General features: G+C 45.1%; 3 protein-coding genes and 1 long non-coding RNA gene across 4 annotated transcripts; 1 reads left to right on the top strand and 3 right to left on the bottom strand.

Annotated features, from left to right (window-relative positions):
* Positions 1-17,169: 17,169 nt before the first annotated feature.
* LOC148685124 (uncharacterized) lies at positions 17,170-18,777 on the bottom strand. Its single transcript, XR_015950866.1, has 2 exons — positions 18,659-18,777; positions 17,170-17,315 (listed from the first exon to the last, which is right to left on the bottom strand). It is a non-coding gene; the product is annotated as an uncharacterized LOC148685124 (long non-coding RNA).
* An 87-nt stretch (positions 18,778-18,864) lies between these two features.
* PIGU (phosphatidylinositol glycan anchor biosynthesis class U) lies at positions 18,865-54,204 on the top strand. Its single transcript, XM_035123274.3, has 12 exons — positions 18,865-19,000; positions 20,899-20,963; positions 23,256-23,315; positions 32,910-32,972; positions 34,618-34,727; positions 38,178-38,278; positions 39,557-39,654; positions 40,424-40,578; positions 42,874-43,017; positions 46,282-46,406; positions 47,708-47,850; positions 52,539-54,204. The coding sequence occupies exons 1-12, from the start codon at positions 18,871-18,873 to the stop codon at positions 52,650-52,652; spliced, it is 1,308 nt and encodes a 435-aa protein (XP_034979165.1). The 5' UTR covers positions 18,865-18,870; the 3' UTR covers positions 52,653-54,204.
* Positions 54,205-60,561: 6,357 nt separating this feature from the next.
* Positions 60,562-104,296, bottom strand: MAP1LC3A (microtubule associated protein 1 light chain 3 alpha). Its single transcript, XM_035122112.3, has 4 exons — positions 103,976-104,296; positions 78,933-78,988; positions 63,074-63,180; positions 60,562-61,755 (listed from the first exon to the last, which is right to left on the bottom strand). The coding sequence occupies exons 1-4, from the start codon at positions 104,013-104,015 to the stop codon at positions 61,593-61,595; spliced, it is 366 nt and encodes a 121-aa protein (XP_034978003.2). The 5' UTR covers positions 104,016-104,296; the 3' UTR covers positions 60,562-61,592.
* Positions 104,297-106,658: 2,362 nt separating this feature from the next.
* DYNLRB1 (dynein light chain roadblock-type 1) lies at positions 106,659-114,588 on the bottom strand. The gene is made up of 4 exons (XM_035123929.3): positions 114,533-114,588; positions 111,567-111,642; positions 109,219-109,386; positions 106,659-107,045 (listed from the first exon to the last, which is right to left on the bottom strand). The coding sequence occupies exons 1-4, from the start codon at positions 114,533-114,535 to the stop codon at positions 107,002-107,004; spliced, it is 291 nt and encodes a 96-aa protein (XP_034979820.1). The 5' UTR covers positions 114,536-114,588; the 3' UTR covers positions 106,659-107,001.
* Positions 114,589-117,702: the final 3,114 nt, after the last annotated feature.

Genomic DNA, 117,702 nt, shown 5'->3' with positions numbered 1-117,702 from the left:
CCATTATAATGACAAGATCCTCAGTCTATAAACTTCCAGTGATAGATTTTAACCTTGTATTGTCTTCAGCATTCCAGAGAAGGTGATTCTACAAGAGGACAACTTGTTGCAATGCCCAACTATTTATACAAGTGCTACTCCATATCTAGCAAGCCTGTTTTGCTGTGTGTATGAATCCATTGCCCGAAGCTCATCTCTTAATGTTTCTGATTTTCTTTTCTGCAGTTTTCCAGATTTTTTTTGGAGGAAAAAAAAATCCATCTCAGTTAAATACCCTCTGTAGATTACACATTCCACACATTTTATCATGGCGATATAAATTAAACAATCAAATGGCCATTGGTTACTTTCTTTCCCCCTGCCAGTCCCATGTCTGGTTTAAATCAGCTGCACACACTGTGCAGTTCTTGGCCACCAACCACCAGCTATCTCTCATGAACTTGACCCTGAGCATTAGCCAGAATGCTTACATAGAGAATAAGGTAGAGGTGCCAATTAGGTTGGGGGACCAGTAATGTAAGCTATGGAGGTGCTGAACTCAGAACCAGGCCATGACACTGACCTTGATCCACAGTCTGTCAACCAGAAGCCCTCTGAATCACAAGCCCCAAAACTGGGAACACCCCCTGAGCCATAGTCTCCCAGAGGTGAGATTCTCCTCCCAATACCAGGGTCCTCATGCTCCCCAGTGCCTTCTTGCCAGTGATGGCATTGGCAATGCACAAGTCAGGAGATGGTGATTATGGATCACAGGACTCCAGGCCAGAGGACTGCCTCTTTAAAACGTTCCAATCTTCAAGGTGGAGGCGGAGCCTGGGAATGGTAGTTGGCCCCAAAGGCCTCCAATGGTGTTCCTGGCCTTGCTGAAAGTAGGTTGTCTGCTTGGAACTATCCAAGGTCCTGTACACCAGCATGACCCTACAGTACTTGCTACAACAGACTAAATCTCCTTCAGGTATCCATTGTGGTTTGTGTGTTCCTGTTATGATCGAGACATTCATTCATTCATTCAAAGAATTTATAACCTGTCTTTCATGGCACACTGCTCTCACAAGGCAGATTACAGAATGACTTTTTGAAAAACACTTTAATAATATATAAACTCAACAAACAAATGCAGCTAATCACAATTGCTATCGTTAATTTAAAGCTAGCAGCAACAATCAGATCAGAATCTTAGCTACCATTTATTAACCAGGCATAGATTAAGATAAAAATGTCTTCAGAGTTCCAAAAGGCCACCACTGAAAAGGCCTGTCCCCTGGTAACTACCAATGTAACAGCTCTTACTGTCAGGCCAGTCAGATGCTGACCATAAGTCAGGCAGTATCTTTCAGATAACCCTGGTTCCACACAATTTACATCTTTAAAGGCCAAAGCCAGCATTTAATCTGGTTCCAAAAATAGGAAGCTCAATTGGTACCATAGGATCTGAACACCTAACTCCAACAGGCATTCTGACTGCCACATTCTGTACTAATTGCAAATTCCAAATCATCTTCAAGGGCAACCTATTGTGCAGCACATTGCGTCAATCAAGACTGGATGTAGCCAAAGAATGTGCCACTGCCACTAGGCCCACTTTCTCTTGAAAGGCGGTAGAACTAGCCTGAGTTTGTATAAAGCACTCTAAGTCATCAGTGCCACATGAGCCTAGGACAAAATGTAGCATGTCCCTCTATACATAGTGAGCACTGCCATGTCTGTTTTCTGCATGGTCCATTTTGGTTTGCCAGTTCTGGGGAACTAAAAAGCAATGCCATCTATTCCGTGGCACAAACCCACTGGCAGAGGAAGAGGGGTGCGGGGGGAGTGCACCGCCCCGGCAGGGCGATCCCGGTGGGGTGCCATCATGGCTGGCCCCCCACCCGTGCTGGGCACCACGCCCCTGCAGGCAGCGTGTCATGCCCCCAGGACACGTGTCACACCCCTGTGGGTGGGACGCCATGCCCCCAGGATGCATGCCAGCCTCGCCCTAACGCTATTTTGGGGAAAACACGGTAGTCTGATACCATAACCACCCTAACCTCCATCCCACTGAACATATGGAGAAACATGTACAGGTATATGTTTTTAAAGCAGGTAAATATTAGTGACTTTCTCAGTGTTGGTCTTCAGGAAAACCCTAAATACTTCTCTCCACATTGCACTTGGTTGATTTTATGGTGCTGTGCTTCCATAATGGTTTTATCTGCCACTGTTATCTTAACATTGCTCATTTTGTTGTTAACTGTTTCAATAATTTTATATAGTACCGTGTTTCTCCTAAAATAAGACACGTCTTATATTTATTTTTCCTCCCAAAAAACACACCACGGCTTATTTTCGGGGGATGTCTTATTTTTTCGAGCGGGAGCTGGCAACTGCGCCACCGGCCGAGCAAGGAGGAAGCACACGTGCCCTCCCAGTGTTCCCCAAGGGATCTTGTGGGCCGATCCCTCCGGACCCTCTTGGCTTTTGGGTCCCTCGCTCCCTTTTGCCGCCGTCCTCCCCACCCCCGGGCGAGCGCCTGTCTCTCCCCAGGGAATGGCATCCACATGGCGCGCATTCCTGAGCCGGCGGAGGGGCTGCTGGGACTTGTTTTGGCTCAGAGGACCAATTCCTCCATTCAAACGCCAGTGTGCAAATCTGCCCTTGCCTGCCTATAGCCTGGCCCCCTTTCGGCCCGGGACCAGGCTGGTGACTGGTGACTGCTCCCGCCAGGTGTGCGTGAGTGTGTGTGCAAGGGATGAGTAGGCGAGAGTATGCATGGGCGAGAGGCGGACCGGGTGCGGGGCTAAGACGGAAGACAGCGAGGAGGGAGGAAAAGGGTGCGCGCGCGCCACCAAAAGACAAACGGAGCGGGGAAAGTGGACCAACTCCCCCGGCTGCTCCTTCCGGCTCGGGAGTTTGCTCCTTGGGATGCCCGATTACGCCGCTGCAAGAGGCGGCTGCACGGGAGCCGCTTCGGGGAGCAAAGCGCCGGGCGAAGAGCCTGGTGAGAGGCAGCTGCGGCCCGCTTCTCAGCTGATCGGGCGCCTCTTCGCCACCGCCGCAGCACTCAGGGCGCTCGCCCCCAGTCGCCCACGCAGATCCCGGGCTTCGCCTGCAGCCGCAGCTGCCTCTCAGCAGGCTCTTCGCGCTGCGCTGCGCTGCGCTTCCCGATCAGCTGAGAAGCGGGCTGATCGGGCGCCTCTTCACTACTGCCGCAGCGCTCAGGGTGCTCGTCCCCAGTCGCCCATGCAGATCCCGGGCTTCACCTGCAGCCGCAGCTGCCTCTCAGCAGGCTCTTTGCGCTGCGCTCCCCGATCAGCTGAGAAGCGGGCTGATCGGGCGCCTCTTCACTACTGCCGCAGCGCTCAGGGCGCTCGCCTCCAGTCGCCCACGCAGATCCCAGGCTTCACCTGCAGCCTTCCTTTCCTTGCCAGACCTGCTCCCCCCTGGCTTATTTTCGGGGGATGTCTTATATTTATTCTATTAATGAAAAGCCTGACATGGCTTATTTTTGAGGACCGTCTTATTTTAGGAGAAACACGGTACTAGCTGACCCGGCCACACGTTGCTGTGATTCTTTCCTGTGATCCCCCCCACACCCTGTCCCGATCCACGACGTATCCTGCCCCTCCTCCCTCCACCCCAGCTCATCCCTGTGTTTCGGTAGGATACCCTTCCCTCTGTTGTCCCTGGGGAGTGTTGGCCCCTCGCCCTTGTATGTCCGTACCTTGGCCCCCACCCTTCGAAAAGGAACTGTCAGCTTCTAGGTTCTATTTCCCAGCATGCACTTTTGTCTGAGCCTTCTGTTGTCCCTGGGGAGTGTTGGCCCCTCCCCCATGTATCTCCATACCTTGTAATTTTATATAGTATTGCAATGATCTTTTGATTAAAATCTGTTCGACTACACTGTGGCTTCATACATGCCACAAATTTAAGGTTCATCTAAAGCATCACCCCAAAGCATTCTGGGAATCCTGGTAGTTTGTTAAAAGTGCTGGGAATTGTAGCTCTGTGAGGGTTAAACAAAAGTTCCCATAATTCTTTGGGAGAAGCCATGTGCTTTGAATGTGTGGTGCATGTGCAGCCTGTATCAAACCTTTACATGAGCCCACCACAACCATCAATTCATATGTTTTAAAAATGTTGTATATAAAATACCAGAGGTGGTTAACCTGTGGCCATCCAAGATGTTGTTGGACTACAACTCCCATCACCCCTGACCACTGGCCATGTTGGCTGGGGGTGATGGGAGTTGAAGTCCAACAGCACCTGGAGACTCATGCTTTGTACCGTTTTCTGGTATCATTGACACTGGTTTGTGGAGACGCTTCAGGGGTTCAGGTTGGAGGTCTTCCCTAGCCCTGTTACAAGAGATTATGTAGCTTAGGTGCTAGGGATTGAATCTCAAGCAAGGCATGTGCTCTGCTGCTGAGTTAAGAGCCTTCTCCTTGTGTGGGAATTGTTGTCCATGGCTTATCTTTGACCACTATGAAGCTGCCTAGATGCAATGTACCGTAGTAACCCAGCGGATGAAATCAACAGTAAGTGTATAACTCCACTGATGCAAACTAAGTTCTGTTGATTTACACACACGTGTACATTCTCGTGCAATTAGTAGCAAGCCATGTTCTTTTATAGTTGATGTTTGTGCCTTGGTTGTGTGTGTGTGTGTGTGTGTGTGTGTGTGTGTGTATCCCCATGAAAGAGTTGGGGAGGAGAACCTTGAATAATACATCTGTAAATAGTTCAGATATGTTTGCCCAACTAGAAATATTCATAACTGCTATTCATTATGACAACTTAATCAGATTTATGAAATGGTTTGAGAGGTTTGAACAATCAGGGGAAATGAGAAGGAGGGAAAAAATCTTTCATATTTTTATTGTTGTTAAAGGAAAGTGTTTCTGCTGTTGCGGGGGCAACCACCGGGCTGCCACGGAAACACTTTTGCAATGACGACTGTATGTTTCAAAGCCACCCAAAAGCGCATAAATAGTGTATTATAAGGTTCATAGTATCACACCCTTTCCTGATTTTTCTCCTGACCTGGTTATTCAGCAAGCAGGGAGCCCACAAAATAGACCCAAGTGGGGGGGGGGGGGAATCCATGCTATTTGAAGTGATTCTTTGTGCAACCAACCTCCCTAGGTTTACATGTCCGTAGGGCAAACTCATATGTAGGGGAAACTGTAAATAAATAATAAATACATTTGTAATATTATTAAATTCTTGAACACAAGCAATGTCACATTTTGTGACTGAGGGTATTGGCAGGGAGGGAAAAGAAGCAGTGAGGTACCATTCCATTGTGCTTAGATCCAGCAACCTTAATCCACTGGATTACTGCTTTTCACACAGAGGCATGAAGGCATTTGGAGAGCGGAAAGCTGAGATGGTTTAAACCAGGGACCACCAATCTTTTGAGGCCTGTGGGCACATTTCGAATTTTGAGCTTCTGCTGTGGGCACAACCCCCTCTGGTCGCTTCTCTCTTCCTCCTCCCAGATCAAACTCTCCACCCTGTTCCCAAGAGACAGAAAATAAAAAAGCGTACATGCACAAACACTTTGCTTTTGCAAAGGATCTGGGTAAAAGTCAGATCAAGCAGAATTAATATGAGCCTTATTCAGCATTTGGAGCTGCAAAAGGACGTGAGAAGGAGCACCACTCTGTCTACATCCGCCAACTCTATCTACCGTATTTTTCTGTGTATAAGACTAGGTTTTTTTCCTTAAAATAATGTCAAAAATTAGGGGGCATCTTATACATGGGCCCATCTCCCTCCATTTTCTTAAATCTATAGCAATGGTAATGGTGATAGCTTGAATAAACAAGCAGTGAAGCTGTATCTGAAAGGTTGCTAAGAGTCCATGGAATGTATGGTAAGAAGTGCAGTAGAAATAGGCATTCTAAGAAATGCTATGCTTAGATGGTATGTTCATCAAGTACAAAGGTGGGACCAGAGATTATAAATGCCATGGAGCCAAGTGGTGATTAATTCTTAGAGTTATCCCATACATATCTAAAAATAGCTGTTCATTTCTTCATTCTTTTCATCTCCTAAAATCAGAGGAATAACATGGAATGAGGCTGTGTTTGCTCTTCTGAGGTCAAGGTTGGAAACGGAGCGGGGATCAGATTGTGTACATAATTGCTGTCCAAAGCCTGATTTATCTTTTTGTTTTTTGGGGAATAAAATGTAGGCCTGGAAACTTTGCCACCTTCATCTCATGTGAAAAGTGGGGGGGGATGTAAGAAGAAGAAGAAAACCTATTGCAGTGACCATTTTGCCTTGTGGCGCTCCTCTTTCTACAGACACACTTTCTTGACCAAGTGAGCAGCATTGGACACAACAAAATTTACTTCTGAATAAACATGCTTAGTGTATACGTGAGATTAAGATTTTTATGCCCCAGTGTGTGTCATGTGACACTTGTTTTCACTGAATCGCATTTGTGATTTTACTGCTCATTCACTCAGTTTGGAGAAATCCTTTTGAAGCTCTTTGCAATCTCTTTCCTGTTAACCACCCTGAACAAAAGTGTAAAACACTGTATTTTTAACTCTACAGTTATAATTATAAAGCTATACAAGTCCTGCTGAAAACCTGTCATTGTAAAAGCCTCAGGAAAGGGGGGGGGTAGGAAATGTACAGGCTCCATTTTCATTGGCATAGTTATAGAGCTAAGCTTAGCATGGGACAGGCAAACTGCAAATGAGACTTTGCCTTATCCAGCAACATTTTGGATGTATATTTCCGTCTGCCAGGATCAACAAAAGGAAATGGATAGAAAACTTAATGCATCCTTTAAGGTTAATGGAATACCCTCCCCAGGGAGACCTGCCCTAGCACCTATCTTTTTTTGGGGGGGGGTGCCAAGCAAAGATGGCAAGAGTGCCAACATATGGACCATTAAGCTGGCAGCAAGTGGGTTCTTTGAATTAACATCTCCAGCCTAAATGAATCACATATAGATTTGAATATTATTCTGTCTGCTAAATGTTATCAGCCATGTGAATATGGATACCTGACTATTTGACAGTGCTGAAGTCAATATGGGCTTCATGTTCAAGGGCCTAGAGTCTAGACAGATAAATCCAACTATGGGTAAGATAATTTTTAAAAGTCTAATAAACATATTCAAACAGATGCATTACATGGCAGCAGATGCACAAACATACAAGAATATTATTAATCACACTAGCATTTTAATTTAATAGCTGAAGAGAGATGTAGGATGGCACAGATCAAAAGGGGTAAATGAAAAGCTTAACACACTTATTCACAACACCAGCCCAATGAAATTCATGTAACTTTTAAAGACCCCCAAAACTCCAGCCTGTACCTGAGCCTAGTAGAGGCTGGTCCTACGCGAACGAGAAAAAACCAAGGAAGTCCCCAGTTATGAGTTCCATCACAGAAGGAAAGAGGGGGAGGGGATCAACTGATACCAAATAAAGCAAATAAGCCACTCTGGGTGGCTTCCAACAGAATAATAATAATAATAATAATAATAATAATAAATTATTTATACCTCACCCATACAATGGTCTGTTAAACATGAAAAGCTTCCTTAAACATTTTAGCTAGTTTCACAGGTCCAAATGCCATTTGGGTGATCTATTTTGCGGTTTATATTTTGATTCTGTCATCAATCCAGGGGAACAAGCCATGGATCTCTCTGCCCCGCGGGAAGGGCATCCACCTCACCATTGCTGACTGGCGGCCAAGCAGACTAGCGGATGAAGAAGGAAACTGGATTGGGACCAGACACTCTACGTTTTCATATAGTCTTGCATTTAGTTTCAAGGGTTTGTTTTCCATCAAGCATTGTAGGAACCAAATAAAGAAATGACAATGTTTTTATTTGGAATATTATAATTGCCTGTTTGTATTGGAAAATCAATAAAAATGATTTTTTAAAAAAATAACAAAAAATAAATAAAAATAATCATTTTTTTTGTTTCCTAAGATTTGTAACCTGCTGTGTTGTGGAAAGTGATTCTCAAGGGGGAAAGCGAGGAAAACCCACCCCTATGGGCCTCAAAATGAATTAACATTATAAGCTGGTCCGAACAGGAATCTTTGGAGCAGGTGCTAATAAATAATAATAATAATAATAATAATAATAATAATAATAATAATACTGTAATAATATTTCCCCAGCCACTCTGGGCAACTTCCAACCAAATATTAAAAAACAAAGGCATTTATTCTGACCCCACTAAAATGCAGAAATGGTACCCCCAGAGGAATCTAGTCTGACACCTGAAATGCAGAGATGGGACCGCCATCCTAGTCTCTCTTAGAATGGCTGAGCAGCAGCAACATAGCGGGCATTTCTCGTTTCTCTTTCCGCCTACAGTGCCTCTCCTATGGTTTACTAAATGTATGTTGTTGTTTGCTGAGTTTCCTTGTCCTGCCGCTAAGATGGCAGCTCCCTTGGTACTGGTGCTCTTGGTGGCCGTGACAGTTTGGGCCGTGTTGTTTCGCTCCAGCCTGGCCGGGCTCATCTCGGAGAGGGTGGAGGTCACGTCCCCTTTAAATGCCTGGAAGCGAGGTGAGAGGCCTGAGGTTAGGAGGGGGCGGCGGCGGCAGGTGGGCATCTTCGCCCGCTCCTGGGGTAGTTCCCTCGCAGAGTCGTGCCCGACTCTTTGTGACCCCATGGACCATAACACGCCAAGCACTCCTGTCTTCCACTGCCTGCCGCAGTTTGGTCAAACTCATGTTGGTAGCTTCAAGAACACTGTCCAGCCATCTCATCCTCTGTCGTCCCCTTCTCCTTGTGCCCTCCATCTTTCCCAACATCATATTGTATCCTATTACTGGCATAGTAACGTGGCTCTCTTCCTTGTGAAAAGCAGAAGGGAATCAATAGCAATATGGTTCTTTGCTTTTTCATTAGCTGATATGCTCTGTACATCCAGGTGTTTGAATTGTCTGCCTGTAGAACATTCATAATTGGAAAAATCTAGGACTGAACATGTTCAAAATGTTGCTGCAGAGTAATAGTTGTATTTAACATTTCATCACGTTAATTACTAGCACTTTGGAGCTCTTTAGAAGGTCACATAAATCATAACTAGATAGGTCACTGGTGGCAAAAGAACATTCCCAAGAGCAATGGAAAAGGAGATTTATAGAAAATAAAGCACAACAGTTCTTGGTTTAGAACAAACTAACTTCAAACAACCACCATCCAGTATATATGAATAGCAGAATAGGGGATCCTGAAGTTGCCAGAATCTGTGGCACCATCCATGCAAGAGAGAGGGGTAAACACTGGCATAGGGGTACCCTAAGACTTGCAGAGCCCAAAAAATATTTTGTGGAAATCTAAAGGAAGTGCCATCTTGGCTATCACTTAGTGCAGATCAGGTTATTGAGCCTAACTGCTTGGGGAGGAGGAATAAAAACTCCCAGGGAGAGGGAATAGAATGGAGTATCCTGGTCAGGGCATGGCTGGATGGTTGGTATCCTGAATAGGATAGGAATACTCCACACGGCAACATTTTGTTGCAGGACTCCTCTTTAGAATCAAGGAAATTGCATCATTACTATTCTCTTGCCTTCAATGTTTGCCTAAGGCATTCTCTCCTACTCCACAAGCCTCAAGTTTTCCTTGCTTAGAAAAAAAAATCCCTTAGGGATGCATTCTTAAGCTAGGGGTCAAATTCATTTGATTTGCTTGGAAGATGTTTTTTTTTTTAAAAAAAAACACACCAATTAATAAGATGCTTAAGGGATATGCAAAAGCTTACTTGTGCATATATTATATATAGATGCCTCACTAAAGTTGGACAAATAGGAATGCAAAGAAATTTCAAGGGTCCCATATATCGCAGCCTCTGTTGATGTGACTTGCCACAAATACGTTTGCCTCTGAAAATAAAGGACATTCATGTGAAACTCAGAAGCAGTTATACTCTTTAGTCTTCTAATCTGCTGCTGCTTTGATTTTGTTGTCTTTGGCAGATTGCGTTATTTTAAATTGTTTCTGGTTTTGCTGTTTTATTGTTAGAGAGTTTACACTGAAAAATGAGGTATGTATGCTTGTATGTAAACCCTCCATGTGAGTCTTGAGTGAGTGAGTGAGTAAGTAATTTGCTAAACTCAACTCCTAGAAACCCCATCCCACTCCAGCTTGTGGGAGGTGACAGTTTGAAGTAGGGAGCCTAATCTACTCATGGTGTCTCCCTGCATAACAGTTCTCAACTGTAGAGTGGAGAACATAGCTGCCAAGGTATCCCTTTTTTAAAGGGATTTTCCCTTATGCTGAATAGGCTTCCTCGCGAGAAAAGGGAAAACTTGGCAGCTATGGTGGAGAAGGCTCCCTGTTTCACACAATGCCCTCCAGGAACTGGAGGGTGCCAGGGGTGGCAAGACAAGGGGTGAAGCTTAGTGTGCACCTACCACCCCACTTGCCTAGCTCATGTGGACAGCCTACATCTGAGCAGACTATGTAAACAGGGCCTGTGCTTCTTCATCAGTGATTTAGAAAAGTGTTGGCTATTAATTTAAAGAAGCCAGTATGTTCTGAACCAAAAAGTCTGTTGATCAGAAAAAATACAAAATGGCTAATATTTCAAAAAATCTCCCTACTGTACATTGTCCAACTTTGATCCCCCACCCCCAGTTGTAACTCCTTTAAACATTCTATTGCTCTACATTGCAGCAGAGTGGGCTTGGTTTGGTTGTTGACACCACCGTGACAATGAGTGTTATGGCCCTGTTGTAAGCCAAAAATGGCTTATCTTCTGAGTTACGCCAATAAAACTCAAAGACAAAAGGAGTGAGGAGTCCATTGTTGTTTATTGCAAAGCAATAGGTTACAGTCTAATCTTTTTGTAAAACTGCAACCCCGCCCAAGGGTCCAGGCAGGGGTATTCATTTCATGTTTAATACACATGCGCAATAAGCATTGCTGACTAAGCTTTGATTCTCACCGTGATCATACATTGTGTTAGTATGCATGTTTGCACCAGGTATCTACTTATGTTCTAGCTTATGAGCTGTATCTTCATGATTTACGTATTGTTGTTGTTGTTTAGTCGTTTAGTCGTGTCCGACTCTTCGTGACCCCATGGACCATAGCACGCCAGGCACTCCTGTCTTGCACTGACTCCCGCAGTTTGGTCAAACTCATGTTGGTAGCTTCGAGAACACTGTCCAACCATCTTGTCCTCTGACGTCCCCTTCTCCAAGTGATTTACGTATTAGCTGTCCTTCTATCCCAGTGGGGGATGGCAACTTGCCAAATCATCAGTTTCATAAAGCAACAGGTTACCATAACTTCTCTATTAGCAGCATATTCTAGGATTTATAGGGGTTCACATTATCACAGCCCCACCTGCACTTTCTACTTTCGGAGTGCAAACCAGGAAAGGGAAGATTTTAAAGAACCTAATACAAGCTGAACAGGGATATAAGCTTGGAGATTAATTGACTCTAAACATCTGATCTGCATGTGTAAGTGGAAGAGATGTCATTAACAGGAGTCAATTATGGCTTAAATGGTTTCAATAAATGCTGATTTGTAGCATTTACAGAAACTCAGCAGCAAAGCTACATTCCCCCCATTTTTCATAAACTCTGTAATTTAGCATTTGGTGGAAAGAAGAGTCATATCCCCTGGCTTCTCGTAGCATTATGAAATATATTTCAAAGCTCCACTAAGAGGCATCTTCATATTAATAAATAAAATACAGACAATTTATACATATCTATTAGCAATCACATCCCCAGTTTGCTATTCAAAATAATATAACAGCAGCCCTACTCCAGCATACTGTTACCCCAAAGTGATCTGGCAGGTACTGGCTATGCACACGCCAAACATTCAAAGCACATTTGAAGCGCTACTAATCACCGAGCTGTAGTTTGCTAAAGGTGTCAGGGCCTGTAGCTCTCTGAGGGGTGAACTATAGTGTGCAGGATTCTTTTCTGGTGGAGAAATGTGCTTTAAATTTGCTTTTAATGCATGGTGGGTATGCAACCACTTGGTGGAAGTACACAAAACAGACACTAAGGGAATAGATCTCTTGCACTGTTGCTACCCTAATACATGGCAAGACTGACCCTACCATGTGGCAGGGTGAAGCAGCTGCCTGAGGTGACAAGATTACCCGGGGCAAGGAGCAGCAGTGAGGTGTTGGGAAGACAAAGCAGTGCTTGCTGTGGATTCCACTTACGTAAATAAACCCCACACATATATACACTGGGCAGTTTTCAGAATATATATTTACTGTATTCAAATAAATGGGGATAGAACATGCTCCTTAATTGTTTTTGTGTGTGGACAGAATACAGTTGCTTGCTTTTGAAGCAAAGGCATTATATACACGATCAGAAATTCTAAATAAAGCACATAGTGGTTGAGGGGTCATGACCTCAGATGTAAGGAGTGGTGCTAAATTGGTGTAGTTAAAGGAGGGGATGACTACAAAACCAAGATAGCTTTTCTCCTTACCCCACTGAGTAAGGGAAGGGAAGGTTGTTAGCTTTAGAGATGTACCTCCCATGTTGCTAAACATGTCAAACAATTTGGACACTATATTTCAGTGTCCTCCAAACACATCACACTCTGTGAACCTTTTTATTTACTATTACATTTTCCTTTTAGTATAAAACAGCAGCCACGATACAGCACTTTAAGCAGAAGATATTAAGTCATTAAGAGAAGACATTCAGTAAATACCCGCATCTGTGTTTAGGCCATTAAAATGCTCTGGAATTAATAGTTTCTGCTGCAGAGGAAAGTACGGCACATCCTTGATCTTAAAGTGGTTTGGGGCTAATGTGTTAGCATTCTGGATGAACAGATTGGGGCCATGTTTATCCTGTTACACTCTCTGCCAGTAATAAACCTATCAAGTGATTAGACTCGTGTCAACATAGAGGACTACATGGTGGCCAAAATACTTTGAGGATGTTGCGTGTAAGTCCCCGTGAAAACAGTGGATACTACTTCTGAGTAAACAGATTTAAAATTATGCAACATGTTAGCAAGGCTAATGTAACACAGTGACTAAGGGTGAAACTGGATGTGACTTTTATCACATAGTTTGGTGCTGCATAGCTGGTTCTTGTTTAATAAATGGGGTGGATTGGGGAGCAGGACTGGGAAATTGGCACCGTGAAGGAAGCTTTAACCCCCTGCTTGCCTGAGTCCCAGTTGAAACCAGGCCTACCCCTTATGCCTGCTATTCACTATGCGAGAAAAAAGACAGGTATAGGGACATGGAAATAGGTGAGCCTGTATTTTATTTTGACAGCCAGCACAGTAACCCATAAGATAGATCCCTACCCCTAAGTTAGCCTTGCAAATTGCCCTATAACTCTGCTTATGTCTTAAAGGAGGCTTACCTCTGAATACTGTAGTTCTGCAATTGATTTCTCTACCGTGTTTCCCCTTTTTTAATACGTAGTCAGAAAGTAAGCCATGGCAGGGTTTTTAACCATTTGAGAGCTATAAGACATACCCCGAAAATAAGCCATACTTCCGCACCAGCTAGCAGGACCCAGCATGCCGGCCGCGACAGGAGGAGGAAGCCTGCCGGGTCGGGTCAGTGCCCGGAAGCGGCGGTGGCTGCTTTAGTGCCAATAAAGCGTGCAGCAGTGCCGCACGGAGCACCAGCCAGCAGGACCCAGCTCCTGCAATGCCGGCCGCGGCAGGAGGAGGAAGCCTGTGGGGTCGGGTGGGTGCCCAGAAGCGGTGGCGGCTGCAGCGCTGACAAAGCGTGAAGCAGCGCCGCACGAAGCACCAAGGGCACGAGCGGCAGGAGGAAAGAGAGAGAGGCTCGTTACTTGCGGCACTTTAAGAGAAGCAGCCAGAACCGATCTCCATATTCCGAGCCTCCCTTTTGCGCGTGCGGGCATGTTAAAGCCCCGATCACTTCACTCCCCACTTCTTCCTCGCCATCCCTCCCTTTCACGCATTGCCTTGACCCCGCAGCCCCCCTCCCTGGCCATCTTCCCCTAAGTGCAGCGCTGCTTCGTGAGCGCTGCAGCCGCACGCTCTCTGTGTGTGCTGCAGCCGCACGCTCTCTGTGTGTGCGCGTGTCTCTTTCTTTCTCTCCCTGTGCGTCCGTCTCTGTGTGTGTGTGTGTGTGTGTGTGTGCGCGCGCGCGTCTCTCTCTCTCCCCCCCCCGTGCGTCTCTGTGTGTGTGTGTTTGTGCGCGTCTCTTTCTTTCTCTCCCCGTGCATCCGTCTCTCTCTGTGTGTGTGTTTGTGCGCGTCTCTTTCTTTCTCTCCCCCGTGCGTCCGTCTCTCTCTGTGTGTGTGTTTGTGCGCGTCTCTTTCTTTCTCTCCCCGTGCATCCGTCTCTCTCTGTGTGTGTGTTTGTGCGCGTCTCTTTCTTTCTCTCCCCGTGCATCCGTCTCTCTCTGTGTGTGTGTTTGTGCGCGTCTCTTTCTTTCTCTCCCCCGTGCGTCCGTCTCTCTCTGTGTGTGTGTGCGCGCGTCTCTTTCTCTCTCTCCCCCGTGCGTCTCTGTGTGTGTGTGTGTGTGTGCGCGCGTCTCTTTCTTTCTCTCCCTGTGCGTGTCTCTCTCTCAGTGTGTGTGTGTTTGTGTGTGTGTGTGTGTGTGTGTGTGTTTGCGCGCGCGCGCGTCTCCCCCCCCCACAGAGAAAAGGTTCCGCTTCGGCTCGTCATTCAGCCGCGCGCGCGCGCCAGGGGCATGGGCCCAAGCCTCGTCCCCCTCGCGCTTCCCTCACAAGCATCTCAGAGCGGGACGGGTCACGGCCTCCCTCCTCATTCCTCGGCCGGCGTGAGAGAGCCCGGGGAGCAGAAGGATCCCAGGTTTAACCCCCAGGTACCCCCAAGTTTGAAATTCTGGAGAGCTGCTGCCAGCCTGGTTGACAGCAAAACCTGGATAGCACAGTAGGCTAGAGTGTGGTGTTTATAATGTGCGCGGAAGAGAGCACCGAGTGTCCTGAGCCAGTGGGACCCAGTTGTACCAGCACTTAAAAAAAAAGACACCCCCTGAAAATAAGCCACCGTGTGTTTTTTTGAGGAAAAAAAGTTATAAGACGGTGTCTTAAAAAAGGGGAAACACGGTAGCTTTGTAAAGAGACTTGTTTTTACAACCCAGTATTTCCCCCTTCTGGCCCATTAAAACCTTTGAAGGACTGTCTTTTGTGGGGAATTATATTCCGTTCTTCTCCAAGGAGGCTCACCTGGCTCCTTTGTTACATATCTTTAGATGTCAGGCATTCCTCTTCTCCCAGGCCTTTGGCTAATTGAACAGTCTATTGCCTTTTGAAATGTGTTTGCGGGATTTGTGGATTGATTTTGTTAGTTATTAGGGTGTGTATTTTTGTGTTTTTATATAGTAATCCACCTCGTGGTCTTCAGATGAAGTGTGGTATAGAAATTTAATGAAATAAATAAATGAATAAATTCTTACCACAGTGTAAACTTTAGCTCTTCCTTGGATCTGTTAGTGTTGCTTCTGCAAGACACAAGCACCATGGCCAGCCCCACTGTTAGGCAAAGTGAGGTGACTGCCTCAGGTAGCATTGGGTGTAGTACAGTAGCCCCTGGCTCTTCCTCCTTAGCTCCCCAGCCATTCCTGGCATCTCCTTATCCCCTCATTAAATACTTTTATTCCCAGACAAGTCTACTCAACAGCTTAGTGTATGTAATTTTACATAACAATCCTTGATGCATTATCAAAAGTGCCAATGGAAATTTATACTATCATTGCCCAGATTTGCTCATGTTTTCAGCACAACAATCAGGATGTAACATTATCATGACAAAAAATGTCAGTACTGTATTATGACTACTCTTGGGGTGGGGGTGGGGGCTGTTCAGAAGCTGCTCCAAAACTGTTCAGAAGCTTCAAAACTCTGGTTAGTTGCAATGCGCTACATAAATATTTGCTTTAGAATGACACTCCAGAGAGATGTGCAGGGAATCTTAGCTCCTCTACATTGCCGATGGTGATTCAGAGGCTCCTAAAGTAGAATTTAGCTTGTAAACTGTACTTTGTTGTTAAGCCCGTTACATCACGGTCACAAGAAAAGAATTTGAGTAAATGTCATACCAGGTGATTCACTGTTACACTTCCCAAATATTACTCATTTGGTGTGGGTGGGTGGGTGCCTGCATGCATGTAGGCTGTTAAGATCCAACTACACAAGGTCTTAACGGCAAAATGGAAGTGACACATGGTTGGTGCTTGCCTTGTTAAGGTATTAAGATTTCCTAGGTGCTCTTACTTCACATGCATGGCACAGCAAAGATTGATAAAACTGACATGCACAATCCTATGAATTAGGTATGAGAAAACATAAGACATTGCTAGGGGAAATCTTATCAAGTCTATCCTTGACTCCCCCTCCCCCGCTGAAGTTTGTGGACATAACAAATGTGTATATACTGGTTTGGAATATAAACCTCTCCTCCTCCAGCTTAGCAAAACATGAGATCAAGTGTCTTATAATTAAAGGACTCGGGAGATCTGGGTTTAAATGTTTGCTCAGCCATGAAACTCATTGAGTTGGTCATTATGTCACACCTCAAGCTGTGAAAATAAAAATGGCCAGAGTTCATGTGTGCTCTGTTGAGCACTTTGGAGAAAAGATACACTACAAACATAAATAATAAATAAGCATGTGTATATATATATATATATATATATATATATATATATATATATATATATAAAAGTATATTGGCTGGGTTATGCTGATGGGTGTGATTAAGAGAGATAATATATATTTTTATATGCTTTCTTTTTTTAGAACTCTAATACATGTTGTATAATACATTTTCTGCCACCCTGCTCTGCTTTACGCGAGGCTCTTGTTAGGTTGAACATTGTCTAAAAATGCCTACGTCTTTGTTTTGACTTAGTTATACTGAGGAAATTCACCTTTTTTGTTATGTTGTAGGGAAGTTTGCACACTTTGGGAAGCCTTGTTTCATAGTACCCCACCTACTGGCAGATGTTCAGATTGTTAGTCTGTTAATAAAATTCAGAGGCAGTTTTAGACTACTGTATTGAATTGCACAGGAAGCATTTCTTTGGATCAGTAGCACTTTGTAGATAATTTTGTTTACTAACATTCAAGTTAAAGAGCTTGTATGGTTTTTTATATATAAAAAGGAGATGTTCCTAAATTAAATTATGTACAGCATTCCAGATATTAGCACTTTACACTCATGGCAAAATGAATGAAACAACTGGAAGATTCACCAAAGAAAATTTATAAGAAATGAATTACCGTAGTGAAATTCTAAATAAGTAACTTTTCCAGTAAGATTAAAGAAAGCATAATCTTTCCAGAGGTATTCAGCTTCTGCCTCCCTGCAGAATGAGTATATACCACGATGCCACCTGCAGTAAAAGCAGAAGCACCACATTAGTCTCTAATTATTTCTGTAGCAGTTGAAGAAGCCAATCATTTGTAGTCCCCTTTCTTACAGAGTGCACACAGAGTGCATTTAATTGTGCATTTAAACATTCACTCCCTTTGATACTCATATAGTTTATTCCAAAATAAGGAACATTAGTGGAAAATAAACTGATTGCTGTATGATTGTATACAGTGGTTTTTTCTGGGGTGTGTGTGTGCGTGGGGGTACGCATACCTCTAAACATTTTGTGACTCTAAGTTTGGCCTCATTGAGGGGCAGTATTTCAATATGAGCAGGAAAATGAGAACACCCCTAAACATTTTTTTTAGAAAAAAGCACTGACTGTATATACTTATTTCCAGAGGGCTGGCAATGTTAGTTTGCTAAAGCAAAATCAATGAAGTCTTGTGCCACCGATTCACACATTTTGTTTATAGCATCAGTTTTCATGGACTCCAGTGCACTTCACTTCATGCATGAAGTCGACTCACTAGAAAAATTTCAGAAACAGACTTACAGAAAGATTTCAGAAACAGACTGGAAAGAGAAGTTGCTGAATTGCAACTCATTACCAAGCTTAAAACCATGGAGAGACCTGGTATGAGTAGAGACACAGGATTCTTATCTCATTATACATGATCAAGCTTTCTTTAGCACCTCAGCCCTTGCTTTTTCCTGCAAGACCAATTGCAGTCATTAACAGTCGTTAACAGTCATCAACAGGTTTACCACTCCTATCAGCCCATCACCCATTTCCATCCCCCCCCCTCTGACTATGGGTCTGGTGACTTCTGTTTCAGTGTACCTGAAGAAGTGTGCATGCACACGAAAGCTCATACTTATGACAAACTTAGCTGGTCTCTAAGGTGCTACTGGAAGAATTTTTATTTTTATTTTGACTGCCTCAGACCAACACGGCTACCTACCTGTAACTCGACACACTAGGTTCGTCTTAATTTTAAGTAACTAAATGTCACACAAAGCCTTACACTGCAACCCTATGCAAGCCTCATTTAGTTCACTGGGACTTACTTCCATTTAGGCAGGTAAAAGGACTGCAGCCTAACAGAAAACAATCCTATACACAGGTCCCATTGAGTTCAAGGGAGCTTACTCCCAAGTAAACGCATACGCCCCTGACTGTAGGAGTTTTTGAATGAATTGGAAATTGCAAGGGGACATCTGCTTCAGGGAAGCGACATTGAAATGCACTGAGTTGCTGAAACAACGTCTGCTGCTTGGGGCTTGTGAAATAAGGCAGCATCCTCCTGACTCTGAAACTAAAGAAGGTTAAATCTAAAACGACGCGCACACAGCTCTTACCTAAGAAGAGGAGCAACTCTCCGCTCGTTGTTAGTCCGGCTTTATTTTGTCCTGTTTCCCTTGCCGTCGGTCCTCGGGAAGTAAAGGCTTCCTCAGCCGATGGGATTCTGGGAGTTGTAGTCTCTTCACCCCAGCCCGCTCTGTAGACGCCCAGCTGTACGGGCGAGCCTGGGAACTACCGCTGGCACAGGCCGGTGTGTCCTGCCGCTAAGATGGCGGCTCCCTTGGTGCTGGTGCTCTTGGTGGCCGTGACAGTTCGGGCCGTGCTGTTTCGCTCCAGCCTGGCCGGGCTCATCTCGGAGAGGGTGGAGGTCGCGTCCCCTTTAAATGCCTGGAAGCGAGGTGAGAGGCCTGAGGTTAGGAGGGGGCGGCGGCGGCAGGTGGGCATCTTCGCCCGCTCCTGGGGTGGTTCCCGCGAAGGAGGGGACCCCAAGCCCTCCTCGTGGGCTGCTTTCTGACGGCCGAATCCAGGACCTCTCGTGGGAAGGGTGGGTGGGCGACCTGCCGCCGCCCTTCGACCTGTGCCCTGGTGCTAAGCGCTCCTTGGGCGCTGTGGTTTCAAAAAGTGGACCCGCGGGAGAGGTTGCCAAAAGGGCTCCTCTTCCCATTGAATGGCAGAAGCCTTTCTTCGCATGGAGAAACAATAATTAATGGGGGGGGGGAACTTCACCTATTGAACTTCTTTTTACCTGTTCTTCAAGTCCCAAGGGCACAAGAGCTTTGCAAAATGAACAAAACAAAAATAAGTAACTCGGTTTCCTCTCTGTACAATTAATGTCTGCAGAAAAGGGCCACGTGGTAAAAAAGGTGTAATAGGAAGAGGGCTCTTTTGGGCAACAGAAAACAACCCGCTGAGCTCTAGTCAACTGTTTGCTGTTGACTAGAGTTACAATTAGGGACCCAGGTGACGCTGTGGGTTAAACCACTTAGTCTAGGGCTTGCTGATCAGAAGGTCAGCGGTTCGAATCCCTGCAACAGGGTGAGCTCCCGTTGCTTGGTCCCAGCTCCTGCCAACCTAGCAGTTCAAAAGCACATCAAAGTGCAAGTAGATAAATAGGGACCGCTCAGGCGGGAAGGTAAACGGCGTTTCCGTGCGTTGCTCTGGTTTGCCAGAAGCAGCTTTGTCATGCTGACCACATGACCCGGAAGCTGTCTGCGGACAAACGCCGACTCCCTCGGCCTATAGAGCGAGATGAGCGCCGCAACCCCAGAGTCGGACACGACTGGACCTGATGGTCAGGGGCCTTTAGAGTTACAATTAAATGCCATTTGAACTTCTTTTTACCTTATTTCTGTCCTCCTGTTGCCCCATGATCAAATTCCATATAAGGTGCATAGTAGAGCATTCAAGGGGTGTTTACCCAGTTGTTACCATCAAAAGAACTGGTAGCTAAAAATATGACTTCTCCTTGTAAAACTTCTGTTATCAAAGAAATAATAATTTGCTGTCTCTGTGTTAGTTAATACAGTAATTGAAAACTCTAGCAACTGGGAAGTATGTCATCTGAAATCCAGTACGGTATTATGTACTAATTATATGAAATGCATATGTATATATGTACATACTAGTAATGATCTGCAAAATTTTCAAAACAACAATTTCATTCAAAATGCTGCTTTTGACCTTTAAAGCGCATAAGGCAGCAATACCTGAAGGATCACCTCTCCCCATGAGGACCAGCCCATGCCCTGCAATCATCATCAGAGTGTGTGCCCTGTGTGGCCCACCTGAGGGAAGAGTGGAAGGTGGCAAAGCAAGAAGGGGCCTTTTCAATGTTGCCCCGCCATTGTAGAATGCTGATATCAGGAAGGGGCTCCTGGTGCCATTTCTGTCAGTTTTTAGGTGCCAGGCTAAGACTTTACCCAAGGTTAATCAATTGATTAATTAAAGTTGTCTCCTATGGTGGTGCTTATCAATTAGTGGGATGGGTAAGACTTTGCCCATATGAATTTACTCTTGGATGAGGATTTCTATGTCTTGTGTAGTTAGTCTTTCAAATTTACTCTGATTTTAAATTGTTTTTATATGCTGTGATTTATTATTGTCAGTGTCACTTTAAGACTTTTTAATGTAAAAAGCAACTCATGAAACAGAATAACTAATAAAATAATAATACACAGAATATGTTTGAGTGGTGAATTTGTGTTTGGATCTATATGAGTGAACCCTCACTATTTTCAATCTTGGGCATTTAAACATTTAAACCAATAACAGCAATTTTGCATAATTTTTTTTCCAGTGGTCGAGGGGCTAGCCTTACTTGATTTGGGCGTGTCTCCATATTCTGGTGATGTTTTTCATGAAGTAAGTATGCAGTGATTCATTTTTTAAAAAATATATTGAAATGTTATTTATCTTGGAAATTCTGAAGTCAAGAGGGCACATCTTTTCTCACATGAAGGCATGGTAACTCATGTGGAGGGTGTTTGAGACACTGCACAGAATCCTGTTACAGTACTCCTTTCTCACTTCTGATATATACTACATAAGTATAGGATGTGATGGGATTGGCTGGTTTTAACATTTTGGCATCATGCTAATTGGTTGTTTCCAGTAATTTGTCATCCTTGGGCAGAGCAGAGGTATTGCTGTTGCATTGTTTTTGTTCTTGGTATATTTTAATTGCTGCAATTTTTTTTTTTTAGAAAAGGGTATGTAATAAAATTAATGAAGTTATATGTGCACATACAGTTAGTGTAACAGGGCAATCTGGGGGATGGGAGGGTTGTCTGCATCTTTCATATCCTCATCCACCTTTTCCTCAATGTACTGTGGAAGTTACTGAATCTCTGAATCTCAAGTACAGTAACTGATACTTTTGTTCTGGTTCTCAAGTAAATCATTCTTTTTTGTTGTTGTTATGCACTCTAGAAGTTTATTTTCAAATGAAAAGACTGCTATAAAATATTAATTAAAATAAATGAGCCAATACAATTCCACATTGTGAGTGAGAATTGCATACAGGGAACTCACAAAGATCTGCTCAGGACTGGTCCAAGACTTTCCTTCCTGAGGCGAAGGTCAAGATGGCAACCTTTCCATGTACAGTGGTACCTCTAGTTACGCACTTAATTCGTTCTGGAGGTCCGTTCTTAACCTGAAACTGTTCTTAACTAGAGGCGTGCTTTTGCTAATGGGGCCTTTTGCTGCTGCGCCACCGGCACATGATTTCTGTTCTCATCCCGGGGCAAAGTTCTCAACTCGAGGTAACTCTTCCAGAGTTTGTAACCTGAAGCGTTTGTAACCTGAGGCGTTTGTAACTCGAGATACCGCTGTACATGAGTTGACCAGTCTAACAGCTGAATTTTATTTCAACATTGGCGATGGTACAATGTCAGCAGTAGCAATTTAGGGCAGCAAGCTGCTTTAGGAGTGCAGGCCAGGCCATGTGACACACATAGCTCTGTCTTCCTATATCTTGCTGCTTCTGCCTGCTCCTCAGAACTTGCCGCCTGAAGTGGCTGCCTTACTCTACCTAATACCGTGTTTCTCCTAAAATAAGACACGTCTTATATTTATTTTTCCTCCAAAAAAACACACCACGGCTTATTTTCAGGGGATGTCTTATTTTTTTAATATTAAGTATGGTACAACAACTGGGCTGGTATCCTTACAGAGCTTTCACAGTCAGAGTTTTGCAACTGCGGCTCTTGCTGAGTCCTTGATCTTCTCAGCGCGCGCCTCTGCCCTTGCCGGCTCCCATGGGGCCGGGACTCGGCGCAGCGCGGGCCTCTGCCCTTGCCGGCTCCCGCGGGGTCGGAGCTCAGCGCAGCGCGCGCCTCTGCCTTTGCCGGCTCCCACGGGGCCGGAGCTTGGCGCAGCGCGCGCCTCTGCCCTTGCCGGCTCCCGCGGGGCCAGGGTGCTGCGACTTTTGCCGGCTCCCGCTCGGTCTGAGCTCCACGTGGTGGTTCCGGCAAGGACAGGCATCTTCCTTTTACTCTTCGTCACAGAAGCACCATCCAGACCTGCTCCCACCACTACCCCAGTACGGCTTATTTTTGGGGTATGTCTTATATTTTGTTGCTTCAAGAAAATCGTGCCATGGCTTATTTTATAGGCACGTCTTATTTTGGGAGAAACACGGTACTAGGGTTGGCCCTACTCCCGTTCCTCTGATCACCTTGATACAAGGAAGGAACATACCCAGGTGTTTTTTCCCCATGAACAGCTTACCATAATGGCTATATAAACTTCTTTTGGGTGGGAAATCCTATTTGTCCAGTGTAAACTCAGAGGATTTGTTATTATTTGTTAGCTTGAAGAAGGCAATAGCTGACCTAACTATGCATTATCATTGGGAGCATGGCTGGAAATGTAAAAGCCATTGGTGTAATACTTTGGGGGTTTTGCTTCGTAAGATAAAATTAAAATTAGGGTGGTAGCTAAAGTGCAATCTTATGCTTGATGTTTGTCTGTTAATTTCAATAGGTCTGCTCTGAGTAAATGTTAACTTAATGCGTCCCTAAGTAACACAATTATATGAAGCTAAAGTGTAGACTTTGTGTCATTTCTGGGAAATAATGTGTTCGTTTGTTGCTTTGATTTGAAAGCGGTTTACTCAGGTTAATTGTATTTCTCTCTTTGTTTCGCCCCTAGACTCCACTAATAATATACCTCTTTCACTTCCTGATTGATTATGCTGAGCTAGTATTTATGGTAAGTATTGCTTTCATTTTCATCCACAGCTCAATTGCCTCTTATTCATTGTTTTATTGAGCATGTAGAGTACACTTTCCTATGTGTGTGTGTATTGTACTCTTATAAATTCAGTTCGAAAGCACATCAAAGTACAAGTAGATAAATAGGGACCACTCCAGCGGGAAGGCAAACGGCGTTTCCGTGCGCTGCTCTGGTTCGCCAGAAGCAGCTTTGTCATGCTGGCCACATGACCTGGAAGCTGTCTGCGGACAAACGCCAGCTCCCTTGGCCTATAGAGCGAGATGAGCGCTGCAACCTCAGAGTCGGACATGACTGGACCTGATACACACACTGTATCACACTGGACCTGATACACACACACACACACACACACACAGTGGTGCCTCGCAAGACGAAATTAATTCGTTCTGCGAGTCGCTTCGTCTTGCGATAAAAAAATTCGTCTTGCGAAGCGCGGCCATAGAAACTTTGTCTTGCGAGTCACCAAAAACATCACAAAACGCTTTCGTCTTGCGAGTTTTTCATTGCGCAAGGCATTTGTCTTACGAAGTACCACTGTATGAGAATTTATAAGAGTACAAAATACAGAACTGAAGAATAAAAAAGAAAAAAGTGAAAGAAAAAGAAGGGGGAAAGAAAAAAAGATAGATACATTACATCAATCCATAATATTTGTGAACCGCCCTGAGACCTCCGGGTATCGGGCGGTATATAAATTCTATAAATAAATAATTCTGTTCCATCAAATTCCCATCCATCCTTCCATGGCTCCCGAAAGTTTCCCATTCCTGCTGCATATGCTATTTCCTTTCTAACTATTGAAACATTCAAATTCTAGAGTACACTTTCCTAAACAAGGTGGTAGTTGTAATTTTTCCTCCAGAAAGCCGTTAATTATATGATACAGTGGTACCTCGACTTACGAAGACGATCCGTTCTGCGGTCGTCTTCATAAGTCGAGGCTTTTGGTTGTCGAAGCGCCGCTTCTGCGCATGCGCCGACCACGCACGCCGCTCTGTGCAGGCGCAGAATGCGCGCGCAAGGAGGACTTCCGGAGGCTTCGACTTCGGAAGTCAAAATCTTCGGAAGTCGAAGCCTTCGGATGTCAAGGTATGACTGTATTCTGTTGACATGTGGCATATCCTAGAATGCTTTAAATCTACATGTATTTTTTCCTTTTTTAAAAAAAGTTATCATGGGATGTTTGCTTGCCAAGAAAGATGCTCTGAATATGTGCTCAGTGTCTCCAAGACCTGAGTCGTAATAAATTGTTGGGAAGGGCTGTTGGGTCAGCCGAGGGCAGGAACGATCCACAGGCCTAAAGCAAGAACGACTCTAGCCCGTCTCTCCCATCAGCATTCAGCGTGCAGCTCTAGGGGGTTCTGGCAGCCCTTCCCGATGATTTATTACGCCTCATGTCTTGGAGACACTGAGCACATATTCAGAGTCCAGCAGAGATAAAACGCAGATGGAGCCAGGCTGAGGTTGTGCACTAAACGCTACTTTATTAAGGGTAGGGCAGAACAAAAGAAAAACATGTCTCCTCTCGCTGAGAGAAGTCCGAAGAAGGAAAAATACAAACAGAAACAGAATACAGCAAACATCCGCTCCCGTGATTCCAGCAATCTTTGCTGGAATGCATAACACAGGCATGGGACCTGCACAGTGAGAGGAATAGAGACCTAACAGGGATGAGTACTGAAACAAGAGTTTGTCAAGCTGTTTGAACTTGTGTGGGACCTGATGAATGAGCTCCACTGTCAACTAGGTTCTCAAAATGCTCCGTTTCCTAGATCCTTCCAGGGAGAGTGATGAGCCAATGATATTGTGTTATACCTGGGACTGCCTTTAAACGTGATCTAGAAACTTTCATTGGTTTTAACATGGGGTTACAAGATTGTTAACTCTGGGACTAGCTGATATGATCATATTACACCAGTATTTTACCATCCGTGCTGACTTCCAGTCTGTTTCTAGCCCAATTCAAAATGCTGATAGTGATCTTTAAAATCTTAAATGGCTTTGCACAGATTATTTGACGGATTGCCTGCTCCCTGGAGGCCTTTCTCTGGCTTTTCTGCAGGTACTCCCACCAATTGAGGTTTGGTAGGTGGCTTCCAGAGAGAGGACCTTTTCAGCCATGGAACCTCAGTTCTGGACTATCCGCCGTACTGCCTCCTGGTGCCTGAATTGTGGGCTCTTTGGCACCAGGCAGATACCTTTGTTTTTTCTCTTTTTTCCAGCACTTTTAAGCACTTTTGAACTGCTGTTGTTTCTCATTGCCAGTTTTTAATCAGTATTTATTCTTCTGCTGGCTTTATTCTGTTTTGTATTTTAAGCTTAGGCAGTATTGTGGTTTTTTATTTTATTTTATCTTTTTACTGTAACCCACCTGAGGTATACTGGGAATTTTACACTTGAGGTGTATTGTCACAGGCGCGTTGGTGGCTACTCTAGAGTAACGACTCCTCCAGGCGTTGTCTTTTCATGCTTTTATTCAGTGCTGATTATTTACAGTGCAGAGCAGTACTATGTACATGTTGTCAGTTAGGGGTCAGAACCTCCGAATGGAGATTCGCGCGTTTTCCTCCAGCAAAGTAGTCTAGGCATACTGAATCTCTGCCCCCATTGTTTCCTTCTCAGTTCCTTCCTTAAGATGGGAGGGACCTGCCTGTACGTTCTGTCCCTCACATCCACCCCCCTCCAGGCTCCCCCCCCTTGAGGGCTCAGAGAGAGCCGGGGACGACTGGAAACCAATGAAGTCCGTGGCAATGAAGTTTCCTTGTCGAAAACTGTGTAGTTGCGCTCGGGCTGGCTCAGCTTCCTGGAGAAAAAGGCACAGGGTCTTCACTCTCTGTTGGCATCCAGTTGCAGTAGGATCACGCCCACAACTCTGTCAGAAGCGTCAGTCTCGACGCGCAGGGGTGCATCCTGCACTACGTGGAATAAGTTCTGGTCGGAGGCGAACACTCTCTTGAGGCCCTCGAACGCTGCTTCCGCCTCTGGTGTCCACCGGAACTTCTGCTTGCCTCTCAGGCAGTCCGTGATGGGAGCCGTGACGCGGGAGAAATTCTTTTATTTTTTATTTTTTATTAAACATACTTTTTATTAATTTTACAGAATACAAAAAAACAAAAAAACCGGTACATACATAAACACCTTTTCCACCTCCTTCCTACCCACTCACATGGGTCCTCCCCTGCCACAGAAGTATCCCATGTATGTGAACAGTCAGAGATGGTCCATTTTATGCTTGGATTTCTGTCCTCCTCCCCCTCCCCTGACCCCAAAGCCCCCCCCTGCCACCAGGGAGCTCCAGCAAACCAGGGCAGTACGCAGGAGGCCATCCATCCAACCATCTATTGTCATACCAAAAAAAGAGAAAAATAGAAATAGGAAAAAAGAAAAAAAAGAAAGGGCAAAAAAAACAAAAAAAACAATACAAAACAGAAAAATTTTTCTTACATTCATGATTGTAAAGCCATATTTTGTGGGCTTCCCCTCCCCCCCTTCCCCGGTTTTCATCCCTTTTTTATCATCTGCAACAGTTTCTTACTTTATAAAAATACACCTTTGTATCTTATACAACTTATAAATCAATTGTTAACATTTTCATCTAATATTCAAATCACTGAAAAATCAAACTCCCATTTTATCTTCCCGTGCCTAATTTTTTCTCCCTCTATAAGCCTCCATATTTTCACATTTTCCAAAATCTATTCACTTTTAAAACTATAACTATTCTCAATTTAACCTTACATCCCCGATTACCGGCTCCACCCCCCCAATCCAGCAAATTCCATAATCAGCAGACCAGTTATAAACCTATTAATCCATCCATATAATCACAACATCACTTTCCCTTCACCCCACCCCCTGTTTACAGTCTTTTGCCATCCAGGCCACCATACAGGACCCCTGAATTTCTTCTCTTCTCTGCATATTTTTTCCTTCTTCCCTGTGGGCGTTCTGGAGTTCCAATAATACCAATCGTGCCCCCCTCAAAAGCAGGGCACTCCATCCAACTTTTTGTAGAGTAAAGTCATCATTTTTTTCGTGGTGTGCTTCATTTTGTGTTGAATCATCACAGTCCTCATCTTCATCTTTTCCTTCCAAATCACAGTCATCATCATTGTCATTCTCACATTCATCTTTTTCAGTGTCAAAAGCTTCATCTCCTAAAAAATCATATTCTGCCATCACCATCTGAAATTTTTGCTGTAACTCTTGCCGTCGTGTCTCCTCTTGACATAGCTCTATTCTTGTTTCCCACATTAAGGTCAAAACAGACCGCTGGAACTCAGGGGAACACTTTTTTGTTGACATAATTCAATCCTGCCAAGGTCAAAACTTGTCACGTGGGGTGGAATATGATCACAGTTTATTTTCTCGACTCCATTTTAACAAGCTGGCTGCATTCTTCAAGTCTTATTAACAATAAAGTTCGAACTCACATTTCACAAACATTTAAACCAAAAAAGAAGTTCCACAAAGTCCAGAAATACAACGTGAAATAAAAATTGACTCATAAATCCTGATCAACTCATTGGGTTGTCTGGGCTGCCGGCTCCCGAGGAAAAGAAAGATTTTTCTCAGTCTTTACCTCTTGCTGCAGGGCAGTCATAAACCACAGTCTCTCTCCCCTTCTCACCCTGCATCAAAGGGGAGATTCTCTTTGATGCCTTTGAGGGATCCTTTTGAATTGCAAGTCTTCTGTTTATGGCTTCGGGTTTCTATTTACTGTCTCTTTTGTTGCCGTGGGGGGGGGTGGCTTCCTCTTTTCTCCCCTCTCTCCCAGATCCAAATTGTTTTATAATCCAAATCGTGAGGTTACTTACAGTCTTTTCCAATCGTTTTATTTTCGGAAGAATCCAGCGCTCTCCGCCTTCGGCTTGAAGCTTCTCCCTGCTAGAATAACGTTGCCGCTCAAAATGGCCCCCGCAACTTCTACCCTCCTCGCTCTGGAGCTCTTATTAGAGCTAACCGAAGAGTTGGGGAGTCCGGATTGGGGCTGTGCCGAGCAAATTGCCCCCGGGACGCCCTTCCCGAGGTTCTAAGGGGCGCAGCGTCGCTCTCGCTGCCCTCCCCACTCCTAGCAGGGACGGGCCGTCTCGGAGACGAGACGAAACCCCGCCGATCGGCGCTGGCGCTGAACCCGGAAGCCCGACGCGGGGGAAATTCTTAATGAACTTCCTGTAGAAGTTGGCGAAGCCCAGTAGGCGTTGGGCATCCTTGCGAGTCCTGGGGCTGTGCCAGTCCAGGATGGCCTGCACCTTGTCCTTGTCCATCGCTAGCCCCTTGTCGGACAGCTTGTAGCCCAGGAAGTCTACCTCCTTAGTGTGAAACCTGCATTTCTCCAGCTTCACATACAGGTGGTGCTCCTTCAGGCGTTGCAAGACCTCCCTGACATCCTTCACATGCTGCACGGGGTCATTGGAGTAAATAAGGATGTCATCTAAAAAGACCAAACAGTTCTTGAAGAGGAGGGATCCCAGGACGTGGTGCATGAAGGCCTGGAAGCAAGCTGAGCCCCCTTGCAAACCAAAGGGCATCACCAGATATTCAAAAGAACCCAGAGGCGTGAACATCGTGGTTTTCCACTCATCACCTTCCCGGATCCTAATCAAGTTGTACGCCCCCCCGCAGGTCGAGCTTGGTGAAGATCTTGCCCCTGCGTGCCGCTGTCAGCAGATCGTCCACTCTGGGCATTGGGAAGGCCACCGGTTCCGTCATGCTGTTCAGCCGTCTGAAGTCCACCACCAGGCGGCGCTGTGACGTGTCCTTTTTGTCCACCCAGAAGACTGGGCTGCCCCCTGCTGCCTTGCTTTCTCTGATGAACCCCCTCTTGAGGTTCTTGTCGATGAACGCCCGCAGATCCTCCAGTTCCTGATCCGACATGGAGTACAGCTTGGCTGGGGGTAGCGTGGCCCCTGGCACCAGGTTGATTTGACAGTCAAACAACCTGTGCGGGGGCAGGTGGTCAGACTCTGCTTCGCTAAAGACCTCCTGCAGGTCCCAATACGGTTTGGGGATTGCCTCCCCCCCCTTGACGTGCATGGTGGCCACTGTGGCTATCGGCGGCCCCTCCCCTGGTTGGCGCTGCATGCAGTGTTCCAGACAAAAGTCAGACCCAAACGTGATGCATCTCTGGTGCCAACTGATGGACGGGTCGTGGCGCGCCAGCCAGCTCATTCCCAGCACGATGGGGGGGGGGGTCTGAGATGGTGGTGACATTGAATGCTAGCGTCTCTGAGTGCCTTCCCACCGTCATTCTCATGGGGGGGGTTGGTGGGTGATGGCCCCTCCCAGTAACTCCCTGCCGTCAATGGTGGAGACGTGCAGGGGAAAGTCCAGCTGCAGAAGTTGGATCTGGTGTGCTTCTGCAAATTCCCTCGAAAAAAGTTGGCCGACGCTACACTGTCAATTAGGGCTAAAACCGTCAGGGGGTACCCATTTGGGAGTGTCAGAGTCACTTCCAGAACCACCACTGCTCTGGGGGGGGGCTGGCGGTGTTCTGCTGTGCACGGGTGGGTGGGTTGGGGCTGTCGTTCGTTGCTTGCGCCTGGCTGCTGCCCCTTGTCTCCTGCAGCCAGGCTGTCTCGTTTCCCTGCGTCTGCGCTGACTCAGTTGGGGGAGGCACGACCGTCCCCGCCTTCCCTTGCCATTCCCTGCGATGGGGGCAGCTTCTGACGAGGTGGCTGGGGGAGTTGCAGAGGAAGCAGTTCCCGCCCCTTCCCTCCTTGCGTCTTGGCGCCGCTGGGGTTTGAAAAGCCCGCGCACGCTCCATCAATTTGCATGGGTTCCGGATCTGGGACGGCCCTGGCCGGTACTTGGGGCGGGGCTTGGGGTGGGGGCTGGTGATGCTGCCTCTCCTGCGAGCGTGAGAACCAAGGTCGAGCTGCGTGCGTCGCCTGTTTGTCGTTCCACCGGGATTCTTGCCTCACCCCCACCGCTAATGCTGCTTTACTCAATTGATCCATGTTTTGTGGCTTTGGCCCCCTCGAGAGTTTGTCTGCATGCAAACCCAGGTAGAAGGCAGACTGCACTGGATCACTATGCAAATCCCACCCAAGTTTGTGAACCAGCATGGTAAACTTCGCCCAGTATTCTCTGACCGTCATTTTCCCCTGCGTCAAATTGTGAAGCTCCTCCTTAGTCGCCTCCATCTCACTGTCGCTAGCATACATTACTTTTAAGGCTTCTAAGAACAATTTTACATTCTTCATGCATGAATTTTTTGACGCGATTAACGGCCTGACCCATTCTCTTGCACCCCCCGTCACGTGTTCCACGAAATACCGTGTTTCCCCTTTTTTAAGACGTAGTCAGAAAGTAAGCCATGGCAGCATTTTTTAGCATTAGTGAAATCTAAGACACCCCCCGAAAATAAGACATACCTCCATGCGAGACCGCCGAGCGCCCCAGCCAGCCAGAGGGGCCTGGAACCGGCTGCTGTTGCTGCAGTGAACGCATGGAGCACCCTGCAGCGCCTGGCCTCTTCTTTTCTTTTCTTTTTTTTGGGCTGCCCGAGGCCTGCCGCCCCACCACCGGAACCGGCGGCTGCAGAGCAGAGCGCTCCGAAGCAGTGAGCGCTCGGAGCGCCCTGCAGCGCCTGGCCTCTTCTTTTTTTGGGGGGGGGAGGAGCTGCCCGAGGCATGCCGCCCCGCCGCCGGAACCGGCGGCTGCAGAGCGGAGCGCTCCGAAGCGCCGAGCGCTCGGAGCGCCCTGCAGCGCCTGGCCTCTTCTTTTTTGGGGGGGGGAGGAGCTGCCCGAGGCCTGCCGCCCCGCCGCCGGAACCGGCGGCTGCAGAGCGGAGCGCTCCGAAGCGCCGAGCGCTCGGGGCGCCCTGCAGCGCCTGGCCTCTTCTTTTTTGGGGGGGAGGAGCTGCCCGAGGCCTGCCGCCCCGCCGCCGGAACCGGCGGCTGCAGAGCGGAGCACTCCGAAGCGCCGAGCGCTCGGAGCGCCCTGCAGCGCCTGGCCTCTTCTCTTTTTGTTTGGCTGCCCGAGGCCGGCGGCTGCAGAGCGGAGCGCTCCGAAGCGCCGAGCGCTCGGAGGGCTCTGCAGCGCCTGGCCTCTTCTTTTGGGGGGAGAGCTGCCTGAGGCCTGCCCCCCGCCGCCGGAACCGGCGGTCTGCAGCGCCGAGCGCCCGGAGCGCCCAGCAGCGCTGGGCGGAGCACCGAGCCGGCAGCCTGCCGCCTCGGTGCCGCGCAGAGTGCCCAGCAGCACCCCGAGCCAGTGGCCTGGCCCTTCCGAGGAGGCCTTAAGGTACAAGACATCCCCTGAAAATAAGACACCGTCTGTTTTTTTGAGTAAAAAAAGTTATAAGACGGTGTCTTAAAAAGGGGGAAACACGCATCATCCGGAAACTCTGCGTCATGCAGTTCCAGCGCATAGTTAATTTCAGTCTCAAATCCTAAGTACTCTTTGGGGTCTCCGTTAAACTTGGTTACTAGGGCTTGCCCCCTCCGCTGGGGCGCCCCCCCACCTCTCGCTGCCTTCTCCGCGTCCAATTTGCTTTGCAGATCTGCTACCATGACTCGCAGCTGCCTCTCGGTTTCGTCTTTCGCTCTCACCTGCTCCACTGCTTTCTGTAGCTCCTCCTGCGTTCTGCGCGATTCCTCTTTAGCGAGGTTCAACTGCTGCTGAGCCTGTGCTGCCAGGGTCTGCAACTCCTGCTTCATCTTCTCGGCCTCCTGCCGCCAGTGTGCCGTCTCCTCCGCACTCATCGCGGCAACTCCAAAGTAGCCAGAAAGATTCGGAGGTTGCTGTCACAGGCGCGTTGGTGGCTACTCTAGCGTAACGACTCCTCCAGGCGTTGTCTTTTCATGCTTTTATTCAGTGCTGATTATTTACAGTGCAGAGCAGTACTATGTACATGTTGTCAGTTAGGGGTCAGAACCTCCGAATGGAGATTCACGCGTTTTCCTCCAGCAAAGTAGTCTAGGGATACTGAATCTCCGCCCCCGTCGTTTCCTTCTCAGTTCCGGGGTCGGTGGGACTGGTCTTCTTCCTTTGCCTCCCACTTCCCTTCCCACACTGGGCAGGGGCTCCGCTACCTTGCCTGAGCCTCGGTCACCACTTCCTGAATCTCCGCTGGAGATTTCTCCCTCCCCACTAGCACTCCCGCTGGGGGATGAGCTGCTGCTTAAGATGGGAGGGACCTGCCTGTACGTTCTGTCCCTCACATGTATATTTTTAGAACCCATCTTATTTCTGTATTTTATGTTGCTTCAAACTGTTCTTAATAATGTGTCTTAATTGTTGTAACCTGCCCAGGAACCTTGGGGTGAAGGGTGGGTAGTAAATTGTAGTTGTAGTAGTACCGTAGTAGTAGTAGTAGTAATACGTAATAATAAATTAAATAAATAAATTAAAAATATATAAATCAACTCATCATAATTTAAACTTGCAGGTAGAAAAATACAATTTTAATATCTTTTTGGCCCATGATGTTTGCATTCCTGAACATTGCAAATTGCCTCAGGAGCTGATGTTACTTTTAAAAAAAACATTTTTGTAAAGTAACATGTTTCATTGTGATGCTTTTCATTCTCAAGTGTTTTTCATTAATATTGGTGATATTTTATTCAGATTACAGATATGTTGACTGCTGTCGCTCTCTATTTGGCCGTTCAGGATTACAACAAAGTTACGGTAAGTAAATGTGTCATTTGTTTATTTGGTTATTGTCCAGATTGATAGGCCATTTGCTGTGTGTTGTCTTCTCTTTCCTCATTTTTCTTTCTAATAAGCATTTTCTTTACTTGTTGGGTTACCCACCTGCTATGTGGTGTAATTTGCGCATCTGTTGTATATGAATATCTGCTCCCACATATTGAAATTTACTGTCACAGATCTTCACAATAGTTACATTATTTTGCAGTCATTGAGTACTGAAACCACACAGTATCACACACAGAGAGAGAGAGAGAATAAGAGTGAAGGAGGACAATAATTGGGCAAGAGAGGGCAAAAGGCTGCATTTGACTCTGCTCATGAGCTCCACTTTGGTTACGCTGCTGCTGGATTTACATCTGAATGAATTTTTGTTGGAGTGGGAAATTAGCCTTTCTTAGGCACATGGCACTATCTGCACCTACTCTTCTATTTTTTTCAGTGCTGACTGCAGTGCAGACAAGATCATATGGCACTTGCTGCTTTTCTTGCTGTTCCCCTTTGCCTTCCCTTTGCATGAGCTGTGCTTAACCCAAGAAGCGTTTAATTGATTATAGCAGGCATCCCCAAATTACGGCCCTCCAGATGTTTTGGCCTACAACTCCCATGATCCCTAGCTAACAGGACCAGTGGTCGGGGAAGATGGGAATTGTAGTCCAAAACATCTGGAGGGCCGAAGTTTGGGGATGCCTGGACTATAGCTTCCTATTTCATCCAAACCGGGAAACTATAGTTGCCAGTGCCATAACAATCCGGGACATTAAGTCCTGGTTTGAAGTTGGGTTAATATTCTAGCTTGCTTGGAAGCTGGTGACCATAGTTTCCCAGTTTGAACGAAAAATGGGAAACTATGGTTAATTAGAGATATTATGGTTTGTTTGCTCACAAAGGGGCTGTGGGTGCGGGGGGGGGGGAGAGATCTTGTAAATATTTTGGCTTCAAGGTATGATTGTCCCAACTCAGCCAGTCTAGTCTAGTATTCCAGCAGGACTGATTCATCCGTACCAATCCCTTTGAAATACCATTGTACGAAATATGAAACTAAAAACCCTCTCTGGAAAGGAGAGGATAATACTTTTCTTATGGTCTGTAGAAGAGATCCTTACGGCAAAGGCTTTTAATATAGATTGATATGCCCATTATCTTGGTGAATCATTTTCCAGTACAAATAGGAGGCAGAGACACACAGTAAGTATCCACCCAATAAATCTCAATCTAAATTGAGACTTGACCTTTTCCTTATTAACTCATGAAAACTGAAAGGAAACTACTGCAGCTGTAATGCTTGCAATTCAAGCAATTTTGAATTCTCTCTTCTGAAAGGTCAATATTGATTTAACTAGCAAGTGACATTTTAAATATATAATTACATCAATATATTTCTAAAATTGTCCTCATATGAATCTGATGCAATGCTGAGGGGGGAAACTACTGTGGTTTGTAGTTGTTCGTGTCACACAAAATAGTTCTGCCTATGAAAAGGTTGTAAGAAAATCTAAGTACTAAGTTTATAAGCTTTGGGCTATATTAAAAAGAAATTTTCTTCAGGCAGCACAATAATGAGGCTGGTTAACTTATACAAATATAGTGTTTTTTTGACATCTCGTTTTTCTTTCCTATCCAGTTTAAAAAGCAAAAACTACTAATAGAACTGGATAAATATGCACCTGATGCAACTGAGCTTATTCGGACCCCCATGGAAATGTACTACATCCCTCTCAAGGTTGCACTGTTGTAAGTATTGCCTTCAGTGGGTAAAAATATTATAATACAGTACACAGAACATTTGTTATTACTAATTATATTGGCTTGGATCCAGAGAAGTACTAGTGGAATCCTGTTCACACAGCCAGGCTTCCATGTCTCCTCGTTCTGCCAAACATACCATCTCCCAACCAGTAAACTATGGTTTGATTAAGACAGGAAATAATGAATTATGCCCTGTCCACAAGGGGAGGAGAGGCCTGGGAAGGAAATGGCATATATTCCCGCGGCTCATTCACAGTTCTCAAAACTATGTTTTTGATCATTGTCTGCACACAACCATCCTGACCATTCCAAAGGTGCACAATACTGTTATGGTTTGTGGTTTTCCCCTCTCTTCCCCACCCCAGTAAACATTTCTGCCCTTTCCTTCTTGTCCCTCTAACAAGAGGGAAAGAGAATAAGTTCATGAACCCAATGAATAAGCTTCATGAACCCAATGAAGTCTGCTAAAATTGCAGACTTCTTTCCCCAAACTACCTTCGCAAGCTTGACTTTCAGAAACAGAGAATCTCCCCTTCCTCCTGCCCTGATCCAGTTTCTTGAAGCAGCTGCCTGGGGCCTATCCCAGGATAGCACCTAAAGGGCTTTTAACTCACACACCTTATCTTGCTGTGTCTTTATTCCTAATACTTTTATTATAATGGTAATGATTCACCCAGAATCTCACCTACTGAGCAATAATCTATCTGTGTGTCCCTTTTGAGCCTAGTGAAAAGAAACAACTGAATTGCTCAGTTTTTTTTATTAAGGAACTGTATCTTAAAATAATTAAAAAGAACAATCCTCTGGAAGATATACAGTGATGTGTGTGCTTTTTAATCTTGTAATCTCTCAACCACTCTAACTCAGCTGTGTTCAAGGCTTGCAACACCTCCCACAAAGCCTGCCACCCACACAGTTGCAATCAAACCCATTCTAAGTGTCCTCCCGTTAGCATATAATGGTCCTTGAATCATCTTCTGTGTGTTCACTTAATTTCTTTAATAAAACCTATTCAGTGGCAAACCGTATTATTTCTTAAAGGTGTTGCACGCTATTTCCCCCCTGTTTTTACCGTTTATCCATTACCAAATGTGGAAGGACAAGTATCAGTAATTGTACATTAAAAAGTGGGGCCTCCATCAAGGTGTTGCAGCATATACTCATCTCTCAGTAAGCCCGCTTCTGTTCAGTGTGCCAGCCAGTCATGCCCTCTTTCCCCAGGCCATTCCACTTAGTCTTTCCCCAGTTTTCTATTTTTCTTTTCTTGCAGACAATCATTATTCTGTGGTTACTGATCATGCTCAGTCCTTATTGAGCTTTTCTGGGAGGGAGCTGCCCCTTTGGGGTCTTCCTGTACTCTGGCAGAACTCAGGGTTTCCCTGCGTATTTTGATATCCCCCTTTTGTTTCTCAGTGACCATTGTTGGCTACAACAATGTTTTAATATTCTGTTGGGAGCTGCCGAGAATGGCTGGGGAAACCCAACCAGATGGATGGGGTATTATTGTTGTTGTTGTTGTTGCATCCACCACCCGAATTTACAATTAGAGGGAATGATAGGTAGGTGAAGTCTCAAAGTCTGAAAGGCTCGCAGCCTGACTGTGTAATCACATACACATCTGCTCAGAAGTACATCCCACTGGCTTCAATAGACTTACTCCCAGATAAGCGTGTACAAAATTGTAGTCTTAGTCAAAAAATATATGCATAAATGAAAGAAGAAATGCATAGGGGAAAAGGGAAAACATAATCTTTCTAATACATCAGCAACCTGGTTCCCATGTAACACTAAGCCAAACCATGACGTAGCTTATATAAGCTAACCTTGGTTCCCAAAGAGAACATGGTGGCTACTCTGGTCCTGTCGCTACCATACTGTGAGCTAAGCCATGCTTTGGGTTAGGGTTACATTTGACGGTGTGCTGGTGGTTTATCTCCCCCAGGCAAACCATGATTGCTAAATCATAGGAAACAAACTTGGCTACAGCTCATGGTTTGTCTTGAGTCACAAACTCTGGTTCAAATATAATGCTAGGCCAAACCATGGCATAGCTCACAGTAGCACAGCATCAGCAGCAAGACCAGTGGAGGAGCAAAGCAGCCATGGTCTTCTCACCAGGAACCCACACACTTGCTAGTTTGCACTACTAAACCATGGTTTGGTTTAGTGTTGCGTGCAAACTGAACCAGTATAAAATATATCAATCCAGCCCTTTCAAACTCACATTTCTTAGTTCCGCTACATATAAAGTTTCCATTCCTCTACCTATCCTAATCTCACCCTCTGCCAAACTCACTTTGCATACAAAAGGACAGTTTCCCCTATTACATCATCATGCTTCCGAATGTGATTGCATTTTAAATGTACTCTTTCTCCTCTAACATTCACCTTTCCTCCTTAGACTCTTGTAATTATCTTGTGCTGTGCTGGAAAATAGGTTTGTCTGCAAACCTATTTAACTTGGCAGGGTCCCAAAGGTACCATTTCAGTTCAGGGTCTTGGATGACAAAGCATGCGCATCCCAGAAATAAAAAAGAATCCTGATTGCTTGGTGTTCATTTTAACTCCTTATCTGCAGCTTATTTTATGTTGTTGTTGTTTAGTCGTTTAGTAGTGTCCAACTCTTTGTGACCCCATGGACCAGAGCACGCCAGGCACTCCTGTCTTGCACTGCCTCCCGCAGTTTGGTCAGACTCATGTTGGTAGCTTCGAGAACACAGTCCAACAATCTCATCCTCTGTCATTCCCTTCTCCTTGTGCCCTTAATCTTTCCCAACATCAGGGTCTTTTCCAGGGTATCTTCTCTTCTCATGAGATGGCCAAAGTATTGGAGCCTCAGCTTCAGGATCTGTCCTTCTAGTGAGCACTCAGGGCTGATTTCCTTCAGAATGGATAGGTTTGATCTTCTTGCAGTCCATGGGACTCTCAAGAGTCTCCTCCAGCACCATAATTCAAAAGCATCAATTCTTCGGCGATCAGCCTTCTTTATAGTCCAGCTCTCACTTCCATACATCACTACTGGGAAAACCATAGCTTTAACTATACGGACCTTTGTCGGCAAGGTGATGTCTCTGCTTTTTAAGATGCTGTCTAGATTTTCTCCCAAGAAGCAGACGTCTTTTAATTTCGTGACTGCTGTCATTGCCCTTAATGTACAGAGTAGCATAAGTAAAAAGAAAAAGTACAGTTCTCTACCCTAAGCAGCTTATAACCTCTTTTTGATGGAGGAGAAGGAAAGGAGAGGCTAGATAAGCAAAGGGCAAATGTGCAAATACAATTATATGCATACTTAAGGTTTGTATCAGCTGGGGATGCAAATTACAGGGTTAGGCCAAAGGTCAAACAGCTAGGTCAAAGGAGAGATACAGTATAGAGGAAGTGGGAGAAAGAGTAGGCATTCTGGGACCCTGACTTTGTGTTTTTGTTCTTTTCCAGTTATCTCTTAAATCCATATACTGTGATGTCTTGTGTTGCAAAGTCCACTTGTGCCATCAACAATACCGTAATTGCATTCTTCATTTTGGCAACAATTAAAGGTAATTGATTTTGGGGGAAATGGGTATACCTCTCAGCTTTTCTTTTTATAACAGTTAAAAAATGTGCCACTTTAAATGCAGAAAATGTGTGTGTTTGTGTTTGAGCTGTCAGGCAAATGAGATTGCAGATGGGTTTGTGGTTCTGCAGTCTTTGATGTCACAACTGAACACCTTTTCAGTCTGAGAGCCACATTTGCTTCTGGGCAGTTTTCTGAGAGCCACATGCCAGTTGTGGGCGGGGCCGGAGGCAATTGTGCTGTAGGCAATTTTCTACACCCACCCACCCCTCTCTGTTCCTCCATTAAGGCAAGTGAGAGTTCAAGGTGGCATTCCAGCCAGGCAAAACCACTTCAGCTGTGAAGCTGGGCCAGTGAGAGGTGGAGTCTGGAGAGAGTTCTGGGCGCCAGAAGGAAGAGTCCTGGGTGTAGGGGCTATATATGACTCCTTGGCCACTGAATTAATAGTGGGAAATGTTGAAGCCTTTTCTAGGCCTAACGGGACTTCTCTCCCCCACCCCCCACCCCCCATATTACCATTATGTATTAATCATAGTTACTTAGAAGTTCAGCCACAATGTATTACTCGTAGGATATATAAACAGTTTTAGTTATGTCCTTTGAATAATTCCATCTTTTGAGTATTAATGGTATGCTCCAGAAGCCAACATAGCATTTTTTTAAAAAATACCGGTAGTAATTATGCTGATGCTTGTTGCTTGCTAGAAGGTGAGCAATTAGGTTCATTGCTAAAAATATTGTCAAACAGCTTTTCTGTTTGTCATGTGTTCACCTACCCTTGCTGCAAAACCCTCTGCAGCCTTATTGATGTCCACATTGCTACATCTACCATGGCCTAGACAGCAGATGCTGAAATGTTTTGAATGGGTGTGCACAGAATTTACATTGTTCCTGTTCAGACTCCTTGTCCAGACACATAGATTATGTACAACCACCCTCACTGTTTGCCTGGAGATAATGTGTGAGGTTCACCCAACAAGCAAGAACTTCAGCTTGCACAATGGGTCTTCATCTCGCCCACGCCCTACATGCCCCCTGAAATTGGCTCAGGGGGTGTGTGGTATTGTCAGGTGAACAGCGCACAGAGGGGGGAGAGGGAAGACCGTTTCATCTGGCAATCTGCAATGCATGCATGGAGGGAATGTTTGTCTTAGCACCCTTCAGTCTCCTTTTTTTTTGACCAAATGCTTTCATTTTAGAAGCCCATTTGAGTCTGGAAAGTCTAGTGCTGTCGCAATTATGTTGTTTTCCTGTTTTGCAGGTAGTGCCTTGCTCAGTGCTGTATTTCTGGCCTTAGCAACATACCAGTCCCTGTACCCTCTCACCTTGTTTGCACCAGCCGTTCTGTATTTATTGCAGGTAAACATTCTACAGGAGCAAAAGCTATGTTTTTAATATGGCTTGTTCTATCAACCATCAGCAAACAGAAAGAGCAGCAAACACAAACTGATAGGTACCACAGTCGCACCGGTTGCGAACAGTTTGCAAGACTTCCTTGGGGGCAGATGGCTCAAACTGGAAAGCAACCTGCAAATTGTTTTCAGCTCGCCTTGGCTGAGACAGAGCACTCTTCCATTCTCTCGTGGCCAATGTTACTGAGCAAATTGTGAAATGCCAGGCTTTTGCCTGTGCTGATCTAGCTAAAGTGGGGAGAGTTTTGATGACTGTCTTTTCTTCTGAACCAATTAAGTCTAAGAAGGCCCTGCAGTTGACAGCAAATCTTTCTTGCCCTTCTGCATCTGGCTTCTCTTTTTCTGAATGTTGATCTAAGTCCTTCAGGGAGTCAGATGCGATTGGAATCTTTAATTGTTCATACACAGCCCTGTGAAACAGATTAAATGAGGTTCTCAGTCAGAGGGCACAGGATATTTTCCCCAAGATTTGGGGATTGATAACAAAATTTTGCAAACCACTTTTTAGCCCTGCTGGACACTGGTCCTTTCCATTGTTACCCTACCATTCCCAGATATTTAGGATTTTGCACTATTATTAAAATAAAAGTGCCTTCTGTATTACAGCCACTCTTCCATAAATATGCAAACCCAAATCTGGAAAAGGTTTTTTTATTTCATATTTTATGTTTCCATTTCAAAAAACTTACTTTGTGATGTTGTTTCTCCCCCAATAGCGTCAGTTCATACCAGTGAAAATGAAAAGCAAAGGCTTCTGGCTTTACACCATGCAGTATGCAGCTCTGTATTTGGGAAGCCTGGTGGTGATTATTTGTCTCTCATTCTTCCTCCTCAACTCTTGGGATTTTATTCCGTCTGTGTATGGTTTCATGTAAGTAGAACTATACTATACTATAAAACCACCGCCCCCCCCCCTTGTGAAGAGCTTCTTATTGTACTTGTGAGTTCAGAACACAAAACAGTAGAACAATTAAAATATTGAATTAAGCCTCCTTTTAAAAGATATGTATGTTTGTTCAATGTTGTGTTAATTAGGGGTGATTCTTTGCTGGGTGAATAGCGCAACTTCATTTATCTGAATGCTTTGAATAACAGTTTGGAAGATGGTTTGGAAGATACTTGATAAACAGGAGCTCAAGTAAATTGCTGTACAGTACTAATTACATAGGGGACCCAGGTGGCGCTGTGGTTAAACCACTGTGCCTAGGGCTTGCTGATCAGAAGGTCGGCGGTTCGAATCCCTGTGGCGGGGTGAGCTCCCGTTGTTTGGTCCCAGCTCCTGCCAACCTAGCAGTTCAATAGCATGTCAAAATGCAAGTAGATAAATAGGAATCGCTACAGCGGGAAGGTAAACGGCGTTTCCATGTGCTGCTCTGGTTTGCCAGAAGTGGCTTTGTCATGCTGGCCACATGACCCGGAAGCTATACGCCTGCTCCCTCGGCCAATAATGTGAGATGAGCGCGCAACCCCAGAGTCGGTCACGACTGGACCTAATGGTCAGGGGTCCCTTTACCTTTACCTTTACTAATTACATAGCACTGTACTGGCATTATAACTGAGGAGCATGCAATGATGTTTGGATAACAAGCATTCATAAGGCTGAGATTTGTTATAATGGAGATCCTGTAAATTAAGAGAAGCTGTGTTCAAAGGCTCTTTAAGAGCAGTCGTGTGTTTCCCATAGACATCTGATTGGCTACGGAGAGAACAGAATAGTGGACTAGATGGGCCCCTGGCCTGATCCAGAAGGATCATCTTATATTTTTAATTCAAGTAGTCACAATTCCTGGAGAAAGCCAATGTCTAAGAGGAGTTTAGATTATGTGTGGGTTAAACATGGCTCAATGTATTAAATGCTAACAATAAAGGAAAAGCAATAAGCAATCCCTTATGTTGCTCTGCTTGGTACATCCTTTAGGTAAGCATAGCTTCTGATAGATAGCTCAGTAGGTAGGGCATGAGACACTTGATATCAGGGTCGTGGGTTTGAGCCCCACATGAGCAAAAGATTGAGCCCCACATGAGCAGGGGGTTGGACTACATGACCCACGCAATCCCTTCCAATTCTATGATTCTATAAGGAGCACTGTCTCAAAGGCACCAGTTCTTTGGACAGATTATAAAGAACGTGTTTGCACACAGTGGGAAGGTGAGAAGCCCCACAGCCTCCAGATATTCCAAACTGAAACATTAGAAATGGATAAATGTGGAACTAAATGTTTGTCCCCCAGTGCATTGTGTTGTTGTTGTTCCTCAGAGTCATTATTCTTTACCTAACAAAGGACAATGGGTTTTCCTTCAATAAGCTATTATGACCAATAGGTGTCACTGTTTTCCCACAGAAATAAATTTGCAGTTGAAATTGAACTGTAAGTGCCATAGTGAAGATAATGGGGAAAAGCCTAGCTTTGGGTGGGGGAAGGCAATGCTTGGTTTATTTTTTAAAAAGTATAGATTGCTTATCAAACCAAATTGTTCCCAAAACGGTTTACAAAACGGTTTACATATATACAAAAAGCTAAACCACAGTGCAGTGTTATAACTAGATGAAAAACCAGACCTTTTAAATGAAGAACTGCTAAACTCAGAAGAAACTGACATGAGTGTGGCAAGAGAGAGAGAGAGAGAAAAAAACAGACTAGTTGCTAAAAAGCAGCAGTAAAAAGATTGATTTTTAAGGCCTGTTTAAAAAGGATGGAGCAAAAGGATGGAGGCTTTCTAACTTCATATAGAATTGAGTTCTAAATTGTGAGGCCACAGCAAAGAAGTCCCTGCTCCATGAGCACAACAGCCTAAGTATCTTTACAGGTGGGCACCTAAGTGGGGCACCCGAAGCAGATTTTAAGGCGGGGAACGAGGTCCTTTAAGTATAAGCTGGGTCTCAAACTATTTAGGGCCTTAAATGTCATCGCCAGCACTTTCAATCATGCTCAGACACTGGTATAATATGGGTGTAATGCGCTCCAGCTTCCCAGCCACATCCTGTGGGTGGACAGTTATATTTTGCACCAATTGAAGTTTCTGAACCATTTTTAAAGGCAGTCCCAGGTCTTTGTAATGTCTTTGTCGTTAACATGCCATTTTTACTCTTGATTGTTTGTTGATCTACTGTTCTACTAAGCTGCATTTATACTCCCTGATTGTGACATTGTGCTATCCATTCCAGCCTTTCCGTTCCAGACCTGACACCCAACGTTGGCCTCTTCTGGTACTTCTTTGCTGAAATGTTCGAGCACTTCAGCCTCTTTTTCGTGTGCGTCTTTCAGATCAACGTCTTCTTTTATACTATTCCCTTGTCGGTGAAACTAAAGTAAGTAGACTCTTTTACTCTTGCCTCTTTCTTTGTTGCTGCTGCTGCGTCCTCAGTTTCTGCTGGCCGGGGGTGTTAATTTTTAATGCTGCTGACAAAAGCTTTTGCTGCGCAAGGTAGTGTAAAACCATCACCAGGAGTGATCAGTGTTCTCTTCTGGAGGGGCTCCTATTGCTCACTTTAGCTTGGCTAATCCTTGTTGAACATCGCTATTATTCTTTTAACTGAAGCTTGGTTTAACATAATGCTGTGCATGTAAGAGGAAAATGTGCTGCATTCCGCATAGCTGGCTTCATGTTTCAGCCAGAACCTTCAACTGTTATCCATGGTGCTCGTCTGGACCATGAAGCCATGGCATGCTTACACAGCGCATGCAATCCAATTTAAATGAGATGGAGCAAACATACGTAAGTTTTTCTTACATGCCTGGTGCCGTGCTTACAACTGAGCCTTATTCGTTGTATAAAAGGGATTCTGCATAGAACAGCAGAATTATTCAGTGTTGAGTTTGATGTTTTAATTTAACTCTTTTATACCTCCTGAGGAATAATGGTGTACTTAGGGTTGAGAGTGCTGTGTAGCTCAAAATAGGACCTCCTTCCCCTGGCAAATGCAAATTAAACAAAGTGTCATAAATGTTGCTTTGTATGCATTATTTATTTATTAGAAATGTTGTGTCTTTCAAATATTTTCAAGCTACAGAGGACGGAAAAGATATGAAAGTATGGACGAGGTTTCATGTGTTGCAAACTGTTGCTACAAAACTATACACAAACTGTTTCATCTTTTAACTTCATTTATTGTTATTATTTAGGTATCTGTATGCCTTTCAGGGCTACACAGCCCCTCTCAAGTGGGTGGTTTGCAATAAAAAAAATAAGATATTAAAATAAGACTTTCATAATAACAGTTCAATCTAAAAATCAGAGTAGTTATATTATGCTTAAGAGCCTAGACTGTTCAGAGTTGTTCAGCTCATGAATGTGCCACTTTGCCAATCCATTTCATGCATCTTACGAAAGTATCTTGCTTGCAAAATAAGTAAGCTGTCTCTGAGGCGCTATCAAAGCATTGCCATGTTGTGTGTTGGTGCGCTGGCCGTCGGTGACTAATGTTTTGTATTTGCAAACCCGATTAAACAATCCCCCTCTCCTCCCTCGCACATTTCCAGGGGTTCTCTCAACCCCCCCACCCCAGCCAATTTGGTGGGATGGAGGGTACATGTGGGGGTAGAAGATGGAAACCCCACTGTGTAGGTGGAAGTCCTTATGCGGGGCTTCCGCTGATGGGACTCAGCTGTGTATTTTAGCTGTATAAGCTCTGAAAATGAAAGCTATGAGAGCAAACTTGAGATATCACTATATGTACATAGTTGTGCAAAGTCACTGTGGTGTATCAAAATATATTTTTACTTGTCCTTGGAAGACCTGGGTTAAAATACCCTGGCCTCAGCTGTGAAATTAGCTTGGTAGCCTCGTTATCTCACAGGGTGGTTGTGAAGATAAAATGCATAGAAGCCTAGAAGCTTCCATAATTAAGTTGCAGTCTTGGGAGATCCATTTTGTCCTTCTTGGTTGGAGTCATGCCACATTCTGCCTGTCCCATGTGCTTGCAAAGCTAAGAATAGCATGGAAAGGATTCATGTGACCCCATGTTGTGACTGCAGTGTGGTGGCACAGTAGTCTCTCTCAGTCTGAAGGCACCATCGTCTGCCCCTTTCACACCATGATTTCACTTCCCAGCAACTGTGATCGGTCTGACCTTGCCAAGATACTTCAAACTAGTTTAATATCTCCTTTCCTCGTCAACTATAGCCACGACGCATACTATAGGCCCAATCTCACGTGAAGTTATGCTGAAAAGTGTGCATGCACACGAAAGGTCATACCTATGACAAACTTAGCTGGTCTCTAAGGTGCTACTGGAAGGATTTTTTAATTTTGTTTTGACTACGTCAGACCAACATGGCTACCTACCTGAAAAGGGATGAGATTGCCGTTCAGTTTGTAGGCATCATCTTTGCCCTGTCACAGTCAGAAGGCAGCCATACTTCAGCCTGCTTCTTGCACAAGGACTCCCAGCATGATGCATGGGAGATAGAGCAATGGAGCTGGGCCATGCCATGAATCTTAGCGGGTGGCCTTGGGCAAGTCTCTTGGCCTAAGTTAGCTTACAGATCACCCGGCTTGCAATTTATTATAAGAATAAATTGGGACAGCTACATTCACGCCACTCCTGAGTTCCATCTTTCCTCCAGAGAGCTCAAGGTGACATACGTGGCTCTCTTCCTCTCCATTTTATTCTCCCGACAACCCTGTAAAGTAGATAAGACCGTGAGAGTGGCTTTCAGTCAAATTAGGGATAAGAAAATGTTCTGTCAAGGCAAGGATTGCTCATTGTCCTGTAGAATGTTCTCCTTCCACTCTGTTTCCCCTAAATACGTTCTAGGGGTTCCTTCAACCCTCTGGAGAAGATTTGGAGATGGCACATAACACTCATTGGTGGAGGAAAGGGAGGGGATCTGCCTTTGCACAAGCAGAAATCCTTGTGCAAATATGTGGAATACTGTTCAATGACTAACCCAAGGTCACCCAGTGAGCTTCATGGCTGAGCAGGGATTTGAACCCTCATCTCCCAGGTCCTACTCGAAGACTTTAGCTGCTACGCCACACTGGTGCAGCAGTCAGAGCTTCGTGCATTGGAAGGGTACAGCATAAGAGTTTGCCCCTCTCTCAGATTCTATCGCTAAACTCTCAAGTTGTGGTGTAGGTCTTTCCGCAAACATGCACTCTGCTGCCTCTGTCGTTGTCTACACCCAATGCTGTCCACCGTGTTTCCTTATGCTACCAAACCTGTACTCCTGTTGAGTGCATATGATGTCATCTAATGAAATATGGTGGCAATACGGCAAAATCTCATAGCTAGACTGTATATATCACAGGTGGGGCTAAACTATGTCTGAATGCTGGAAGAAGGAGGGGGACAGATTTTGTATTTTAAATATTCCTGGTGGCAGGGAGCACAAAGCACAGAAGGCTAGGCTCCATCCTGACATGGCAGATTTCCCCAGGCAAAGAGTTTTGATGCAGGGAGTATTCCAACATTTGATTTCTGCCCCAGTGTGAAATGGTGCTATCCCTGTCTAAAGGTTTTAATTTTGCTCTTGGAAGGCCAGCTGGTTAGACTGATAGAGCAGCAACCTCTACCGTTACTGAAGCATCTACACCATCCAGTTATTTACAGTCTGTTTTGGTTTTTTTCTAGGGAGCACCCCATCTTCTTCATGTTTGTTCAACTTGCCATAATTTCCATCTTCAAGTCCTACCCAACTGTGGGAGACATTGCCCTTTACATGGCCTTCCTTCCACTCTGGAGCCACCTGTATCAGTGTAAGTGATTTGCATTTTATTCTTTCCCCTCCGCCATCCCTAATCTGCTCATTTTTGCCCACCTTGGAAAAGCCATTAGTGACTGCCATTCCTTGTTGGAAAGTGAGCGTAAAGTAGCATTTAAAACGACAGAGGAATGATTCAGCCAAAGTTCTAAGACCCTTTGATTTCAATAAGAGAGAACCAAGCACATGCTTATCTTTCCCAGTGAAATCAATGGAATTAAAAAGTGATTTGTTTATGCTGATCTAAAATTGGACCGGAGTGTGTGTGTGTGTGTGTGTGTGTGTGTGTGTGTGTGTTGCAACTCGGAGCTCTGGCATTTCATCGTTCTGGCTGTTCAGCTGCAGTTGCAGTTGACACTTGCTGTTTTTCTTTCTCCCTCCCTGTATGTGTGCAGACTGAGAATAAATCATTCTTCAAGATGACTTTAATTGCCTGCTGTGGTGACGTTGACAAAGTCTAGTGATCCAGCCTCCTTTCACGACAGGAAGCATTTGTTTTTCTTCCTGGAGTGACTTGCTTGGGGGCAGGTTTTGTAATCTCAGGCATTCAGCTGTGGCTGACTGTTTTGGATTAAGAATTTAACCTGTTTCTTTTTTAGTTCACTTTTGAGTTCAGCCTGGATACGCAAGCAATTCTGGTAGGATCAAGTATCATGACATCTACTGATAATTAGTTTCATCAGAATGCATAAAAAGAATTTTCAAAACTCCCCCCCCCACCCTGGTTTTACTTTAAAAATGTTTAAACTGGCTTTGTCAGTGAATCGCCTTGGGAACATTTTTTTGGTAAAAGGCGCTATGTCGATACCAGAAGCAAGTAAGTAAATTGAAACACTTCACCAACAACCAATATTAGTTATGGGAATTGTCTTGTGCTGGCATAGCTAGTGTGTCTGAAAAGTAAAAAAGGAAATGCTCTGCAAAAGCTATACAAAATGTTTCATTGTATTTTAAGACGGGATAAGTTCTGTCCAAATTTAGCTTTCCATTTAGTCCCCATCTTTATTTATCTTCCAGTGTTATTGCTTAGACTTTTTGTATGTTGCACCTGCTCAAATAAAATATGTGGAAGCGATGGGGAAATGAGTGCAGAATAAGCCTGTCAAAGCTTTCATGTGACACAGGAATTGCAGTTAATTATTTATTCTAACTAGAGGGATTTCTATAGCAGCTGTCTCTGGAACAACCCTCTAAATTAGTATCTGCCACCCCATTGTAGTTGGTATGGTACAATGCCAAGGACTCATTAGTATACCAGCTAACCACTTTTAATGACGCCTCTGCTTTTCATTGCAGTCCTCCGGAATGTCTTCATCCTTTCCTGTGTGCTCATTGTCTGCTCCCTGCTCTTCCCGGTTTTATGGCATCTCTGGATTTATGCAGGAAGTGCCAACTCAAATTTTTATTACGCCATCACTTTGACATTCAACGTAGGACAGGTTAGTAAAACAAGGTGGTGGGTTGAGGTTTAAGTAGCCCTCTTAAGTTCCTTGCAACAGATTTTGTACTGGACACAGAAATCAAATATCATAGGAATCTTGGCATTACAGCAATAGGCTAGAAAGTGTGTGTGCACGCATGTGTGTGTGCACACGCGCATGTGTAATATCTAGTGAAATCTCCAGAGTCGGAGGTGTGTGTGTAAGATTTCATTGTTAAGTTGCCTCACACAGTTCCATGCCTGTCCCATGGGCTGGAGCTTAGTTGGAGAATATCTCCTTTGCACACAGAAGGTCCCAGATTCAATCCTCAGCATCTCCAGGTAAAGTCTGGAGGGACACCTGTCTTAAATCCTCAAGAGTTGCTGCCTGTGCCAGTTTTGACAATACTGAGCTAAGTGGACTGATGGTCTGTATCAGCATGAAGCTACTTCCTAAATTCCTATATAATGCCTGGAATACATTTTAAAACAATATAGTCAAGTATGCTCAGTTTGCATAATTTATTCATGTTATCTTGGCACATATTTTATGTTTAGTGCAGACAGGGCTGCCTAGCTAGCATCTTATCTTTGAAAAGCAATTTGTCAAAATGTGTTCATGTTGTGCGTTTTGTCCTGCATCTCCTGTCTCTCTTTTGGTCCCAGATCTATACGGCATAAGGTTTGCTCAGAGAACAAAAATGGGGAAGTATAACTGCAGGATCTTGTTATCTGAATGCTTATTCTTGTACATTCTGATTTGGGGCTTTGGCAGCTTAGAAAGGCAGTGGCTTTCACTTGTTATAGGTGGATTTTTCGATTTGGCTCGCAAGCTCCCTGGACCCATCTGCTCTTATCTGGCTCACCACATTTCACTGTGCAGCCAGGAGTGCTCCACTATTACTAAAAGTTGGGTCACCAGGAATGGGAGAGGGCACCGCAGCAATCTTGCAATTGCTTCAGATCTCCTTCTTAGCTGTATTGCTCAGTGTGCTGGAGTGACACAGCTATCAGAGGCTCCGAATTTCCTTTGCATTAAGCAGATTTTGCTGTGAACTAGTAGGGAGCGGGGAATTACAGATGTGACTGTGGACCTCCCATGATTGGTGCATCCTTGCATGGTATATAAGCTAATGCCAAAGGGGTGTCACACAGTCATCTTTTGTTCTTCTTGTGCTCAGTACGTCAAGGTAATAATCCACTTCAGTGGAGATTTTGGCTTCTAGACTAGGTCTCCTGTGCCTAGTTACTCCATCTGTCTACTTTAATTGTATATTTCATCATATGAAGCAACGCCCCTCTCCAAATTTCATCGTTACATCTATTTCTGTTCCAGCAAAAACAATTAAATTTCTCCCTGTTGCTGATCTCCTGTTTGCTTCAATATGATTTCTTGCAAAACAGATTGGTTTGATCTTTCTCCTGAAAGGTATTAAATGCTCATTTTAATATTAAAAGGGACATATGGTTGCTTTGTCAATCTCTGGGATTGGCAAGTTGGTCATTTGCACTGAGCTTTCTTCTAACTTGGGCTTGCTTAGGGAAAAAAGTGACAAATTAAAGAAATTAGAATAATAATTGTTGTGAGTGTTCAGTACAAAGGCAGAGGAGATCATTAGAAATAGATCACTTTCAGTAACTTCAGTGGAGAGCAATAGGCCCTGAGATACTTATCCAAACCGCAACTTTAAGGATATGGGTTAGTTAGTGAAACAACCATTTTCGGCAGTCCCTAACAGATTTGTAAATACAGTAGTACCTCGGTTTACTAACGTAATCCGTTCCAGATGTCCGTTCTTAAACCAAAACCATTCTTAAACCGAGGCGCGCTTTCCCTTATGAGGCCTTCTGCCGCCGGTGCCCTTCCACCATTCGGATTCCGTTCTTAGACCGAGGTAAAGTTCGCAAACCGGGACACTACTTCCGGTTTTGCAGAGTTCGTAAACCGAATACCATAGTTCCTAAACAGGGCTGTTCTTAAACTGAGGTATGGTACCACTGTACCCAGATAATTATATACATACTCTGATCAACCTGGTCATCTGGTAAATTAAATTTAATTGAACTGCATATTGTATGCATGAATCTTGTCAATACCAGTATTTAGTGACTTGCTGTCTGATAACTTTTATACTAGAATTTCTAACTTGAAAAGACAAAAATGGCTGTGCCCCTCCTTCCCTAAACTGCCTATGACATAGGCTAAAAAAACCGCAAGATTGCAAAGATACCATTTATTGTCTTTATAACTGACTTGTTGGTCTCTAGTGGTTCTTGCTTTGCATGCAAGAAGTTCTGGGTTTGAATCCCAGATGGGACCTTGAATTGGAGAAAAAAGGGTCTACACTTTTAGAATTGGTCCCTAGAATCTTCATTTGTGTGAGGAAAGGCTCCTACTTAAAACCCTGGAGATCTGTTGCCAGTCAGTGCACATGCTACAAAGCTATAAGAGAGCTTCCCATGGTCATTGCAAAGATAGCTAGCGGGTTTCTTAACAAATTAAAACAGAAGTGCTATGAGGACCAGTATGAGCCTGCAGGCTGGACAGAAGTATTAGGGAAGCTGTGCATTCCCAAATCCTATTGCAAGAGTCATAGTTCGTTTTTGCCACTATTCTGCATCTCCTCTAGCAGCCTGAGTCTAGATATGCTTCTGCAGTTCAGTGGGGATATTTTCCAAGGAATTTGGAACCTTGGATTTCAGCCTAACCTGCAGTCCTTCCCTTTGTTCAGTATGTCTAAGGCAGGGTTTCCCAAACTTGGGTCTCCAGTTGTTTTTGGACTACAATTCCCATCATCCCTGACCACTTGTACTGTATCAACCTCCCATCAACCTCTGGGGGTCAATATTGACCACTTTGGGAAACCCTGATATATGCAGAAGGCTCCAGGTTTCCACGCAGAAGGTCCAGGTTCCATCCTGGCATCTCTAGGTAGCGCTGGGAGAGTTCCCAGCACAAAACCCTGAAATGCCACCATCAGTCTGCAGAAACAGCACTAAAGTAGATGGACCAGTGCTCTGACCCGCGATAAGGCAGCTTGCTATGAAGAATTTTGTGAGCTTTCAGCTGCAGTCTGGAGTTGTGCAGTCCACTCTGGTTTATCATCTCATCTGCTGTTTGTGTAAACTAGTTCAGAGTGTTAGGTTTCGATGTGGGGAATTCAAGTTCAAATCCCCATTCAGAGTCACTCCACACTGTATGTGGCACTGTTTGACTGTGACCACTTTAGCCCTTCACCGCTTGTCCCTAAAGTTTCTGGGAATCCACATCTCCTCTTCATCTTTTGAGTTTAACTATGGAAGACCTGCAGTATATAAATATGGAGTGAGTTAGAGCTGGATTTATTTAGGTCATGGATGGGAACTTATAGCTCCCATCAGCCCCAGCCAGCATGACCTCGGGGAGCGGGGTCCCGGGTCCCCATTCCTGTCTTAGTGCATGAATGTTTATGTTTAAAAGTGTACCTTGGAAATTGCAAGCTTTTTAGGTCCTCTTGGTTTCTTTTGGTTGAGTACTGTAGATGGTTTTCTGCACAGATGGTTACTTTCAGTCTCTTTCATGCAGAGTGACAGGTGTGCTGTCTTTTTGAATATTAATTGCAAGACGAAGAAATGGGTCAAAATGAAATGCTCCAGGGGTCAGGTGCACAGAACACTGGAAGCCATTAAAACATTTGCTGTTGTGTTGGAGAAATATAAGGTGCCTATGTTCTGAACGCAGATAACTGTGGGGGACACAGTTCTGTCCTGTCCACTCCCCAAGCTCGCAGCCTTCATGCTTCTTTTGCTGGGTGTGGATGGTAGCAGCCAACTGTAGCAGAAAGGATTAGTGAAAAGAGTGCTGATAATTTTTTTATATTTTTTAAAAATTGCTAGGATATGTTGGCTGAACGCATACATGGTTTCTATGAGACCTTGCACTCTCAGAAACTATGATGTGACAATATATTTATTCATAGAATCATAGAGTTGGAAGGGATTCACGGGTCATCTAGTCCAACCCTCTGCAATGCAGGAATCTCAGCTAAAGCAGCCATGACAGATGGCCATCCAATCTCTGCTTAAAAACCTCCAAGGAAAGAGAGTCCACAACCTCTTATGGGAGTCTTTTCCACTGCCAAACAACTCTTCCTGTCAGAAAGTTTTTCTGAATGTTTAGTTGGAATTTCCTTTCTTGTAGCTTGAAGCCATTGGTTTTAGTCCTACCCTCCAAGGAGGAGAAAATAAGCTTGCTCCATTCTCCATGTGACAGCCCTTTAGATATTTGAAGGTGGCTATTATATCTTCTCTCAGTCTCCTTTTCCAGACCGAACACACCCAGCACCTTCAAGTGCTCCTTGTAAGGCTTAGTTTCCGACCCTTGATCATCTTGGTTGCCCTCCTCTGTACACCTTCCAGCTTGTCAACATCCTTCTTAAATTGTGGTGCCCAGAATTGGACACAGAATTCCAGGTGTGGCTATTCTTGAGTAGCTTTATCACCCTTTTGTTATTGGTAATGTTTTTATGGTTTAAAAGCCTTACTGCTATGCAGGTTGGCTTGTGTCTATAATAGTTCAGTGAATATAAACCAAATAAACATTGATAGTGTTCGACAGTGCCTGATCATATGCTAAAGTACAGAATGTCTTGGTCTGGAAGTGCAGCCATTTTGTTCCGAATGAATCAGGTGTCACTCCTGCATGTGTTTTCTTCTCTTCCCCTGCAGATCTTGCTCATCTCAGACTATTTCTACGCCTTCCTGCAGAGGGAGTACTACCTCACTCATGGAATCTACTTAATTCGAAAAGACAGGACAGACCCCATGCTGGTTCTCAAATAAAGTTGGCATCTGATGCGACTGCGGGAACAGACAACGGATGATACTTGGGGTGGGGTGGGGAGATACCTTTTTTTTTGCATATGGTGAACGGGCTCCTGTTTGGGGAATATCCAATTTAGTGCTGGTACAAAGCGTGATGCAGAGAGCATGAGAATGGTTGAGAAGCCCACCTGGGTAGCCCACAGCCGCTTCAGAATCTTCTTGTCACCGCTGTGAATGCCACTCATCAGTTCTGGATAATTCCTCGGGACTTGGTGAAATGCATTTGAAATGACACCAAGGAGGGGTCTTGCATCCAGGCAAGTGACAAGGCCCATGGGTGGTGATTTTTTAATATTATTATTTCTTGGGGAAACTCCTGGGAATTTTCTCCTTGGGGAAAGGAATAACTTCAGCAAGCGTTTATTTGGTTCCTCTTGCTGCTCTGCTTCCATTGCTTGAATTGGCAGCTCACCTGCCTGATGTACAGGGATCCTTGTGCCCTTGGGAGAGAATGGGCAGCTACTCTTGGACACTTACTCTCCTTGCACTGATACTGGAAACTGGGAGGCCCCAAATGTTCTGTGTACAGTTTTATGCTCCGGACAAATGGTCAGTTTGATGTGCATCAGAGTGGAGCTGCCATTGGAACCAGCCTGGGAGACATGGAGATTTGCATTCCGCTGCTTGTAACCCAAGAATTCGGAGGACGTTTGAAGGAATGGCCAGGTGGATCAAACTTGTTCACTTTTCTTTAACGGGGAAACACTATGGAAATGCAAATGAATTGTTCACGTGCAATCTTAGGAAAATGAAAATTAAGAGTTACGGAAAACCCAAAGCGAATGCATTATTGACCAGAGAGGTCATGGTTGGGCTACATAATCCATTCAGCTTTTAAGATTCATAGGAAAATTATTCTTCCCATTTCTTCCCAACCCTACCTCCTCTCTTTTTTGGAGCATGATACACACTCTTAGATCTCTAAGATTTGAGGCCAGAAAGCACAAAAGTGGGAGCACTGTGAATGGAATGTTTGGGCCCAACAGTAGTTATAACCATTACATATTCTACCCAAAGTGTTACTGTTTTAGTAGGAGAAGCAGTAAATTGTGACTGTATTAGAAAAGCAGCTATGCAAAAATGGCTACCCCACCCCACCCGCTTTTAATGCTTGTGTGTTGAGTTGGTTCACTTCCCTTCAGTAACCAAGAGACAGGTATTTTTGTTTGGAGATGGCTGGCATTTTTAACTCTTCTAACCCAGCACAGCTACGGCTAGTTTCTCTGACATGTTAATTTTACCAGCGGAGTGGTTCCCTCACCGGGTAGCCAAATGAGACCCAGCCAAACTCCTAAAGCCCAGAAGAGGCCCACCTTGATAACTATAAGCAGAAGAAATTAATTTTAGACCCACTGAATCTGTAATTTATTGCCCTCTGTAATTTTTTTAATTTTATTTTTTGCAAAGTTGCTCTACAGGCTATAGCTTCCTTTCTCTTACAGTGTATTAAAGCAATCTTTCAGAAGGGATTTTTTTAAAAATAAAAATAAAAAAAGCTTGCCTTATTAAATTGCACTTTTAGTGATTTTCTAGAACGGGTAGGGAAGTTCAGACCCAGGGGCCTTCTTGGAATGCATCTTCGAATTCTGATGAGCAAGCGGTATTGTCTGGATGGAAGATAGAGGTGTGTGAAACTAGCCTACCTTACAAAGGCAAAATTTATATTCATTGTTCTGTCCACTTTTTGCCTGTAGCCCCACCCACCCCAAGGTTGCCAAGAAAGGAGTGTGACCTCTGGCTGAAAAGGGTCCTCCCACCCCTAATCTAGAAGAGAGTGACTTTTACCTAGGCAGGACTTCCAGGACATAACCTTGTCTCAAGGCAGTGCATGGAGACTACGGTACTTGATGGGTATTGAAGGGCTTTCAGAGGAAGACTTTCTTTCAGCTCAACTGTACAGGTAGGTTGGGGGCACAGTGTAACTCAAGCAATATTCCGACGACATTTCCACTCCTGACTTGTGTGTGCTCCCTGTACTGCCTGTTGGATCTGGTCTCGTTCTCTCCCTCTTTCAGGGTTCATCTGAATTTAGGGCACTTAATATTTTGGGTTTGTCCATCAGTTAGCAGGGAGTGTCACCACAAAGTAATTCCTGATGCTTTGGCGGGAGGGCCTTACAGTGGCAGTAGGGAAGGCTAGCTACCTTTATTTCCCCCCTTTTGTCTCCCCCTACACACCTTAAAAAAATAAAAAAAGCCACCGACTCTCAGCAGCTTGGACAGGATTACAAGAGAGCTCTTACCATAGTTGTCAACTTCCGGATTGGAAAATAAGGGATCAGGCACCTCACCCAGCGGCGCGGCACCGGAAGTCGCTTCTGCGCATGTCTGGACATGCGCAGAAGCGATTTCCGGTGCCCAGACATGGGCAGAGCTGCACCGGAAGTCGGTTCTGCGCATGCCCGGGCATGCGCAGAGGCAATTTCCAGGAACGCTTGGCAAGTGAGTGAGCAGCCAGCCGCTGAGCAAGGCGTTTTACCGGGCGGCGGCTGGCTGCTCGCCCACTCGTGGCGTGGGGGGGGGGCACAGAGTGGAGCCTCCCTGGCCAGCAGGGAGGGAGAGGAGCTGCTTCCTTTGAAATCCGGGGAAATTATGGGATATCTAATGATCCGGGATAGCAGCAGGAAACGGATTGAATTAAGGGAGTTTTCCGCAAAAAACGGGAGGGTTGACAGCTATGGCTCTTCCCTTCCTTCCTGAAAAGATGCAAGCAGAGGTGGATTTAGGGAAGCATGACTGGTGCAGTCGCACTGGGTGCAGATTGCCACCAGGGGCACCGCAACTATGATTGGCAACGGAGCGTGAGAGGTGAAGGGGCTCCGAATTTTGGCATCGCACAGGCTCCCGCTGAAATTTGAGACCCCAAGAGCCGCCATTGATGCAAGCATGTATGATGAACACTTCTAAAAGTTGAAAGCGGTTAGAAGCTCCCTCACCCCACCCCTGCCCTTGTGCCTCCTAAATGACCACCTTCCAATATGCCACCAGTAAACAAGGTGATGAATTGAAGGTTGGCTGTTTCAACCCTCCCCTACCATCCTTATGTTTGTGCTTACTCAGTGCATGCACCCAAGTTGGGGTGCAGGATCCTGTACCGGATCCAGCTCGCCCACCATTTTCTTGCATGCACCTCCACTCCATGAGCATTTGGTTCACTTCTGTTGCAGGTAAGATGTCTGGCTTTTGCAGCACTCTTGTCACTATTAAAGAACCTGCCAGGGATACGCAGCCTGACCAAGGTTCAGAAAATGGCAGAGTCACAGCGGTTTAAACACCGTGCATTGTGGGGCAGGCATCTTTACAGCCGTTTTTGTGTCTTACCAAGGCATTTTATAAAGGTTTCCTATTGGCCGCTCGTGTGAAAGAATTCAAGGATATTGCAAGGATGTAGCTTTTTCTGGTTTGGATAAAATTGGGGGGGGGGGTTCAGGTTCCTGTTTTAACCAGCCATTTACCGAGGGTATGTTTTGCAACACAAGGTGGATTGATGCCTCCCTGGTTGAGCCAGTTTCCCAAAAGAAATATATCAATTTCAGCACTTAACAGCAATGGAAGATGATAGACGGGGGAGGGAGCCTCTGTGAGTGTTGCATGTGTTTGTGATGCACTACTGCTGCATCTGTTTGATGCACCACTCTGTGTGTGTGTGTGTGTGAAAAAGAGAGGCTGAGAGGCCACATTCAAACCATACATTTATCTCTGGTTTTGTAATCTCTGGTTTGCTCAGTGTAGTGCTCTTCTCAAGGCATGATCACTTGTCCCATAGTCTGCGAGAACAGTGGACTACATTACAGGGTTGTCGTAAGGCAGGCATGACCAAACTTGGCCCTCCGGCGGTTTGGGGACTACAATTCTCATCTTCCCTAACCACTGGTTCTGTTAGCTAGGGATGATGGGAGTTGTAGTCCCAAAACAGCTGATGAAGTGTGCATGCACATGAAAGCTCATACCAAAATTAAAACTTAGTTGGTCTTTAAGGTGCTACTGAAGGATTTTTTTTATTTTGTTTCGACTCAGACCAACACGGCTACCTATCTGTAACTAGACCTTTGGGAGCAATATGGGAATTGCAAGAACTAATGACACTGTGTGCCTACTTTTTGAACCAAAGGTCAAAAATAATAAAATATAGGGGTAGTGATAAAGATGGCCCACCTTACAGGGTTTGGCATAAAGGTTGCTGGGATATGTGACATGCTTTAACCAACGTAAAAGTGAAACATAAATACTATTATAGAGCTGTGGTTAAAAACTATTAAAAAAAAACACATTTGGTTCTGCGCAGCTGTTGAACACCCCCGATTGTCAGTGATGCTTCAGGATGTCGCAGTCCACCAAACAAAATGGATGTCCTTCATTTGAGACAACGCGGTCCAAATGTATCACTTATTTAGGGGAAAGCAGAAGCTGGCAGAGCAGTCTGTGCCATGTGTCAGCATTACCTGAGAGCGTTTGGCTTTCAAAATGGCTGCCTTGTCTGAAGACTTGAGCCCTTGGTTGCAAACGGGAAAACTGATCAATTGACAGAAAGATTACCGTGGTCTGCAATGCAGTTCATTTCCCTCTCAGCAGGTCTGCCCCTTTCACTTATGGGCGTTTTAAGGATTCATGCTGTCTTTGTAAACTGGAGAAAGATTATTTTTTATTTTTTTAAAAAACACTTTTGCATGCTGCTGGCAGCACAAGAGCTGCTCTCTGCTTCCCAGTGACCGCTGCCTCAGGTGCATTATTCTATTTAGGACTGAGAGTGGAGTGAGTGTTGGGTCTAATGGTATTTATATTATTTGCAGGACGTAAGAGATAATTGGAAGCTGACATTGGACGTGTGCACATGTAATGGTTGGTCGAGTGTGTCCGTCCTTACCCAAGGGCTATTAAAACCTTTTAGCTAAATGTAATTAATGTAACGTAATATCTTCCCCCTGCTTTAGCTCGGTGGTGTCCTGATTCTAGAGTTTCTCTCCCCATCCCCCTCGTTTTCATCCTCTTAAATCCTAATCTGGGCTGGCATGCAGAAGCCCTGGAGCTGCAGCGTCTTGGCACTGAGCGGTTGCCATGGCATCAACCATTTTGTTTCCCATGTGAATCGCGTAGAATAATTTGAGGCTTGCACTTGTCCTTCTCCAATGCAGGTGGCCATTTTTGCAGAGGGCCAATAACTTGCTAGGCTGTGACAGGGAAATAAAGCAGCAGAGACTGCACACATACCCCCGCAAGAAGTGAAAAAGGAGGTTTGTTTAGGGGGGAGAGGAAAAGAGAAAGAGAAATGGCTGTGTTAGAACAAGAGGAAGAGGCAAGTCAAGAAGCAGGAGAACATTTGGTATGGATTTGGTACAGAATTATAGGGCAGGTTTTAGACCCAACTGGACCTGCTGCTTACCAACCTGGATCATAACCAATGCTATGGCTGGATGGCAAGCAGCTGGCAATCTTCCTTTCAGAGCATCTATTGCTGACCTCAGCACAGTTTGTGAATGGCAGGAGCTGAATCTGGACCTGGATTCCTAACGACTGTACTATCACGCCATCCCAAATTAGTTTGGGTCCATAAGCTCAGGACAGGTCAAACTCAGGCTTCCTAGCAAGGGCTATGAGAAGTAGCAATGTACTGAATTGGGATGACTTTTTAACAGGGAAGGGTTTGTTCTAATAATGAGATTGCTTTCCTACACATGGAAGGATCTGTACAGCAGGCTGTCAAGCTGGCAGGCTGTAAAAGCTATACAGCGTGAATAAATTGGTGCCAGCAACCATGGGGAAGTGGTTTCTGCCTGCACCGAGGAGGATCAAAGTGTTGCTGAGCTATTTTCTCACAGAACGGAAGGCATGATTGCACAAAGTGGGGGGGGGGGAGCTGGTGTGTTCAGAGGCCCCCATCCAGATAGGAGCTACATTGCTTCCCTGTACGACTGATACTATCAAATTCTGTTCGAAGATCTTAATTGTAAACCTGTTGCTGGTCGACAGGCTGCTCTCAGCAGTTTTTCTTGTGGGCGTGATGTATTTTGCGAATCTTCTCAAGGAAAGAAGTTGGCATTTGGCAGCGAATTCAGTCTTAACCTTTGTCAGCATATTTCTAACCTTTATGGCTGCAAATGTAGGCTTTATAGGGTATTTGCAATTGCGGGTGAATTCTAAAAAGCCAGGAGGAGTTCCGGGGTGTGTGTGTGTGGCTCTCTGCATTACTCGCTGGTCCCATGAGAAGCAAAAGTAGAATAAATGGTGCAAAGTGACCATTTGCATCACTTATACTAATAATTTATTATTTATACCCCACCCATCTGGCTGGGTTTCCCCAGCCACTCTGGGTGGCTTCCAACAAAATATTTAAAATGCAATTAAACATCAAACATTAAAAACTTCCCTAAACAGGGCTGCCTTCAGATGTCCTCTAAAAGTCAAGGAAATAAACAACTACCCGACATCTGATGGGAGGGTGTTCTACAAGGTGGGTGCCACTACTGAGAAGGCCCTCATGGTGTTGAGACCTTTGAGCCTATGCAGAATGTATAGTTACGCTTTCAACATGAGCTAAAGCATGTAGCCTGGCTTCTCATAGATCTCCCAATAGCAGCAACTGTGAACTTGAAGGCAAGTTTCAAAGATACAGGATTCATAAATATGTGACACAAGACCTCATAGGTCTCATGTATCACACTGCTCTCATGAGAAGATCTCCTTTGGGAGCTTTCTATATTTACAGGAGCAATGCCTAACTTAGCACTACCAAGTCTGTTGCTGCATTTCTCTTCCTTTAAGAGATCTAAAGTTCAGCTTTGCCTCTTCTGCGTGGTCTTACTGGTACCTGTGCAGAATAGCACATTTCTTCTCACTTTCTGCTTTGCTCCTGTGGCAAAGGGAGTGAAATTTTTAGTGGCACCAAACAGCTCGTTTTCATTTTTTGTGCCCTTTCTGAGCACTTGAAAGGGCTAATAGTCGAAGAGGTTTACAGTAGCCAGTGAAGAAGAGAAGAGGAGGAGTTTGGATTTGATATCCCGCTTTATCACTACCCGAAGGAGTCTCAAAGCGGCTAACATTCTCCTTTCCCTTCCTCCCCCACAACAAACCCTCTGTGAGGTGAGTGGGGCTGAGAGACTTCAAAGAAGTGTGACTAGCCCAAGGTCACCCAGCAGCTGCATGTGGAGGAGCAGAGACGCGAACCCGGTTCCCCAGATTACGAGTCTACCGCTCTCAACCACTACACCACACTGGCTCTGCCTCCTCATCACTGCAGTAGCACTCATGAACAAGAACTACATTACAGCTTGGTTCCTTGGGGTACTGAGGAAGTCCTCCAGGCTCCTATGAGTCTCAACCAGCAGGGCTAAGGGCAAGGGATGTTGGGAGTTATAGTCACAGAGGTTCCCAATCCCTAGACCAGTCATCCCCAAACTGCAGCTCTCCAGATGTTTTGGCCTACAACTCCCATGATCCCTAGCTAACAGGACCAGTGGTTGGGGAAGATGGGAATTGTAGTCCAAAACATCTGGAGGGCCGAAGTTTGGGGGTGCCTGCGTTAGACAGCCGGGGCTGGAAAGGGGTTAGTTTAACCTCCCACTTGCTAGTAAAACTGAATTACTGTGTCATGATATGATGTAGGTCTAAACAGTGTGTCACTGACTTGAAAAGTTTGGAAAGCTCTACTCTAGGTCTACACCAATGCACAGAGGTTTGTGCACATGTTCCATTTACAGCTCCATTTACACTGCAGAACTAGGTCCAGCATATCCGTGGAAGTATGTGGCACAAGGACACAAGCAGAGAATAGGCGTGCTGTCACGACTCCTCGCCGCCAGCTCCTTTCAGTCTGACTGTATGGGACGTCTGAGATTGGGGCAGGTGAAATCTACTGCTCTGACAACAAGACACAATTTTAACTTATCTTTATTTATATAGTTATTTGTATAGATTCAACTGGGTGGGGATTTTTTCCTGTCATACACACACACGTTTTTGGTATCATAAATTTAAAAAAAGAGGGGGGGGGAAGCAATATAAATCAGTACATTCCTTGAGTGAATGGTCTGCTTGCCACAATGGGACAAAGAAAATAAGAAAAAGAAAGGAAAAGAAACTCGTGCATGCAAGAAAGGAGAGGGGCTGGCTTTTAAAAACGAAACGAAAACAATCCTAAAAAGGCAAGTATAAATATCAACAGAGACACAGCACAGGGTACGGCAGATCTGTGAAAATTAAGCTAATTCCACGCTCACCTCTACTACGTTTTAAAGTGCAAAGAAGCTTGGGCTTGGCTTGTTTTTTTTTTTTTAAACCTACATAATACAAGCAAATTATATTCCCCCGTCGTGCTTACAAAATAAAATAAGTCTAAGAGATATACATTATACACAGTCCTGTAGAAGACGCCTACATCTACTCTGTAGCACCAAGAATTGATATGCAAGTAATTAAAAACGCAAGAGCAGTGGTAGTTGTTTGTTTTTGTTTGTTTGCCTTCAGATTTCTGGCCCTTTAATAAAAGTTCAGCAGATAAGCCCCTCCCCTTGCTGTAGCGGTGGCGTTGTTCTTCCTCCGCCTGCCACAAGCTCCATCAATTTGGCATTGGACTAAGAAAAAAGGACATGATGACAACAGACAGAAAAGGAGACAGAGAAAGCGCACGCAGCGGGGAAGGAAGGGGGACGCAACGAGTGTTCCACATGGGGGGGGGTCAAGGGCAAGGAAGTAGAGACTTGTGGGTCACGCAATCATACACACACGGAACTAGCTTGGTCTGTTGCACTGCAAAGGTGGAGGCACACCAGTTGCTTTTTGTGCTGCTCCCGAGCCACAGGCCTCTGTCTGCACTGGTGTGCCAGGGGGGGCGGGGGGAGTGTTGGAGAGGCAGGGATGTCAATGCAACAGTTTCTGGAGTCAGTCCTCTGGTGCAGATAGGCGCTCAGTAGCCAAAGGTCTCCTGCGAGGCGTAGACCATGTAGAGGAAGCCGTCTTCGTCCTTCTCTTGCTCATAGATCTCAGAGATAGGGGTGGAAACGCTCACCATGCTGTGCTGGTTCACCAACAGGAAGAAGGCCTGGGTGGGATTCAGCTGCAGCCGGCGACTGGTGGAGAGGGGCAGAAGGAAGTTCAGGATTAATCAATTTATTCAATTTCTGTGCCACCCTTCATCCGAGGGTCACAGGGCGGTTTACAGTAGAACACCACAAAAACACACAAACCAAAATAATAACATACCCGAGCACATCAAACACACAGCTTAAAGCAGGCTTCCCCAAACTGCGGCCCTCCAGATGTTTTGGCCTACAACTCCCATGATCCCTAGCTAACAAGACCAGTGGTTGGGGAAGATGGGAATTGTAGTCCAAAACATCTAGAAGGCCGAAGTTTGGGGATGCTTGCCTTAAAGGGTCATAGGTTGTTTAACTAGCCAAAGGCTTGGGAGAAGAGGAATGATTTGGCCTGGTACCCAAGGATATGTAATGAAGGCATCTGGCGGGCCTCCCTGGGGAGAGCATTCCACAAGTGCGGGGCCACTGCAGAAAAGGCCTGCTCTCGTGTTGCCACCCTCTGTGTCCCTCGTACAGAGGGCACATAAAGAAGGGCCTCAGATGATGATCACAGGGTCCAGGTCACTTCATATGAGGAGATGTGGTCCTTGAGGTATTGCAGTACTGAGCCGTTTACGCTTTATAGGTCAAAACTAGCAATTTGAATTGGGCCCGGAAACTAAATTGGCTGCCAGTGCAATTAGGCCAGGATCGGCATAAAATGCTCAAACTGTCTTCCCTCGGTGGGCAACTTGGCTTCTGAATTCTGTACCGGCTAAACTTTCCGAACCGTCTTCAGTGGCAGCCCCATTTATAATATGCTGCCGTAATCTAACCTAGAAGCAGTTACTTCAGCAGAGCTAGCAGGCGGACCTGCACAGTGGAATCCAATTCACAGTGGAATCCAATTCACAGTGGAATCCAATTCACAGTGGAATCCAATTCACAGTGGAATCCAATTCACAGTGGAATCCAATTCACTTATTTGTTCAGACCCAAAGATGCCACAAATAGCTCAGGAGAGAGAGATGGCATCTTTTGGTGGCAAACCTGGTCAGCATCTGGAGTGCCTGCAGATCTGATTATGGTATAGATTCAGGGAAACACCCTTTCTGCCTCCCCTAAGCAGCGGCACTTCCTGCTGTGCCTTCGGCTCATTAAGTCAGTGCATGATGAGAAGCCACGCTGCATCCTTTGCAGCTGCCCCCCATCACCCTTCCAATTCATAGGACTGCCCTATCCCCATGTCCTACTTTAGGAAGCTAGTTAGAAGGGCAAGGAAGGGCAAGCTGTTCCCATGCCCAAAAAATAACCCTTGATTTGCACTGTCAGGAGTAGATCATAGCTGGCTGCTTTGAGGGCTTTCACTTACCGGATTATTTTTACCAATTCACTCATGTTGACATGGTCAGGGACTAGGAATTTGGTCTTATCCAGCACAGGCAGCTGCTTCTCCCCCTTGTATCTTTCAATAATGACCTGACGAGAGAGAAATGGATGAAGTCAGGGTTCTTCTTACCCACGACAGCCCTTAAGGAGGCAGCCTTTCAAGCGGCAAACAAACCCAAGGATGTGAAGATAATGAAAAACCAAGAACCAAACCACATCAAAGCTTTCCCCAAATGGTACCTTGAAGTCAGGAGTGGCTTCTGTCTGGTTTTACAAGAACCCCTTTTGAAAGCTGTACTATAATCAACAAATTGAATGCTGACTCCACGTTCGGCCTTGCCCCTCTCTCCTTCAGACTGCTTGTCCCCACCCTCTTAAAACTTTTTTTAAAACGATAGCCTGAGAATTCAGTCATTAGCATGTTTGTTCCACATCTTATTTGTAAAAGCAGACAAATGAAAAGTTAAGAAGAAAATGATTTCCATGATCTTGGACGAAAGCCAGCATTATTATTATTATTATTATTAAGTGTTTTATTGGCTCGTTCACTGCTCAAATTATATATGCCTGTCCAGAGCCTTAGCATCAGTGAGAATTCAGTAGGCCCACGTCCCCTTTGGTGTTGTGTACAACACAAAATGTACGCCACTGCTCACAAAAAGGAGAATCTTCTGAATCAATAAAGGCAACAACATGGTGCAACAGCCACTCGGCAGTTAAACACAGATGGCACAGCTCTGTGGCATGATGGTGATGATGATGATGATAATAATAATAATAATAATAATCATAGAATCATAGAGTTGGAAGAGACCACGAGGGCCATCCAGTCCAACCCCCTGCCAAGCAGGAAACACCATCAAAGCATTCTTGACATATGCCTGTCAAGGCTCTGCTTAAAGACCTCTAAAGAAGGAGACTCCACCACACTCCTTGGTAGCAAATTCCACTTCCGAACAGCTCTTACTGTCAGGAAGTTCTTCCTAATGTTTAGGTGGAATCTTCTTTCTTGTAGTTTGAATCCATTGCTCCGTGTCCGCTTCTCTAGAGCAGCAGAAAACAACCTTTCTCCCTCCTCTATATGGCATCCTTTAATATATTTGAAAATGGCTATCATATCACCCCTTAATCTTCTCTTCTCCAGGCTAAACATACCCAGCTCCCTAAGCCGTTCCTCATAAGGCATCGTTTCCAGGCCTTTGATCATTTTGGTTGCCCTCTTCTGGACACATTCCAGCTTGTCAGTATCCTTCTTGAACTGTGGTGCCCAGAACTGGACACAGTACTCCAGGTGAGGTCTGACCAGAGCAGAATACAGTGGTACTATTACTTCCCTTGATCTAGATGCTATACTCTTATTGATGCAGCCCAGAATTGCATTGGCTTTTTTAGCTGCTGCATCACACTGCTGACTCATGTCAAGTTTGTGGTCTACCAAGACTCCTAGATCCTTTTCACATAATATTTTATTTATTTATTTATTTATTTATTTATTTATTTATTTATTTATTTATTTATACATACATACATACATACATACATACATACATACATACATACCCCCGTCCATCTGGCTGGGTTTCCCCAGCCACACTGGGCAGCTTCCAACAAAATATTAAAATACAATAGTCCTTCAGATATTAAAAGCTTCCCTAAAGCTTTTGATGATGACACGGAAAGACCACCAAGTTGATATTTAAAAGGCAAATGTGAAGGCGCTGGTAGTAAGCAGACAGCTCAGATCTGCTGAGTCTCCATCTTTTCCCTTCCCACTATCTCAAATTTTGAAATGTGCCCACTGGTTCAACCCCTGCACAGAAGCAATCCTTTTAAGCATCCATATTCGCTAGTGTCACAAACTCAAAAGCCACACAACTGCCATTTGTGTTTAAATACTATGAAATAAAAGGTATCCCTGATGGGGCTTTACAGAGGGGCAGGGCTGCTTCAACCACAGACCTGCCATACACGAAAGCCAAAGCAAAAGGTGGAGGGGCAAGAAGACCACCATGCTGGCCTGGAGCTGGCACAGCAATTTGGCACAGATTGGGCTCAATACCATTAAACAGCAGCAGTGGGGCTGGCTTCAGAGCTAACAGATCCTGCCCTTTCTCTGGAAAGCCCTGATTTGGAGGGTTTTGCTGGCTGCCACTGACATGAATCCCACCAGCTGCCCTTCTGCTCACTCTGCAGGTGAGGGACGGATGCCGCCCAATCCATCACCACCCCAGCACAAAGGGGTTTGGATAGCCCTTGGAGGGAAAAACCAAATGGCTGGGCAAGATGAAGTTAACAATGGACACTTAGGTGCCCTTGGCATGCTCATAACAAAGGCGGGCCTGAGTGCCCATCTTTCAAGGGCCATTTCTAGCTACTGGCAATAGAGGTAGACTGCCTTTGTAGGCCTGTTAGTTAATAGCCACTAAAAGACTTCTCTCTGTGAATCGATCTAATTTGCTCCTTTGCAGGGTAAAGCCATCTGTAAGAACAGCCACCACAACACCCCATGTTAATTTCATGCAATTTTGAAAAGAAAAGTTTTCTTTTGTCTGCCCTGAACCTGCTGCCAATCAGTTTTGCTGGATAATTCTACGCCATGAGACCGGTTTTAGCGTCCGGAGTGACATTTTCGTCTAGTCAGCTCTCGACAAAAGCAATTGTGGGCCAGAGAAAGAGAACAACTGCCAGGCGATGTGGGAATCACATCTGCTCTGCGTATCTCGGGATATGAATTATTCAACCACTGTGCCCGTACATAAAGTGCGTCTCTTATTAGAAAGGAAGCAGCCAGAGAATAGGCCAAAGAGTAAATGCAAGCAGGCAATGTGCTCTGTACCCAGCACAGAGTGGTAGTCAGAAACAGAGGCTTTAGCAGACATGCAGTAGTGGAAGTTGTAATATTGGCTTCCCCCTGACTCAGTTGTAGAGCACATGCACTGCATGCAGAACGTGCCATGTTCCATGGCAATTTCCAGGCAAGACAGGGAAAGACCCCAATACGAAACCCACTGGCAGAGTGGGCAACAGTGACAATGCTAAATGGGTCAGTGGTCTGACTCTATATGAAGCAGCTTCCTACCCAGAGGCATCTACTCGCTGAAGGTACCAGTTTCAATCTGCTTATCTAGGGAGGCACATGGCTGCAGACTTGCCCCAGACGTAGAAAAGCGTGGCATCTGCACTCAACCTGTGGACATCAGGGCAAGAGTGGTGTCAGCGCAGGCCCTGTGTGTCACCCTGCTCCTGCTCCCGTGTATATGTGAGAGTCCTCTATGTGAATAACACATGAAGAGCAGTAGAATGTGAAACAAAGGATGATAACCACGTCAGAATGACGGTGGGGCTGTGGAGTCAACATGTTCTATTTATCTTAAGTGGAGAAAAAGCTCGGGCCTCCCGCCCAATTGACAGAGTATCAGAGAAAAGGGGGTTAAGCCTAACTGTTCCTTGGATATACAGTGGTACCTCAGGTTACAGATGCTTCAGGTTACAGACTCCGCTAACCCAGAAATTGATGCTTTTGAATTATGGTGCTGGAGGAGACTCTTGAGAGTCCCATGGACTGCAAGAAGATCAAACCTATCCATTCTGAAGGAAATCAGCCCTGAGTGCTCACTGGAAGCACAGATCCTGAAGCTGAGGCTCCAATACTTTGGCCACCTCATGAGAAGGGAAGACTCCCTGGAAAAGACCCTGATGTTGGGAAGGATTGAGGGCACTAGGAGAAGGGGACGACAGATGACGAGATGGTTGGACAGTGTTCTTGAAGCCACCAACATGAGCCTGACCAAACTGCGGGAGGCAGTGGAAGACAGAAGTGCCTGGCGTGCTCTGGTCCATGGGGTCATGAAGAGTCGGACATGACTAAACGACTAAACAACAACAACCCAGAAATAGTACCTTGGGTTAAGAACTTTGCTTCAGGATGAGAACAGAAGCAGGCCCCATTAGCTAAAGTGGTATCTCAGGTTAAGAACAGTTTCAGGTTAAGAATGGACCTCGGGAACAAATTATGTTCTTAATCGGAGGTACTACTGTACTAGCTTTTCCATTTAGTTGAGCTTTATAGTTTGGGGGGAGCACTCTGGGTTACATATTGGAAAGAAACCTAAAAAGCTTTTACCCAAACTGAAGGCATAGTTAAACTCTAAGCACTAATGGATTTTGTTTTTCACCTACATGTATATGCCGGTGTACTGGAAGAAGCAAAGATCACCAGTGTCGAAGCGATCATCAACTTCAATTGACTGGTCACGTGGTGCAGATCCCTGATTATCGTCTTCCAAAGCAACTACTCTATTCTGAACTTAAAAATGGAAAGCGTAATGCTGGTGGTCAACAAAAGAGGTTTAGAGACTCTCTCAAGGCAAATCTTTAAAAATGTAGTATAAACACCGACTGGCCTGCAAGCACTCCAATTGCAGAACAGCCTTTACCAAAGGTGTCATGGACTTTGAAGATGCTTGGACTCAGGACGAAAGGGAGAAACGTGCTAAGAGGAAGGCATGTTTGGCAAACCCTCACTGTGATCAACTCCCGCCCAGAAACTGTGGAAGGACGTGTGGATCCAGAATTGGCTTCCACAGTCACTTACGGACTCAACTGTTAAGACCGTGTTCATGGAAGACAATCTTACTCGGCTACGAGTGATTGCCAAAGAAGATTATGCATCCGTCATACATATACATATATGTGCATTTGTATGTATGTGAGACACATATGTGTGTATCCTCCTGCCTCTCATAACCAAATAAGCTGCTTGCTAACCTTGTTATTCTCACAGTCCTTACTTGCATATTCTTGTGATCACTGAAATCTAATGTGGCAACCCTGCATTTATCTATTTACAAACTGAGCTGAGCAGAACCTGCTGTTTAATCACAAGTATGCCCCCCCCACCACCACCACAAAAGAAATGTTTCTGACAATCCTCTGGAGCAGATTTGGAAGGGGTTCACGTGGAGAGAATACTTGCATACTTGTGCTAAATACAACCCTGTATGCATCTGAATGAATACCAGTTACTGGGGGACCGAAATGACACAGGGCGGGTGTTGCTGCATTCATGTGGGCTTCCCAGAGGCATCTGGTTTTTGTTTCATCAACCCCTTTTGGGGGAATTAATTTGATTCAGTGTTGGCCATATGTTCTGCATTTTATGATGTTTTGATGCTCGTATAGTACACTTCCACGGTATTTTTCTCAGGAGTTGGCAGCTTACAAATACTCGTATAAATAAAAGTCTGGCTGGTTAATATTAGAGAAGAACGCTAGATTGGATGGGCCTCTGGTCTGCTCCAGCATCTTAACATCATTTTATTTACAAACCCCGAGAAGCTATATACGTAATGGGGAAGGCCCTGATCCCCAATTACTGATGTGTGGGAATGGTTTGGTTTGCTCGCTAGTTAGGAAAAGGAACTCTGCACATCCTCAGCAGTTCTCGGGGTCCCTTCCAACTCTATGATTCTATATATGCTCAAGGGCTGGGCCCCAAAACTGAAAACAGGTCCTGGGGCTGATTTCCAGCTGAATGCTGATCTACCCTCATTCACCCCCCACTTTCAGTCCAGATTTTATTTTTATCTCGCCTTCTAGGAACAGAAGTGCTACTTCAACAGAAAATGTCTGAAGCCTTTTTTTTTACAGATAATAAATGCAGTTATTGTGCAAATGCATGATTGTTTGCAAAAAAAGGGGGGGTGTCCTAGTGTAAGAATTGGCCTTAAAGGATCAGGCCAAGGTCCATCTGGCCCAGACATCCATCTGAACCACTGCCAACCAGCTGCCTTTGGGAAGAGCCAAGAAGCAAGGCATTCAAATACATGTTCAGGGCACTGAATCACGTCTGTTCAATGTCTTCTTGCCATGCAGTTATTAAAAAGCACAGTGAATCGCCTTCAATCAAAGCCTTTTAGGATAAAATTGATGTTGCCCTCTGCCCCTTGCCAAGGGTCCCTCCAGTTGGGAGCTTATTGCTCATGCCTGCAAAAAATTTTTTTTTTCCAGCATCCACACAATGATGCTACTGTCAAAATGCCAACCCATACTTTTAAAGTATTTAATCCAGATTTTCCTTCACTGCAGAAAATCTATTAAGTAAAAGCTACCCATTATACATCTGCAGTATGGAAGCTCATTGTTTCCTTCTCTCTCTCTCTCTCTCCCCCCCTCTCTCTTATACATATATATATGTATATTGGTAGCTAATTCGGGTGTGTGTATGTGTGTGTGTGTGTGTGTGTGTGTGTGTATGTGTTGCCAGTCTGATAGGTGACCTCTACTGCCACAGCTCTACTTACATTTGCTCCCTGAGTGAGTACAACCCAGACATTTTATTTCCAGCAGCCCAAAAGATACTAGAATGCCTAATTCCATCAAGTTACAGGTAGGTAGCCGTGTTGGTCTGAGTCGAAGCAAAATAAAAAAATTCCTTCAGTAGCACCTTAAAGACCAACTAAGTTTATATTTTGGTATGAGCTTTGGTATATTTTGGTATGAGCTTTCGTGTGCATGCACACTTCGTCATCTGAAGAAGTGTGCATGCACACGAAAGCTCATACCAAAATATAAACTTAGTTGGTCTTTAAGGTGCTACTGAAGGAATTTTTTTATTTTAATTCCATCAACTGTTGCATAATGAGGGCATGTTTGAATTTCAATGACCCATTCTCTCAATATCTCAACATGTGGGGGATCATTTTGGGGACTGTAATTGTGGTATATAAACCAGGCTTTTAGATTAATTAATTAATTAATTAATTAATAATAATAATAATAATAATATGGTGACTTTGCACAAGGCATCTTCATCACTCTTGCACAAACCTTAACCAGGAAACTATCGGTTCTTGAACTTAATCCGTTCTGGGAATCCGTTTGACTCCCAAAACAGTTCGAAAACCAAGGCACGGCTTCCGATTGGCTGCAGGAGCTTCCTGCACTCAAGCGGAACCCACGGCGGACATTCGGCTTCCGAAAAACATTCGCAAACTGGAACACTTCCTTCTGGGTTTGCGGCATTTGGGAGCCGATTTGTTCGGCAACTAAGCCGTTCGGGAACCAAGATGCCACTGTATTGTGAAATGTGCTAAGGGTGCTAACATTTGCTTTTGCACTTGGGCACACTACTTAGGATTTTTCATTTTAAAGGAGTGCATGTACACAGAGAGATACAGAAACACCTGCATGTGTGTCCCCAAACTGAAAGAGGGTAGTGAAGGATAGAGTGAGAGTGACTGAAGGGGTGGGGACCAGAAATGGAGGCACACATGGTGCTCAAGTGCCTAGCTATTGTCAACCTTCTGAGTTTAGGAAATCCTTATGTTCTACTATTAGACAAATGGAAGATGACAAGAGCACAGCATAAGCATTGCTGGCTTCAATAGCTTCCTCTGGGGATCCTCACCATTCATCTTCCTCTCTGCTAAAGTCCTTACCGGTGTCTAATGGCAACAGTAGGAGATAAGAGGCATCCTTTTAATTACCAATCCCACCCACCACCCTCACAGGAGGAAATCATTCCTACTGCAATGTGAGTAGGCAGAGTAGGGGGAGCTTTCTGTTTCTGCTGCTGCTGTCTACAGCTTGGAGATTACAATGACAGCTGATGACTTTCAGAGATTTATGGCAAGACTCTGTTTCTGCACCCGTAGACTGAGAGGCACCCAGGAGAAGTGAATGGGAGGCTGCTTACTACAGCAAATTTGCTACTCGCTTAGCTCCAACAGCATCCTGGGTGCCCAAAGGGATACAGAGGTGACACAACTCCAGGCTTATTTATTTACAATTTAAGCAGTGCAGGCAGGACAAAAAATGAAGGACGGAGAGGACTTTGGTGTGGGGACAGAGGATAAGGAGATGTTGCTTTCTCTCAAAATTCTAGAGCCCAGGGCCATCCAATGAAACTGAGTAGAGGGAGAATCGAGACAGACAATTAGGCTGAGGGCAGCATGATATTTAGGTAGGAAAGGGAGTTTTTTATATATAGAGAGAAGGCGGTTGTCTGCATTCTTAAGGAAGATCATGGATTAAGACAGGAGTGGGGGAAAGGGAGGCAATAAATGAGGTATAGAGTCGGACAAGAAAGAATGTGAACCTTATGGAAAAGTTCCAGGAAAACAATAGTTTAGGGGCTCTGGGTCTTCATGCATGAACACTTGAAACGTGCTAACACACAGTGCAGCAACAGCGCAGCACTGACGGCATGCACACACAGAGTGTGGACCTGTGGAAAGTTGTCAGTTGAAAGCAACCTTAGGAATAAGTGCAGAAAAAGAAGCTGAAGGGTGTGTGTGTGTGTGTGTGTGTGTGTGTGTGTGTGAGAGAGAGAGAGAGAGAGAGAGAGAGAGAGAGAGAGAGAGAGAGAGAGAGAGAGAGAAGAGAGAGAAGCAGAACTGAACAATGACACAGAAGTGTGGAGTGGCAGGCGATGGGAAATAGATAAAGATTATGCGTTCTGCTTTCAAACACATTCAGGTTAAGAGTATGGCATGACTGAGATGGCTAGGATGAAATTTCAGAGCCAGCTAGAGATACTGTATTGTGCAGAGGAGGTGGGGAAAATGTCAGGAGCAGAAAGGTAAGTCTGGGAGCCATCTGCATAAAAGTTTGTGGTTGAAGGAAATTATCTATTATTATTTTTCTCAAGCGGCACTTAAATCTCTTTCTTTGTGTGCTTCCCCATGTTTGCAAAGTAGATGAAGATCTTGACAGTGACCAGAACAGTGTTGTTGTTGTTTTCTTCAAACTATGTTGCTTGGATCCCTGGTCTTCCCTGGAAAGTAATAGGGGGTTCCTCAAGGAAAATACCAGTAATGGCAGATACATCTTCTTCTTGAAAGGCAGCTTGCCCACCACTGATTTTTCCTTGGCAATGTGCAGCTACGGAAGAATGCTGTACATGTTCTCAGCTGCATTTGTAGTTCTAGCAATGGCAATGGCAAGACCCAACATGCCTTGCTAGTGCCATGCATCAGAAGAGTGTGCGCCCTAGAACACATACCCAAATCCTTTGCAATGTGCATGAGATCCTTGGACGACTCTAGGAATAGATCCCTCAAGATCTAAAGACTGCAAAACTGCTCAGCTAAAACACTGATTTGGAAAGGGCACTCCATGCTAACAAGCAATACATTCTGCAGTAATAGGCATTCTTCACATCCTGCAGCGTTATTTTTCTAAATTGATTGATTGATTGATTGATTACGGTTCTTGACCAGCACACATAAATATGCAATACATAAAACAATAAAAGAAAAACAGTAATAATCTAAAAATAGGCAATAAATATAGGTTTTAACAATTGTTTAAAAGAAAACTGATTAAAAGGAGTGTTACTACTTAGGGAGGTAGACTACAGCAATTAATAACAATGGGTCCTCTTTAGCTAGTCCTGAAGATGTTCTGAAGATATTTGGACACTGCTAATTAGATTAGACCAAAAAAAAATTTCCTAAATTATTTCCCCTCGCCCATATTCCATCTAATTTGAAGGTGGGAGGGACTGAAGGCTGTACACCTACAAAGCTCCAAAAATACTCTGCACAATGACTTTGAGCCACAGTTATTTGTTGGTTGGTGCTGCTGTGATCATTGCAATCTGCTGTCAAAGGCTGCCTCGTGTTGTAACTTCCCATAGGGCATTTGGAGAGAATGTGGCAGATAGCAGCCATGACATTTGATGGCATCCAGGACTGTGGAGAGGAATGCAGAGACGATAGCACCGCTGGCACTGGAGAGAGAACCACCACTCTATCCATAGCTAGTAACATCATGACCTGCTCTTGTGTGGTGCTGCTGGGAAAGAGCCATAGCTCAGTGGCAGAGCATCCTCATGAAGCGCTTAGTTAAACTATGGAACTTGCTTCCTCAAAGAGGCTGTAATGGCCACCAACTAGGATGGCATCCAAAGAGGATTAGACAATATCATGGAGGATGAGCCTATCAAAGGCTACTAGCCCTGATGGCTATGCTCTGACTCCACGGTTGGAGGAAGCAATGCTTCTGAATACAAATTGTTGTGAGTTTCGCACAAGCACCTGGTTGGCCACTATGAGAACAGGATGCTGGGCTAGAGGAGCCACTGGCCTGATTCAGCAGGCTTTTCTTATGTGGAATTTCAATTCCCAGCATCTCCAGGCAGGCCTGGGAAGCATCCGGTTCTGAATCTCTAGAGAGCCACTGCCAGTCAGGCATTGACAATACTGTACTCAGTTAGATGTACCAACAGACTGAGCTAAACAGCTTCCCATGTAGCTACGTAAACCAAACCAAACAGTTATTGAAGTATCAGTAGCTAAGAACAGATGGGTGTACATACAAGCACACCAGATATCACGCTTGTGGCGTTTTAGAGCCCAATAGCTAAAGAGCTGTTGGCTAGGGAGCTGTGTACTTTGCAATACTGCATGAACACTATGCAAGTTAAAGGATTTGGTACCGACTACAAAGTTCAGCAGAATCTTAGCGTTGTAGGAATGCCTTTCCATTTTGCAAATATGTGGTCAATGCCTCGTGAAATCCAAGGAGCTAGAGGGGATGCTGAATAAGATGCCTACTTGTCAGCACTGCTGATTGGATTTCAAAATACAGCATAGCCTCCCTAACCGACCAGCAGCAGTGGAATTATGCAAACTATCACGAACCAACTCATTTTCCAAGTGGCAATCCTTATGTGGCCTAAACAGCACCACACATGCACAAGGAAGAATTACCAGCATGCCTGGATAATCAAGATTTATAGAGCTACAAATAAAATGGTAAGGGGAGCAAATCTAAAGGAGTCCAAAATACCCCAATGCGGACTGAACGTGCTGATAGTTGAGAAGAACATATATTTTCACAAAACTAGAGAGGACGGGAATGGAGTACCCTGAGAAGAGTGCATGGTTGGCTGCCTTGAACCCCAACAGGAGCAATCCACACGCTGCAACATTTTGCTGCTGGTCTCACTTGTAAGAAAATACAATGCAGACTGGGTTAATTTGCAGAGATAGCAGAATGCAGCTCAGTAGCGGCACATAGTTAAGCTATGGAAGTCACTCCTACAGGACGCAGTGCTGGCCACCAAGTTGGTTGGCTTTAGAAGAGATTTAGACAAGTTCATGAAGGACAAGTCTATTAGTGGCTACTTGCCATGATGCCTATATTCCAGCTCCACTGTCAGTAGCAGTTGCCAGAAACTACAGGAGGGAAGAGTGCTGTTGTGCTCATGTCCTGCTTGCAGGCTTTCCACAGGCATCTGGCTGGCCACAGTGAGAACAGGATGCCTTTGACTTGATCTAGCAGGGTTCTTCTTACTTTAAAAAGAGCTTGGCTCCCTCTGGCCAGGAGAACCTGTCCCGGTTCCTTCTCAAATCAAGCAGCTGACAGCAGAGATTATAAACAGGCAAACACTGTGTGATCACAAGATTAGCGCTGACCCAGCATGGACTCTCAAGCAGGAGAGGCTAGTGAGGGACAGGTGGAGGAGAAAGACGGGCAAGGAGACAGCTGGGGAGAGCAGAACGATTCTGCCCAGTCATTGCAGGAGCAAAACAAGACCGGATTGTCATATCCCATCTCTCCATTTAAATAGGAAAGAAGGAAGAAGACTTCAAGGCCATCTTACAATATGAAAAGAGAAAATAAAGGTATTACAACAAAGATCTGAAATACCATTTTAAAACCTCAGGCAAACAAGACAGACTTGGCCTAGTGCCCAGAAGAAGTAACAATGATAGCGTCCAGGGACAGTGTTTCTTCCATAGCTAGGGATTTAAAGGGTTTCTCCTGAATAAACATTTTCCAGCTTTGCACTGGGGCAGAGCATCCATCTGAAACTAGGTGCTTGAGACAAAATCACCCTTTGTTTTTATTTTTTTAAAAAATTCTTACATATATATCTCACTTTTCTTCCATCATGGAATCCATAAGGACATAGGGTCAGGTCAAAGGTCAGTCTAGTAGCCCAGCATCCTGATCTCACAGTAGCCAGCCTATGGGAAGCCTGAAAAATACACCTGTGTGCAACACTGTTCTCTTCACTGAATTCCTAGTCCTCATAATTTACTGCGGGAATGATCCTGGAAGTACATCTGGTGAAGTCTGAAGAAGCATTAAGATTTCCCCTTTCCCACCCATCCCTCTCCAAATAAATTTCCTTTTTTAGCTGGGCACTTGGCTTCTTCGGCTTGAACATGAAATTCTCACTAAAATTTTTCCCCATGACCGCCTCTTGTGTTATAACACTATCCATTGTATTATAACAATATTTCACAGCGTTTCGTTAGGTTCTGTGTCCTGTGGACTCTGGCAAAGTAAAGTTCCTCTTGCTCATTTCTTCCCCAGAGGTGGACTGAAGGAATAGGGGCTCAGAAACTCCACAAGCAGCTAGTCAAGACTAGGAAGTGGCAAGAGTTTCAATCTGTCTGATGGTAGCCTAATTTTCTGGATGGGGAGCAGGGACATATAAAAATGGGGTTTGCTAGTAATACCCCCCTGATGTGTCACAACCCCTTTGGATTCCAGAATGCAATGATTTCATTTTTATTTTCACTCGCAACGGTTTGTCTGCATGATCCCTAAACTATAAGCAGAAAATATTTTCCACCCTTTTCTTTTGTCTAGTCATCCACCATTCACATCTTGCCCAGATGTAAGTTACAAGTTGATTGGATTCAGCTTCTGATTTTGGCCACATTTCCTCAAGCATGACACCTGGCACTTAAGAGAATGTAACTTAGACATACAAAATTGTGCTGGGGCAGCTGCTAAACATGGCAAAATTGTGATCGGCTGTCCCCTTTCTTCCCATAATGTTTAGATTAATTTTGCCTGCTCTTGCGCCATTTTTATAGACAGGCAGCAATAGTTCCATTGACCTTTGTGCAATTGCTACCCAGCAACGATGGCTACGTATTTATGGAGGAAGTTAAGTTTCGCAGTATTTGGAGACTGGACGAGAGAACAGCAGAAGTCTAGAGCCAAGAGTGTTATTTTTCAAGAACTCATATTTCAATGGAACAATATGCTCATAACAAAAGAGCTGGTATACATTTCTCTGAGTCACAGCAGAAGGAATCTGACATTGCTGGAGCTGTCAACAGAACAAAGCAGCAAAGCGGAGGCCCTGGATGTTCATAAAAAGGAAATACAGTTCTTTTGAGAGCAGTGACTCTCATGCCAATATATAACTCACAATCTATTAATTCACCAACCAGCCATTCTGGCAGACTCACTCTGTTCTTTCCCTACCTGCTAGCCATGCCTATTTAGCCCATCTGAACTGTTGCTCTGTTCCATCCCAAGGTTTGGCAAGTTTCAGTAGACAATTTGGGTATCCCTGTTGACTAAATTTTAGATCTTCTATCAGAATTTATTCTGTTGCTCTTGACACATTCTTCCTCAAGTTGTTGCCTCAAACAAACCCATGCCCAACACCAATGATGGAAATCTATAAGCAGTGGCAGAGGACATTAGTAGCCCACAATTACTAGAAACATTCACGGAAATCTGATTTAACAATGAGAATAGCTCCACACAGGCAAGATCTGTTAAACTCTTCTGCCACTTCAGGCAAAAAATTACAATTTAGGCACTCTCCTCATGTTCATCCAAGAGCAAGAGAACCGCTGTCTTCAACCTTCAAGGGGATGCTCAGCTGCAGACCCCTCCTCTTCCTCTGCTCCATGCAAGTGAATGGAACAAGGAAGAAAGGGCTGCAATCTGGGGAATAGGGAGCTTCTAAGGAGGTCAAGTGCCCCTTCCCAGAGACCCTGCTCTTCCATAGGCCAACACTGCAAATGAGTTAATTGCAACAGGTTTCTTTGATTTCTCAGATTAAAAGATTAACTTCAGATTAATGTGGGGTGGGGAATTAAGGAAACATAGGCTAACATCTTGATGGCAACATCAAGGGCCTTCTGGTGGTTCCCTCACTGCAAGAAGTGAGGTTATAGGGAACCAGGCAGAGGGCCTCCTCAAGAGTGGCACCCGCCCTGTGGAACGCCCTCCCATCAAATGTCAAGGAAATAAACAACTATCTGATTTTTAGAAGACATCTGAAGGCAGCCCTGTTTAAGGAAGTTTTAAATATCTGTTGTTTTATTGTATTTTTAATATTTTGTTGGAAGCCACCAAGAGTGGCTGGGGAAACCCAGCCAGATGGGCCGGGTATAAATAATAAATTATTATTATTATTATTATTATTATTATTATTATTATTATTATTATATTTGTTGTTGTTGTTGTTGTTGTTGTTTAGTCATTTAGTCGTGTCCGACTCCTTGTGACCCTATGGACCATAGCATGCCAGGCACTCCTGTCTTGCACTGCCTCCCGCAGTCTGGTCAAACTCATGTTCGTAGCTTCGAGAACACTGTCCAACCATCTCGTCCTCTGTCGTCCCCTTCTCCTAGTGCCCTCAATCTTTCCCAACATCAGGGTCTTTTCCAGGGAGTCTTCTCTTCTCATGAGGTGGCCAAAGTATTGGAGCCTCAGTTTCAAGATCTGTCCTTCCAGTGAGCACTCTGGGCTGATTTCCTTAAGAATGGATAGGTTTGATCTTTTTGCAGTCCATGGGACTCTCAAGAGTCTCCTCCAGCACCATAATTCAAAAGCATAATTTTATAAATTCATAATTATTAAATTTACATTATTCTTTCAGTAGGGGACAAAAAAAGAGGAGGAGGAATAAGTATATGATCACAAAAAAAAAATGTTCAGATGATAATTTCCTGGAAAGTCTCTCCCATGCAAATATTACTGCTTTCTAGTTTAGACTCTGCAATTCGTCCTTTGATAAGGCTGGAGTACCAGGTACGCTTTTACTCTGGCACAAATGAAAGAGCTTGCAGTAATGTTTGTGCCTTGAGGCAACTACCTCCCCAGAGAAACTTGAATTTCTCTTTGGCATTCACTTGATTACTTCAAGGTTAAAGCCAGGAAGATAGAACCATGGATAGAATCAATCGAGAAGATAAATGTTTGATAATGTAATTAGAACCACGAGGCCAAAGAAGTGTTTGGGAAGGAAAGTTCAAAATAGGATGGGGTGGTGTGCAAAAGAGAGCCACAAACCATGTGTAGGAAGTAAACGGAGCATGCTCAGCTCTTGTAATTAAAAGGACTGCTGTTTCTTTCTGCTGCTCCCTTTGGTTAGGAAATAATAAATGTTGCCAGCAGCTGGCACAGCTGGTCACTTACAAGGGCCTAGTTATATTTCCCAGAGATCCCTGGGAAGAGGGACTGACTATTAAACCACTCTGGGAATTGTAGCTCTGTGAGGGGAAGAAGGGTTTTCTAAGAACTCTCAGCACCCTTAAACTGCAGTTTGCATGATTCTTTGGAGGAAAGCCATGACAGATTGATGTGGTATAATACTGCTTTAAATGTATAGTGCAGAGAAGGCCTAAACCAGGCAGATGAGGCTCCCTGGAGTAAAGAAGACCTGTACCAGCAGTTTGAAGTTTATTGCCAAATTTCTTTTTGCTTCGTACTTACGTGTTTCAGTTAAGACTGCTCCTTTTGCAACACTGAATTTATTGCATGTTTGCTAAATTGTTGCTTTTTGTCTTCTTTGAACTTACTGGCATGCCTTGTAAACTGCTTTCTCCCTCCACCTTCAACCTGCAGAGTGCATATCCTTGCCCTCAAATATTGGCTATAATTTTGATAAGGGACCAGGCCCCATTTTATTATTTTCTGCTCTCAAGATGTTGAGTCTTAACAATACAGCGATTCCATCTAGGCCCATGTAAGAGGAAAATGAGCAACTTTAGCAGGCTGGCACCAAGAGCCAAAACCGAAGCATGGAACACAAAAGCACACACACACCACACAACCATTTGTTCTGTACTCACTGGAATTTTGTTTGGATGCTGTTCTCGGATCTGCTGTACTTCTTTACAACGATCCGCTGTGAAAGGGGAAAAATAGCAGATTTAGGAATTTGGAATATTTTCCTGGCTATTTAAAAATTGGGGAGGAGAGAACTTTGCAAATGTTTGCAAGCAGGATTATACAACTGGGACAGTAGTCAGAATGTAGCAGTTACAGTAGTAAATAAGAATATTTGTTATTTATATAGCAATCCCCCCCATCTATGTGGTCTTGTATATCACCTGACATCCACCCACACCCAAAGTCGGGTACCATGCAGATTAGCTAGCTAGATAACACCAAGGATGCTTCCAGACAAGTGCTTATTATGGAATCGGTGCTGCTCATGCACACAAGGTGTTTTGTTCTGTTTTGTTTTGCCACATACACATGAGGCCACTGGCATCAAAATGCTACCCTGAATCCTCCATCCCTGCCCCATTTAATCCCAATTTCCCCCTTTCCACGGAAAATCAGAAAACCTGCTGCCAATGACTGGCTTGCAACATTAAGTCCTTGTCTGGAAACACCAAAGTACAGAGCTGCTACAGCAATGAGATGGTAATTTGCATTGACCTACATGTAACTAAGCTGGACATTATCCACATTGTGAAAGGCTTATGCCAGCTCATCAGGAAAGCATTCAGGAAGGAAGCCAAACTTCTGATGTAAAAGGATGCCTTAGCCTATGCAGATTATTATTTACGGGGTGTATGCTTCTTCTCCGTCACTCAGCGCTCTCAAAGCAGCTTACAAAACACACCCGCTCCATCTCCATGTAACTAGGACAATCGGGGAGACTACTTTATACATTCGTTTTTAAAGGCATATCCACGAAGTCTCAGATATACATCTATAAACATGTGGATGGGACATGCATTTCAAAACAAGCAGATCATACACCTGTCGCCACCAGGGCATCACGAATAGCTGTAGCTCTCTGTTGAGTACACACTGTGGCAAATCCAGGTTTGTCCCTATAGAACACGTGAAACAGCCCACATAAATTAGTATTCTCAAAAAATGCAGAATGAAATTCTCTATGCACATTCATTAGGAGGGAAAGAAAAGTCTTCTTAGTTCCGTTCAGGGATGGTTTCCACATTGTTACAGAGATTTCACTGTTCGTGTCTCCTGATGCCAGATAGATTTCTGATAAACTGAGGAGGTGGTGATTAGAGGCAGAGGGGGAGACACAAGAGGAAATAAATTCCACCCCCACCCTGCCTCAAGCCCAACTGTTGCTTCACCCCAATAGAATAGGGGTGGAAAACCTGTAGCCCTACAGATGCTGTTGGATAACAATGACCATCAGCCACAGTCATAATGTCCAAGAGATGATGGATGGTGTAGTACAGGCATCCCCAAACTTCGGCCCTCCAGATGTTTTGGACTACAATTCCCATCATCCCTGGCCACTGGTCCTGTTAGCTAGGGATCATGGGAGTTGTAGGCCAAAACATCTGGAGGGCCGCAGTTTGGGGGTGCCTGGTGTAGTCCAACATAACTTTTGGGGGGCACAGGTTCCCCATCCTTGCCACAGAATCTCAGTGGTCTGCAGATTAGAGAAAGGGTGGAGAGTTGAGTACAAAAAGAAAGGAGTACACTAGTTTAAACCTAGCCTGATAGGGCACAATGTGCATTTCAGAGGGTTGAAATAGTTATTAATAGTTATTATTTTTCACACTGAGCAATAGATATAGGACACAATATAGATTTTAACCTCTGGGAAGAACTCTGGAAAAGTGACTTGAATTTTACAACACATTATTCTATGTAAATAAGTTTTGATGGATGTGATAATGAAATACTGATTGGTATAGTTTTTGTAAAATATGCAGGGATTTATGGTATGTAAAATGAACCATGGAAAGAGAAGAAGGGAAGTCATTGATATCTTAAGGATGTAAAATGAGTATTTTAAATTGTAAAACAGAAAACTTAATAAAAATTAGATTAAAAAAGGAAATAATAATTATTTTAACAAGTGTCTGAAGTGCTTCCAATGGTCCATAAAACAAGTATATAAAATTAAGGCCATTATTATTATTATTATTATTATTATTATTATTATTATTATTATCATCATCATCACCACCACTGTATAACTGGTACCCTTAAGCACCACAGTAGCTCACATACACCTACAGTTCTGCGTATTAGCTTCAACCCAGGGTACATTTCCTGCAAGCTCAGGGTACATTTCCAATATCTAGCAGAAGTTGCCTCCTTCAGGCTTGGGACTTAGGATATAGTTAAGCCAGCCTTTTTCATGCAAACTCAGCATGACATGTTATTCTGCAGTGACACAAGAATTTAAATTAGATAGTACTGGAAGGGTCCGTCCAATGTATTTGTGAGTAATGAGCCAGCCCAAGTGTACAGCTCAGCACTACTGCACCATCAAAGACCATTCAAATTTGGTATAATCTATTCGTCACCCATTTGTGCACTACAAATGCATATGTTGTCAGCTGCTCACAGTATGTCACAGGTGAACCAGACACAGACACACACAGACACACAGACACACACACACACCAGTAATTTATATGCATAAATATTTTTCACATAAAAGCACTGATGTGAGGATAGAAATAATAGAGCCAGTAAAGCCCCAAAGCACTTTTGGATCTACTGAGATTAGAGGGACTGTAGAAATGTGCAAATATTTCTAGTTTCACCATACCCCCCCCCCCAAATAAGCAGACCATTTCTCTGCATTCACCCTCATGGTTCCATCACAGCTAATGGCTACCCAGCATCTGATACAAGTGAAGATGAGAGTTGACTGTTCTGTGTCAGATCCACTGTGGAAAAGTCAGCCAAGCTAAAATTGCCAACAAGCACCCAGATCACTGGGAGGAGGGGGAGGGAAGCGATTGGCAAGCCATTATCCTTCAGATCAAGCAAGTTTAAACTGGAATGGGGAATAAAAGGGAGGAATTTAGTACAGGCAGGCATTAAATCTATTGCCATCTTCAGAACACAAATTTTTTCATGTAGGAAGAAACTGAAAGGCAAAGGACTATGGAAAACTGATAAGGAGAAAGCACAATACATGAATAGCCTTATTCTCCCACCCAAGGGAGCTGCATCCAGGGCTGGCTCCAGATTTGAGAGCATCCTTGGTAGATTGGTCCATTTCCTCTATTGGTGGGTTTTCCTGGCTGTGGGAGCTGCAGGTGGCCATATGTGTTTCCCACAATGCCCTGGAGCAGGGGTCCCCAGACTACGGCCCGCGGGCCAGATGCGGCCCAATTGGCCTCCCAATCCGGCCCGCGACAACCCCCGCCGCCCGCTGCCGCTGCCCGCTCTTGCGGCGCGCTGCACGACGGCGCGCTTCCAGATCTGAAAAAAATCGCCGAAAATCGTTTCTGCACATGCGTATGGGCCTCTCCCGACCCAGAAGAGGTCATTTCCGGTGCACTTCCGAGTCGGGGGAGGTGCACTTCCGGGTCGGGGGAGGCCCATACGCATGCGCGCAAACAATTTTTGGCGATTTTTCCGGCCTGGAAGCGCGCCACCGCGCCAGTAAATCGTTTTGCGCATGTGCACTGGCGCGCACTCCCCCACCCTCCAGCCCACTGCGCGCGCACTCCCCCGCCCTCCGGCCCGCCGCGTGATTGGCGCGGCGGCCACCGGCCCAAAGGCGGGTAAGTCTGGGGACCCCTGCGGCCTGGAGCCATCAAGGGCACTATGGGAAGTTGAGTATGGCTTGTATCCAATGCGGCACAAAGTAAGCATCCCATCACTGCAGGTATTCATGCTTGCACAGCAATATGGATACTCCCTCTTTACCAAAGTGTTGGAAGCCATAGTCTTCAAACATCCAGAGCATTTCATTAAATAAGAATGTGATAGCCAGGGCAGAAGGACTGGGAGAAAAGGAGTAGGAGTCCTTTCTTGAACATTTGAGACCAGCAACATCTCTGCTTGGAATGGACCAGGAGTTAACACGGATAACTAATATAACCTCTCTCTTAAGGAGCATTCCAAGGCTAAAATACTCCTCTCAGCTCCTTGGAGGAAAACTGGGATACAAGTGGTACCAATAGATGCTCTGTCAAAAGACAGCTGCTCTATTTATTGGTAGCAGCAGAAGGGAGTTTAGGTCAAATGAGAAGATGTGTGAGAGGCATGTATGGCCCTAGCTTCCGTTACGTTGAACGCTTGCCATTAATTTCAGTGGAAAGAACAATCAAGAGGAATAAGTGAATGTGGGTGGCAATCCTGGCTCCAGTGCATGATCAGCAGGGCTGGCTGGATAAGCAGAGTCTCCTCCTCCCTCTTTGCTCCATGCACATCCCTACGGAAGCTGTGCACTTGGTGGAAGAAGGTGACCTCCCCAGAATGAAAAATGCTACACCATCAACATTATGTTTATAAGCTGCACTGCCTCACAGTAACTTCTGTCTCAACTGGGAAGTGAGGGGTGTTATACCTGACAAAACAAAACAGTAAAAATAGAATAAAAAAATACTTCCACTTAGTTATAAAAGCAGTGGGGGTGATTTTATATTGGTAAACAGGAATCCGCCAGGAGTAAACGAAGCCTGCCACTAGTATAATATCCCATCAGTCACTGTTGGAAATGGGATGCTGGACTTGATGGTTTCACAAAGATAAACCCAAAAGAAAGAACAAGACTAAAATCAAATTATCACATGCAAACTATCTCAGGCAACCTCCAGCCCCAGCAAAGCTGGCAGTAAGCAGAGAGGTCGGAGCTTTGTTTGCAAGGGGATTTCATTATTAGCAGCAATGTAGATAAGTACACCAACTGTGCAATATCTGTTATCATTCCACTTGCTGTCAAGCAGGAACAGCAAGTTCTTGGGGAAACAAGGCACAAGGTTGCCTCACTGCAATCAACAAACCAAGGCAATGTTATTGAGGGGGGGGTCTTGCAACTGTTCTCTAAACTCCCAAAGAATCAAATTAATCAACCGTGTCCGCAAATGGGTAACCTTAATAAGTAGGCTAGGTTTACTTATGTTTCTGCAGGCTTGTCACTTCTGTGGGTTTACAAGAGTAGGACCATCCAGATGTTGTTGAACTTCAATTCCCTATGTAACCAATGGTCTAATGAGAGTTATAATCCAGCAACCTCTGGAGAGCCACAAACTCTGGTTTGCAAGGTTGCCTTAAGGGTTACTCTCTAGCCACCAACTTCCCAGAAACCTATAAAAGGAAGATTCTCCCCTAACTAACACACACAATTTCCCCTTTCCCACTTGGCTCCCTTCCTCAGTATGCCAGAAACAGGAAGTATTCTTTGTTGGCATCCCTTGCTGTATTCTTGTGAGTGCAACCCAGTGGCATGCCTGAGCCTCTTCCTTTCCAACCCCATTTTGGATAGCAGGGAAGTAGAGAGCAGCTGCTGGTCTTTCCCCACCCAACTCTCACTTTTAGCAATGGCTCCCTGCTAAATTATTACAGCAAGGCAGTGTCACAGAAATGAGAGGGCTGGTAAGCTGCATAGGGTCATTAGCTCTATGCTGCCGCCACAGAGTAAAAGTCTACATCCCAGTCTCCTTATGTGAATGAATCGAGGTCCAGCATGCCGCAATCAGAGAGCAATGATGAACCTAGTGAGCTACAAGAAAACCAAGTCATGCAAGGTCAAAACACCCTCCTGGAGTGGTTGATGCATCCTGGAAGAAAAATGCTATCCGAACACCAAGAGAAAATGGTAAGCAAGACTTTGAGTGTGAAGCAAAACAGACCCTTCCACTAAGTGAAACCCAAGGAGCACTGCTTTGCTGCAAACAAAAGCACCAAGCACTGCTTGGCTAACCATCAGAATTTGTCCCTGTGCATCCAGTTTTGGTTTTCATATGCAGGCACATATGCACAAAAAAAGGGGGACAGAAAGGTACTTCTAAACTGAAGCATCTTTGTCGGCCCAAGAGGCAGAACTGGGACAAAATATTTGGAGACATAACACAAATGGAAAACACCAGGCCCAGCAACATCTTATCTACCCTCCCACCCACCCAACCTAAGAGTCTTTTGTGAACTAAAACTGTCACCCAAACTTTCAACTGTAAATTGGTCCACATAAATTCATTATTGCAACTTGCTAAGTTTGTAGAGCTGGGAAAGGGATTTGCGAATCACTGACTGCAAACGCTGGCTAGAAATCTGCTCCTTGGAACTATCATTTCGTTTGCCCTGTGCTTTATCCTTGGATAATTTCCAGAGGGGTAGCCATGTAAGTCTGCTGCAACAAAAGACAAAGACGACTCTTGTGGCACAGTCAGAGTTAACGCGTTTATTGTGGTAGCAGATGGCATACACACCTGATTAAGTAGACAGGGCTTAGCCCATGAAAGCTTATGCCATAATAAATTTGTTAGTCTTGATAGAGGTGCCACAAGTCTGAATTGTTATTGTTGGATAGGTACACCCACTAAGTTAATCTTTTAAATGGGTGCCAATGCACCAAGCCAAATTACCTCTGGGTTCGAGGACACCAAGCCTGCCAGTTCCATCGCCAGCCAGCACCTCCCCGCTTCTGTTAATACATTACACGTCACGTTGCAATCAAGCAAGTCAGGACATTTCATAAGTGGCTGGCGTTTTCTCAAAACAGGTCAGCCATAAGTTAGGCAGCTTCAGCTTCATTGTAGCCCCAGTAATGGTAGAGGACAGAGAGAGGTTTGGTCCCAATAAGGTTTCCAAAAGGGGAAACGGATAAATATTGAAACGCAAGCCTGACAAATGGATATTTTTGCACAGAGGCTGTTAGTTACACATGCTGCAAAGAGATTTATGACACAATCCTGGAGAGTCGTGTATTATAATCGTACCAGAAGCTGCAAACAAAAGCCAATCAGGCCTAGTTGATTAAGTACTTGCAGTTCTGTCCTATGCGCTTTCTGGGAAGTAGCTCTGATCAAGGACAGTTTAAAGACCTTGATTTCATGGTCACTGGTGGAGGGACAACCAACCCCTGAACACATGTTCAAGGGGAGAAGAGAAGCTGGAGCGTCAACAGCCACAGTCAAACTCAGGGTCTCTCTTTCTTTCCAAGATAAATAATAATGGAAATAGCAGGAGGTTGTTTATATCTGATGCTCACAGTTCCAGTGAGAACACAGTGACCTGTGAATAAACCCAAGATAATAAGGGGATGTGTCTAGGACATCTTGGAAACACAAGTTCCCATCGATAATCTCCGAAACCTGATTACTAAAGTCCTAAAGCCAAGAGGTGAAGAAGAGAGAGAGTGGCAATGTCCAAGAAAACAAAATCCACAAGGAGTCCTATGCAGACATTCGATAGTGTAAACAACTGAACTTGTGAAGAGCGCCTTGGGAAACACCTGCTGTCTTCTCTCCCCATCCCCACCACAATGCTCATTAACGGTTCCTCATCATCCTGGAAAAATGATAAACAAAACTGGGGGTGGTGGGGGTTGATTTTGAGGAAGGATGTAAAGGCCCAGGGTAACTGTAATAATGAGTGTTTTCCATTCAGTCTATGATATCTAGTGGGGAGAAACCTCTTGGCTTTCCCACCATCCAACAGGCTGGTGGCCACTCCATAACGTTCTTTCAGTGGTGGCTGGCTAGAATCTGTTACCAAATTCAGTGGCAGATCTGGGGAAACCGGTGCTTTTACATGAGCCGCCAAGACCACTCTCTTTAGGCAAGGCTCTTAAAAGGAAGATGTTGTTTTAATGCCATCCCTCTGATTCAATTTGTTAGTACACTATTAACAATGTTTTGTTGTGATGGCTGCTAATTTTTATGAAGCCCTTTTATGGGATAGGGTTTGGGGCTAAATGACACCTCACGGGTCCCAGTGAGAAGATCTTGGAAAAGATTCGGGATTAAAAGGTGCAGAGAGTATACAGGAAACCAGTTGGGCAACGTTTGGGCCTTTGCCTGGTCATGCTGCAGGTTTAACAAAACAGTTATTGGTCTGGAGGGATCTGGAAAGATGACACATCGGGATTCCCCTTCCCTCCTCAAAACTATGGAATGTGTTGGTGCAGTTGTCTGCAAATGGAACGCAGCTTGTACTTTGGAACAGAGAATCAGAAATAATTTTTTGGGGGGAGGGGATCTGTTGGGAGTGCTAAGCTGTGATCCACCTGTACTCAACTTGTTAAAAGGTAAAGGGGCCCCTGACCATCAGGTCCAGTCGTGTCAGACTCTGGGGTTGCGGCGCTCATCTCGCCCTATAGGCCGAGGGAGCCGGTGTTTGTCCGCAGACCAGCATGTGGCCAGCATGACAAAGCTGCTGCTGGCGAACCAGAGCAGCGCATGGAAACGCCGTTTACCTTCCCGCCGGAGCGGTCCCTATTTATCTACTTGCACTTTGATGTGCTTTCAAACTGCTAGGTGGACAGGAGCTGGGACCGAGCAACGGGAGCTCACCCCATTGCAGGGATTTGAACCGCCAACCTTCTGATCAGCAAGCCCTAGACTCTGTGCTTTAACCCACAGCGCCACCTGGGTCCCTTCACTCAGCTTGTTAAATAAACACAAATACTACAAAACACCTAAGACCTCATTCCTAGTGCTGCACCCCTGAAACCTTGTTAACACATTTTGAGAACAATAAGTAGGGTATAATTTTTTTGCCAAAGAAACGAATAAAGTAGCCATTTTCTTGGATGTTAATGAAAGGCACTTGTGCTTTGAGTATCTTACTGCTATAGGAAAGAGAAGACCAAGTAAGTCTTTTTTTTTCTTTTTCTTTTTGACATGCAATTCTGGCAAAGTCAACAATGACTTACTTCCCTTGCAGCTTGTGACTTGGGGTCACTTCCACACCATGTTTAGAGCACATGACTTCCCCCAAATAATAATAGGAACTATACCCCTTGCAGAACTGCAATTCCCAGCATTCTTAACATACTACACTTCCCAGGATTCTTTGAGAGAAACTATGTGCTTTAAATACCGGTATACGGCATGGATGCAACTCAAGTAATGGGGAGAGGGGTATCAACAGTTTATAGCCATGGCAATACGAAGCTTGTCGAGAGAATAAGCAAGCTAAAGTTCCTGTGACACCACTGAATGACTGTAACTCTAAAACCATCTAGTAACCAGCTGAATCCTCTCTTACCACTACATGTTTATTTCCCTCCTTCTTTTCAGAGTAGAAATATTACAGGTACAGTAGTTGGTTTTAGAGAAGGGTTTATCACCTGCCCACTCTCAAAAGTCTTCAAACAAAATCTCTCTGCAACATAAAAGTATTATCAGTTGTTACTGCCGTTTTTGAAAAGTGCTCTTCTAGCAAGAATGAAGAGGATACTTATGCCAGATCAGAGCCTTTAGGTCAGGGGTGTCAAACTCAAATTCATCGGGGGCCGCATCAGCAGTTTGGTCACCCTCAAAGGGCCGGTTGTGTCTGTAGGACTACCGGTATGTGTCCACTCTTTATTATCATAAATTATTGTCACTGCATTCAATTATTACTGTTTTTTGTAATAATGTAAGCTCATTCCCGCCCCCACGCGGATCACATTCCTGCGTCGTGGCGCGTGTGTGGGAGGGGATGTAAACGAGGGAAATTTGAACAAAAGGTGGGGATCGACGGCTTCCGGGGGGGGGGGGGGCTCAACTAAACCTTCGGCAGGAAGGAGAAAGCCACTGCTGGGATTAAAAACCTGCAGATGGAAAGAGGGCTTCCCTCTCCCGCCCTACGCACACCCAAACCCCGCTAGGCAGGATGCCACACGCTGCAACCCACCCCATGCTTTGGAGAGGGGCAGGAACATGCGGTGCAGCGCCAACTCCCTGCTTTGCTTTTGCATCCTCCCTCCTCAGCGCCAGAGTCCCTTCCCCTCGCGCTGAGGGAGGGCAGCGGATTTCCCGAGGAGGAAGGCGGTGGCAGCCCCAGCGGACGTGCATCTTCGCCTCAGAGCTGCTCTTCCCCCCACCCGCGCTGTTGTCGTCTTCGCTGCCGCCTCTCCCTACCGGGACTGCAGGCAGAGGAGGCTTGAAAACCTCCCCCCCCCAAAAAATCCCCTCCCACCTACTCAAACCGCGAGGCGACTCCATCTGGAGCCCTACATCACGAGGGGCTGAGAGGAGGCGACGGCAGAGCGGGAAGAGCAGGAACCCGTGCTGTCGTCGTCGCCTCCCTCCCGGCCGCCCCCCCGGGGAGCAGCACCGCCGGAACTGAGAAGCCAAAGGGCGGTTCGGGAGTGGGGGGCAGAGCAAAAGCCAGGCACCCTCCCGAGTGTCTATGAGGAGAAAACGGGGGAAGAGGGAAGAGAAACCCGGCTCCATCAAGAGAGCGACTGTTGCGCTTCGCCTACTTCCCCCTCAGGCTCACTCCGCATCCCTTTCGCCCGCTCGCTCGCCCACCTCCCGGATGCAGCTGAGGAGAGGAAGGGAAGCGGCGGGCGGCAGCTCCCCAGTGCCGCCTCACTCGCTCTCGGAGACAACAGCAAAGCCCGCCAAAAAAAATCCAGCGCTGCTCCGTCCCGGCACCAACTTTGCCGGCGGCGCCTGTAGGGCTTTCCTACCTCCTCGGCGGGCTTCCTCCTCCTCCTCCTGCATCTCACTTCCCCATCTGGCCGCTGTGCCACCGCCTCCCTCAGCCTCATTCGAAATTGAAATTCCCTGGCCAAGGCCGTCAGCGCGGCTCCAGCGCCCCGGCCTCCGCCTGCAGCCCCGCCCCCGGTTTTGACCCTCGGCCAATCGCAGGCTCCAGAACTACTGTCAGCGGTTATTGTCAGCCGCGGCTACGCGGGCCACATGACGAGGTCTGGCGGGCCGGATTAGGTTGTCATTTTTCAAAAATAACCTCTCTTGCCCCAGTCCTAAAGTTTAACACACACTTTTGAACGTGGCATTAAGAGGGGGGGAGGTGCCTCGATCTGCTTTCATACATGCATGCAATCTGTTTATGGGAGAACAAGAGTTTTGTTGAAATGAGGACCTTCTTATCGGGGTCGTAGCATTGTTAAAGCTCTTAAATGTATGGAAGAATAGGTCCTGCAAAGGAAGAATCAGCTTGGCTTTTGCAAAGGGAAGTTTGGCATGACTCACCCTATTAAGAGTTATTCAAAGCATTATTAAGTATGCAGTTGGAACAGGGCACATGGGCACATTCAGAAACCCAATAAACAATTGTGGGCCCTCACCCACCACACACACCCCTCAAGGCAAGTAAGTGTTTTAGCTTTTCCCAAACCTGAAGAGGGGAGGGAATGATATTCCTGGACAGGACAGTCTACAGCAGGGGTCAGCAAACTTTTTCAGCAGGGGGGCGGTCCACTGTCCCTCAGAACTTGTGGGGGCCAGACTATATTTTGGGGGGAAAATATGAATGAATTCCTACGCCCCACAAATAACCCAGAGATGCATTTTAAATAAAAGCACACATTCTACTCATGTAAAAACACGCTGATTCCCAGACCGTCCGCAGGCTGGATTTAGATGGCGACTGGGCCGCATCTGGCCCCCGGGCCTTAGTTTGGGAACCCCTGGTCTACAGGGAGGGGACAACCCACCCTTGCATACTGAAGTCTCCAGAAGAGCAACAGGTTTGGAAAAAAGCCTTTCTTGGAGCCAAAAGACTTCTTTCGAGACTAATTGCAATTGCTGCGCGTGCGCTCTTTTGGTAGGATTGCTGCTAGAAAGAAAGAAAGCATTAACCTTTCCCCAATGGTGACTCCAAAATTTCCAACAAACGGCAACTATTGGCGACAACAGATGGCTTTTTTCAACCCTAATTTCAGCAAAGGAAGGGGCAGGATGAAGGGTCCTCACGGTCATGGGTGGGATGGGCGGGATGGGCAGTGGTGGCTGGGAAGGCTTTGGTAGGTTAGGTTAATTCCATGCACTGGGCTGCTGAACCCTGTCAAGAAAATGGTGCCATCACTTGCGCCTTGGGGTAAGAACCGATCTCTGGAAGAGAAGCTACTTCCTAACAACTGGAATGATCTCAGCAAGTTGAGACACCTGTGTTATCTGGACATATTGTGCTTTAAGGCCAGAGGTTGTGCTAACTGGGAACTAGTTTCAGCTAGGAGAAAACACGTACACCAATAGTGCTAGACTAGAATTCTACCTTTTAAGCCTTCTGGTTGGCTCACGGGGTTCCCCTGAGTTTTTATATCTTTGCATTTTCCTCTGCCTCCTGTTTTCTGTCACCTGTTACAGCCTTTAAGATCAACGCTCAACGGGATAGACAGGGTTAGGATCAGTTAACTTTTGTCATTATATTCTGGTTCGTAATTCCCAACCATTCTTTCCAATCGGATTCTGGAACTATAACTTTTATGGGCCTTTTGATTATCTCAAATGCTGCTCTTTAATGCTGCTCTCTTTTCTTTTAGTTTTGAAAAGCGAAATCGACATCATTTACATCTGGCGTTCTGTCTCTCTGGGGAACTGAATCCAGTTCCTAACTTCTTGTTTACTATCTTTTATCATTTTTTCACCGGCCCTTCACCCTTAGGTCCCAGGGAAAATCAAAACATTAAAACTCAATGTTAAAAGTAGTTTAAAACAACATACTGAGTAAGTTGGCAGCCTGAGGCTCAGGAAGCAGAAAGCCCTGTTCATACTTGCTTCTTTGGAATCTTAGGGATACCTGGTAAGGTATGGGCCCAGGCAGGTTGGACAAAAAGAGTGTTGTGGTGTATTATATAATACTTGGACTTAGTTATTGGATTCTCATCCCTATTTTCAACTCAAAGCATCTCACGGTATTAACAAAGTAAACTAAATACATTTAGAATAGCTATAGCTCTGAATAGCAAAGAGCAGAAGATAAACAACTCAGAAGGGATACTGCTGCCACACTCTGCTTTTGTTTCCCCAAAAGTCATCTGGTTGGCCATTGTGAGAAATAAGGTGCTGGACTAGACAGACTCGGGGTCTGATCCAGACAAGTTCCTCTTCAGGTAACCAGAGATTCTAGAAGACAGGTGAGCAAACAGTGGCCTTCAGACCCCTTAAAGCTAATAGGTGGGTAGCAAGGAAGGTGAAATTGAGAAAATGAGGTGGAAGAGTGAGGGAAAAGAAAGTAATGGAACAGGGATGAGTGAGATTCCCATGCACCTTTGGTTTCATCACTACCATTGTAGATCTGCAATTCCTGATAGATCAATCACCTCTGAGAAAATGCAGGCCTAGACAGAAAAAAAGGTTGTCCACCCTGGCCAAGAACTTTTACTGTAAGTTAGGATCAAATGAGTTGCAGAAGAAATTGTTTTTAGAGGGACAGAGAGACCTAGATTTCTGGTCAAATATTTTGCAGACAAGTGCCACTTTGGTATGAAACAACAACCACCCTCCATTATCCAGCAACTCTGCTAGAACTTAAGTTTTGAAAGTGTTTCAGAGCACCACAAATTTCACTTAATGTTTTCTTTTAGAAAAATATTTACTTAACCTACAATGCTCGGCACAGCTGTGTGTGCAGAAGTCCTATTGCAACCAGATTGCATGCCAGTGGTTATGTGCCAGATCACAATCTTATACTGGAAGAAAGGAACTCAAGAGAAAGAAAAATATACAGCCAAGCTTCTAAAAGGATTATGAGGATAATTTATTTTGGTTGTTAAAAATTATCGTTAAACCCATTGAAACTCTTATTCAACAACGGGTTCCAAACATGACTATTTAGAGGTCATGCAGCGTGGTGGTTCCAAGTGAGAAAGTTCCCAGTTCAGAACTTTAACCTAGCTATGAATTCACTGGATGGTCTTAAGCAAGTCGTGATCTAGCTGCCTTGGTCTGTAATTCTATACCAAGGGAGTGAGCCACATTTGACTCAATGGAACTTAATTATGAGGAGAAACATGTAAGACTGCAATGCCCTGTGTCCCATTTATTTATCTGCAAATTTATCATCTGCCCTTTATTAAAATATAAAAAGGTGGCTTGCAACATGTAAAATAAAGTATTTTGCTTGGGAAATACACTACATAAATAATAAACCTTGTTTAGTGTTACTTTGATAAGTTCTGCACATACAGCATCATGGAATTGTGTATACTGGGGAGGAATTGTTGTTAGAAGTATATATAGCTATATGAAAGGTGTCATTTTGCCATGGCCACACCTAAGCAATAAAGTTAGAATGCAGCAAGGCAGGAGTGGACAATTAAAGGAGGCAAGGCTAGGACTGGCATGATCAACATTCCAACTTAGGCCTGTAACAATAGCCCAATTTCAACTTGCAACATGTGGATTGTATTTTAAGAGTTGGTTCATATACTCTGGTTATTTTTCTGAATGATGCCATGGTCTATGGCTAGCGCAATAAAAGTCTATGATGATGAGGAGGAGTTGGCTCATGCCTTGAACTAGAATTGTTATTTATACATTATATGGCAACATGCTTCTACTATATATTTGGGGAAGTTCTTTGTTCGTCCACTATGCATTTGGACCTCTTAAAAACAGCTGAACTAAAATTTGCAGGAATGCTCCTGCGATCAAAAAGCAGGTTTGCAGTGAACAAACAGGGGACAGTTGAAAGGAGTAGCATGGCCTGAATGTGAATAAACCCATTTATACATACTTACAGAACAATATTGTATGTGTCTACTCATAAGTAAGTCCCCATCAAATTCAATGACACTCCCAGTGTATATGGGTTTGCAGCCTTTCATTATAGTTCAATAAGAGATGGATATTTTAATTGGGGGAGGGGAGCTAAGCAATGGCTTCCTACTTCCCACTACAAAAGCGTTTGGATTGAAAACAGATGCCTTTCTTAAAATAGTACAGTAGTTGTGGGGCGAACACAGCAATTTGTTTTCATTTTGGACATGATGCACCCAGAGTTTTAGTATTGTTTTTGCATTTTTAACTGTTTTTAATTAACTTTTGCCTTGAGACAGTGCTTTACAAGGAGATGAATAAATGAACTGATCGTGGTAGTGGTGGTAAGTTTTACTGTTTGCTTCTGCCTCATCTACACATAACTGCTCATCCTTTTAAGTTTCCATCAAGTTTGGTTCAGCTTTTCCCTATCAAGTTGTCACTACAAGGGAACAACTTGACCAACAACCTTGGGGACTCTTATCCCAGAAGACAAAGACAAACAAAGAAACACAATCAAGGGTTTTCAAAGCATGAAAACAAAGAAAACCTAGACAGGGTGGATTTGATTTAAATCAATCTGATTTAAATCACGATTTAAATCACGATTTAAATCACTAGTCAGTAAGGCTTGATTTAAATCATAGTTTTCTACATAAAGACTAATTCCTCCTGGTATAACTTTAATATGCAAGTAGATGAAGATTTTTAGAATAACAACTTTTCATTTTAGTTCCCCCCCCCCAGTTTAATGGGTTATTCATATTTGGACAACTTTACTGTTGTACTTAGGAAGGATAAAAATAATCATTACCTTAATAATAACAATTTAAATAGATTTATTCAACTGAAACAATAACATTACAGCATATGTTATTTGCTTAAACAAACATCCATGTTTGTTAACTAATTTGGCTAAACAAAAACAATATATATATATTTTAAGAAACTTAGACTGTCAGCCCAGCCTACACATGAAAAACTTAAATACTGTCCACTCCAAACAATCAGAAAAATATTGTTTCTATTCTATTCACTGAACTTCTTGAAACTTAGCACTGAAGGGGTTGTTTCTGTATTCATAGGTTTGTAGAACAATAGGATTAAGGTCTTTTTCTCAACTCTGTTCATGTTATAACATTTTTGCTGTGAACAAGAGGCATGTGATCTCTGTTGAGTCAAATTCAGTTTTGAGAACTGCAAAAGTAAACCAAGCATCTGTGATAATATCTTGTAGGCAGAGAAACTGCCCAATAATCTTACAAAAACCTCTGGAAGAGCATGACATTGTGAATGGATTAATGGAATTTATTTACCCAAAAAATTAGACATATACAACCTTATTCTACATAATTAAAAAACTAATCTTTATTTCATGATGGAATAACCTTTGGATGGTAATATATTTTCCTCAAAAAGCATTTTATTTAAAAAAATCCAATTTAAATCAAAAAAATCGATTTAAATCAAAAAAATCCGATTTAAATCAAAAAAATCCGATTTTTTTTATTTTTTTTAAAAAATCATTGATTTTTATCCACCCTGAACCTAGAACTACATCCAAAAATCAGCCATAAAAGAAAAGGGGGGGAGGGGAAAAAAGAACCATCTAAACAGCAGGAGCACCTGAAGTTTTTCAAAAGGGAAAGACTCTGCCCCTCACAGAGCTACAACTTCCATAATTCCCAGGGAAAAGAAGAGTCATTGTTAAACTACTCTGGAAGTAAACTACTTTTATGGCTGATTTTTGGATGTAGTTCTAGGTTTTCTTTGTTTTCATGCTTTGAAAACCCTTGATCGTGTTTATTTGTCTTTGATGAGGCAGAAGCACCACCACCACCGCGATCAGTTAATTTATTCATCTCCTTGTTAAACTACAGTACTCTGGAAGTTTTAGCTCGGTGAGGGGACAGGGTGTCTCCTATCAACTCTCAGCACCCTTAACAAACTACATTTCCCAGGATTCGTAGAGGGAAGCCACGGCTGCTTTAAATAGTACAGGTGGGGCCTATGAAAACAGTGTACAGGATACAAGGAGGTCTTGTAAAATTTCAGGAGATTCTCCCTAGGAACTCCTCCGTGGGACAGGAAAAGGGCAGCAGCTTCAAACACTTTGTAAACAGATGTTCTTGTGACGACTGTGACTGTTTGCTTTCCAGGCCCAGCCCAGCCCACGACTGTAAACTTTGCAAGGCCTGAAAGGGCAGAGACGCCAGAAGAGCACTTGACCCTGCCCGAGGCATTTTCCTTAACACACTCTCTGCTGTGCTTCTTAATCCCATCCTGGAGGAGGTAGAGAAGGAAAACATGACTACTCCCCCCCCCCCTCCATAGAAGCAACAACATCATTGGCCCAATGCAGATGGCTGGCTGGCTGGCTGGCTGACAACATCCCCCCTCTACCCTTTCTTCCCAGAAAGTATTTAGCAAACCAGTCAGCTGAGAGAGCCAAAAGGGCATGTGGAAAATAAGCTGAAAGGAACACGTAACAGTCAGTCGCAGCTGCCTTGCCTGACCTCGCCATTCCAGCCCCCTGTGCCTCCTAGGCTATTTTAATCCTGTTTGCTTTCAAATGGGATGGCTGGGATTGGGAGAGGGGGGTGGGAAGGAAGGAGAGAAGAGAAGAGGGCATCTGGAAAGAAGCCAAGCTCCCTGCTCTCCTCCTACTTGGCCCATCCCCTGGCATCTAAAGCAGCTGTCCGTCCCTCCGTCCCGCCCCCCCCAAGCTCACAGCAGGCGGTTGGGAGGGAGAAACCAAACTTCAGCCATCGCCCTTCGCCAGCCAGGACGTCAACAGCTCTAGATAGGTGGTGGCATATACGGTACACTGCAGCAGTCAAATACCGTACCTGGTAGTCGGAAAAGCCTCGTGATATTTTTGTTTTTGTTACTTCCCTCTCGGTTGGGCAAAGGGCGGGTGAGTAAGCGGTTTGTGAGGACAACAAGCAGCTCAAGAGGTATTCAAGTCTCCTCCGGCATGTGGGAGAGTCAGCTACAGTGTTATGAAAAACACAGCCGGGCAACACGTGATGCTATCGTTTCCATAGTGGCTTTTAAGGTGTCAAGCGCTCTTTGTGATTTCTCTCGTTTCTCTTCATTGTAATTATGTGCCTTCTTTGCAACTTTGGTCCAGGGTTAAACCCTCCACCTTTTCCTGACAGGGCTCCTGTGCCTTTAAGAGCTGCAGCAAGCAGACGTTCAACAGGATAAAGCTTTCCTCAACAGGAACAGTGTGGTGCCTGCCCATTATAAATGTGTTAAAAACACAAGAGCCTGTGTTCAGGGGAAAAGGAAGAAAAAGGTTGCATCCCAGGACAAGTAGTGTCCCCACAGTCCCTACTTGCTTAAGGGCTCTTCAATTTGTAGCCAAGCTAATATTTTAGCCCAGGCCAATCTGCTGCACCGGTTCAAAGCAGGAGTGTGACCTCAAATGTGCTTGCACAATACTCAAGTGCTGCACACTGACAAGGCAGCATTGTCACAGCATGACAACACTTGAAAACCATTCTGTGAGCTTTCTTAGAAATTAGTGGACAAGGGTTCCAAGAATAATTCAAACTTTCCACAGCTCTCACCAAGATACCACATAACCACCCCAGAATGGGGTAGATTTCAAGCATCAAGTGAGGGACATTCTCTATGGCTTCCTTTGCTAACCTGTTTCGCCTTCCAGATGTTTCAGACTACAACTCCCATCAGCCCAACAAACGTGCGATAGCTAAGGCAGATTGGAGCTGCACTCCAATACATCTGGTGATAAACATTGAAGGCTGATCTGTGGTGTGGCCTGTTGGGTGGAATCTGAATTTGGTGCAAAATAATACACACACACAACAAAAGAGAACATTTTGGGGGAAAACACGTGCTTCCAGAAGGGAATACAAAACATTCAAGAATCCCACTTCAGCAAGGCTTCAATGACAGAAGAAGGGAGCCTACACAAGAAGACACATCTGTTGCACCAAAACAGATGTGGCACAGAAGATCACATAACCATTAGAGTTAGAAGGTACCTCTAAAGGTCATCTAGTCCAACCCCTTGCTCAGGACAGGGTCTGCAATACAGAGTGCCATGCAGAAGAATCTGGGATCAGATTTCCCAATTAATTTAAAAAGAAATAGTAGAAGAAGCCACATCTTTACAATGACATCCCCAATGTAATACAGTGGTGCCTCGCAAGACGAATTTAATTCGTTCCGCGAGTCAATTTGTTTTGCGAAAAATTCGTCTTGCGAATCACGGTTTCCCATAGGAATGCATTGAAATTTTTTTTTTGCCCATAGGAAAGCATTAATTAAATTTCAATGCATTCCTATGGGAAACCGCGATTCACAAGACGAATTTTTTGCAAAATGAATTCGTCTTGGAGGGCATTCGTCTTGCGAGGCACCACTGTATTCATTCCAGCACCCCATTCTCCACTGCAAATATTTCGTCTGGGGGCTTACCTTTAGCTATACAAAATTCCTGTTTGCCTCACTAGGGAAAAGTACAGATACCCATGCTGTGGCTTCCCCCCACCTTCCAAAAAGCCCAGGGTTAAATAGCAGCTTTGGGGAGGGACAGTATGGCCAAGGACAGGTTTGTTATTTTTACAGCCTCCACCAGAGTTGCTGCTTTGCACAAAACTGAAACACCACCCCAGCTGTTTTAAACAAAAAACAAAAACCCAAAACTGAATATTCAGGGGATCTGATCACAGATCTGCAATATCACATCTGTTTCAGTCTTTGGATAAACAGTACTCAGATAACAGAATACTAACGTACTTGCATTCCTGGGTGCTTTTTCTTTACTCAGTTTCTGGTTACATTGCATGAGGTGATTAGGAAACCTATCCAACCCCAGTCATCAACTCCCCGGAGGCCCTTAGTCAAGTCATTCCTCTCATCCTCAAATTCTCCACCAATAAAATAGGGGTGATAGAGAACTCACACACATAATGGGATGTGGAGCTGGGAAAAAATGGTAAAGTAGGCTTGTACAATTGTCTGTCTCTTTCTGATAAGAACTACCCCCAAGGGAATCAGACAGGGAAGTTTTTTGTAAATTTAGGGAAATGGTTTACACAGCGAAGTACCGAGGTGGGAAAATATAAAAAAATTGAGGTGCACAATAGAGCTTTACTATTATTATTATTATTATTATTATTAATCATCATCATCATCAACAACTGTTTTTAAATAGGATTCTCCATGTTTGAGGTGGCTCAAACATGAATGAAAGTTAAATACAAGTATAATACAAGGGTCATTAAACACACAGTCTAAACATTACCAGCACAGGTAGGAATAAAACCAGAGGACACCACCCCTTCCCTGAAAAGTCTGGGAAACATGGTCTAGTTTCGGAGAATCACAAGTGGGTAGAGAGATGTTGCACCCTGGTTTTATGTTTGGGCTTCCCACATTCCTCTGGATGGCCACTGTGAGAAGAGGACACTGGAATAGATTGGCCTGATCCAGTGGGCTCTTGTGTTCTTCTGAAAATAAAAGATCTTCACCTAGTGCCCGCACAACCTTAAAGAAGGCACCAGGTGAGTCTCTCTGAGAAGAGCATTGGGGTGCCACCAATGAGCAGGCCATCTTCCGGGTAGCCACTTTCCTCACTGCACTGGGCACTGGGCCTCAGGACAGGGCTTACAAATAGGATAAAAATAAAAAAAAATCCTTCCAGTAGCACCTTGTTGTTGTTTAATCGTTTAGTCGTGTCCAACTCTTCGTGACCCCATGGACCAGAGCCTGCCTTAGAGACCAACTAAGTTTGTCATTGGTATGAGCTTTTGTGTGCATGCACACTTCTTCAGATGCACAGAAGTGTGCATGCACACGAAAGCTCATACCAATGACAAACTTAGTTGGTCTCTAAGGTGCTACTGGAAGGAATTTTTAAATTTTGTTTCGACTACGTCAGACCAACACGGCTACCTACCTGTAAATAGGATCAAAGTTCAGGTGATATTTCAGATATCCTGGTTGCAAGCCATTAACGGTCTTGAAATATAAAACCAGCTCTTCATGCTCGGTCCAGAGATGGACCAAAGGTCAGAGCAGTAGTTTATAAGATTGTGCACAATGTGAAACAAGTACGGTAGATAGCTGCCCAGAGTGGCCGGGACAACATAGTCCATTGGGTGTTGTACAATTATTATTATTATTATTATTATTATTATTATTATTATTATTATTACAGATATCCCCCTTAATGTCATTAGAATTCACCCAACAACACTGAAAAGTGGTAGAGATTCAGGACAGATAAAAGGGAGTACTTCTTCACACAATGCAAATTTAATTTATGGAATTCCCTGCCGTCTTGAATGCCTTTTAAGGATTAGATAAATTCATGGAGGGTCCTCAGTGGCTACTAATCATGATAACTAATTGAAACCTCCATGTACAAAAAAAGGCTGTATCTCTCTCTGGATGCTTGAGACAAAGGGGAAGACTGTTTTCTTCTTCAAGCTAGCCACTGCAGAAAATAAGATTCTGGACTAGATATAACTTTGCTCTGATCCAGCTGGACTCTTCCCATGTTATTTTGTGGGTGTGCACTAAAAGGGCATTTTGGATAGTCAAGAGAATAATGATTAACCACCGTTGCAATCATAGTCTTTCCCAGCTATAAACTTTTTTACAAAACAGTTTAAGGGAAGGCACTATCTTAGGAGTTGAATGGATACATAACAATAGAACAATGCTTTTTCTAAAAAGAACAAATCTACATTTGAAAACACTCTCCAAGCTGGCATCTGAAATAAGAAATCTTGTTTATATGACAAAGGTGTTTTTAACTAAGGCATAATCCTTTGAAATAAAAGAAAATAATGCAACAGTATTTCAGCAAACTTAACACAGCAATCCTAGATACATATACGGTAAGTCTAATTGAATGCCAAAATAGGGTTGGAGGTGGATGACTAGAAAATACTTGATAATCTGATAAGCATCTATTCACTTGCAGACATAGCCAGGGGACACAAGGGCCTTGACAGCTGATTTGAGTAAAAAATGGACAGGGTCAATATTTATGATAGGAGAAAACTATTGATGAGTCACTGGCATTTTCTTGGAGGAAACACAAACCTGCCTGGTAAACATTCTTAAAGAGTATCATTCTGAAGCACCAGGACCTGCTTATGGTGAAAAACTCCAAAAGCATTCACTTAGCAAGCTGTCATTTTAACACCCAGGCTGCCATAGATGAAGAGCAGTGCTCTTGGACAAGATCCCTCCTCTTCAGGGAGGGGGGACTTTGCGGGCGGGACCCGCTCTGCACCGAGCAGGGGGGCGTGTTCGGCCCCCTGCTCCACCTATACCTGCTGCCGTGCTCAGCATAGCTGCCAAGTTATCCCTTATTTTAAGGGATTTTCCCTTATGCTGAATAGGCTTCCTCGCAAGAAAAGGGAAAACTTGGCAGCTATGGTGCTCAGGGCCCTGGCTGGCCAATAGGGCCAGCTTGTGGGCGGGGTTACCTGCTTCAAAAGAGCGCGGCACCCTCCAGATCTCCCCTTTTCGCTGCTGTTCCTCATCGGATCTCCCGCCCACCCTCCCTTTAGGTCTTCCATTAAGGTGTTCGCTTTGACCTTGCTATGGACTTCGGTTGGTCGCCTTTGGTTGCCCAAGGGGCCTGGTAGGAGTTTTTTATCCAATTGGCACCGGCCTCTTGGTTTTTTCGCCTACCTCATAGCAATTTGTCACAACTTCTTCAGTATTTGGCCGTAGGCATTGGAATATGGAGTCGTCTGGTGTGTTCGAGGACTGGTTGTGGCCATCATCCAACCCTCCTCTTATAGGGGTATCCCCTTAAGGGATCTGGTGGTCGTGGATCCCGTCCGATGCCCTGCTGGTGGCTAGGGCCATGGCACGACCCCCGGTGACACCAGGGGGAGCTTTCAGTTGTATTTGCATCAACAGGCTCCTTCCTCGGGGTGTTAACCTGATATGAACCCCCTGCTGAGCGGGGTGGAGTCACGCTTGCAGCGAGTCCAATGCCTAAGCCAATACCTCTCACTTGCTCTAACCAATAAAGTTGTGGCCTTATTTTACCCATTAACTCAAATACCATGTGTCACTGTGTCTTTATTTCTTGCGGGGGGCGGGTCCTCGAACCGCAACTGCAATTCATCACAATTGGGATGTGCTGGAGAACTTCTCTGTGGGCTCACTTCAGTACTCTGAACTAGTTTTGTAAGTTATGCCTGTGTTCTTGTTTTACATAAAATATTTTGTTTTCCCACCACCCAGTGGCCAAATTGGAATGTACTGGAAGAGAAACAGAATGAAAACAGATGAATCAGAGATGGGAATTTTGGGGAGAAATGAGATCCTGTGCATCACACTCTTCCCCTGATGACAACAGATCCTGCTCATCCTCCCAGGCTTCTGAATTGCCACCAGATTTTGTCCATATGTTAATCTTTAGCTTACACAATTGATAAGGACTAGAAACTTCCCTTATTTTTTTTTAAATGAACTATTATGTCCAAGAGAGGAATAAGTGTCCAGTGCTGTACTTATTTGTCCTCTCTGAAAGGCATTGGCAGAATACAACAACTAACAACAAAGTCCAACTGTTGGAGAAGTATAAACATCAACAACATACAGATCTAAATCTAATCTAAATCTAATACAGATCTAAATCTAATCCTTAATTAAGGATTAATGACTGTCAGTCTGAAGACAATTTAACAAGTGAGAAGGTAGCTATTCTGGAATTTATTTTACATTTTCTGAAAGTACTTTTAGGGCAGCAGACGGGCCAAAAACAGGAAAGCTTAATATTTCTCAGGAGCCCTTTAGCTGCCCTTGATCAGAACAGGATGCTGGTTTCACATGGAAGACCAACTAAATATACATTGCACCTATTCCAAATCATCGCTCACCACAGGCAGCTGCCCAGTTCTAACCATAGGGGAAGCAAGTCATAGACTATTGTCCCTCCTTTCAGCTTCTACAGTGGGTTTTTTATGTTTGTGTGTGTATTCTTAGAGGGAAAATAATCTGGAGACCCTAGATATCTACAGACACAGCAGATTACCCAAAGCCACACTCCCTGCTCCATTAATCAAAACAGAAGTATGACAAGTGGGAATACTGTGGGCATAACAAGCGCTTCGAATCTCGGGGGCGGGACCACGCTGGATGCCTTGGATCCCATTGGAGGCAGCAAATATTTCCACCAAGTGGGAGTGAAATGGCTCTCTTCCAGCGGAGCTCCTCTTTCAACCGCACATTTGGCTCTTTCGAGGGCTGGGGGTTTCTCTGGCACAGGGACTTGGCTTTCCAGCTCCGTGTTCCAAGCCCCCATCATTGCAGAGGCTGGACCACATGAACATCCCCCCCCTTTCCATTTGTAGGCATTACATCACCACTAGGGTTCGGCTGGGCTGCTGCAGCTGCTAATTACCTCGGGCTTCCTTCCTGCCTCCTTGCCCTGCCTGGCTCAGCAGCAGGAAACTTGAACGATCAAGCAAAACAAAGAGAGTCACCTGGCTGCCTACAGCTCCCAGAGTCGCCCAAAGCGCATTTATCTCCAGGTCTGGGTTGAAGATACACAAAGACAGGGAGGGATTTCCCCCCCCCCCAAAGGGGCGGAACCTGCAGCAATTTGGGCACCGAGTTTCAAGTTGCTTTTAGAAGGTGGGGTTGGGGGGGGCAAGGCAGGTTTTCGAGGGGGGCAGGATGAGCTGCCCCTGCCATTATACGGACTGCTCAGTTCTTTCACTCACGCACCCCAAACCATGGAAAAGACCCCCACAAAACGGGTGGGGAAAAGTGGGAAGATGCCAGAAGCAAAGCAGTCCGTCCCAGTAAAGGGTGTTGAGTCACCCAGCACACCCCACCAAAGTTTCCTTAACGAGGGAGGGGTGGGGGAATCTTTATGAAAATACCTTAGGTTTGGATGACCGAAGGGCACATTTTGGAGAGGACGGACATTAGAGGTGATCACCTGCCCTTGGGTTTTTAGGCACTTCTCATTCGCACACCCCAAACAGGTACGAGTTAAAAGTCTTGCCCTAGATTGAGAGAGGCAGGTGAGCTGGAGGGAGCCGAAATCTGAATAATCTTGGGGAGGAGGCACCCCAAGGGGGTGTGAGCACGGCTCCCTCTCCAGCTCTTAGCCCACTGCGCCCTCTCCAATAGCATAAGGAACCCTGGAGGCGGAGAAAAGGGAAGCACCCTGGATGGAAAAAACAAGAGAGAAGAAAACAAGGACATTAAGCTCCTCCGCTTAATTCCGCGGCAGCGTTAATGCAGAGCAGCGAAAAGGGCTCCTTGGGCGGCGCGGGGGGGGGGGCGCCGAACCTTTGCGCCCTCCAAACCTCCGCCCCCCCAACCTGTGCTCCCCAAAACGCCAGGGTAGGTGGGACGGCGTCGATAAGCTCCCCCTCTACCCACCCCCACCCCGCTTCCAACCCCCCCCCAGTTGTCCCAGCCTGCCGCCCCTGGGCCTGGGAGCCGAGCGTTTTACCGACGTAGGAACTTACAGAAGCTCCGCCGCTGCTTGAAAGGCCGGTCCGAAGGCATCTCGGCCGGGGATGGAAGGGGTGTGAGCCAAGAGCGCCGCGACTCAGCAGGGACAGTGGGATCTTCCCTGGGCTCCAAAGACCCCGGCTGGAGAGGGACGCGGCCGAGCTCCCCACAGCCGCCTCTGGCTGCCGGAGGACGCCTCCTATTTAAGTCCTCGAAGGGGGGCACGTCGGGCAGCAGGTGCCTCGCGGGCAGCTCGAAACAGCCGACTGTCACTGCTGCTGCTGCTTCTGCTTCGTCGTCGCTGCCGCCGGCTGGGCGATCCTCCGCGCTTCCCGGAGCTGGCAAGGCAGCGGTGACTTCACCAGCAGCCTCCTTAAAGGGGAGGTGCGCGGCCCCGCCCCTTCTGCAGTGCGGCCTCCTTGCCAGGGGCGCAACGCAGCCGGAGCCGGCAGCCCTCGGCGCTCTTTCCGCTCCAGACGCCCTGGCGAGGAGGCTGGGCTTCGCGGGGAAGGGAACAATGCAGGCGCGGGGAAGGGCGAGGAGGAGCATGCACAGAGTGCTCCTTCCTCGGGCTCATGTTTTCAGTTGGTGCAGGCCCCGCTGCGGAGGGAGCCTCGGGTCCCTCTTTTAAACTAAGGAGAGGCCCGTTCATGCAAGACTTAACCTCGGATTTTACACACCCCCTTCCTTTCAGGCTCTGATAAACCACAGGAATAAACCAAAGCAGAAAGCCTCAAATCGCCTTCAGAGCAATCCAAGGGGCCTTTTCCCCTTCTATTGATGATATAGCCATAGTGATGCCATGAACCCAGTAAAATGCCGCTGAACATGTACAGAGTGCTGTCTTCCTACTGAATAATCCAAGCAGAATAAACTAATTATGTGAACAGGAATTCTGGGTCAGAAGGAGCTTTGAGGTTGGGCAGGGTCTCATATTTATATTTTTATGAGCAGGTACCCAAAAGTGGTGTACTACCCTCACCCCCCACTCCCCATTTTATCCTCCCTACATCTCTCTGATGTAGGTTAGGCGGTCTGGAGAGATCCTGACTACTTGGCCAAAGTCAGTCAATGAGCTTCATGGCTAAGAAATCCAGCATGGCTCCTTGTGGAATTTCCAGCAGCACCAGCTCCCATTGCAGGATCTCAAAAACCTATAGGCCTCTCCACCTCTAAACGCAACTATGGTAGTCTCCTGCTTCTCTCTCTCTCTCTCTCTCTTAATTATAAGGGCCAGTTCTACTGCAGCAGGGGTTGGGACTTTAAGTCCCTAGCACCAAATCTATTTGGACCTCAGGAATCTCCCCAGGCCACAACCTGCTTCACACCCACTTTGAGTGGTTTTACCTGGTTGAAATGCATCCTCGAACTCTGATAATGCCTGGATATAGAAAAGAGCTGAGTACACAAAGAAACCAGCCTACTGTACAATTGTAAAATTTACATGCATTGCACCCAGTGGCCATCACTACCTCCTGTGGAAGTGAGTTCCATGGTTTATGTCAGGGGTAGGCAACCTAAGGCCCGTGGGCCGGATGTGGCCCAATCACCTTCTCAATCCGGCCCGCGGAGGGTCCAGGAATCAGCATGTTTTTACATGAGTAGAATGTGTCCTTTTATTTACAATGCATCTCTGGGTTATTTGTGGGGCCTGCCTGGTGTTTTTACATGAGTAGAATGTGTGCTTTTATTTAAAATGCATTTCTGGGTTATTTGTGGGTTATAGGAATGCATTCATTTCCCCCAAAAAATATAGTCCGGCTCACCACATGGTCCTAGGGACGGTGGACCGGCCCATGGCTGAAAAAGGTTGCTGACCCCTGGTTTATGTGCTGTTTGAAAAAGTACTGTCCTGAATCTTCCAACATTAAGCTTCATAAGTTCTAGTATTATATATTTAATATTATGAAAAAGGAGAAAACTTTTTTTCTATCCGTTTTCTCCATGTCATGCATAATTTTACAAACTTCTATCATGTCACCTCTTCCTCGCCTTTTCTCTATACTTGTTGTTTAGTCGTGTCCGACTCTTCGTGACCCCATGGACCAGAGCACGCCAGGCACTCCTGTCTTCCACTGCCTCCCGCAGTTTGGTCAAACTCATGTTGGTAGCTTCAAGAACACTGTCCAACCATCTCGTCTTCTGTTGTCTCCTTCTCCTTGTGCCCTCAATCTTTCCCAGCATCAGGGTCTTTTCCAGGGAATCTTCTCTTCTCATGAGGTGGCCAAAGTACTGGAGCCTCAGCTTCAGGATCTGTCATTCCAGTGAGCACTCAGGGTTGATTTCCTTCAGGATGGAAAGGTTTGATCTTCTTGTAGTCCATGGGACTCTCAAGAGTTTCCTCCAGCACCATAAACTCTAAAGGATGGAAAGGTTTGATCTTCTTGTAGTCCATGGGACTCTCAAGAGTTTCCTCCAGCACCATAAACTCTAAACTAAAAAGGCCCAAATGCTGCAACCTTTCTGAGAGTCGCTCCATCCACTTAACAATTTGGTTGCCCTTTTCTGAACCTTCTTCAACTCTCCCAATATCCTTTTAGAGGTGAGGCAACCAGAACCGTACACAAATTTCCAAATTGAGTCACTCAAATGCTCAGGAATACCGTGACAGCGTGGGTGATTTCAAGATAAGACTTCCAATTTTTGTATTAAAAACCTCAAGGCTACTGAAATCTTTAAAAATGAAAGGTCACAGTCCAGGGTTCTTCCATTCTTTTAATCCGTTTCAGAAGAAACAGCATCTTCCAAATTTAAATAAGTGTCAAATAGGATGCAAAAGAAAAACTAATTTATGATTAGAAATGTTTCAGACAACAGTCCTGTACAATTATATTTTCTGGAAAAAACCTTTGACACTTAAGTTAGCCTGATTTCATTGCTTTTGTTCTTCATCTATATGAAGATACTCATTGAATACATTTAACAGAATCTCTCTTAGACTTATTAATGTGGCACAAACAATTAATTTCTAACAGCTTTTTTGGACGTTAAATAAAAATACATTTAAGTATAAGGAACTGAAGGTCATTTTGAGCGGATTTCACTCCGTTGGATTCTGAACGACAATCAGGAAATAGTCCTTATCTGCAAGGAAATAAAAGAGGGATTTTTAAAAAAATTGTTAGTGCTAATTTAATCACATGCATTCTAGGCTCGGTTACACATAGAACACTGTAGGAGTGGAAGTCTCACTTCTAGACCAAGCCCTTCACAACTGGCCAGCAGCACCTAGACCAGGGGTGTCAAACTCAAATTCATTGGGGGCCGCATCAGCAGTTTGGTCACCCTCAAAGGGCCGGTTGTGTCTGTAGGACTATGTGTCCACTCTTTATCATAAATTATTGTCACTGCATTCAATTATTACTGTTTTTTGTAATAAGGTAAGCTCATTCCCTCCCCCACGCGGATCACATTCCTGCGTCGTGGCGCGCGTGTGGGAGGGGATGTAAACGAGGGAAATTTGAACAAAAGGTGGGGATCGATGGCTTCCGGGGGGGGGGGTCTCAACTAAACCTTCGGCAGGAAGGAGAAAGCCACTGCTGGGATTAAAAACCTGCAGATGGAAAGAGGGCTTCCCTCTCCCGCCCTGCGCACACCCAAACCCCACTAGGCAGGATGCCACACGCTGCAACCCACCCCATGCTTTGGAGAGGGGCAGGAACATGCGGTGCAGCGCCAACTCCCTGCTTTGCTTTTGCATCCTCCCTCCTCAGCGCCAAAGTCCCTTCCCCTCGCGCTGAGGGAGGGCAGCGGATTTCCCGAGGAGGAAGGCGGCGGCAGCCCCAGCGGACGTGCATCTTCGCCTCAGAGCTGCTCTTCCCCCCACCCGCACTGTTGTCGTCTTCGCCGCCGCCTCTCCCTACCGGGACTGCAGGCAGAGGAGGCTTGAAAACCTCCCCCCCAAAAAAATCCCCTCCCACCTACTCAAACCACGAGGCGACTCCATCTGGAGCCCTACATCACGAGGGGCTGAGAGGAGGAGGTGGCAGAGCGGGAAGAGCAGGAACCCGTGCCTTCGTCGCCGCCTCCCTCCCAGCCGCCCCCCGGGGAGCAGCTCCGCCGGAACTGAGATGCCAAAGGGCGGCTCGGGGGTGGGGGGCAGAGCAAAAGCCAGGCACCCTCCCGAGTGTCTATGAGGAGAAAACGGGGGAAGAGGGAAGAGAAACCCGGCTCCATCAAGAGAGCGACTGTTGCGCTTCGCCTACTTCCCCCTCAGGCTCACTCCGCGTCCCTTTTGCCCGCTCGCTCGCCCACCTCCTGGATGCAGCCGAGGAGAGGAAGGGAAGCGATGGGCGGCGGCTCCCCAGTGCCGCCTCACTCACTCTCGGAGACAACAGCAAAGCCCGTCAAAAAAAAAAATCCAGCGCTGCTCCGTCCCGGCACCAACTTTGCCGGCGGCGCCTGTAGGGCTTTCCTACCTCCTCGGCGGGCTTCCTCCTCCTCCTCCTGCATCTCACTTCCCTGCCTGGCCGCTGTGCCACCGCCTCCCTCAGCCTCATTCGAAATTGAAATTCCCTGGCCAAGGCCGTCAGCGCGGCTCCAGCGCCCCGGCCTCCGCCTGCAGCCCCGCCCCCGGTTTTGACCCTCGGCCAATCACAGGCTCCAGAACTACTGTTAGTGGATATTGTCGGCGGCGGCTACGCGGGCCACATGATGAGGTCTGGCAGCCCGGATTAGGCCCCCGGGCCTTGTGTTTGACACCCGTGACCTAGAACATCTTAGATACCAGGGGTGGCCAACTCTCAAGAGACTGTGATCTACTTTCAGAATTAAAAACTGGCAGTGATCTGCCCCCGTTTTGGGGGGGGGGTCAGCTCAAAGTTGTTGAGCTTTTTTGGGAAAGGAAAGCCCATTTTTGGGGGGTTCAGCTCAAAGGTGGAGGAGAAAAGATTGGGGGGGAGTTCAGTTTTTTTGGAAGGGGTTTAAAGGCAAGATCGCTATGGATCAAAACAGCACAGACAAAGCTCTATCTTCCCTTTCAGAGATCATACAACAATGGAGGACGGGGCAAGGGGGCGTGGCAGGAGTCAGCAACGCTAAGGAAAGGGAGCCAGAGATCAATCGCGATCTACCAATCTGGATAGGAGACACATCTAAAACTCTCTCACCACTAATTAGAACCCACACTTTTCTGTATTTCCTTTATAGGAGTATAAGATAAAAGAGTGTGTCCCATATAAAAGTTTAAATTTAGAGATAATGAAATTCCACTTCGGCGTCCAAATGTTTAAAGAAGAGCTTTCCCTGTTCATTTTACCTGGTGCAACCATGATTTCATTTTTCCTGGAGCGAATCCGCAAGAACGTGAGGTCATTCTGGGGATCGATATCTCGCACAGTCCCCCTCGCCTTCATTATTAAGTTGTGCATTAAGCCTGCATACTGCACTGTGGTGGGGTTATCCATGGTGCTTTTGATGGGGATGCCTGCAGGGTGCAAAATGATTCTGTGGTTACTTTAGGCTAAGACACGGCTTGATATGAGAAACTTAGGAGTGGGAAATGGCTAACCAGCCCTGTATGCGGAAGGCCTGTACAAGGACTTCCGCTTGTGCCTACCATGTGACAGCAGTGAAGAAAGCTTACTTCTTTGCCACCACTGCATCCGCAAGTAGCCGTATGGCAAAGCTTTTCTGAGTGGCGAATGGGCTTTTGTCATCTGGCCAAGACAGTATTGCTCTGACATCCTCCTTTGCAATTCACTTTTAAGGGGCAGAAACCACTCGTATTCAAACAAAATTGGGTACCGCAGTTACCTCAAGTCCAACGGAAGTGCCTAGAACACTGCATCTTCCATCTATACTGAATCAGTTTAGATTATTGCAGCCTGAGGATGTGGTCAAGCTGCTTGAAGCAGTGCAGCTGATCACCTGCCCGCTTGGTTTCTTAGAGCTAGCCATCTTAGAGCCATCTGCCCTGAAGAAGATGGTGGTATGGTGGGTCACCTCCTTAAGAAGTCCTCCCCTTGGCCAAGAAGTGTTAAACAACTATCAACCCAGTGGCAGATCTCCCCTTTTGGGACAAAGCGCTCAAGAAGGTGGCAGCAGTCCAGCTTCAGGCATGCTTGGAGGAAGCTGATTACATGGAACCATTCCAGTCAGGCTTCAGGCCTGGTCATGGCACTGAAACTGCCTTGGTCGCCCCAATTGCTGATGTTTGGTGGAAGGAAGAAGCGGGCAGTGTGATCCTGCGCATTCTCCTCCATCTCTCGGCCACTTTCGATACTGTTGATCACAGTATCCTTCTGGAGTTTCTCGTGGAAGTAAGGGTTGGGGGAACCGTGCTTCGTAAATCTGATGACACACCTATTTACCCTGGCTTTTGACACTGGAGATGTATATTTTCAGGACCCACCTTATTTTTTATGATTATAAGTTGTTTTTTAATGTTGTGTTTTCATTGTTGTAACCTGCTCTGGGATCTTACAGTAAAGGGGAGGTAATTATGGCGAAGTTCTCCACCACTGTTAATAGGGCCTTGCGGATCACAAGTAACATTTTAGGAACAGGCACACAGGCAGACATTCAGCAGCATTACACCATCCCAATTTGTAGAGGAAGACACAAAATTAATTGGCTATAAGCACTGCTAAATTCATTATCAAAGCAGCACATTCTTAAAGATATGTACTATGCCTTTTGATTTCACTGGGACTTTTTTGTTGTTGTTTAGTCATTTAGTCGTGTCCGACTCTTCGTGACCCCATGGACCAGAGCACGCCAGGCACTCCTGTCTTCCACTGCCTCCCGCAGTTTGGTCAAACTCATGTTCGTAGCTTCGAGAACACTGTCCAACCATCTTGTCCTCTGTCGTTCCCTTCTCCTAGTGCCCTCAATCTTTCCCAACATCAGGGTCTTTTCCAGGGAGTCTTCTCTTCTCATGAGGTGGCCAGAGTATTGGAGCCTCAGCTTCAGGATCTGTCCTTCCAGTGAGCACTCAGGGCTGATTTCCTTCAGAATGGATAGGTTTGATCTTCTTGCAGTCCATGGGACTCTCAAGAGGCTCCTCCAGCACCATTGTTCAAAATCATCAATTCTTCGGCGATCAGCCTTCTTTATGGTCCAGCTCTCACTTATACGCACCTTCACTGGGACTTACTCCCATATAAACATGCATAGGATTGTAGCCTTAGCATCACAGCAGACATTTCTAACAGGCAAGTGGGTTTCTCTAACCCAAGTGTGTTATGTAGCCCATGGAAAACTGTCTGGCTCCTAGAATTCTCCCCAGACTGTACAACCCTTTCCCAAGCCACACCCCTCACTGGCTCCATTCCACACCTTGAATATTTTTGCCTGGCGAGAATGTATCCCTGAGTTCTGATAATGCATCTTCCTTGCCTGGATGAGGGCTAAAGAAACCAGTATACTGTGCAAAGGTAAAATATACATTCATTGCTGCACCCACTTTTCCCTCTGGCCCCATTCATCACAGCATGTGGCAGTTCACGTATACCTAATAAAACAAAAACAAACTAATAGCCCCCTCCCACACAAGAACATTGATTATTACATTTATTGCACAAACAGGATAAATTTAGTATGTCAATAGAGCATCAGGGCCTTAAAAAGTGACTTTCGCCAACAACAATCATAATTGCACAATACCTTCTGAATTAACTATAATGATTCCTTGGACCCCCTTTTGACTCTGAATTCGCTTAAGGGTTTCTTCTACCTCAGCCTGGAAGAAAAAGAAAGTATGCAAGCATATCTTGAAAGATGCAATTTGTTTTCCAATAATGCTGTGTAATAAGACATCTGGAAAGAGTGGAGGGGTAAGAGGATTCAGAGAGATACTTCTCGTGCTCCAAGCACAAAAGCACAGCTCTCTCCAGCACCACCATATCATCAAAGTCTGCTTAAGCTTTTCTTAAGGCCACAATTTTCCTCCCATCATCTGGCAATAAATCCTGGGAAGCCAGAAACTGGTTCCGCTTATCCGTTTCAGTGGCTTTGCTTATCAGGCTCAGACGTTACACAAGGCAGTAAGATGATGGGGTGAAATCCTGGCGCATCTTGCACAGAAGTCTCCCCCTCTCATGTTACAACAAAGGCTTCTTCATACATCACTTCCTATATGGAAATCATCTTTATGCTGGAAAATATCTTGCAGAATGCAACCTGGGAAACAGTGCAAATATTTAAATGCTGCTATGGCAAGCCAAGACGTGTCATTTAAAAGGTTTCATGGTTCAACAGCAATGGCATGTAGACAATTCTAAGAGGTAGGTTAAAGTCAGAAACAGACTGGCTCAAGGTCACCCAGTGAACTTCGTAACTAAGTGGGGAATTGAACTCTGGTTTCCCAGGCCCTGGTCATACAAACACACATCCCCACATACAGTATATATTTACATGCTCTTTTTGTTTTGTTTAGGCATGTCTACCTAGATAAGGATTTTTATTACACATAAAAGTGCTGAATTTGCCCATATCTTAGTAAGTTTTCTGTTTCCTTGCTTTTAAAGTTTGATTTTGCTTTTTTAAAAATATGCATGCTTTATTGTTTTGTCTAAATTACTTAGAGAGTTATATAAACCTGCAGATAATTTTGCCTAGACAAGGACAGACCTATTATTAGGGAGACTACTTCATCTTTGCAGCCAGGAGGGCCATGACCACAACCACATGGAGAGGCGCCAATGGTTAAGGAAACAAGTAAAGTGGCCTGGAGCAATCAAAATCCAGAGCACAAAATCCAAACTAGACAAGTCCTGACCATGATCAAATAAAAAATGTTTAGTTCTATATGCAATCTGAATATGTGCTAACAGACCCTTTGCCCCATGCTCAACCATAAAATGAGGTTATATATATTTCAAACTTCTGCAAACCTGGCAGGGAAGGGGGAGAGGGTTCCCTGCGGAGGCTGATGCTTCCACTCTTCTTTGTCAGTTTTGGCTACAATGCTAGCAGCATTCAGCTCATGAGTTTGCTATTATAGTGGAAATGATAGGGGAACACAAGGTTCAATATAATACTTCCAAAAATATGATGTGCCCACACTTGAAATACCATATTTACATGAATCTAATGCTCACCTTTTTTAGCCAAATTATGTTGCGGAAATTAAGGTGTGCATTAGATTTCATGGCACATTTACATTTGCCAGCAATTTTGTTTTGTTTTTTTCAAAGTTCTGAACATTGAGGTGTGCATTAGATTTGATGGCACATTAGACTCGAGTAATGGAACTGTAAAAGTATGACCAGTGGCTGCCTGGATGGCTGACTGCTTGGGAAGGACATGTTGACAGTCTTGGACTTCTCCATGATGGAGAAAAGGTGGACTATAAATGCAAATATATATGCACCATGGAACACCCATGCATTACTATTGCCTTCTATATACATGACCAAAAGGCAATAGTAATGCAATACTGTGTATTTCTGTATTCGGTGTGCTTATTCTATATGATTTATGCTGTATTTATGATGCTCTATTATGTTCTGTCGTTTGTAAGCTGCTTTGGGATTCATCTGAATGAAAAGCGGCACAGAAATATAATAAATTAATCAATTCAAGAACATATGACGAGCTCTACTGGATCAGGAACCAATGACCTATAGTTCAGCATACTGATCTCATAGTGGTCAATGAGATGTCTCAACGGGAAGCCTGAAAATAAACCTGAGCACTCAGGACTCTCAACACTTGTGATTCCCAGCAACTGGCATTCAGAAGCATACTGCCTCTGACAGGACAGGAAGAACATACCTGCTGCTGCTAGTAGGCCATGGATAGGGTCTTTTAAGTTTAGTTGTACTGTGCACAGGACTTAGGAAGCAACCCACATGCATCATCTTACAAATAGTTTTGGGTGCCAACAACATGCCTTGGAGAGACCTTTTGACGGAAAGGAGAGCTAAAGTGATTTTAATAAAATAATATATACATGCAGCAGTCCCGAATCTATACATTTTGCAGCATTCTATACAAAGTACACTGAAGGGCCAAATGTAGTGCAGGGGCAAAAGTCCTGGGTTTGGACACCAGGAGCCACAAACGCAGACCCCGCTCTGCCAACGAATACAACACAACAGAAAGCCACTCTGACAGCAGACCCTGCACCATTGTGGTGTTGGGGGGGAAATGAGCTCCTTCGGGGGGGGGGGGAATAAAAAAATGTATCAAGCAGAAATGCATGCAGGTGAGAGCGTTGCGCATCATGATCAGTGCGCCTGTTCTCATATGGGACCAGAAAGATGGTCACATCACGGAGATGGGGATGATGCTGTAAACAATGCAAGAAGCCCCGAAACCCGCATGCCAAGAGGACGGCCATAGAAATGCACGCGATCAGAGAGAAGCTGAACAGCAAAAGAAAAGTGCTGATGAATGCAGTGGGCCCTTCAGCCACATCCTTTGACCCCGGAGCCCGTGGCGCGCAGGAGCTGGCCGGGTGTGGCACATATCACAAGGCGGCAGCGGAGTCTGCGCTGGGCTTTTCCAAAGAGCTGCCCAGGAAGTCTCCACTGGTCACCCGAAACTCACCCAGGAAGTCTCCTCTTTTCTGCGACGGGGCAGAATTCGGCAGAAGCAGACCGCCCGCCCCCCCTCCCTTCACTCACCATTTTGCAGAGGAGGGATATCAACGCCTTCCCTGGGAGGTACCCTCAAGCTGGCACCAGAACCCCGTCACAGAGAGCGCGCGCGCCTGCGCCCCAGTCTCACCCCGCAGGGCGAGCCGCGTCTTTAGCCAATCGTTAGAGAGGGAGGGCGGGTTCCCAAGTTTAGGGACCGGGTGTCATTTCCTACACCGCCCTCTTGTAGGAAAACATTATGTGGGGGTGGAGGGAAAGGGCGGCTATGAATCGTTGCTTTGGAAGGCTCTCCATAAACACAGAACGGGTATTTGCAACTCCGCGTATATGAAATAGGAAAATGCGTAATGCTGGACGGCCCAGCAGCTCAAACAGAGGCGTCGGTGGCATAAGCTGTTCCTTCAAGGGGAAGAAAACTGAGCGTGATTTCAGAGCTGAGACCCAGGTTCAAATCTCTACTCGTTTGAAGCCCACTTGGGGACACTCGCTCTACTCGCGGTGGCTAAAATAGGAATTGAATGGGGAAAGAGTTTGCTACCTGGGTCCTTCTGGGGTGTGTGTGTGTACTGTAGAAGTATGAGAAAGAAAGAAAGAAGTAATTTAGTGTTTGAACATAAGATTGGCTTAAAAGAGAAAAAGCATTATGGAACATTTTCAAAGCACGCTTAAAAGCAGGTGGGGTGGGGTGGAGTGGAGAGGGCGCTTGACAAATTTCGCCTGGGAGAGAGTCTTGATGCCACTGCCGAAGGGGCTGGCTTCTGGTATTCAAAACCATCCAAGTTTGAATCGAGATGACCCAGCAGGAAGATTGTCTTAAAATGTAGGTTCATATTAACAAACGCAGTCCTTGCGAAAACCAGGCCCCAAATCGTTTAAGTGATATGTGACACTTCAGCTGTCATTGGGCTGCTGGGATTGAAGGGACACAAGACTTTAGGGAGGGATGCAGGTTACCCAACCCTGGATTAGGGCTTGAGAAAGACCAATACCAACCCCTTAAATTGATCCAGGAAACAAACTGGTACAAGTGGTTTTCTTAATTGAGAGAGGGCTGATAAGAGTTCTGCAAACCACCCACCCTCATTCTCACTCAAATTGCTGCTTAGCTACAGGCCACAGGGTTAAGGACAAGGTTGGGTGGCAGGGAATGGTAACATCCCCATGTACATGGTTCTGTACCTAGAAATCCCCACAAAGCTTACTGGTATCACCAGCAGCAGCAGGGGAGCAGCAGCGGCTAGCACAACTGCAGAGCAGGTAAACTTTTGCTATTTCTCCCTGATCTGTTTGCTGCTGCTCTCCGTGCAAGTAAGTGGGCAGCCACTGGACAGGCTCCCACCCTACTGATTTGCAATAGCTGGCCTGGACACCAGGCTTCTAGCTGGGGTGGGAAGATCAAATATAAATCCAAACAAATCACAAGGTTGACACAGCTCTGGATTAGGGTGTGTGTTGGTGAGGTTTTGTTTTGTTTCATCTGCTGGTTAGGGGTGGAAGTATGATTTTTGTTTCACTTTTAGTGCATTGCCAAAGTTTCCTATCACAATTATAGGGGTTTGTGTGGTTTTTAGCACGCCGTATGAGACCCAGGTGGCGCTGTGGGTTAAACCACTGAGCCTAGGGCTTGCTGATCAGAAGGTCGGCGGGTCGAATCCCTGTGACGGGGTGAGCTCCTGTTGCTTGGTCCCAGCTCCTGCCAACCTAGCAGTTCGAAAGCACGTCAAAATGCAAGTAGATAAATAGGAACCGCTACAGCGGGAAGGTAAACAGCATTTCCATGTGCTGCTCTGGTTTGCCAAAAGCGGCTTTGTCATGCTGGCCACATGACCTGGAAGCTATACGCTGGCTCCCTCGGCCAATAATGTGAGATGAGTGCGCAACCCCCAGAGTCGGTCACAACTGGACTTAATGGTCAGGAGTCCCTTTACCTATGAGATGTTCATGTTTTGTATCAATTCTCTCCTATGATATAATGTATTTATGTGTATTACCTTTCCATGCAGGCCACTTGAAAGCCTTTTAAAAAACAAGCGACTATAACGTTTTAATAAATAACCATGCTTAGCCTCATTCTGTAAATGTGTTGTTTCACATGAGATCTTGCTTCCTCATTAACTCCTCTGAGTTTTAAAAGCACAACATGCTATTTTAGTGCATGGATGGCTAACCTGTGGACTTCTAGAAATGGCTGTGCTCCAGCTCCCATCATCCCTGGCTGTGCTGAATGGGGCTGCTGGGAGTTTGAGCCCAACAAAATCTAAAAGGCCCTAGGATAGTCACCCCTGATTTAGCAGAGGGCACACAACGGTGCCGGCTGTTTGGCACTATTCAAGTGCTATTCTGCCATCTGGTGACTTGGCCAGGAAATACATGTAACAGAAAAATTCCAGACAAATGTCTCTTCCAACTCTATGATTCTATGATTCTATGAAATGTCACTGCAGTTACCTGCAGACTAGCACTTGCAGTAATGTAGAAGTTTTGGATATGGGAAATCCATCAATGTAAATGGGTTTCCTCAGTTGGATGCAACACTTTGATCCATTTGTGATCAACGACACTGAGAGCATAACATACGCAAAAGCTTTTGTCATCAAAACAGGAAGCCTATGGTTGATGTGTGACAATATTTCCTGGTACTGTACTGGTTTGTTACTGACAGTGAAATCACAATATCTCCACCTCACAATGGCAACCTATGCTAAGACGAGTTCACTAAGGAGTCAACAGGATAGGAGAGAATTACAATTGTGCAGACAGCTACAAGGTGTGTGTTCAAAGTCCATGAAGCACATACAAGTCAGTGTGAAATGAAGGAAACTTTAACCTAGAGGAAGCATATGTGATGTGGAATTGGCCCCCCTTTGGCTAAAACAAAAATAAAACAAACCCAACATTTGGTATAACATACAGAATTCCATTTAAGTGACAATTAGAGTGAATGTACGTTGCTCAGTGACTGTTGTTGCATTGTTTAAGGCTTTTAAAAGAAACATTTCATACCATACAAGGAATGACAACAACCACCAGCTTTTCAGTACTTTTATAAAAGTTTGACTTGGTGAGAGACTTTTACAGTTACCTGAGTATTTGAAATTACAGTTCAAGGAAAATTTAACAATGGGATTCCAGTACAGTATTTTACAATCCAGTGCCTCTGATCCCAGTTCATAAACTAGTTAGCTAGGGCACATATA

This window comes from Zootoca vivipara, chromosome 7 (assembly GCF_965207765.1).
Source record: "Zootoca vivipara chromosome 7, rZooViv2.hap1.1, whole genome shotgun sequence".
Taxonomy (NCBI): Eukaryota; Metazoa; Chordata; class Lepidosauria; order Squamata; family Lacertidae; genus Zootoca; species Zootoca vivipara.
This window is presented reverse-complemented; position numbering and strand designations above follow the sequence as displayed.

Coding starts and splice junctions, on each gene's coding strand:
- MAP1LC3A (XM_035122112.3), bottom strand. CDS start 104,015: ATGCCTTCGGACCGGCCTTTCAAGCAGCGGCGGAGCTTCT. Junction 78,989..103,975: donor CAAGCAGCGGCGGAGCTTCT/GTAAGTTCCTAC, acceptor CCCCTTTCACAG/CGGATCGTTGTAAAGAAGTA. Junction 63,181..78,932: donor AGCATCCAAACAAAATTCCA/GTGAGTACAGAA, acceptor CTCTCTCGTCAG/GTCATTATTGAAAGATACAA.
- PIGU (XM_035123274.3), top strand. CDS start 18,871: ATGGCGGCTCCCTTGGTGCTGGTGCTCTTGGTGGCCGTGACAGTTCGG. Junction 23,316..32,909: donor ATGCTGAGCTAGTATTTATG/GTAAGTATTGCT, acceptor TATTTTATTCAG/ATTACAGATATGTTGACTGC. Junction 34,728..38,177: donor CCTCTCAAGGTTGCACTGTT/GTAAGTATTGCC, acceptor GTTCTTTTCCAG/TTATCTCTTAAATCCATATA.
- DYNLRB1 (XM_035123929.3), bottom strand. Junction 109,387..111,566: donor CATTATAGTTAATTCAGAAG/GTATTGTGCAAT, acceptor TGCACCCTGCAG/GCATCCCCATCAAAAGCACC. Junction 107,046..109,218: donor TGAAATCATGGTTGCACCAG/GTAAAATGAACA, acceptor ATTTCCTTGCAG/ATAAGGACTATTTCCTGATT.